The sequence below is a fragment of the Dendropsophus ebraccatus genome, chromosome 2 (genome assembly GCF_027789765.1).
Source record: "Dendropsophus ebraccatus isolate aDenEbr1 chromosome 2, aDenEbr1.pat, whole genome shotgun sequence".
Lineage (NCBI taxonomy): Eukaryota > Metazoa > Chordata > Amphibia > Anura > Hylidae > Dendropsophus > Dendropsophus ebraccatus.
Window position 1 is genome coordinate 104,211,990 of NC_091455.1, and position 140,813 is coordinate 104,352,802.

Below are 140,813 nucleotides of genomic sequence, written 5' to 3' on the forward strand. Positions count from 1 at the left end.
GCAATCCGTTTTTTTCATCCGTTTTAAATAAAAACGGATAAAAAACAAATTGCAAAAACGGATGCATTTGTGTGCATCCGTTTTGATCCGTTTTTCCATGGACTTCCATTATAAAAAAAAAACAGATAAAAATGGATCAGTTTTTTTGACGGACACAAAAACGTTGCTGATACTATTTTTTTTGTCCGTTAAAAAACCCGGATCCGTTAAATGTAAGCTAAAAACGCAGTGTGAACCCAGCCTGAGGGTATATTCACACGAACGGCAGGTCCTGGCAGTTCCCATACACTACATACTTGCTGCGGTCTAAACGACCGCAGCGAGTGTGTCATTATACCGCCCTTAACCCCTTCTGCTCCCGCCCGACTCACCCGCTGTAAGCATACTTTACCTGTCCTTGCTGCACGGGTCCGGCGTCCTGCTCTCCCGCCCGGCCAATCAGTGGCTGCGTCTGGGCAACACACTAATTGGCCGGACGGGAGAGCAGGACGCCGGACCCGTGCAGCAAGGACAGGTAAAGTATGCTTACAGCGGGGGAGCCGGGCGGGAGCAGAAGGGGTTAAGGGCGGCAGAATTACATACTCGCTGCGGTCGTTTAGACCGCAGCAAGTATGTAGTGTATGGGAACTGCCAGGACCTGCCAGGCTCGCAGCGAGAATCTCGCTGCGAGCCCGTTCGTGTGAATATACCCTAAGCGTTTTACCTGTAAAAGTAAAGAAGGGCAGGAGCTGAGAAGGAACTCTTATTGTCAAACAATGAAAGCAATATTGTAGCCCACCACAGCCATGCAAATATAGGTATTAAAAAGACATTTTAAAGCGAATGTACCACCAGGTACATTGCTTTGGGTATTATACCTTGATGGATCACCACTGGCGTGGAGATGCCGGCGACGCACTCCTTTTTTTTTTTTTTAACTGTTGCCTGATTCATGTGCATGGCGTTGGTCTTTTCGGGAGTACCAGCCCACCCCTCTTTGATGTGGCTCCATTAGAATCAATGGTGCCGCCTCACAGAGAGGTGGGGGTTTCGTCACACTAGGGGCCAACTGACCTGCCCCCGGTGCTCCGGGGTGGGCTATTGCTTTCAAAAAGACCGGCGTGTGAAAACGGTTGGCAGTTAAAAAAAAGGACTGTGTCACCGGCATCTCTGCGTCAGTGCGATCCATTAAGGTAAAATACCCAAAGCGATGTACCTGGTGGTACATCCACTTTAAATTACAGAGAGACAGGAGGGTCGAGGAGAACAAAGTTATGACAACCTTTGACATACTCGCATCAGGGGTTAATAGGTCGAATGGATTTATGTCATAGGGACCTTACTTAGGGACTTCAGACCTTGAACCAAATCTCAAAACATTCCTTATCTATGAACTGCTACAACCTATTACTTCCCCTCTTATATGGATGCCTCTGCCTTATGTCACTTTGAGTAGGATTTATCATCACGTATCATGGCGGGGCAGGAATTTAGTGAAGACCAGTGTAAACATACATTGGTCTTCATAAATAACCCCCTTATAAGGCCCCCTTCACACATCTGGAAAATCTGCCGGGATTTCCTATCAGGAAATACGGACGGATTTCCGGACCCATAAGCTTACATTAGTGACAGACACCCTTCAGGACTTTTCCTGAAGGGTGTCAGTTACGGAAAATAGGTCAGATGAGATGACAGGCGGGGGCTCAGGACAGGAGACTACAAGGAGCAACTCCTCCCTACCCCCGTACCTGAGAGAGCACAGCGGCAGCTTCCATTCTCTTCTAGGGTGCAGACAGACCCATTAGTGCAGGGGCAGCAGTCCTCCAACGAGCAACCGCCCCTATGCCTCCTGGTGCAGTGGTCCATCTCCCACAACCTCCTCCCCCCCAGGACCAGAGAAAACAGCCCAGTCTGTCACTCCCAGACATCAGCGGTGCCCGGACGGCTGCCCGACACCACCAAGCCCCGCCCCCAGACCTCAGCCCACCCGCTGCCAGGGCCCTGTCCCCTCGGACTTCAGCCCGCTGTCGGACCCGCCTCTTCCCCCAATGACCCCCCGGATTTCGCTGCCGGACCGCCCATCCCACTGCCGGCCCCCGCATCCCCCCAAGGCCTTCCCGGACTTCAACCCACTGCCGGACCCCCCCCCCACCCAAAGGCACCCGGATCTCTGCCTGCTCCCGGACCCCCCCCCCCATTCCACCAATGCCCCCCGGACCTAGTACCGCCACCCGATCCCCCCATTGCCCCCAACTTTAGCCTACCGCCTGACCCCTCAATGCCCCCTCCTCGACCTCAGCCCACCGTGCGAGGACAAGAATGACCAAAGCAGGATCCAGGACAGGTGAGCTGATCCCCTAGAACTACTACTCCCATCATGCCCTGCTGACAATTCATGGTGGGGGTTGTAGTTTTGCTAACTGAGACCACCCAGGTTGCTGAACTACTACTCCCATCATGCCCTGCTTACAGTTCATGGTGGGAGTTGTAGTTTTGCCAACTTGAGGCCATCCAGGTTTCAGAACTACTACTCCCATCATGACCTATTGGAAGTTCATAATGGGAGTAGTAGTTCTGCAACAGATTAGAGGATGACACAGTATAGGAGGGGGAGGCAGGGACACAGTAGATCTACATATCCCAGCATGCCCTGCTGATAGTTCATGGTGGGAGTTCATGGTGGGAGTTGCAGTTTTGCCAACTGAGGCCATCCAGGAGGGGGGGGAGGTGGCACGGTACACTAAGGGCTATGTATGTTGGCATACTAGACAACATTGAAAACACTTATTTTATTTTACCTGATCAGTAAATCCTGAAGGCAATTCCTGATGGTTTCCTAATGGTAAAAACTGATTACTGTCAGGAAATCCTGATGCCGTTTGAGGCCTTCTGATCAGGCCTAAATGTGTGATTCTTCATTCAATGTGTTAAACCGTGTCTGATGAAGACACCTATGAAGTCTAGAAAGCTTGCAATTTATTATCTTTTGAAGTTACCCATTGAAAAGAGTACGAAAGGTCTGAGAACTCTCATTTTTTTTATATCATTAATATTTGCTATTCTTCAGACTGAAGAGTAGCAGTCACCTGACTGTCAACCTCAGTGATCTGTAACCTGTGGCCTCCGAGCTGTTGTGAAACTACAACTCTGAATACATTCCTTACATTCCAGGACTGAGAAGTTCTCTCAGTTGTTTTCACAGTTCAAGTTCTTTAGATGAATATCACTAGTAAAGTATTTTTAACAAAGGTATGCACAGAGTACAGCTGCTTGAAGCTTATACACTGATAGGGAGCTTTAGTTTCAGTGAAACAGTAAGTAATGTCTCATTTATACGTCATTACATACTATTCATATTGAATTCCAATGCTAGCACATTGACCAAAATACCCTTAAAGGGGTAGTGCAGCGGTAAAGAATTATTGACAGAATAACACACATTACAAAGTTATACAACTTTGTAATGTATGTTATGTCTGTGAATGGCCCCCTTCCCCGTGTCCCACCACCCCCACCCGTGTACCCGGAAGTGTGGTGCGCTATACATACCTGTCACGTGCTGACTCGTCACCGATCTTCAGTCTGCGATGTCGTCTTCGGACGGCCGGGCCGAATCCCTCCGAGCGTCCTGAGTGACGGCCGCCCTCTTCAGCGCCATCGGCTGCTCAGCCGCGATTGGCTGAGCATAACTGTGCTCAGCCAATCGCGTCTGAGCACAGTTATGCTCAGATGCGGGGCAGGGAGAAACATAATAAACACACTCTACTTACCTCTCTCAGTGCCTCTGCAGCTTTGCCTCACCACTTCAGGACATCTGCCAAACTGCTGGATCTCCTTCCCCTGTGATGTCGCAACTTGGCTGATGGATTGCTGGCTCAGCCAGCCAGTCAATGACTTGGGCAGGATACTGCTCCAGTCACTGATAAGCTGAACAGGCAATCCATCAGCCGGGTATAGTATTTTTCCCCCCAAGTCATGACGACATCAGAACTCAGGGGAAAAAAGGTTCCAGCAGGGGGTGCCGGAGCCTGTGAAGGGTTGCTTCAAAGGCACGGGGAGAAGTCTGTTAAGAACATGTGGAAACTACCTATTTAACACACCTAAGCAAACCACAATGCAGATATAAGATATAAATATGTACAGTATCCAAGCTTTAGCTAGAACATTTCCAAGTACACATTCTGTCTAAGAAAGGATGTGTGCAATTCTGTAATGCTTAGTCACCATTATAATTATGGAAGACATTAGAAAAAAAGATCATCTTTTCTTATTACCTGTACACGTTAAGGCCCAAACTAGCTGCCGCACAAAGGGGTTAAGCAGGAGATGTTGTTGCAAATAGAATAATTGAGCTCACTAGACAATTTGTGATCCATTTCTATACAACAAACCCTACAGATAACCAATGCATCTATTATTCTCTGCTGCCCTGTTTCTGTTTTATTTCACATCAATATTCATTAATATTCTTAGCTTCAGCCCCTAAAGGATAAATTGGCTTCTAATGGAATCAAACTGGCTTTACAATATTTAATCTATTACCAGCAAGACAATAATTATTTTTATTAGAATTTTAAACTTTGGTAATCTTTTGGAATATTGCATGCAGTTTCTATGCAGCTCCCCTCAACATAGAAACATAGAAGATTGTCGGCAGAAAAAGACCACTGGGTCCATCTAGTCTGCCCTTTTAGTATTTCCTTACTTATTATCTTAGGATAGATATATGTTTATCCCAGGCATGTTTAAATTCTGTTATTGTAGATTTACCAATCACATCTGCTGGAAGTTTGTTCAAAGTATCTACTACTATTTCAGTAAAATCATATTTTCCACATCCACATCCCATGAGGTGGATAGTTTTCTAATTTAGTTCTGTAATGTAAGAGATCATTTTTGGTAATCTTGATTTTCAACTGTTACTAAATGGTAGCCCTGATTTAGAAAATGTTTTTTTTTCTTTTCATGTAGTGGTGGTATCTACTAGCTAAACTGCAGACAATTGATTTTTTTTTTTAAATATGTTTGAGATAGAAGGAATTTTTAGGTTTATGGCAAGATTGATATCCATCTGTGCTTTTAAAACATAGAAACATGTTTTTGTTCTCCAGTAAAAGTGTCAGGGAGGCTTTCCCAAGCTCCTGATCTGCTGTAGACTGAAATATATCATATCCCTCCCTTACCTTAAACAACTTTGACATTCACAGTCAGCTGCAAGTGAGCTCCAAGAGGGGCCTGAGATGATGATGAGGAAGTGTTAAAGCCCTCACTTTTTTTTTACTGGAGAATAAAAGCATTTTCCATGTTCTGGAAGCACAGACAGATATATGAAAGGTACCATGTATCTCATCACTTTGGAAAGTAGAGTGAATCTGTCAAATGCAATTCAACAAAAATATTAACTCGAAAAGTCAGATACCCAAATGTTTTCTTTTATACTAATCTGTTTCTATTTTATGACTTTATTCATTTTTTTCACTTTGTAGAGGTCATTCCACATGGAGCTGCTATTGTCTACTCTATCTACTGGTGTCACATATCGCTGCAATGCTTTACAGCAGTCGCCTCTTATCACCACAGACACAACAGGAAGTCTCAGTCTTAGTTTTAGAACCAGTGGTCAGAATGAAAATTACAAGATTTCATGCTTATTTTATAATCCAGAGAGAAAAATGGAAATTAGAAAAATTTTCACAAAAAAATGAATTAAAAATGTTTAAAGCGAATGTACCACTTCCTGGTTGTTGCCGGCACGGAGATCACAGTGATGCAGTTAATTTTTTACAGTGCCGCCTGATTTCTGCATGTGCACTTTGGCCAGCTCTATGCACTGGGGGTGGGCTTGGCACCCCCAGGGTACAGATATCCACTCTCATTGGTAAAACGCCTTTGTCAGAATTAAGTCTGGCCGCATCACTGAGGGCGGGTTCACACTACGGAATTCTCGTGGACAATGTCCGCGCAATTCCGTCAGCTGTCCGCCCGCACGGGCACGCGCTTTTCCGCCGGCTCCATAGACACCATTCTATGGGCCGGCGTATTCCGCGATCCGCTAAAAGAAGTGACATGACACTTCTTTCAGCGTATAGCGGAATACGCCGGCCCATAGAATGGTGTCTATGGGGCCGGCAGAAAGGCGCCCAGATGTGCGGGCGGACAGCTGACGGAATTCCGCGGACATTGTCCGCGAGAATTCCGTAGTGTGACCCCGCCCTGAGGGGAAGATGACATTGGTACACTGGGAGTGCCAGGCCCGACCCCAGTGCATAGAGCAGGCTGAAGCGCTTCGTGGGAACTGGACAGCAACACCAGCGACAACCACTTAGAAAAAAAAAAAGTTCACTAAGTCAACTGGTACATTTGCTTTTACATAAAAACATTATTTAAATAGTAAGCCATTTTGTGATGACACATTCCCTTTAATATTTATCGGCCCAACTGGGCAAGATTTTTTTTAATATCCTATATGTGGGCCTAGTGCACTGCTTGCCTCACACACAGGCCTCAGAAACAGCATGGCACCTATACAGTGGAAACTCCCCATTCTCCTAAGGCAGTACCCTATATGTCACCACATAAGGTCTCAGGAGCATAATGTTTGGCACAGATTTTCCTTGACATTGTTTCAGGATGGCATGTCACATACGCACAACCCGAGGTACCAGTAGAGTGGGAATCTGTGAAAAGCACCACTATTTTATATACTCAAAGGGGGAGATTTATGAAGGGGTGTAAATATACACCTGGTGTAAACTTCCCACAGCAACCAATCACAGCTCAGCTTTCAGCTCTGGTAAAATATAAGAGGAGCTGTGATTGGTTGCTGTGGGCAGTTTATACCAGGTGTATATTTACACCCTTTCATAAATCTCCCCAAAGAGTACATTTATTTTGACCCTACCCCCACAGGTTTTTTTCAGAACTTGCACAGGTGCAAAGTGAGAATTGCATTTTCTCCATAGGTATACCATGTCAGTGCTGCATATGTTGTGCTCCATTTGGGCCCTGGAGACATAAATTTAGTTTATAAAAAGGTAGTTCTTTGTGATGTATGCTTGGGCAAACTTTCACTAAAATGATCAATCTTTGACTTAATTCTGCCACTTATTTTGGCCTTCTGTATGCAGCAAGGCATTATACCGAGGCTACTACTGATCAGTGGTGGCCAACTGATGGAACCCCACTGATCATAGGAATGGATGTTATGAATGCCTATTTGAGTAATGTGGTCATGGGCATTTTATTATTCTGTAGGTTCACTTTAAGTAATGGGCCCCTCAGACCTTTAGGGAGCATTGCATTCATGGACAACAATCCGTGCAGTTATCCGCCACATTTACTCAGTGTGCATATGCCCTATCTCTGATATTTATGAAGTGCTCCATTTTTTTCTGCTCTTCCCACTGATGGTTAAGGGCCATATCACATCATAAGCTCGGCAGAATCTGTTGACGCTATACAAATATTATCACTTATTTGCCACATTATTGCTTTGTCTTTTTGTGTATATGTTAACACATGCCTGATGAAGAGACCTAAGGGCCCTCATACATGACATGTGTAGCACCATATATAAGTGCCGAACTGTGGGACCAGCACTTGTTTGTAGAGCTTTTACAAAGCTTAATCAATTGTGCAGCAGGAACAATCACTGTACTGTTTGTGAGTAAGGATGAGCAAACTTTTTGGTCGTACGGCATCTTCGCTCAATTGCTATGCCTGAGATCCCGGGTGCATAGTTGCGCTCCCGGGAATCTGCGGGCAGGATCTTCCAGGGAATTCAAGATACATTCCCTGGATTTCCAGGGAATGTATATTGAATGCCCTGGAAGATCCCGGCCGCAGATTCCCGGGAGCGCATCTATGCACCCGGGATCGCAGGCATCGCACTGAAGTGAGCGGCTTTCGGACCGAAAGTTTTGCTCATCTCTATTCGTGAGGCCTGTTAACTATCGTTGTTGTTTTGATAAATAATGTTTTAAGACACCGATCAGCCGACATTGGCCATGTCAGCTGATTGTTGCCTTGTAACATGACCTATTACACCAAAGGATTACAGGACGGGACGGCCTGTGATCAGCCAAGTACGGACGATAATTGTTTGGTGTACTAGGGCCCTTACAGCGACAAGTGACACCAGTGGATATATAGCATCAATACAAAGCAATAACAGCTCAATGATAATAGAGCACGCTCAATGATGTTTTACATTCATCTAAAGGGGGCAGTCTGTCTAATGTCATTTATGTAAAGCATGTCACTAAATGCCGTTAAGAACAGCTGACAATATGACAGCCCCCATAATAATGTACATACAATGTACAAAAAAATTTAAGTCAGAAAATAGAAACAGATTAGAATAAAAGAACAGGTTTTAGTATCTGATTCTAATCAGTAAGAGAAAATTTAGGTGACACATTCCTTTTAAACTTTACCATGGCCGTGTGAAATAAAGAAAGGAAACTTGGCTGAGTTGACTTCACATGCCTGTGGTTTTTATTCTCCTGAAAGCCCACACAAGTTCTGCAGTTCCCTGCAATCTACACCAGTGGCATAAATCATCAACATTCAACACACAAAGCAGAAAAGTGCTCTTAGGTGTTTAACTTTGCAGTGAACAAACTTATATTTAACAACACACACACATACATTTCTGGGGAAACCTCAGCTGGTTACAATTCAACTTTACTTCTGTTTTTGAGAAAACGTAAGAACTTTGGTGAAACTCTTGCAGATATGAAACTGTCCTGCTTTGGGTATCTTCACTTTGTTCCCAGGACTAGAAAAGTAAAGTCTGGAGAATGCATGAAGCCCGACCACTCTATTCATTGCGGCATCTAAAGGCACTGCAAACGAGTGTCTATCTTGATCGGCACTAGTTTGTGGAAAAATCTGTACATGTAAGAGGACCTTAAATGGGTTACCCAGTATTAGAAAAACATGGCCACTACTTCCAGAGACAGTTTTGTCTCCAGTTTGGGGGTTATTTCGCAATTCAGTTCCACTGAAGTGAATGGAGCTTAAGTGCAAACCCCATCTGAACTGGAGACAAGAGTTGTGTTGTCTCTGGAAGAAAGTGGCCATGTTTTTCTTTTGCTGAATAACCCCTTTAATAGTCGCCCTGCTCTAGGAACATGACCGTATTATGTTTTTGTTTTTTTTTTAGATCTCATATTATTATAACCAGTTCTCTACAGGCTAAACCTTCAAAGCCAGTACATTATGGGACATTATGTTGATGGACTAAGTAGTTTCTTTTTGTTGTTGTTTAGAAACATGTACTATCATGCCATGATACATTTTAAGAATTTCCTTTTAAATATGTACATCCTTAGTAGTTCCTCTTGTTATGAGATAATTTATGAGTCAGAAGTAGAGATGAGCAAATTTACAGTATTAACAAAGCAGCGCACTTTGTTACCCTCAGCCGCCGGCTTGTCAGGCTACTGCTCTTGGACTCTGCTCCAGGTGCCTGGAAAAGTTGGACACAGCTTTGTTTATACTGTAAATTTGTTCATCTTTAGTCACAAGCCCTAACCTACTAGAATATATTTGAAGGTCCCCGTATGGGTGGTTTCACATTTAACATTTTTAGACATGGCTAATTGCTGTATATTTACATGAAGTAGTCAGAAAGGGATAAAGGATAATTAAAACAATCACCTCCATTCTGCAACATACAATGGGGAAAAGTAGTACAATATTCAATAAACTGCCAATTTTGCAAATTTTCCCACTGACAAAGAATGAAGAGATTTGTCATTTTTATTTTAGGTACACTTCAACTGTAAAGACAGAATCTATTTATATTTCCAGAAAATCACATTTTTTATTTTGAATATTTTGCATTTTATTGCATGAAATAAATATTTGATACAATAGAAAAACAGGACTTAAAGAGATATTCCACCCAAGAGCTAGAAAAATGAAATGCTCCCAAACCTAGCTGGTCTTACTCACCAAGTCTCCCTGAGTATTTTGAGCTGTCTTCTGTCTTTCTAGCTGCTGCCGTTCTTGAGTTAAACATTTTTCTAAAAGCAGGTCTATATCCAAGATGGCGCTGGTTGGGAAAGTACATTTCCCAGCATTCATTGCACCTTAGAGCCAATTGCTAAGTATCCTCATCTTGTACTATCTGCCGATCGTTGGCTCAATCTGCTTCTGCTTTACACTGTAAACAAAATCTATCTAGTATAACACAAAATACGTGGCACTCTTGTAAAAAAGTATGTTTTGTGCTTATCTATGTATCCATCCATCTGCATAGACAAATTAGAAAGAGGGAGAGAGAGATAAAACATCTGTGTTTCCTTTCCCCTATATTACTCAAGAGGCTGTCACTGTTCTGTTGTTTTCCCACCCCTTGGCCAGGTGCCTGCTAATTGGTGTGATGTCAGTGGTGGGTGGGGTTACAGATGAGGTGTTATAACTTGCTTGGCAACAGAAGAGACAGGGATCATGTATATTTGGTCTCAGAAGGGAGGGAAGTGAGGATTTTCTGCAGGTTCAGGGTGTAAAACCCCTACTACACGGGGCGATGGAGAGGAGCAAACGACTGTTCTCAGCTCCTGTTATCTCTTGTTTTGCTCTGTCTGAGTCTGCCTGATTCAGTGGTTCTGGAATGTCCAAGATTTGCTGTGTGCGCCTTGATGTTTAATTGTTTACTTTTGTAAAAAGAAAGTGCAAAAACAAAAACTATACATTTTTTTCTAGAATATTTCTCAATTATACTTAGCAAAATCTGAAATTCCAACAAAGGTACTGTAAGAAAATGGTTTGAGCACCTTAACACACATGCTTTTACAATTGAAAAAAAAAAAAAAAAAAGTATCTTAGATTTACATTGATCTTCATAGCATTTTGGCGGCTATTTCAATCAATTGTGACACACAGATTTTCTATTATTTTTCCACTAAGAAAAAAATGCCAGTAAATCCACCACCAAATCGAAAACATTCTGGATTTAGGCTGGCCATTGGAACAGGTCTAAACCGCACCCCATCTAGGTTGGGCCATACAAATGGCAGCTATGGTGAGGGGCCTATACGCAGACTAGGTGGCGCCTTGGCCGTGAAGCCCCGCACAGGTAGCACGAGCCATAGATTTTAAAAGATCACTTTTTACTGAAACAAGCACCATGACGTATGATATAAAATAAGGCATGAAAACTGCAAAATTTACCCTTTACACCTGTGTAGAGAAGTCATAATGCAAAAAGGGGGTGGCAGTGTCACTTTAAGCATGAATGTTGGTAATGATTTTTTTTGCCGAGTTTATTTTATGCTACGTATCATGGTGGTTTGGTGATCTCCCCACTGGGAGTCACCCCCTTAGCAATAGGCTTTCCTCCCCTGGAGGGATATCTGGCTATTCCTGTGTTTTGAGACTCATAACTCAGGCTCCACAGACCCCTCTTTTACATATTTAAATTTATAGGGGGCAATTTATCAATGGAGATTCTTCAGTAAGTACTCCATTAGATTTTTTGTCGCTGGTCTCCTTGAGCTCAGCGATTGCTGTGTTTTGTGAGTTTATTATGTTGTTTTAACTTGGTTGTCAAACGATAAAGAATTGTTACAAAAACTTTAATTTAAAAAAAATTCAATATATATGCACAGTGGGAATTTACTGTACATCCTGTGCCCAGTTTTACCCAAAACCTCCAAGACTCACAACAACCACATATTGACAATGGAGACAGAAGTAGTTTTGGCAGTTCAACCTTTTAATTCTACCGTACTATCTCAGCTGGAAAAGGTTTTATGTATAATTTATGCTGAAAAACAGCGTAATTTATAAAAAAAAATTGTCATGCTTCCCCACATGGCGCATGGGGCACAAAATGTTGCACTTTACTTGCGCACGCAGGAGCTTTGTGTAAAATGTGCAACTTTTTGAAGGTCTGCTGCAGACCTTGATACATATGACCTTATTAACATTCAAACTACTTGAACATAAATGTCTATAGGTGTTTATAGAGATAAAAATTTAGATTTTCTGATATCAATTTACTTCTGATATCGGATAATGATTTAATGGATGATTGGGAGCTAAGGCATTTAGTGCATGATGCCATTTTTATATCATTATTATTACTACTTTCAATATATAGCTGTATTCAGTTTGCTTCTAAGCCCCTGTTTTTTTTTAATCAAACAGATATAAAATTAAATTTTTCCTGTGAAGCTGAAGCATGCACTTGTTTTGATGAAGGGAGACCTAAACTTAACTCCTAAAATGCATAAACATTGGGGGAGATTTATCAAAGGGTGTTACATTTAGACTGGTGCAAACTGCCCACAGCTCCTCTTTCCTTCACCAGAGCTGGACGCTGAGCTGTGATTGGTTGCTGTGGCCAGTTTGCTCCAGTCTAAATTTTACACCCTTGGATAAAACATCTTCATCTTATTCCTTGTGTGGCTAATGGATTCTGGGGACAGCACAGATTAGTGTGAGTACCATCACTTTTTTCAGTTTTCTTGTCATATATTTATACAGGCCCGACATTGGGAGTATTCTGTTTATGGTACCATCAGCTTGGTAGTCCCTTGTTCTCCTTACCACATTTCTACCAGCTAGTAACCGTTGTTGCTTAGAGCCTAATGGTACCTCCCCAGGAAGGGGGGAGGGGGTTTGACATGCACAAAGCCCAAGGCCTCAAGGTGAGCATAATATAATTTCACCTAAACCTTGGTCCATCCACGGTGAGATACAAGGCGCTGGTGCCCTTGTTGTTTTTTTTCTTCTTGTTTTGATCCAATATGATTGCCTTCAAGATGGCGGCCATGTTCCGGATATAGCCTAAAAGGCCCCTCACCTATTGCTTGCTGGGGTATTCATATAAAAGACATATCATTTTCCATTTTGTTTCTAAAATCAAAGGGTGTCCTGAAAGACTGTATTTATGCTTTGTAGGTACACACATTTAGATCTAATGGAATGAATTCAGTTTTAATGCATATGATACACACTTTACAGCAATTTTACAATTTGTTTCCAGTGTTATACCTTGGGATCCTTAACCAGATCTGCCAAATAGGATTTGACAACTCCTCACATTCTTTTCACTTTCAACTACCATTTCCACAATATGAGAACTACATTGGAAGGGTGTAGAGAATACGTTGGACATTTAGTGACTAAGGACCACATTAGACGGCCTGACATTTCCCCTATAATTACCTATTCTCCCCCCGTTGTTTTGCAGCTTTTTGACGGTGTTCCCACTCATCACTGATGCTTCTGGCCCTGTGTCTTCCAAAACAGGCTACTCATCCAATCACTGGCCAAGATGGGCAAAAGGCAGCAGGACAATGGGGGAGAAGGAGTATAATTTTTACACTACACGTAGCGATGCAGGGCTGATTATTTTTAAACATGTTTATAAGACAACGATAAGCCAATGACCGGCTCATAATCATTGTCTTTATTACACAGAGTGATAATCTGCCAAATCGTCCCGATTATAGTTCTGTGTAATAGGGCCCTTAGACCACTATCTTCTTATCTTTTCAACCTCTCTCAATGCAGATGTATGTCTCAAAAAAACAAAGCTTCGACCACTTTAAAGATAGTGTATAATAATGAAATGAATGAGTACAAATCATAAGAACTGCATTGGCATGTATGTTACTGCTTCTATTTTAGGATAGGATGTTAGAATTGGTGAAGAAAATAAATGCAAACATGGCTGTATATGGCAGTGCAGTATCAGCATGCCGTTAAATGTGGACTACCTAAAATACTGATGTGAAGGAAAACCATAACAAATCTGTGATCATTTTTTTTTTTTTTAATAGTGAATTCAGGGTCTTTTGAAGATGCCATTAAATTAATATTTACAATATTTTATTTTAATTAAAATCTAAGACTCATCATACGTCTAATCTACAATAACACAGTGGTATCACTCCACTCCTAATGAACAAAGACAAAGGCTTAATCCAAAACACGAGAAGGCATTGTAAAAAAGCCTCAGCGATGACTATGAGTTTGTTATGCTTCTCCTTCTACCATGGTCTCATTGAGAATGAATCCAGAAAGGCACAGGGTAACGCTGGCTGTCTCTTCTCGCAGTCATTGACAAGTACGATAAACTAGTTGCTTATACCCATCATTTACATACAGATTAATGTCTCACTTTATTACTTCATGACAATGAATTTAATTTACATTATTTAAGTACCATTGCAATGTGTGCAGTATATAACAGAATCGCTGATATTCCTTTCAGAAAAAAATACTTTTTCACTATATATATAGATTTTTTTTATGTATAAAAAAAATAGACAAAACACAGAACAGAGACATGGTATAGGCTAAAGATCCTGCTTAAACTTCATCTACAGTAGTAACTCCCAAATCAACAGACATGCTGATATACTAATGAAGTGCAAATATCTTTGGAGTTTTCAATAAAATATATTACATGAACATAAGACAGGAGAAAAATAAAATAAAAAGGCAAGTACTTCAAGTACGAGGAGCAAGTGGTCCATCTTTAGTGTTTTTATTGGCTAGAGGGAAGCAGTTTACTTCTTCCGCTGAAAAACGTTTGCCAACATTGCACCGGATGTTGTTAGCTGGCCCATTTTGTTCAAAAACTTGGTCTTTGTATCTTCGCTCACAAGGCTCGCAGCAATTGACATGGAACTGAAAGAAAGTATTAGACAACAGATAAGAAACTGATACGGTGTCATAACTCTAAGATATAAGCAGCTGCTCTATTCAACCCAAACCTAACAAATTCTGGAAATAAAGCATTATGGGAACAACATACCGCTAAAGTTTGTTGCTTCAAACTGTTCTGAAAAATCTTTAAATGAAGCTTGATGTTTGCTAGGATAACATGCTGATGGCCACTACCATAGCCGGTAGTACAGAATACAGCACCGGCCAGATACATTTGAATCCATTGCAAATGCTCTCCCAGAGCTGAACACAAGACAATTACCAGAGAATAGTCTAATTGCAAAATTAATAATAATAATAAATAATAATAATAATAATAATAATAATAAAAGAACCTCTAGCATATATAAGGATTAAAGTGTACATAAAGCGGTAAAGAAACTCACTTCTAACCCTTCTTTTCAGCGCCTGACTTGGACAGAGACCAAACGTTCCAGGCTGGAGCACGAGCACACGATGGCATGGAAAACAGATTGGCCGGAAAAAGACAGGCTGAGAGCATTCTGGAATGAGAGCAAGAAAAGCTGAGAGTAGAAAGAAAGATGTAAAGTGCAATTCAGTAAGGGCAGCAAAGAATGGAGAATATTTTGGAGGAGACAGGGAATGACGGCACTTTAAAGATCAGAAGAATGTTCTCAGCCAGCTTTTACCTCTCCAGTATTGTATGCACATGCTCCAACAGCAATCTGGAACGTTTGGATTTAAGCGATTTCACAAGACAGCAGCTTGAAAAACTAACACTATACAGTATAGAGATATTTAAGCTGTCATCTCCCTGGGATGCTGGAAAACATCACATGGAAAAAGGCTCCACTGACACTGCAAATATATGTCTAGCCTTAGACTATTATTAGGACCTCCTTGACACACTTTACAGTGTTATTTATGAAGCTATTGTGCTTCATGCATTTTTAGGCAGTTTACTGATTCCTCCCCCCCCCCCACCCAAAAAAAAAAATAATAAAAAAAAAAAATAGCATGTTTAAAGGAGTTTTTCCAAAAATTATTAACAGAATAAGGGATAATTATGTCACTTGACTGCTGGGACCCCACAATCTCATGCATGGGAACCCAAGTCTTAAGTTAGAATGGACCAAAGGGTCACACATGCACTTGCCGGCTCCATTTATTCTCTATGGAATGTGCAGCTGAACACTGTACCCAGCTATATCCAGCAATGCCCACAGAGAATGAACGGAATGGCAATGAGCACAAATGACTCCATTCTAACAGGAGACTGTCACCTGTCCTTGAGATTGATGGGGGATTCCAGCAATTAGATAGGCTATGCAAATTTTGAAACACCCTTTAGATTCATGCATTTTTTGTTGCATACTTTTTCTTTGGCCCTTCCCCCATTACAAATCATATCATTAAAATACCACAAACTGCTAAATAAACCCCACATCTAGAGTAAATGCCCCTGATGAAAGTGACGAATGCCACAAAAAAACAAAACAGACGTCAACCCTTCCATCTTCCATCTGCACACTTACAAAACTCCCCCATACTTTCTTTTTTGTTGTTTTCTACTTTTGTAAAGCATTTCTCTAAATGCTGTCCAGAAAGCTTGACTTATATGGCTGGCCTCATTATATTGTACAAAAAAACTGATTACAAAAATTACATTTAGAAAAGAGAAACAGATTATATTAGTATCTGGCTTCAATCAAAAAAAAAATGTAGAGGAAACATTCCCTCTAATGACTAATGGTGTTGTCCTTCCCCTCTATAGTCCCACACATCCCCTTTTTGGTGTCCGAGTTATTTTCCTTTAGGTAGACACCAAGCTACATTGTTAACCCCTTAAGGTCAGAGATATATATCCACACATATACACTAACACGTTCCTGCTGTAAAAGGGTGTTAATGTGTTTGGGAACTCTCCAATGTGAGAAGCCCCACACCCATTAGTGTCCCAGGAGCCAGGCACAATGACAATAGCATAGCATGATCAGTATATACAATCTAATGATCACATATACAAGTCCTCTAGGGGGATAAAAAGTGTATACCTTGTTCCAGCAAGGCGAACAACATAAACGAAAAGAGGAAAAAAAGAAAAAAAAAACAGGATTGCTGATTTTTTAAATTATATATCAGAAAAAAACCCTAAATTTTCTTTTATATCAGTTTGATACCAATAAAAAATATCAACATGGCACAAAAAAAATTACATCTCAGCCAACCCTGTAGGTGGAAAAATAAAAGCATTATGGCTCTTATAATGCGAGGAGGAACATTGCTTTAATGTGACCCAGACATCGGTGCATCAATGACCTTTGGTCACAAAGGGGTTAAAATGTTTGTATCTGTTCTTTTTCATGACAAACTAACTTCCTATCTTTAACTCTACTAGCTCTTATTACTAGCTTTCAATATTTATTAGCAGTTTACAAGCTTATTTTTTGGCATGAACTGAAATATTTGCGCATCTGTTCTTGTTAAAGGAAACACCTCCCTCCAGCCTGGATACAAGATGAGACAAGGTTGGGCATGGAAGCATACAGGTTCCATATGGCATCCTTCAGCACATTTGCCCAGGGATGTTGAAGCTGGGCCTGCAGATCCTGCACACTTGTAGGATGCTGAAGCTGGGGTCCCAGCCGGTCCCATAAGTGCTCCATAGGCATTACATCTGGCAGGCAGGCAAGGAAGTGTTGCAGTCTGGCAGAGACATTCATGGGAAACCCTTGTGTCGCCACCTTCATCTAGATCAGTTTCTCAACTCCAGTCCTAAAGACCCACCAACAGGTCATGTTTTGCAGATATCCCATACAACAAACAGCTGTGGCAGTTGCAACAAACAGCTGTGGTCGTTACTGGTGCACTGACTATAATTATATACACTGTGACATCCACAAAACATGACCTGTTGGTGGGTCTTGAGGACTGGAGTTGAGAAACCGTGATCTAGATAGTCGACAAGGAAACTATGGGCACTGTCCATGCTTGTAAGTGGACCAAACTATACTCCCCTACAGGTATTCTTTCTAGGCCACCCAAAGCAGTTTGCTGTGTTTGCATGCACTCACATATTTACTGCTCCCAACACCTCCTAAGAGCGTGGCCAGAATGGCCTAGATCAGTGTTTCTTAAACTGTGAAGCGGGCCTCACCAGTGAGGTGCCCCCTAGTTGTTGGTGAGGCCCAGCTGGGGACCCAGTTTTCACAAAAGTAGCTATGATCTGCACAGTCCTCCAAAATCCATTTTAGCAACATTATTAATTTATTTTATACTTGCTTTATTATCTAAAGCTTGGGAGACAGGTGAAAGCTAGTCCTAGCATTATTTTCAGCTTTTAAATGGACTTCCACCACAGATGGTGAGGCCCAGCATCCTCTTGGTCAGTCTAGTGAGGCCCAGGCATTGCCTTGGTCTGTTGGGTGAGGCTCCAGTAGAAATAGTTTGAGAAGCACTGCTCTAGATGGTGGGCAACTGATCAAATTTAGCTTCCTGTTTCTCTTAGTCTAATGATGCACCCCCTCTCAAGGTCTGCCAACTAGACAGTATAATCGAGTGCAGGCACATGTAAAGTTAGTGGTCTCCCACCAAGAGGGACAATAATCAAATGTAGCATTGGAGAGCCAATAGGACAGCAGGGTAAGCACCTTTTGTTGCAATACCCTTTGTCTATTCAGACTACTACTGTAATCATTACGTAGATAACTGTACGCACTGTTTTGCAGCATATTTCTATCTTGGGGAATTTCTTTTCCCAATGAGTATAAAATAAAAACCTTCTTATATGAAATCATCCAATATATAAGTGCACTTCAAATTAGAATCTTATAAAAAGAAACCTCATTTATATAATTCAATTTAAAACGAGAAACTCATATAGATTAGTTACACACAAAGTGATCGACTTCATGCTTTATTTGTTTAATAAGGATTATAACTTATATGTTATTGAAAACCTAAAAGCCAGTATCTTAAAAAAATAGAATGCCATGAAAAATAGTCACACTGTAATCCACATAAAACACCAAAAGGGTCAGCAAATGCTTTCTAAGCTTTTACAACATTTGGAGGAGATTCATAAGGAGTGGACTGTGACTGGAGTCAGTGCTTAAAAAGCCACCATACACAGACATATCCAGGACACAGGCTTAGGACCCTACTCCACGGGACGATTATCGTTCGCAAAATTGTTAATGATAAACGATTTCAAATGACCACTAGAACGATTTGCGAATGAGCAACGATAAAAATAGGTCCAGGTCTTATTAAACGATCAACGATTTCTCGTTAGTCGTTTAATCGTTAACTGCTATTCAACTGAACGATTATCGTTTAGATCCGAACGATGTAACGATAATTCGAACAATAATCATCCCGTGGAATAGGGCCCTAAAGGTGTCTCAATTCCTTGTGTCAAGACTCATGGTCCTCAGACAACGTCCAAAGAGTCCTACCTGAGCAAAGAGAAAGGACTGGGCTATTGCTCACTAGTACAAAGTTGCATCTCATTTGGAAATCGAGGTCTCAGAGTCTGGAGGAGTTCAAGCTCTTTGAGGTCCAGCATGAAGTTTCCACAGACGCACAATGAGAGGCACCAGATACAATAATGCAGACAAGCTGAGGGGTGTTACCACAGCAATCTAAGCACCTCAGCACCTCCATGCCAAACTGTATTATTGCAGTAATTCATGCAAATGGATCCCGACCAACACTAAGTGCATATGCTGCACATATTTTTAAATTTTCTGAGATACTGCCTTTTGGGTTTTCCTCAGCTGTAAGCACTTGAAAAAGATCACTTTGTGTGTAATGATGATATAAGAGTTTTGCTTTTCAAATTGAATTACTGAAATTAACTTTTTGATTCAAATGTATTTAGAAGCACCTGTAAATATCACTGCAAAATATGTATGAGCCATCTGTAAGCTAACATGGCATGGTCATTTTTTCACGAGTGCATTGTACACTTTGCACAATAAACAAGATATATACAAGATATAATAAAATGCTGTAGTCTGATACTTTTGCAAACCTCAGAAAGAAAAAAATGTCAAATGAAATCTGGAAGGAAAGAGTAAAAAGAGGAACCTACAGGGAGGGAAGCAGTGTGGAACATAAGGGAACTTCCCTTTTCAGGACAGGGCTCTTAATTGGTATGTTCTCTACAGTAATGTACACACAACATTATAGACAACATACAGCTAATATGGTGACTGTCACCCTTTCAAGTGAATGTGCCTCCTAGACACAAGAAAATGTTTTTCCCTAATCTGAACTTTTTTTTGAATGATGTTTACTTATTTTTTTGGGGACATTATTATGGTGACAGCCACCTTGTCTAAGCTGTTTTAACAGCTAACGGACATATGCTTTACAGCAAGTCCCATGGCCACAGGGCACATTAGATTTGCCCAGCTCCTATTTACTTGAATGGGATAGTTTTATAGGCATGCTATGTTACCTACGCAGAGTTCATTCTACAGGGGGACGGAGGCTGGTCTCTAAGCTTCAGTTACTGTGAATACTGGTAGATCTTCTCTGAACTACATACCTTCCTTGTAATCCTGTCTGTAATAAGATGGACACTGGTAAAAAGTGATCTGCACAGAATAGGAAGTGTCAACTTTGTTTTAGACTTTGTAGCCACAATGAAAACTGCAAGATTTTAACAGTTTTAAAAATTCATAGTAAAATAAAAAATTATGAAAAAACAAACACCCTTGTGACCAAAGGTCATTGATGCACATATGTCCAGGTGACATTGAAGCCATAACGCTTTTATTTTTCCACCTACAGGGCTGGGGGTGTATCGTATTGGTGTAAAAGAAAATTTTTGATAGTTTTTCCCTGATTAATAATTATTATAATAATAATAAATAATCAATCCTGGTGTTTTTTCCCTCTTTTCTTTTACGCTGTTCACCCCATGGGAACAATATTGATATATTTTACTATTTTCCACACACTACAATACCAAATATGTTTCTTTATTTATTTTTACATACAAGTGAAACCTTGCATTACAAGTAACTAGGTTTAAGAGCCTTTGGCAAGACAAGCTAACACAATTTTTAAACAAGCAAGATTTGGTAATACCAGTACCCCTTCATCCCCATCCTGATGCTGTAGAAAGGCCTCTCAACTCTCCTATTGATTGGACACCTTCCATCTCTCCTCTGATACCTTCACTGATAGGCGCTGCAGGCAGCCAGCACTAGTACCAGCATGCACCAGCAGGTTTGCAGCCACCTGGAAGTTGTGTGTGAGGGGGGAATTAACTAGTTAATCTCTTCTTTATGGACAGAGTGTTCTTTATTGATACAGAACACCTTACCTACCCTATTTTTGGACTATGGAACAAATTGTCTGCATTTCAATAATTTCTTAAGGGAAAATTTGCTTTGATATAAGAGTGATTTGGATTAGAAGCCCAAGGATTCACTGTATTTTTACTTGTATAATGGGAAAGAATTTTGTTTAAACTTTTATTTGGGGAGGGAGATATATTATATATCTTTACACTTTATAAGTCCCCTTAGGGGATTTATCTATGCAATCATTAGATTGCATATGTTGATCAATGCTATGCCATTGCATAGCATTGATCAGTATTATCCGTGATCTGTACATAGAATCTGCCTGAGGGGAAAAGATCACTAATCCGATAGGACTGAGGTAAGTATTATAACCCCCACCTGGCAGGGAAAGTGATCAGGACCCCCGTAGCCATACTGGTACTTTTCCTGTCACTGACCTTAAAGAGTCACTGTCGTATTTTTTTTTTTTGCAGAAATCAATAGTCCAGGCGATTTTAAGAAACTTTGTAATTGGGTTTATTAGCCAAATCTGCCATTATCTGCATGTAAAAAGCCTTTTCCCAGGTCCCCCCCTCCTTCCTCTTTTTCATCCACTCTGAAAAATCTGAAAATTGTGACTTGTTGCAGGAGACGTCCCCTGTCTGTTCTAGGGAGAGGGGAGGGGGAGGAGGAAGGAGGGAGTTAGCCGGCAGCAGAAAGCAGATAACAGAGGATTACAGGCACAGAGCTGGGTGACAGCTGTAATCTGAGCTCAGACAGGTCACTGGTGATGGTCAGAACAGATAACGGGTGAGGGATTTGTAGATTAACTCTTTGTTGTCCTGTTTTGTCCTTTTCTTTAGCTCTCTCCATAGGAGAACAATGAAGACAGGGGGGAGAGCTTCAAACTGCTTTTTCATGATAAAAATGCATTTTTCGGATAATAAACCCAATTACAAAGTTTCTTAAAATCGCCTGGACTATTGATTTCTGCAAAAAAAAATTTCACGACAGTGACACTTTAAACACTGCGATCGGTATAGATTGCAATGTAAAAGGGGTTAACGTGATTGCGGCTTCCTGCCATTATGTACGGCGACACTGATCTGCATTGAGCCGATCACACTGAAGTGTCCTTGCAAACATTAAAACCCCTTCACAGCAGGAATGTATATACACTTTCCCACTGCGCGAGCCATCGGCAATAGGAACGTTTAGAAGTTTTTCTGATTACACATTCCCTATAAACAGAACTTGTCACCACTCCTAGCCTCTCTGTTTTAGCAAATACATGCATTGCCCATTAAATAATTTTGGATCACCTATTTTTAGAGCTCTGGGATGTGCTGCTCCTTATTTTCCCATTACTTATTCCACATACAGCTGTTGCTGAAAATTAGGTCACAAAATCTAGTGATCTAGTCAGCCCATCCAAGAAACGCCACAATAAAACAAAAACACATATGATCAAGTTTTGGGTGTAATCATAGTAACCACTGCTTACCATATCATTTATGGAGTTTCTATGCTGTCCCTCTATTGCCAGAGATACAGTGTATTTAATGTGTAAACATTAATTGCTGGAGCCCATGTACAACAGCATTCTAATAAGCTGTGATGTCCCAAACAATGGCAAAGTTATTCCTATTGTTTCCACTAAAACTAGAGTAGTGAACCATGTACTTAAAGGGCACGTGTACTTAAAGGGCACTAGATTTTCTTTTACTGATTAGATTTTATTCTAATCAGTTTCTATTTTTTTTTTATTTCACTTTTTGTACATTGTTATGGGGGCTGCCATATTACCTGGGATGTGTTTAACAGCATTTAGTGACTTGCTTTACAGCTAGCCTCATGGATATAGAGAACAATAGACAGACTCTGTTCCCTTGAGATGAATGTGAAAGATTACTGAGCGCGCTCTGTGAAATTTGAAGAGGTCATTCCACAGAGAGCTGCTATTGTCTCCTCTATCTACTGGTGTCATATGTAGCTGCAATGTGTTACAGATGACTTTATTGCAGTCTCCTCCTATCACCACAGACACAACAGGAAGTCTCAGCTTAGTTTTAGCCCTAGTGGTGAGAATGAGAACTGCAAAATTTCAGGATTATTTTATAATACAGATAGAAAGATGGAAAATTAGAAAAAAATGTCACAAAAAAATTCTTAAAGTGTCACTGTCATTTAAATTTTGACATGTCATAGAAGCATGTCAAAAGTTTTGATCAGTCTGGGTCTGAGTGTTCAGACCCGTAACGATCAGCAGAAAGAGCGTAAAAGGAGGTGACAAGAGGGGCGTGGCCTGGTTATGGCGCCGAGCGGCAGCACAGTGTGAGAGCTCCGTGTCCACGCCGGCCCTCTCCTTACTAAAAGAGCGTCTTAAAGCCTGTCCCAGCGATTTTCATGCCTCACAGGGCAAGCCGGAGACCTCCGCTACCTTCCGACGCCCTCCCGGGGAGAACCAGAAGCGGCATCCGGAGATTCTTTACACCGGCCTCTCCAGCCAGCAAGCGCGCTGTAGCACCCAAGATGGCCGCCCGCCCTGCTCCAACACAGCGTGCACAGCCCCTGCCCGCTGCGCTCTCACAGGAGCTCCCTGCTATCTTCCGAGATCCGGGCTCCCCGTCCCCCCCCTCCACATCGGGAACGGCTCCTCTCCCAGGGACAGTAAGTGACTCTGTGTCTTTGTCTGGCGCTGACATGGCGGCACTTAGAGAGCACATGGCGACAATCCCCACTAAGCAGGACATGGAGGGATACATAAGCAGAATGGAGGCTGTGTGTAAGACTGAAATTCGGTCCCTGCGCTCAGACCTGGTAGCCCTAACCTCATCTGTGCACACATTAGAGCAAACATCCACCCAGCTGCAGGAGGACCAAAGGTCCCAGCAACAACAGCTAGATCTTCACTCACAGCAGATACAGCAACTGTATGACATGGTGGATGATGCTGAAAACCGGAACCGCCGGAACAATGTACGTGTTAGAGGCATCCCTGAGTCAGTGCCACCAACAGACCTCATGTCAACTTTGCAAGGCTTATTCAACACCCTCCTGAACAGACCGCCCACTGAGCCAATTGAGTTGGACCGGGCACACAGGACACTGGGGCCGCCGAGCACCGACCCGAACCGTCCCAGGGACGTGGTGTGCAGGGTTCACTTTTTCACCGTTAAAGAGGACATAATGAGACGGGCCAGAGATAGGGGCACTATAGACTTTGACGGGGCTCAAATCCAGCTGCTGACGGACCTGTCGCGGACTACCTTGGCTAAGAGAAGGGCGCTGCGGCCATTGCTAACTATCCTTCGAGAAAGGAACATTCTTTACTCCTGGGGCTACCCGTTCCAATTGCAGGTGCGACACGACAACCGCAGTCACTGCCTCCGCACCCCAGCTGACCTACCGGAGTTACTTGAGGCGCTCCATTTGCCTTCCATTTCCATTGCGGATTGGCCATCTCTGCCTCCACCGTTGCAAAGGAATACCAGAGCAGCGCCTCGTGCCCCCAGGCCGCGGGCCCCAAGGTCGCGGAGTTCCAGACGTCGACAAAGATCACCACCACCCACGCGGGCAGAGGAATGATGCCAGCAGCCTGACCCATGAGGGATCCTCTATGCTTTTCTCCACGATGCCTAACCACCATTGCCTTACTTACCTCCCCATTGGGACCTTTCCCGCTTACGTCCACTGACCCGCCATGCTCCCGTCAACCGCGGGAAACCGTGACCCATATGGATAGGACGTGGTCACCTCCCCTGACCACAATGCTTGGACGTTAATGGATGCACCACAAAGCGCTGAGGGGCATCCCCTCCAGAGCCAATGAGAGCTGTGAAAGCCAATGGGGAGGGGGGGAGACAGACCGGGGGTGGTGGGCACTGGCTTATGTTCCGAGTTTACTAAGTGGCCTGCGCCGGCGCAGGGCTATGCTTGGCATGTGGTTCGTCAGAGCTGCATAAGTAGAGCGCGGCAACATTTTGCACTCATTTGTGTACGGGAGTAGCCCTGTGCCGGTCAGTGCCTTCTCAAGCTCCTGGTTCTTTTGGTTTTATCACTCTTGCCATATCTACTGGAATGTTAATTTGTAAGGATGTAGGGCTGGGGACACCCAGCTGTTTGGTTTTGTTGTTTACTTGTCACATATTTCCAGTCACCTCCTACCTAGTGGATTTAAGACGTGTAAATTGTTACACGATAACTACGGTTAGTTTTTTCCTCTGTCCTTAGTGGACTGAGGCGGACGGCTCTTCTTTAGACCTGTCCTATTTGTGTTGTTTGGGTGCTCTTAGTCTGTTTGTTTTGTATGTACCCTTGTCTAGTGTTTCTTTGTTCTTTGCTCTGTAGCAGTCCTACGGCTCCTTTCCGCTTTTTTCTCACCCCCTCCTTTCTGTCATTCTTTTCCCTTCCAGACCATCCTCCCCTTGACCCTGGGGGACTAACGTGCAATGACCTCCCTAAAGCTAACCTCTCTTAACATTAGGGGCTTTAACAAGCCCGAACGGCGCTCCCAGCTTCTGTACCATCTTCACAAACAACGCACACACATAGTGCTGCTACAGGAGACACACTTCAAGACGGGACACATCCCAGTTATGTCCACACGATATTACCCCCACTGGTACCATAGTACCAATCCGGACGCTAAAACAAAAGGGGTGAGCGTGGCAATCCACAAGTCCCTACCTGCTAAAGTGCTGGACACTCTGATTGACCCTAATGGCAGATATGTGTTTCTCAAACTGCAACTTGCTTCTAAAATATATACTGTCGCTAACGTTTATCTTCCTAACCAAAACCAGGTGCGGGTGGGAACGCTGTATCTGAAGGCTCTGGGGAAGTTCGCAGAGGGCCTAGTCATCACCGCTGGGGACTTCAACCTAGTCCTGGACAGGGCGGTGGATTCCTCTTCAGGCAGGTCCACGTTGTCGTCTTCCCAATCTCGTTCTTTGCGGAGACTCCTGTTCGACCACAAACTTGTGGATGTCTGGAGGGTCCTCCACCCTGGGGTAAGAGACTATACTTTTTACTCCCCGGTTCACAACACCTACAGCAGGATTGACATGTTCCTGGTCAGCCACCATCTGCTGTCCTGGCATCCTCGGACCACTATAGATCCCATGACGTGGGCAGATCATGCTCCGATCACATTGGTGTTGACTCTCCCGGATCCTACCCCTAGGGAGTGGAACTGGAGACTCAGCCCCAATCTCCTGAAGGATGTAGCCTGCCAAGCTGACATTAAGAAGGCGATAACAGACTTCCTCAGTGTCCACGCTAATGATGACACCCCCCTCCCGGTACAGTGGGAGACACTTAAATGTGTGCTTAGAGGGGTCCTGATACAGAACGGGGCACGCTTGAAAAAGGCGTATCTGGCCAAAATGACGGAGCTTCTCTCCAAAATACAAGCGATTGAACTATCCCACAAACAGACGCAACTCCCACAAGACCTAGCGACACTTATAGACCTTAGGGGTCAGCTACAGCGACTGGTCGACCAGAAACACGCGAGGTTTAGGGAAAGGACTAGAAGATTCTTTTATGAGTTTTCCAACAAGTGCGGGGCTCCCCTGGCGCGACTGCTACATCCAAAATTGTCCCAAACTTATGTGCCATCCATTACCTCATCACAACATGGGACACGCCATGCCCCGATGGAAATTGTGGACACCTTTAAGCAGTTTTACCACTCCCTCTACAACCTGAAGGGCCCCCTGGCAGATATGCCTGAGGACACCTTTAAGACCAAAGTGGACCACTATGTGCGTTCCACACCCCTGCCAACTTTGCCGGCGGAAGTGGTTTCAGACCTGGAGACGCCATTCACTGTCACTGAACTTACTCAGGTTATTAAGCAGACTCCTACTGGCAAAAGCCCTGGCCCGGACGGGTTCACGGCACAATTCTACAAGCTCTTTGCAACGCTGCTAGCGCCCTTTATGACTAAAGCCTTTAACTCTGTATCTCCAGCCTGCCCCTTTCCCGCCCAATCTCTTATGGCCACGATAGTGGTTATACCTAAGCCGGGTAAGGACCTATCCACCTGCGCTAACTATAGACCCATATCGTTGATCAATGTCGACATCAAATTGTTCTCTAAGATAATTGCCAACAGATTGGGCCCCCATTTGCCTGGGGTCATACACACCGACCAGGTGGGATTCGTTCCCCGTAGGGAAGCGCGGGATAACCTGAACAAGACACTTTTACTAGTGTCCCATGCTAGAAGGTCCGGTGTACCTGCCTGCTTAGTCTCGGTTGACGCTGAAAAAGCTTTCGACAGAGTACACTGGACCTTTCTACAAGCCTCTCTGAGACAAGTGGGGCTGGGGCAAGAGCTGCAGAACAAAATCGCTGCCCTATATCATAACCCTACGGCCAGAGTAAAGGTCAATGGAGTATTCTCCCTTCCATTCACCATCGCGAACGGGACGCGCCAGGGGTGCCCACTATCCCCGATGCTCTACGTGCTAGTAATGGAGCATCTGGCAGTGGCTCTTAGAGCGTCATCTGCCATCTCTGGGATCAAAACCTCACGCTCTCATCATAAATTGGCCCTCTACGCAGACGACCTGCTAATGTATGTGACGCAACCGCTTATCTCGTTCCCTGCCATTCTTAAAGAATTTGACCGATTTGGTCAAGTCAGTAACTTCAAAGTTAATTACACTAAAACAGAGGTTCTCAACATATCCCTACCTGACACGCTGACAGCTCATTTGCAGAGCTGCTTCCCCTTCCGCTGGCAAACACAGGCGATTAAATATCTAGGGGTCTGGGTGCCCATGGACTTGGGTACTCTATTTTCACTGAATTACCTGCCCCTCTTAGCTCGCACCAAGTCTGACCTTGCCAACTATGACAAAACCCAATTATCTTGGTTTGGGAGGATCAACGCCATCAAAATGGACGTGCTGCCTAGGTACTTATACATCTTCCAAGCGCTTCCCCTCACAGTCCCAGCCACATTTTTCAAACAATTAAAGAGCACATTGAGGAGGTTTGTTTGGGGCCCGGTTCGGCCGCGCATTAAACTCAAGACACTCACTAGGCACAAACTCAACGGCGGGGCGGGCCTCCCAGACTTCTCTATGTACCATAAAGCTGCCATCCTCTTGAGAGTAGTGGACTGGTTCCATAACGCTACTAACAAGCAATGGGTGACGATAGAGCGGGAACTCTCGCCTATTCGGCTGCGCTCCCTACCTTGGGTCCTCCCAATACATCGCCCACGGCTTGACGCCTTCCCATACCTGACCAGGTGTTTTTTACAAACGTGGGATAAAGCACTACTCTCTCTCTCGGTTTCCCACCGGGTTGGAATTATGAGCCCACTATTTGACAACCCGGCCTTTCCACCAGCGTGTGGAAGGGAGCAGTTTCTGGGTTGGTTGGAATCCGAGGATGCCAGGATACAGCAGGTCCTGGGATCGGGCGCGACTCTCCCGCCACTCTCTACGCTTCAAGGGGCCTGCCCGGAGAGACCATTGTCATGGTTGGAATACGTACAGTTACAGGCCTTCTTGAGGGCTGCCTTTCCACATGGCCTCCTAATATCCACGCCCACGAACTTGGAGGCGCTCCTTTTGGAGTCCTCCCCACCGGGGAGGACACTCTCCCAATTGTATCAGATACTTCTCTCGGCTGATGCGGACCCCGAGCCTTCATATATAGCGGCATGGGAGGCGGATTTGGGGGTGTCCCTCTCGAGCTCGGACAAGCAAAAAATATTTATGCTGACCCATAAAATGCCGGTGGCTTGTCTAGCCCAGGAGAAAAATTTCAAACTCCTTACCCGGTGGTACAGGTGCCCCCGACTCCTGCACCAATGTTACCCTGGGGTTTCCGACCAATGCTGGAGATGTGAGAGAGACGTTGGTTCGATGGTACACATCTGGTGGAGCTGCCCAGTCCTGAAACCGTTTTGGGACGCCATCTTTGAGATTTTTACCCAGGTGACTGGGAAATCGGTGGCCCCGTCGCCTGGTCTGGCCCTGTTGTCTTTAATCCCGGGACCTTCCTCTGCTGTTAAAAAAGGGCTCTTGCGCCACTTCTTGACAGCCGCCCGCATGATAATACCGCGGCACTGGAAGTCGCCCACCCCGCCCTCCGTGGCAGAATGGGTCACTGAGATGGACTTGCTGCATCGCATGGAGATTTTGACAGCAGAGGAACACTCACGGGGCACTGGGGTGGACCGCCTGTGGCTGGCATGGACGTCCTTTAAAGAGGGTCCCCTTTTTGCTCAGTGGTTACAATAGGGTCTGAGAGGCCTCCCGTTGACACGATGGTCCTATGGGATGTCGCGACCGTCGTGACTGTGCCCCCAGGGAGCTTTTGGAGCTTCCCCCTGTCCTTCCTTGCCCTCTTTCTCTTTGTTCGTCTCTTAGGCTTTTTCTTTCTACTGTTGTCCTGTGTGTTTTATGTTCATTGTTGTTCATCAGTGTCTGGATATATGGATGTTATTCATCTGAGGGGTGTCCCATAGTTTGTAAAGATTTCACGACAGCCACACGCCTCCCTGTAAGTACATCACTTGGGATGAGAGGTCGAGAGAGGGAATGGAGCTATGTAATGAGCTCTCATTGTATTAGTTTCTTTTTGCTGGGAGAGACACGTGACTCTTGTTGGTTTAGGGACACCTCACTTATGGAGTTACTTTAGACTGATAACCGTTATTATGCTACAACCCGTTGTGATGCTGATACTTTTGTAAGTCAATGTGCTTGTTTACTCTTTTTGATGTTCAATAACTTGGAAAACCTAATAAATATTGATTTACCAAAAAAAAGGAGGTGACAAGTACACTTTGAAAAATAGGTTTTCCTCACAAAAACTTTATTTAAACAATAAGTCACTTTCTGATGACATTTCTTTTAAAGTGGATCTGTCTGCTGCAATTCACATTCCAAACTGCTGCCATTGTTAAGTTGCCCATATACCTTCAAGCAGATAATATGGCTTGCAACAGATCAGGACCTTGGGAATAAAAGCAGCATGAAAGGCACCATGTGTCTCCTTGACCTAACAGCTATCTAATAGTGTCAGCAGTTTGGAACATAAATTGCATCTCACAGGTTCACTTTGAGGGTGCATTCACATATACAGGATCTGCAGCGGATTTGATGCTGTGTTAAGTTTAGTTACATTGGTATCTGCAGCATCAAATTGCCAACTTCAAGTCTGCAGCATCAAACGTGCTGTGGATCATGTACCTGTGAATGCCGTCTAACAAATTAGGTAAAATAATGCACAGTTTAACTGTATAAAAGGAAATAAAACTGAGCAAATGTAAAAGTTTAGCTTTACTAAAAGTAAGACAAAACAAAAAGTAAATATTAAATGTTGATATGGTCATATACCTGACCACTAAGACATCTAAATCAATTCCAGATAGGTCATGGTTTAGAATCTGTTGTGTTAATACAGGAGGGAAGTCCCCACAGCTTATAATGAAGATAAAACAATAGTCCTTGAAGGGCCCAGTAGAAGATTTATTGGAAATGTATTAAACATTGGAAAAAAAAGAAAGGTGCAGCTTTCCTGTCCAAAAATGGAGCGCTATCTGGCAAACACATATAAAATAACATCATAACACTGCAATGAAGTTCCTGTTCATCTTTATATTCAGGGAAAAGCACAATTAGTCAACCAATAGTAAAATCTGTATCTCTGGAACATCAAATATGAACTTTTGTTTTAGTCTTTAGGAGAAGCTGGGCCACTTGAACGGTCCATAAATAAATACAAAAGACTCAAAATGTATGATGAGTTTTATACTATTGTTTCTTTAAATGACAGGTACATTTCTAGCTTAAGGGGGTATTTTAGGCATTATACATTGATAGCCTATCCTCAGGACTTGCTAAAGTGAATGGGAGAAGACCTGCAGCAGATATGCAGGAGTGCCAGATGTCTGCACACTGCCCATCAGACATTAATGGATTATCCAGAGAATAGATCATCAATGTGTATTGACTAGAGATGAGCGAACCGGGTTCGAGTCGATCCGAACCCGAACGTTCGGTATTTGATTAGCGGGGGCTGCTGAACTTGGATAAAGCCCTAAGGGTGTCTGGAAAATATGGAACAGCCAATGACTATATACATGATTTCCACATAGCCTTAGGGCTTTATCCAAGTTCAGCAGCCCCCGCTAATCAAATGCCGAAAGTTCGGGTTCGGATCGACTCGAGCATGCTCCAGGTTCGCTCATCTCTAGTTTTGACCTGAAAACCATTCATTTCAACTAAAGGCCATATTACACAGCTCCATGTTCCAGGGGAAGGGAGCCTCGACCTTTCAGCTCAGCCCTCGCTTCCCTCTTGTTCCCTGCTTGTGCTATTAAATGTGCAGACAGCGAGTAGGGAGCAGCCCATTGAAGTCAGTGATGGTCTGCCGCCACCACTCCTAAAAAATGAAGCGACGTACAGCAGACAGTTGATGCACATATCACGTTTTTTCAACATGTGCTATTACAGTAAATGATTATAGGTCTGAATGGTCAGCAATCGACCAAGTAAGGCCGATAATCGTTCAGTGTAATAGGGCCTTAAGTGATGTACAAAGTTATTCTGAAGCAGTTTTGACAAAAGCTACAAAGACATGAGGGATTAGCTCATTGTTCTGATGACAAAAGCACTTCAAAACAAAATAGTTTTGGCACCTACCCTTGAGGTTCCTGGACAGTCTTGTTTTCCACCTTCTGCTCACATTCTTTAATCATGGAGCTTAAAATAACCTGACAAAAAAAAACATGTAATTTCCTCTATTTCTAAGGCTTCATTAAGACATCACTTTTTGTCTCAAATTGCATAAATACTGGGAAAAGCGCCCAAAGTGTTAGATGAAGGTTGTGATGGACGCCTAACAATGAAAATTTATGAAAAGCTGAAGATGCTTATATTAAATGAACATTACAAAGGCCAGTGGCATCTCACCAACAGACTTTTATAGAATCATTTTTTTCCCCTATGTTTTTCCTATATATAGAGTAGTCTAAACACTATTTCATACTTGTACCATACTAATGTATAATAGAGACCTGAAGGGTATTTTTTGGCCTGCCTGGAGCCTATATAACTTTTAGATGTTTTAGGTGTTTGATGTATTGTTAAATAAAATTGAGATTTTTTGATACCTGATATTTGTGGTGTGCACTCTAATGTTGTGTCTAGCCTCTTTTTCTTTTTGGGTATATAACTTTTAGATACATTTAATGTTTGATAATATTAGCCCAGATTTACCAGAAACAGCTGTTGGCCTCACATCCCCCATTACATGGGGAGATGTGTGGAAGACAGCGGATTATTTTTTTCAACTGCATTTGCAATAATGTTGCAAAATCAAATACTGTGGAAAATGACTGTGCAACCTATAGTCACTTTTGTTAAAAATTCCTCCCCTGTTGTGCCTGACAGATTATTAAAACCAAAGCCTGGAATGTATTTGAGAAGAGGAGAAATCTTAGTCTTTCCTTTATGACCTGTTCTCGGTTTATAGTTTGTTCCTGGCTTTGGCTTCAAAAATCTGTTAGATAAAGCTCTCTGTGTAAATGCACCATTAAACTGTCTAGATTAGTGCTTCCTAAAGTGCAGACCACCTATTGACTGGCTTACATTGCTCCAATCTCTCACGTCAAAATATAAAATTTGACAAACACGTGCAATTTTTAAGCCACAACCCTTTTTAAAAGTCCTTTAACATTTTATTTTTGGTGCATTTGCAATAGTAAATCTGCCCCACAACGTATTAAAGTCAACAGTAACTGTACTATCAAGCTCTGACTCACTTCTACTTTTTATACTGTATGTGCAATAACTCCACCAAATACTGGGCCAAAAAGATGAACTCAGGATGAATAACTTTTTTGAGGAGAACATGAAGAGAATTTCTATAGACTGACAAAGATCGTGACACAACAGACTTACACGTCACTGTAACTGCAAAAAAAAATAGCTGCAGCAAAACTGCAATATGTGGCTTCATCTAACTGTGTCACAGTGACAATTAACTCAAAGGAAAAAAAACAGAGACCCTTTGTACTCCACAGCAGTAAACATTAAGAGTGCTTAGCTCCCATGAGAGAAATGCGCTTTGTGGTTGAGGGCTAGGAGGATGGAGAGCACTTCCAGGGTTTGTTTTCTCTGTGATCAGTGACGTAAGAGGTAGGTTCATTATATATATATATATATATATATATATATATATATATATATATATATATATATATGTCAGTTTATTATTATTTTCATACAGTTCTTTTATCAATAAAATATATAATACCGGTGTTCATGTATGGTAATACTAGCATACACTCATGGCATCAAGGGAAACATTTATATGCTAAACAAACCTGTTACTGGCATTATACTGTTGTTTTTCAACCCTGTTTCACAAATCCTCTTCAGGGGCCAGAGGCCAACATGTAGTTTTTAGCTTTCTGGCTGATAATGTACCCCTGGATAGAATCTGTAAGTACACCAGATGGGCCACGAGGGGACACTACTGCCATGCAGTGTAACAGAATTACATTTATACAATATAAAAGATTTACAGTTCCCATAAGGGAAAAGCTATGGTATTAAGAGACCTTAGAAGCCAATGATATTATATTTTTACCCATATGGAAGTCAGTTTCTCAGAAACAGGTAGAAGTAAACTGAATAAAAACTTTGTGCAATCAAACAACAAAAAGCACCAACTCCTCCTTTGTGCGGCTCTACCTTAAGGTGGTCATACACCTTCAATAACCACAGGCTGAACAGTCATATACCATTTGGCATAGCTAATTATATCTATGCCACCTGTTAGAACACTACCATGTACAGCAGAACATTCACTATTTTAATTTGTGTATCACACAGTCATTGTCTATTGTATGGACCTATGCACCTTCTTGACTGCTAAAAAAAAAATTTGAAGGGATTTGGGATAGACATGCCAAGATTACCTCATGTTCAGGGGACAAATGCTCCATATCAACTCGCAGACACCTGAGACCCGGTAGAAAGTGATTTACCATTAACTCTTCTGATATGACTGACGCACTTAAGTTAAGGTCTTGTAAACATATTGTTCTGCAGTTTATTAAATATACTGTACAAGCATTAATAAGACTTAAACATCCCACATGAGAATACCTTGTTTGCTGGGATGACTCCTGTTACATAAATTAGAGGGGAAGTGTAATGAAGTGTAGTAAAAACCCATTCTCTGTCACTACCAGTGAGGTTACTAAACTCATTTACCATAAAGATCCAACAACGGACAGTGGAGAAGACAAAAAAAGAAAAACTGTTAAAGCAGGATAACAAAAGAGGAAGGTGTCGGGAAGGAAGCAGTTATTGATTGACACATCAGTGGAACTTCTCCTTTATAGGCACAAGCCTACCATTTATAATACAGACATCATCAAAAGTCTTGCACAACTCACTGAGCTAATTTTAAATGGAGTGTTCAGGAAGTTTTGTGGCGGCAACACTTCTCAAATACAGAACATTATTTTCCTGTAGCGCAAGACAGATTATTAACACTGTAGCTTGTCTTGTAAGCTTTAACAGAGTTGTACCTGGTGCCATAGAACGCACTCCTCACTGTAGGAGACTGATTCTACAGATGGTCTCTGGAGCCAGTTTCCTGCACTAAAGAGAGATGGGGGGGAAGAAGTGCCTGGCAGAGTGCTTCTTCCTGCATAATCTAATCTCAGTAGGGGGTTTCAGCATCAAGATACCAACCATTAAAAACTTTTCTGTGGAATCGCAAAGGTTTTTTCAAACGACAGGGATATAGGAGGTGGCATATTTTTTATATATTGCTGGGGCTGAACAAAATAAATAAATAAACAGCCTATTCTCATCTACCACACTTCTTCGGGGCTCTTTTGCTATGTCCATGACTTCTGAGACTAACTTGTGTCAGCAGTGACAGCCCGCACAGCCACTAACAAACTAAAGAGGAACAGTTCCACAGTTATTGGGTAAGCGAGCTGAGACAGGCTTGGGGGGCCTGAAGATGTGACAGGAGGACCCCCAAAAAGGAGCATGGTAGGTGAGAATAGGCTGTATTATTTTCTATGCAGCCCTAACAGTATATAATAAATATAATATAATGAATGAATAAGCTTCAATTCAGTTTTTTTTTTTTAAATGATAGTGGTTTAACGTAACATGCGTCAAAAAGGATACAGCAGCAGGAGAGAGCACTGTAAGCTTCAAACAAGTAAGTGGCGATGTCCAGTCTTTTGGAATCCACTGACTGTTGGTTATTGACCAAAGCTAATTTGTGCAAATGTGGAAGAACAACTAGAAGACAATCACAGAAGACAACACAGTTATGAATGTTATTCTACCATTTAGGATGCTTTTACAATACCCCCTTTGAAAAAAAGCCAATTGTATCATTCTATGAAAAACTTAAGGCCCAGAGAAATAAACTAATAGTTTAACAAAGTTCCTGTTTTATTGAGGGCAAACAGAAGGCTTTAACCAGGGGTGAAGCTGTTTTATATTTATACTTTTGAGAATTGCTAGCAATTTTCACTAAGTGTTATGCATGTAAACATATGAACACAGCTAGTCCTTTGTTGTGAGATAAGCACAATCACAGCAGTTCCCAGTGAGATGCTGGCAAACACTGCCTGATGTTAATGGCCTGTCTGCGACTATGACAGGTACAGTCACTCACATTCATCTCTGAACCTAGGCTCTGCATTGGGTCCAACTCTGCCAAAAGTCCTGATGATTTCAATCTGCAGAGAGTGCTGATCTTGATATTGGGGGTCTTCCAGGAAAGACGCCAGCTGCATTTTCACTCTTTCTAGTAACTGCAATGTACGGATTATTATGAAATGTCAGCCAAGGAAAAAAACATGTACATTAGTTTGACAAGCCAACTGGTAAATGACAATCTGTGACTGCTATGCAACATTGTGGTTAGAGACATATAGAATTCACTTATAATTAAATGAGACAAACAGACTAAAAAAGGGAAAATGCACCCAAAATGTAAACTTTACTGTACACAGCTGAGCTGATTTTACTATAGTCCATTGCACTTAAGCAGAATTTTTATCATTTCACATTGCTTTTATAAAACCAACATTTTGTGTACCGCAGTACACATAATGTCATCATTCAGATTCCAGTCTATAATGGGGATCACAACCTAATTTCAGTAACTCTCTTCACCAATACATTTTAGGAACTAATCCATAGCACCAGCATCAGTGCCTATCACAAAAAATTGTATTGGATGCCAGCATTTTGAGATGGAGCAACATTGCTAAGCTCAGTGCTCTGCAAAGTTCAGAAGTCCCATAGAGAATAAATGGAGTGCTGGCCATATAGGTCTATCGATTAAGAGGACATCTGATTCAGTTTCTCAGAATTGGTGGGGGTCATACGCCTGCTGATCTGCTAGTTACTTCTACACCAAAATACAGGTGTATCCTAGGTGTTTATAAATACTGTACTAGTATTAAGGTATGTTCACACTATGAATTAAGCGCAGAATTTCAAGCATGTCAGGACATGTCAATGCTCTGAGCAGATCACAGATCAATAACATTGACTCAATGGAAAGGGCGTTGTTTGAAATTCTGTGCTTAATTTTGTAGTGTGAACATACCCTTAGAGGCTTCCCGAAAAGTTTTTGCATGAAACAAAATTGTACACTTGCTCTGTCAATCCTACCCTGACCTACTGAACCTAAACAGCATTTATCCATTTTTTATATCCTGTGCATGGCAATTAGATGATTATTGAATATTGGGGCCTTGAATTTTGCATAATATAAACCATGCCTTTGCTGGAACACTGCATTCTGTACATGACCATTGATGCACTAAGAAAACATCCATAAAGACAGATTAGAGATTAACAATGGTAACAACAACAACAAAGTAGTAAACATTTGTTTATTCTTCTGTTTGGGGACTTTCAGAGATTAATCACACTTTCCCTTAGGGTGTCATACCATCAGACTGACACAATTATCTGTGAATCTATAGAGTGTAACACATGAGACATTCCTAAATAATTCTTAGACAAATGACGTCCTCTGTTGTGTTGTTATAAGATACGATCTGAGGAATGGCTCCTATCATCCTTTTAATCATACAACATAACTGTAAGGAAATTTTTTAGCACTAACACGTCTAGCAACATGTACTGTATTTAAAGAACTTAGCTTGTGCTTCCAGTCATACCCACCTCTCTCTGGGTAACGGTCTCCATGATGGTACCAAATGCTGGGATGGTAGCAATTCTCACAGAACTGTAACAGATAAGGTCATTTGTATTTGTATTGAATGCAACACACTTGGAAAGTATAAAATCAATGAAAAAGTACCTATATACTGGATCTTAAATCTAGTTACTGAAGGGAGAGAAAATCTCAAAATAGGAGTATTAACTAGAGTCAGTCATTGAAACTCACAATTCTGGGTCACTGGACAAGGTAACAAGGGCCGGAGCAACTCGCTTGTCAATTAAGGATTCTTGCATGCCTCGGAGAATGAGCTGTAACCAGTCAATATGCAATAAAAAAATTGCTTGGTAAAAAGAATGTAGACCTTATCTAGCTGTGACTGTGGATGGGCAGATAGTAAACTTGGTCTCTTGATTTAAATCCATAATAGTCAGAGGCAGTGGAAAGGTACACAACTAATGTTGTGACACCATTTTAATAAACTTGGTTAGTCAAAATATTAAGCATCCTGTTTTAAGTAAGATATGCACCACCAGTTTAGTTTGTGCAATTCTTTATGGTTATAACCGGATACAAAGCTAATTTTGTTTAATAGTTTATAGAATCTTCATTGCCAATAAAGCAAACCGGTGGGCATTTCCTATAGTCAGGATGCTTAAAAGTTTAAAGCGGCAAAGAAACTTACATTTCTGGATCGCTGGACAGAGTGATGAGAGCAGGGACAACTCTTTGAGCTACCAAAGTCTCATTCACCCCCTTTACCAAAAGCTGATTGGATGGAGCAAGGGACAGCCATGGCACGGTGCACAGGAGAGCGAGCAGGCAGAATGGCAACAGAGTGAGAGAAAGGGGGAGAAACAAAATGCAAAGATTAAAAGCTACTCTCATGCTAAAGCATAATCTAAAAGGAAAGATTGGGCAGAGATCTAGAGAACCAAAGTTAGCAATATCAAATATATCATTTAACTAATAACTAATAACTTCAGAAACACATTGAAGATATCTGAACAGCTTTAGGCTAGTTTCACACATACCACATGGCAAAGGATTTCACGCTGAGAATTTCACTGCAAAATCCGCTGCAATGCTCTATGTTGTAATTTTCTATGGCTCTACATTCTGGCAGTGGATGTTCATTCTGCTGTGAGAATGTAGACCCTGCCCACTTAATCTGCCGCTGCTGGGCTAATACATTATCTGTCCATGCTCCCACCTGCTTCTATTGCTCCCGACTCCCTGGAGTCCCCCTCAGTCAATCAGTGCACTGTCCTGCCACAGCCACTGATTGGCTGAGCGGGGACATAAGGGAGTCGGGAGCCAGAGAAGCAGGTGGAAGCGCGGACAGGTAATGATTAGCCCAGCAGCGGCGGGTTAAGTGGGCAGAGTCTACATTCTCACAGCGGAATGAACATCCACTTTCAAAATGTAGAGCCATAGAAAATGATAACATATTGCAGCATATTTTGCTGCAGGACTTTCAGCATGAAACCCGCTGCAATGCGGTACATGTAAAAGTGGCCTTAAAAGGGAATCTGTCAGCTCTAATTCCCATTCCAAAGTGCTGTTAAATGGCTGTTGATCAGGGAGACGCATGGCTCTGTTAAGGAGGTCATCATATTTTGTATATTCTGTGAACCCATTACAATATGGGGACTTTGTCATTGGCAACAACTAGCAGCAAAACTATTACCTCACAAGTCTGTCTCAAATTTTAGAAAATGAGTATCATCTTTTTTGGTTATTTTATTACATAAAAGTAAATGCATTTGTGGTTTCCTTAGGTGCGTTGTCTCTATGACAAAACTTCTACTATAATATTATTTCATCCCTGTAGATATGAATCTGAGCTGAATATGCCGCTATACTAAATGCCAAGTGACTACCATGTTTCTTTATTCCTACCCACTCAACAGAAAGGGCAATATGTAAAATATTGTAAGGTTACAAATGTTTTTTTGCAACATCTCACATTTCACAGCTTAAGGCCCTATTACACTGAGAGATTATATGCTAAATCAGGCGGGCATCTCCCAGTGTAATAGACTCAGTGATCAGCTGACTCATCGGCTGATCGATGTCTTTCAGCTTTAACTTTCCGTCGCTGCACATCTCTCCATGTAAATAGAGATGCATGGCCAATGGCTGAATAAAGCAAAGGACTGCACGAATATTGCTAGGGATGTTCATGCAGTCCTGGCTATGCGATTATCGAGGAGTGTGATAGGCCTATGGTTTGTTCCTGACAAGCATAATATGGATGCCTTTTTGCCTGTGTTATTGCAAAAAAATCACATTCTAACTGTGGGTCTGATGAACCAAACTAAAAGCATCATAGATTCCTATGTTAGTAGAAGTATGTATAAGTATGAGTAAGTATAAAACATTCCTAAAGGGGAGTTTAACTAATTTCCACCCAAACCCAAAGATCAGTACTTTTGGAATAGCGACATCTCATTGTGCGTGCTCTCCCCCTCCCAGCTTCATCAGAATTAGGCTATGTTCACACCACATTTTCAGCCCCACATCGGGCATCAATTAAAAAAAGGATGCTGACATGCAGCCAAGGGCCCAATTGACTTAAATGGGCAGGACAGAGTAATTTTGTTGTGTTGTTTTGCTGGACATATACAGAAAGCTTTTAAGACCACGCTTTTAAGTCCTGAACAAACAATCTGTCAGGCAGATGGACAGAACATAGTCACAAAATGACTCCATCCTGTCCACTCAAGTCAATGGGGCTGTCAGCCGCACTCCACGCTGCACGTCAGCATCCTTTTTTCATTGATTCCCAAAGTGTAGCCCAACGTGGGGCTGAAAATTTGACGTGAACATAGCCTTATCAGGCATTATATGGATCTTTCTATTATGTATAACATTAGTCACATGCTAAATAAGTTTTGGCAATGTACAATGCTTTGCTAATACTCTTAATATACCATTAGACTAAAACAGGAGCAGCGGCGGCAGCAGCAGACTGTTGCTATTTTCTATGGGCTGCCCTGATGATCTAGCGATCACTCGGGCAGCCCCCATCAGCTCCCTGCGCGCCCCCCTGCACTCACCTGCTCGCTGCCGACACGTGTAATAGCTCTGGCAGCGAGCAAGGAACAAGGAGCAAACAAGCACTGAGAGCACTCGTTTGCTCCTCTCCGTGGCCCCCCGTATAATAGGGACTTTACTTTTTGTATGACATGTGATCACTAGCCTGAGGGGACACAGAGGCACATGTTTTCATAGACAACTGGCAGGATAAAACACAGCTGCTGAAAATAATTTCTGCTATATTAGAAGTAACAAGGTGATAAATTCTAAATGTATATGACATGGTCTTACTACCTAAGTTAGAGATGTTCGGAACTAGCTATAATATCTCTATAATATGTCTTATATGTTAATACAATATTCTCATACCAGACACAAAGCCAACTTGACTTACAGGTTCTTTGGAAAGTCCCGCTGGCTCCCCTAGAAGTGTCTCACGCCAAGTACAAAGTACAAGGATTCCTTAGTCACAGAACATCAATACATCAGTATGATGTCAGTCAAGGACACCAACTCCCCATACAGCTATCAGAAAACACAAGGGGCTGCAATGACTGCTGTTCCAATCTAACCAAACTCTCTTCCACTTTGTGAAATGTATTGCTTGTGTTCAACTGTAAGGCCTGGATAGGACTGAAACATCTTATATGGTAGATCTGCATGACCTTAATCTTAAGCAGATAGATATATATATATTTTGTTATGTGAGACATAAGCTGCACAAATAGAGAGAATACTGACAGGTATTTTTACAGACTAGTACAGCCTAGAAATAATGATTGGTGTTACAATCACCTCCTAGCCTAGGTAGGGCTGGGTTTCATGTGAGATATGTGTAACCTGTCCGAACATCAAAACAGCCATGGATTTTCCGGATACTACAAAGCAAAGCAAAATTTAGGGTAACACAATATCACATGCTCTACTAGGGTGGTGGTTAATTGTCTATGTCCAGGATTTATGTTGGACCCACACAAGCAAAATGAAAGGAGGAGCATCAGTTATTGAAGGTGTGTGACCACCTTTAACAGCAGATACAACCCACAGACATGGGTCACTCGTTCTCAGGAAAAAAGCCTTCCAATCATGATCAACCTCGTCAAAACATTGATGTCCTTTTTACCTGGACCTCCATGATATTAAAATGATATTGTCACCCCCTTACTTTATGTGCAGTTCTCCACACGAGCCACAAGCTTAGATGCTGCACATTTGATATAACAGTATAACACTGGTCTGCTGTAAAATCGCCTCACTTCATCAAAACACAGTGTCACCTAGGTGGGGCTTCACCACTTGGGCCCTCTCCTATATGGATTGTGGCACTTGGGCTCCATCTCCCAGGTGGGTAGAGTGTCTGCCATGAAGCCCCACTTAGGTGACACTGTCCACTGATAAAATTAAGTGATTTTAGAGCAGAAAGAAGAGACAGACAAGTGTTATACAGGTATATATTGAATGTGCAGCATCTAAGCTTGAGGATGGTGTGGAGAACTGCACATAGGGTACGGAAGGTGACACTATCACTTTAATGCATTTACAAGTCAGTACAATTTAAAGGGGTTTCCCATCAACAACACTACTTGTCTATCAGCAGAATAAATCAGATGATTATTAACTGATTGGTGATGAATGCTATTGGCGGGAAAAACCCTTAAAATGGGACGCAGCAAGTAAGTAAAAGGCAGCCCCCTTTACCCCCCTCAGCCCGATGCATACATTACCGGTACGCTATCCGGCTTGCTTCTGGGGTCACTGGCGTCTGAATGACCCGCTCAGCCAATTAGTGTGCTGCCCACGTCCAGACGCCGGGAGCCCCAAAAGCAAGCCAAATCGCATATTGGTAATGTATGCACCGGGCCGCAGGGGGTTGAGGGGGCTGCCTTTTAAAATACTCACAGTGGGACAACAAGTCCGCTGCAAGTATGCATTTGTATTGAAAGTGACAGTTAAGGTATTCACAGCGGACTTTACTGCAAACTCGCAGCGTGAAATCCACTGTGTATCAGTCATGTGTGAATCTAGCCTTACTGTATAAAAATCACTTAAGGGTCTGTTCACACGTACAGACTCGCAGCTGAAATTTGGCTGCGAGTTTCGCAGTGAGATCAGCTACGAGTCAAGGCCTTGGCAGGTCCCAGTACTACATAAAAGTATGTAATGCAGCTGCCCCCTTAAAAGGACAACTCCCGCAGGACCACCCCCCAAAAAAAAAAAACACAGACACACACAGACACCATACTCACCATCCCTCCGGTGACGATCACCACTCCATTCGTCCGCCGTCCGCCTCACCGTCACCGCCGTCCAGCGATGTCTCTGACTTCCGGGTCCTGGGGATGGATAAGGCTGCCAGTGCGCTTGCGCACCGGCAGCCTTTTCATTGTCTGGAGCGCATCACATGGCTTCCAGCAACCTCAGCCAATCAGGGCCGAGCAAGCTGGAAGCCATGTGATGCGCTCCAGCCAATGAAAAGGCTGCTGGTGCGCATGTGCACCAGCAGCCTTTTCCGTCCCATTCACTCTCTATGAAGACGCCGAGGAGGAAAAAGACCCGGACCGCCCCCTGCTCGTCACCAGATGCCGCCCGGGAGAAGAGGACCGTGACGATCGTAATAGGTAATGTATATATTCTTTAACTTCCGGGCGGGGGGTCGGGGGTTCGAAAGTGGAGGAAGGGGGCCAGACCGGGTATTTAACCACATTACAAAGTTATATAACTTTGTAATGTGTGTTAAATAAGCTAAAAAAAATTTTCGTAGGAGTTGTCCTTTAACCCCTGCTCCCGCCCGGCTCCCGCTCAGCTGTCTGTATATACATTACCTCTCTCCTTGCTGCATGGGGTCCTGGCTTCCTGCTCTTCCGCCCAGCCACTGATTGGCTGGGAGGGAGAGCAGGACGCCGGGACCCGTGCAGGAGAGACGTAATGTATATACAGACAGCCGAGCGGGAGGTACTGGGACCTGCCAGGACCTTGACTCGTAGCTGATCTCGCTGCGAGATTTTAGCTGCAAGTCTGTACGTGTGAACAGACCCTAAAAAGAAGCACTTGTGGACACTCCTGGCCTGTCTGTTTTAGTAAATACTAGTGCCAATTCTGGAGCATCTTTTCTTATAGCTCTGTGTGTCGTTCCTCTGTTATTCTATGTCATGTCTAATTTGCCCCGTTAGTTAACTATTTAATATACTGCACTGTAGTTTGTGTTCTCTCTCACATAGTACACCACACTTTATTTGCCAGGCATCTGCGCTAGCCTAAAAACTTCCACAATTCCCTCTGTGATACATTAGGACTCTCTGTGTAAATAATCATATAAAAATAACCACTCATCCTATAAAGAAAGGTGAGCAAAGTTGTAAACAGAATGCAAGGTAAGAGAAGGTAAAGGTGGTTAGTCTGGTTATTAAATGGAAGGAACATCTTAAAACCAGTAAGGACTATGGTGGTAAGAGCATCACACTGTCACTATGAGAAAATCCCAGATCCTGGAAAATCATTCCCATCAAAGACAGAAATTCCCAACTGAATAATAGCATAAGCATCAAATCATATAGGTTTGCTTAGTTTACATACTCTTTCTGCTCCATCTCACAGCACCAGAAACATAGTAAGGCAAGACATAGTAACATAACAAGTCATGTAATTCCCCCCCAAAACTAACCTCAAACATTCTTGCTGCAGTACATCGTACCAGTGCTGATGTGTGGACAACCCCATACCAAAGCACGGTTAGCAGCAGCTCATGGTATGCCGGATTAGTCCTATGTAGGAATAAAATCTATTAATTACCTAGTAAACACACAGACGCAGACTTATCAATATGTCACGTGTGAGATTTTTCTCAGACAGCAACCACTCACAGCTCAGCTTTGGTTTCTCAAAATGAGCCAAGATTGGTTGCTATCCCACCAGAGGAAAAGAAACACACACATTTTTGTCCCAGACAAAATGATAAATACGGGTCACAGTGTGGGGAAATCATCAATACCCATCAAAGGAAGAGTACATTCACAAGTCATCACAAACTGCTGCACAAATATATCTGCCTTGTTCTGCTAGTGATACTATAGACATTTATTTTCTTTATGTTCCCTCATGGTTGGAATACATAAAAAGCTATTTTTTTACCAAAAGTTGATGCTTGTCTTGTCTGTATGGGTTGTCTGGCTTATAAAACCATTCATAAACATTATATGAAGGAATTTTAAGCTAAGGCCAGGACTACATTGGTTCTTTTTGTAACGCTACAAGATTTATGTTAACTATTGAGATGTCCCAAGTCCACCCTGAGCTCTCTGCAATCTTGTGGGCTGTAGCTGTCACTCAAAAGTTAAAATCAATCTTGTAGTTCTATTTAAAAAAAACATATTATATATATATATTTTATATATATATTTTATATATATATATATATATATATATATATATATATATATTTATTTTTTTTCCCCCCTTTCTTTTTTTGTGTGTGACCCTGGCTCAAAGAAGGGTGTCTGCTCTCTTGGTATGAAAGTGGTAGTGGGAAATGAATATACTACTTCCTGCAGGACATACAGCAACTGATAAGTACTGTAAGACTGGAAAATTTTAAATAAAAATAAATTAAAAATCTCTGGCACTTTTGACACCACTTGATTTGAAAGAATGGCTGTTATCTTCCAGAAACAGCAAAACTCATCTTCGCTTTTGCAACTCTCTTGATTTGTAATACCACACACAATCTGAGAATAAGGGGGGTGCTGTTTATGCAAGAAAATATCTGTGCTTAACTGAGCAAACTATTTCAGTGAGCATTCTGCAATGCTTTTGCTTATGCTGATCAAACAAGGCAAGTGAACACTTTGGACAATTCTTATCCTGCATTGAAGAGACCGTCAATGATAGGCAGAAAAAGGGACAGGATGTAGTTGATGTAAGGAATGGCCAAAAAGAGTGTTCAACTTTCCTGCAATGCCAGAAAAGAAAAAAAAAAAAACATTACACACATGCCTTTGAAACCAATGGGATTTTTGTCTAATGCACAGGCTTGTCAGTTCCACCAAAAGGAGATAAAATCTTCATTTCGGCTATAAAATTGGGTTCCTTAACAAAAGTTTAGTAGTGTTTTTGAACCTTTATTAATGTAAAAAAAAAAAAAAAAAATATTTTCATATTTGTATAGTCTACTATACAAATAGTCTAGACAACTTTTTTAAAATTATTTTTATGTTCTGTACCTAAAGAAGAGATTGTTATTTTATATTGGTGCCAGATAGCCCTGAAAGAATTACCTACCCCAGTTCCACAAAAGAGGCTTTAAGACTGTCTAGAGGAGCATGAGATAAAGACAGCATAGTCATTACATCTTCAAGGAAACCAACAAGCAGTTTGCGGTCTTCCTCCTGAAAACAGAAAACAAAACAACTGTGAAAAAACAGCTGATGATAGCCATGGACTAAGAAAGGTGATCTGCTAAACTGGCAACTAATACACATGACGTGCTGTCTAGAGATGAGCGAATCGGGTTCGGGTCAATCCGAACCCGAACGATCGGCATTTGATTAGCGGGGGCTGCTGAACTTGGATAAAGCTCTATGGTTGTCTGGAAAACATGGATACAGCCAATGACTATATCCATGTTTTCCACATAGCCTTAGGGCTTTATCCAACTTCAGCAGCCACCGCTAATCAAATGCCGAAAGTTCGGGTTCGGATCGACTCGAGCATGCTCGAGGTTCACTCATCTCTAGTGCTGTCTATTTATTCAGTGATGAACGATGCTCACTTTCACGATAGCCCACTTACCTGATTGTAACATGTTAGCACTCCCGTAGCATAGATCGGGACTGTGGCTTTTGTGAGAACCCCATTACCAGCTGTGGAATCTAAGAGAAATTTGAACAGATGTTTTACATATATAGCAACACACAACCATTTACAATGATAATGTATCCAACTGACATGTTTAAAAAAATTAAAAGAATAATAATTGCCAGAGAAAAAAGAAATATAGAGCATGACTGAATGTAGTAGTTCACAATGTAGATTGTGAGAGCTGTAATGATTTTTTACAGTCACCATTTCAGCAGGAGGAGTTCAGAACCATTTCAGGCTTTTGGTGTGGATTCTGAACAGGAAATCAGTGACAATTTACAGTACAAAACATGTGGATGGGGGATCACAAAACCCCATCCAGATGCAGCAGATAAAACTCTGCTTCCATTTTCACCTTTCATTTAAATCTTTACAGTGTACAAAATCAAACCTGCCCTAAAAACCACATGTAATTCATTTAGATTTGTATGGTTGATAAGACATAAACATGTTAAATGGAAATAGATCACAGAATATAATTAAAGCGAATTTATCATCAGGTACATCGCTTTAAGTTTTTTTAATATAAATGGATTGGAGGTGGCGCCCGACTCCCGCGCACAGCGCCAGTCTATTCCCAGAGGGCCCTCCTCCGGTGCTTGAGGCCGGGCAGGTGCCTGGGAATAGAACTGCGCGAGAAACAGGCTGCTGTTCAAAGACAAGGAACACAGCACCGGCATCCTAGTGCTGGCTCCAATCTATTCATATAAAAAACTTAAAACTCTATATTGTGCAGCTGGAAACCATATAAGCACAATCATGCTGATTAGTTCCCTTTAAGTGGCTGCTTACATCATAGTTTTAATGTTTTACTGCAATGGCATAAAGACTTACCAATATTTTCCTCAGACAGCCTTAAAATTTCCTGGAACTGTGGCTTTACCTAAAATGATATTAAAGTCAAATATTTTTACTAGCAGTAAAAAAATTTTTGCTAGCATTTTTACTAGAGTTGTATCACTACACCATATTAAACAAGAATACCAAATTAAAGGGATGTTACCATCTCAAATAACAGTTAAAGTTGTAGGCCTCTTCTAGCTAGATAATTTTAAATATAAAATTCATTTAGCAAACTTGCCTCTCTCCCAATGTTGACAGCAGGTCATCTAAGTTCTAGACCACCACTCTGCTCTAAAAGCAGTGGTCTGGTTGTTGTATAAGCAGCTATATATACACACACACACACCAGCCAGGCAAAAATATTTAACTTGCCCGAAAAGTTTACCTATGGGTGGTATTACACGGAACGATTATCGTTCGAAAAATCGTTAAATCGTTCGGATTTCAACGATAATCATTTTGTGTAATAGCAGGCAACGATTAAACGACCAAGGAGAAATCGTTGATCGTTTAATAGGATCCGGAGCTATTTTTATCGTTTGATCGTTCGCTCATCGTTCGCAGGAATAAAAATTCACAGCTGAAACGTACACAATAGCGACGACTGAACGACCGCAAGAAAGATCATAAATAACGATCATCGTTTTGTGTACTTGGGCGAATGATTTCGGGTCGTTTGCCTTAGCGGCCGTTTAAGATCTTTTATCGTTAGTCGTCGGAAAATTGCTTGGTGTAATAGTACCCTAAGTTAGTTGAGATGTAAAAACCCCTTTAAAAAGTAAGAAGCTGCCATCCGTACATAGCATGTGTACTTTTAAAGGGAACCTGTTTTCATGTAAATGTAGCCCAATTTATCAACATCATGCAATAGAGATATTGATCAGATAGATCTCTTTGAGGAAAATAACTTATTTTATTCATTTTAATCTCTGCTCTTTGTGGGCCTAGGAGTCACAGCCTTCCCTGTATGGGCCACTCACTTATTAGGTCCACCCACTAGACTCCTAACGGTAAGATAAACAAATATTAAAATACAAGTTATAATAAATCTTTTCTTGCAAAGACATATATCAGTGCGCTCAGCTTTTCCTGCTCTGTAACATGATGTTGATAGATTGGGCTGCACTTACTTGGTGACCGGCTCTCAAACAACCAAACAGTTTTGAGACACATGTATGCTGTGGTTTTATGCTGCTGGGACATGTCAGATGATGCCAAATGGTATTATTCTGTGACGGTCTGTATTCTAAAATCTGAAACGCCATTGCCACATTAATTCTTTAAAGTGTCTCTGTCGTTTATAACTTTCTAAAGCAAAAGTAGATGTGATATAAAGCTAGTTTGTAATTTACATGAATTTCTTTTTTAAGTTACCATGAAAAACACAGCACTTCCTGTTTTCTGACTTTTTTTTTTCTCAAAGAGTCTAAACATATGAAGTCCGGTGTTTCCCAAGTCACGTGAGCTCACAGAGAAGGTAGTCATGTGATTGATGGACGCATTGAGCCGTGACACTGTACTGGTCGGGCTTCGTGTGTTTAGTCTTTTTATTTCAACCAGCCCAAAACTAAAAAGCTGCCTTCAGGAGACTGGACCTGGATTTCAGTATAGTATAGCTTTGCTTTAAAATCACGATAAGGCTGAGATCACACTGCGTTTTTGCAATCCGTTCAATTTATCCATTTTTAATTGGTTGCTTTTAACTGACAGAAAAACATAGTCAACACTACTTTTGTGTCCATTAAAAAAGACGCATCCATTTTGATCAGTTATTTTTTTTTTTTTTTTTTTTAATCAGATCATTTTTATTATGGTTTTTCTTACAAACAGACAAGAAAGAAAGTTTCCATGACAATTGGAATATCGTAAGCAAATACAAAATCGTAAGCCAGATAGCAGGAACCAACTGGGAATAATGTCATACAATCCGTTATAACACGTCATCACTATGTGTAATAGGAAGAATAAGATCTGATGGCAACATAAGTAGTATGAACAAATCAGAGTAAACAATACAAAATAGAACATGTACATGTCTCATAAACATTTATCTGAGTCAGAACAGTTAACCGCCTCCCTCCTGTACGGCATGGTGCATCGATTGGTGAACAGGCCACACAACGTATTATCATATATCATCTCATTAGGATAGCGTAGTAACATTAAAGCGCATTCAGAAGCATCTGGAATGGGTTTCTACAAATCTTATGCAATATAGGTGACGGCAAGCCAGGAGCATCCACCCATCTTCCCCATATACATTCAAATTTCTTTATACATCTCCTCTTCATATATACCCCTCTCTCCAACCTAATCACTACATTCATTCTACGGATAAATTCAGTCACCGTCGGTGGATCAGTATGCGTCCACTTGGAGGCTATAGTTTTCCTGGCTTGATAGAGGATGCGCTTTATTCCCAGAGCGGTATAGTCATCAGGTTGGATATTTCCCAAAAGACCCAACACACAATGTTCAGGCTCAAGGGGTAAGGCAATACCAAATACATCTTTCACAAGAGTAATTATTCCCCTCCAATATACCTCCAGCTCCCTACAGGCCCAAAACATATGTACAATGTGAGCATCATTTTCCCCACACCTTTGACAGCTGGAAGTCGACCTATAACCAATTTTATGTAGGAAATACAGGGTTTTATAAACTCTATGCAGTAAAAGCAACTGAGGCATACGTTGCGCCTCACACAGGGATAGGGACGGTGTCATAGTGAGAAGCTCATCCCATTGTGCATCGTCCAGCGTGCCCAGATCCCTACCCCACCCCTCCCGTACCGCCAGCGGCTGTGCATGTATACGGGCAGTGAGCAGCTCCCCATACGCCATCGAGATGGCCCCCTTCGTAGAGCCCCCATCGGCCGTTTCCCGGAGTAGGGAGTGGGAGCCCAAACTAATTGCAGCGAGGCCATTCTGCGCCTGTAGGGCGTGCCTTAATTGTAGATATTGATAAAACATTCTATTTGTTAAAAGAAAATCGTCTTTGAGTTTCTCAAAGGTAACCATTCCTCCCTCCTTCCAAACTTGATCAACAAAATAGATACCAAGCTTTCCCCATGGTGAGAAACCCTCTAGTTTAAACACTTCCGGCAGTCTAGGATTATGCCAGAGCGGCGTGAAGACTGTCATATCTCCTATGCCCAGGAGATTCCTCACCTTCTCCCATACTCGAGCCATCAAAAGCAATGTAGGAAGCACCCTCTGCCCACTTTTGGTAAGTGCTGAGTCTACAGCTCCCAGAGGGGGAGACTGGCCGGTAAGCCAACAGACCAATCTTCCGGAAATACCCAGGCCATCCCTCTGTCCCCACCCCTTCATGTGTTGTAGTTGAGCCGCTAAAAAATAAATATATGGGTCAGGTATGGCTAAACCACCGTTATCTTTACCTCGCTGCAATGTTTCCAGTTTTATCCTAGCAGCTGTTTTCTTCCAAATAAGCTCTCTAAAAATAGTATTAAGGCGTCTAAAGTGTTTGTTCGGAATCCACAATGGTGAATTATGTAGTATATACAACACCTGTGGCATCAATACCATTTTAAGGAGATTGCTCCTTCCCACAACAGACAGGGGAAGCCTGCACCACGCATCCACCTTATTAATAATCCTGGAAATCAGGGGGAGGAGGTTATCAGAGAGATAGTCTTTAGTGTGTGGGGTAACAACTATTCCCAGGTACTTAAATCTGTTTACTATTTGCAAAGGAACATGGTCAAGGCTATGTTCTGGCAGGGGTGGGTTCAGGGGCATAATTACCGATTTTCCCCAATTGATAGCAAGTCCCGCATGACGGCCAAAATTAGTGATAATAGACATTATAGGGTCAATAGAGGCAATTAGGTCATCTGTATACAACAACATATCGTCAGCATACAACGATATGCGCTCCTCCCCACCTCTCCAGGGGAATCCCACTATATCTGTGGATTGTCTAATCAGGCAGGCCAGGGGCTCCACTGCAATCGCAAACAGCAGGGGCGATAGGGGACACCCCTGTCTCGTGCCCCTGAACAGTGAGAAACTCTCTGACAATCCTCCATTTGCCCTTATCCTGGCTCTAGGATCAGTGTAGAGCAACCTCACCCATTGCATAAAGCCCTCCCCAAACCCCATGCGCCTCATCACCGCCCACAGAAATTCCCACTCGACGCTGTCAAATGCCTTGGCAGCGTCGAGTGAGACCACCGCCGCATGGCCATCCGACCGCTCATGCGCCTGAATATTAAGGTATAAACGTCTAAGGTTATGTGAGGTTGCTCTATTAGGCATAAATCCCGACTGGTCCTCATGGATCAAACTCGAGACAACTCTAGACAGGCGACTGGCAAGGACCTTCGCTAGAATTTTTACATCTGCTGTCAGCAGTGAGATGGGTCTATAGGAGTCCGGGCACACCGGGTCCTTTCCCGGTTTCGGGATCACCACTACTATAGCTTCCCTCATTGTGGGAGGGAGTATACCAGTCTGGAACGCTTCCTTATATACATCCAACAGGTGGGGGAGCAAAACCTCACCATGAAGCTTATAGAACTCTCCCGGCAGGCCGTCACCCCCTGGAGCCTTCTCATTGGGGAGAGAGCGAACCGCCAACTCAATCTCCTCCAAGGACAAGGGCTCATCCAGCAACTCCCTCTGCGCATCCGACAATGATTGAAGAGGGATACCCGAGACATATCTGTCAACATCCTGGCCAGTTATAGATCCTAATTTGGACGTATAGAGATCTCTGTAATAATTGCAGAGGCAGGTAAGGATATCTAAGTCCGACACACAAGGTTGCCCATTAGGAGCTTGCAGTCTAGCAATGTGCGTGGAGCCCCCCTGCGCTTTGGCTATCATAGCCAGCATATGGCCAGCACTTTCACCCTCATGGAAGAATGCTTGTTTAGTGAAGAAGCGTCTATCTTCTGCTACATGCAACAAGTGGTCCTTTAACAATTTTTGCGCTTCTTCCCAATTTGTCAAGGAGCTAGGGCTAGGATCTGACACATATGCTATCTCGGTTTCCGTAACTCTATTCCTGTAAGCTGTCTCCACTTCACGCGCTTTGGACTTGTATCTACTAATCTTTTGTATGTACATCCCCCTTGTGTAGGCCTTCATGGTGTCCCATACCACCGCTGTAGACGCAGTCCCCCCATTGGAAGCAAAAAACTCCCTCAGTTCATTATTCACAACATCCCCGGTATCAACTAAAGTTAGCCAGAAAGGATTTAGCCTCCAATTGTTCCCTTTTCCAAGTCCCCTCCCCGCTCCCCACTGTAAATGGATATGTATAGGCGAATGATCGGAAACACTTCTAGGTAAGTATTCCAGGGTACATATATTGGAGAGCAGACAGGGGGTGCCCACTGCAAGATCAATTCGCGAGAGGGATCTGTGCGAACTAGAATAGCAGGAGAATTGGCGAGTGTCAGGATTTCTGATTCTCCAAAGATCACACAAACCCACCTCCGCTAGGGTACGGGCCAAAGGAGTGGGGCCCCCTGTATAGGTACCGGCGTGAGGGCCATGTCTATCTAAATCTGGGGACAGGCAATTATTAAAGTCCCCTACCAGTAATGTGGGTAGATCAGGGAGGGTGGACAACACACTAATGATCTTTTTAAGGACAGTACCATTATAGGGTGGCGGTATATAAAGAGCGACCAGGATTAGTGTTTCTCTATGTACAGTGCAATGCAGGCAGACGTATTGACCGTCAGAATCCACATGGGAGGAGTGGCACACAAAAGGGACATTCTTATGCACTAGAACAGATACACCCCTGGCATGAGTAGAGTAGACCGAATGGTAGGCGTGGGACGCCCACCTCCGGGCGAGATGTGTCAATGTTTCCTTGACCATATGCGTTTCCGAGAGGCACAAAATTCCCGGCTGAAAATCTTTTAATACATTAAAAACTGCGCACCTCTTATTTGCGTCGCCCATGCCTCTCACATTCCACGCCACTACATGACAATTGTTAGCCATATTAATATCAGGTAGAAAATGATATGCTCAGACCCGTCAGCACAGGGGGGGAAGCGGCCAAGGATAGAGTAAGTAGGGACATACGAGACATGGACATTCAACCACAACACAAAAACAAAACAAAAATACAAGAACCAAAGACATTGCCTCATGAGCCAGAGGCCTGGGGGCACCCAAAAACCCAGCCTGGGTACCTGGTGAAAAACAGGAAGCGTACTTCCCTAAGTGAAATGCTGCAAGAACTAAGATGAAAAAAGGGGGAAACAATCTTAAGTTCCCGCCAACAGTAAACAATAATATGTAACAGGTCTCCAGTGCTCCTTAGCAGGAGGGCAAGTTACCGCAACAAGCAAAAAGAAGAAAATAACCAGAGGAGGGGAAAAAAGACCCTGCTCTCCTCATTCCTAGCAACCATGTCGCTTCTTCCTAGGATGTGCAAGTCAGTGCATCAGGATTCAAGTGGTCGAGTTGCTGCGCCGAAGTTTGGCCTCGTTGTCATCTAGCCATTCTGCAGCTTTTTGTGGTGAGTCAAAAAAATGCGTAGTTCCCAGGGCAGCAACTCTCAATTTCGCCGGGTAAATCATGGAATAGATAACATGTAGGGCCCTTAATCTCTTCTTAACGTCCAAGAACTGAGCTCGCCTCTTTTGTACTTCTATGGAGAAATCCGGAAAGATGGATATTCGGTTCCCGTTAATAGTGAGGTCAGTATGGTCACGGGCGGCTCTGAGGATAGCATCCCTATCTCTGTAATGGAGGATTTTCAGCAGGATAGGGCGTGGGGGAGCCCCTGGTGGTGGATCTCGAGTAGGCACTCTATGAGCTCTCTCTATGGCAAACAGTGTGGAGAGGACATTAGCAGTAAATTTCTCAATCAGCCATTTTTCAAAGAAAGCGCTGGCGTCTTTCCCCTCAACTTTTTCTGGCACACCGATAAGACGTAGGTTGCTTCTACGCAGACGGTTTTCTAGATAGTCAGATTTAGAGATGAGCAACGAGACATTGTGGATAACACGTTTTAAATCTCTAGCCATAGGAGGAACCTTATCCTCTAGCTCCCCCACTCTATTCTCCATTTCAGTGATCCGATCATTAGTTTTCCTTAAGTCCTGTCTTATCAGGGACACTTCCTCCTTAATGGAACCCACATTGTTATTGAGAGCCAGGACTACAGAGTAAACGTCCTTCAGTGTGGGCTCTGCGATCTGTACCGCTCCATGCTGCGGCGGGGACTCAGCTGTACAGACAGTTTCCCGCCCGCCATCTTGTAGGGCGCGCGGTGGATTTACAGGCATATCATGGAGGTTCCCCTCCGATCCCAGGGAGTCCTCTGTCCACTCCGCCGAGGACACTGTCCCAGACTCACCCGGACGATCCTCCGCACTGTGTATGAAGGGTGAAAGCCGTGCCGCCACCTCCCTCATGCGGTCCGGAGCCGCGGCGCCATCTTGCTTCACTGGCGTGGAGCTGCCCGTGTCTTTCCCGGTCCTGGTGCGGGACTTTGTGCTTCCTCGCATCTTTAATCTCGGTCGCTCACGTCCAGAGGGTAAGAAGAAGCCACAAGTTGGCAGACAATGCCAGGAATCGCACTGGGAGAAGGATAATTGTCGGATACTTAGGCAGGAGCGCTAAGACATGCAGCCGCTCACATCGCTGGTTAGGCCACGCCCCCCCATCAGTTATTTTTTTTATAATGGAAGTCAATGGAAAAGCGGATCGAAAACGGATGACACACAATTGCATCCATTGTTTTCAATAAACGTATATGTTAAATGGATTGCAAAAACTCAGTGTGAAGCAAGCCTAACAAGAAAAATTTTTTTTGCAAACTTCCTTTATAATCACAACAACAACTGACATAACATTACAATCCGAATGTCAATGGGAGCACAGCACAGAACAGTATTTTGGCAGTGGGTTGTTAAATAGAGATGAGCGAACCTCGAGTATGCTCGAGTCGATCCGAACCCGAACTTTCGGCATTTGATTAGCGGTGGCTGCTGAACTTGGATAAAGCCCTTAGGCTATGTGGAAAACATGGATATAGTCATTGGCTGTATCCATGTTTTCCAGACAACCTTAGAGCTTTATCCAAGTTCAGCAGCCACCGCTAATCAAATGCCGATCGTTCGGGTTCGGATCGACTCGAACCCGGTTCGCTCATCTCTATTGTTAAATTGGATTAGTCAACAGGTTCTGTTCATTTATATGGGTCTCAAAGAAAAGGAAATTATCTTTCTTTTCTTTTTTTGTATTCTGAAGACTGATATATCTCTATAGCTTCCCACTGGAAATAAAGAAAAGATTTTTTACCTTTGTGTTTGTAAATATCTTTCCAAAGGTTCTGCACAATCTCCAGAAATACCTTGAAAACTCATGAACACAAGCTGTTGATGCAACATTGATGCGGCCTACTATCTCAATCAGTTGTGGTAATCTGCAGAGAAAGACACATCAATTTCACCACTATCAAAACACAAGCCCTTTACAGTTAGTAACTGAGAAAATCTGCATGCAGCTGATGGGAAAAGGTTGTTGGTGGGATAACCCTTTTACCCTTGTACCCTCGGTTCCTAATTCTAATTCTTTCTAGCTATGCCCCCTCACCCTTCTAAGCTAGCATTCTCACCACATTCTGCATCAAAGTTCTCGCCCATCTGACAATGTAATGAAAAGTACAAATGGTAAAACAAATAGTAAAACCCAGGTGATATGGCAAGAAAGTAAAGAAACACTATTGGAATCAGGGCACCTGAGGCTAAAGAGTAAGATATAATAAAGATATAATATATATATTACACACACATATACACACAAAACAACAAATTTAACATTTTAATTTTAATATTTATGTAAAGCTGTTATTAAAAGGGTTGTCCAGCAAAAATCTTTTTCTTTCAAATCAACTTATATCAGTTGATATTTAGATTTGTAATTTACTTCTATTAAAAAATCTCAATTCTTCCTATACTTATCAGCCGCTGTATGTCATGCAGGAAATGTTTTATTTTCAGTCTGACACAGTGCTCTCTGCTGACATCTCTGGCCAAGACAGGAACTCTGTCCTGGTTTTCTATGAATCCCCATGGAAAAACTTTCCTGCTCTGGACAGTTCCTGTCTCTGTCAGAGATGTCAGCAGAGAGCACTGTCAGACTGAAAATAAAACATTTCCTTCATGACATACAGGAGCTAATAAGTATAGGAAGACTTGAGATTTTTAATAGAAATAAATTACAAATCTATATAACTTTCTGACACCAGTTGATCTGAAACAAAAAGATTTTCGCTGGACAACCCCTTTAATAACATAAAAACGTGGAAACCCAACTCACAGTTGATTGACAACCCAAAGTAAACTTTCCCAGCCAGTGGTTCCCTCATGTTCCAGCTGGTAGTCATAAAGCTGAAGGAGTACAGCTAGTTGCTCACGGCTGCCAATGATGGTTGCTACATCCTGAAGAGGCGATATAGGACGCGGAAAGCGAGTCACTGAGAAAAATTATCAGAAAAGAAAGCATTAACTTATGACAAGCCTTGGGGATTTCCAAACAAATCAACTAAAAGAAAGACATACAGAGGTAATATAATATTGTTTGTAAACTCTAAGCCTAACTCACAAAGATCCAAGTGCATAGACAGGGTCAGCAGAAGGGTAAGGCTCTAAAGAGGGACTTTTCTACAATATGATCAATAATTAAACAGTAAGGCCTGAACGTTACACAAGCGTAACATGGTCACACGTAGAGGCACACCCCTCATGGAGACAGACCAGAAACCGCTTGCAACCATAAGAACAAACACAAAAGTTGTGCTCTGGTTTTCCATTAGACGTCAGACTCTTGATTCATATGTAAACTTTCCTAGCAAGCAGACTGCAAGAATACATTGATCTGGCAGTGGGTCAGGGAGCAAGCTAGTACTGTGATATTGTTTATGACTTCACTTATGAATTACATATAATTAAAACAAAAAATTTAACCCACTGCTTCAACAAAATTAGAAAAACCAACAATAAAACAGTTATCAAAATCGAGAAAATTGCACAATATTACATAACATACATACAGCCCAAGTGCATATATGTCATCCATATTTACCGTATTTTTCGTTTTATAAGATGCACCCCTGATTTAGACCACTGAAAACAGGGAAAAAATATTTCATGCTAATTAAACTTCCCTGGTGGTCTAAAGTCATGAAGGGGGGCAGAGTTTATTGAAATGACAGTGCCTTGTACCTTCACATACACAGCTACTGCATGTACAAAACACACTCAGATCTGCTACACCATACACACTCAGCTCTGCTACGTCACATACACCGAGCTACATAATACACACTTGGCTCTGCTGTATCATACACACTCTGCTTGGCTGTACAAATATATCCACAGGCACACACAATGTTGTATCAATACACACACACCTCTGCTATACCATCATACAAAAACAGTTCTGAAAAATGCACACAGACAAATTTAAATACAGATTGTATTTACCTGCAGTATTACTGTAATAGTAATTTACATTGGTACTGCCGACAGACATCATTTATATGCATATATTGAAATAAAAACTTTTTTCTTGCATATTTCATCAACATAAAATATATATTACTGCAATACAATTCAAGCACTACACAGTATTACCTCCAGTATTGTAGAGATGTTGTAATTATGATGCATTAAGTGCAGGACCTTCAGGGATGTTAGTTATGTGATTAGTCACATGACTGACATCAGTGAAGGTCCTTCAGCTCGGTAAGCTCCCGATTTGGATACAATGCATATCACCTCCAAATTTCTCTCCTGCAGGGCACTGATTAGTACTGACAGGAGAAGGGAGAGAACTATGCAGCTATCAGCTGCACAGCTCATCCAGCCTTCCGCATCATCAGGGAAGGAGTCAGGGCAGTCTGACAGTGTCGGGCTAACTTGTCTCCTGAATGTAATATGGAGGCACTTTTTAGCAAGGTATTTTATTGTTAAAAAGTGTCTTATAAAACAAAAAATATGGTACTTTTATTAGGGTACAAACCCACTTGCCGGATCCGCAGTGAGTCCTCTCGCTGCGTATTTGCAGCGAGACTCACTGCGGATCCTGGCCCTATTCTTTCAATGGCAGACAAAATGGCAGCAGGGATGTATGTAGGGCGGCCGAGGCTGTGGGGGGGTGATCAGGCGGCCGGGGCGAACATATACTTTACCTGATCCCGGCTCCGCCTTGCTGAAGACACCGGGAACCGCCGAAGCAAGCCGGAGCCGGAATCAGGTAAAGTATATGCTCTGGCGGCCGGGGGGTTAACGGGGAGGGCTGGGGACAAACTCGCAGCAGGGATGTACATCCCTGCTGCGATTTTGTCTGCCATTGAAAGAATAGGGCCAGAATCCGCAGTGAGAGGACTTGCTGCGGATCCGCCAAGTGGGTTTGTACCCTTAGGGTACAAACACGGGGAAAACAAAACAAAACAAAATACTATAAAAAAATTGTCCCTATGAGAAGCACAAACAATAGACTAAAAAAAAAAACAAGACCCTGGTAAAAGGAATTCCATGAGAAAGTATATCACACAGATACGGTATGACTTTAGTAAAGGAAACCTGTCACAATGAAAATGCAGTCCAATCTGTTATAAAGCAGTAAGAACTGAGCAGATTTTGTGGGAAATGTTCCAGGATAGCAGGGAAAAAAATACAGCCCCACCACCAAAAAAACAAAAAAAAAACAACACCTTATGAAATCACCTTATAAGCATCATATCTATCTGAAGAGGCTTTGGTTCTGCAAACAAGCAGTATAAGTAGATTCTCTATTCCATTGCAGTAGAACACTGAAGCTGAGCTGAATTAGCTTCCTTGTAAATTCATTATGAAACCACAGAACAAAGGGACATTTACAAAGCTCACAACATAAATTTAGCATGAATTACTTTAACACTGTAAAGCAAAACAGAATACTTTCATTTTACAAAACTTGTCTAAAGTTTCAATTGGAGTCTGGGTGTTCAGAGGCCCGCCAATTGCTAGAACAACCCAGAATAAGGGCTCTGCATTTATTATGCCTTTGAGAATACATTCAAATAAACTGGGAAGCTGTTGGTCAGACTCCATTGCACTACAGCATCACTCAAATTTAAACCAATGCTCACACATTATAAAACAAAGGTAATATAAGGTCATTATTTTGAGGTAAAAATATGGCTGTTTTTTGCAAAAATGGATGGATAAAAAAAAAAAAAAAAAAACAGATTGCAAAAACGTAGTGTAAATCGAGCCAAATAATGCATTCTACTGAGGTCAAAAGGGAAATCATACAGCAGTCACACCGTATACAGTAATTGATTACGACCATCCAGATAACGAACATGCTAATTATTTACAACCTGCTTTTGTTAAATATGGCCTTTTATTCATCTGTTCACATATGGTTTAATTTTTTCTCAAAATTATGGTTGTATTCAGCATTTTACTGAGGCAGAACCTAGCCTTACAGTTCAGAAATACTGTGTATGCAGTAAGGGTATATGTACACATGTCAATTCTTTTGGCGGACAGCGGATTCTACCGAAGCATATAATGGAGTCTATGAAGCCGGTGGAGAGGAAAGCAGGAGCATGCTGGGACGAGCGTCGAATTCTGCACAGAGTTTTCGGACAGAATCACTCCATGATCATATACCCTAAATTAAATAAAACTCATTGCTTAAATAAACTCATGACAAAACACTTAGAAAGGCAGCAGCTATTTATGCTAAGGTGAGCTATGAAAGCAAGGATCTCAGGAACAAGGTTAAAGAACAGACAACGCCTGCAAGGAGGAGAGTAATGGATTTTGCAACGATAAAATTAAAATGCAGCTTTACGCCTGCTGAACATACTGTAAAATTGCTTAAAAAAGCAATTCCAAACTTATCATTCTTGAGAGCTGTTAAAATGGGCGCACACAGCTACCTAGTGCTTTTGTGATGTTATTCTCTTATTTCTGTGCCTTTAAGAACTTCCACAAACTTCCCTGGTATTTTATCTTAGCATATTCATATGTTAATAATAGATTAGTAAACATTGCTTCCTTCCAGTTACAGTTAAAAGATTTGCCTATAAGGGTAGATCCACACATAGCGTCATTTTAAACCACTGAAAAATCTATTGCAAAATCTCCCTCTGGTAAGTGGATTTGTTGCAAATTTTAATCTTTGCATTGCAAGAAATGCAGATTTTGTGGTGGATGCAACCTCAGGAAATAATTTGGGGGAAGATGTAACTTTTTTATCCAATGTTTCTTGTAAGGAGACTTTAGCTTTGGAAAAGGACACATTCTATGTGAGAAACAGTGATGCAGCACACAATGCATATAACTCTTTTCTAATGTTCTCTAGTGGATGTTTTACTGCAGCCAGAGAGAAATGGAATTTGTCATGTAAATTATAATGGACAGGAGAGAAATGCAAAAATCACAATAACGTGATGGCTAAATATGTTGGCAGAAGCAGCATGCAACAATTTGTACAGTGATTGCTCAGCACAAAAAATCTATCATCACAGAGAATATATCAAGCAACGTGAAGAATATGTCTCTACTACGGGAATCATAATGATCAAGATTATTTGTGGCCGTCAGTATTACAAGACGGCCGCCTTTCCCTGCTATGTCCATGTAGTGTGAACATAACCTAAAGGTTGAAGGGGGTCTCCAAAAATAAATAAATAATAAAAAGGCATCTACTGGTGTAACAACTTCGCTCCATTTACTTTAATAGAGCTGAGCTTATCTTTTGTTGGAAACAACCTCAAAAAATTTGCCCCCATACATGGTAAAATGGGAATGGGAGATACAGGAAACCATTACCGCAGAGGAATGGAAGAAAGCCTTTACATTTGTTCATAGGACGCCACTGGCATGTGCAGCTCAAGAAAAGAACTATGAGCTACTGACCAGATGGTACAGATGCGCCAGCGAGCTTTACACGATTTTTCCTACAGTACCCGAGACATGCTGGCGATGTGGTACAGGGAGAGGTAATCTGCTCCATATATGGTGGGTATGCCCAATCATTCAGGTTTTATGGGAGAAAGGTTTTTTGGCCTACAAAGCAAATTCGGGCTTCCCACTGGAGCTTTCCCCCAAGATTGCTCTATTATCTATTCTGCCAGGCTCTAATTCCACTGTTAAGAGAGGACTTTTAAGACACCTATTAGTAGCCGCAAGAACAGTTATCCCGAGACCCTGGAAGGATGTTAATCTCCAACGTTCTTAGAATGGGCTCATGAGATCAACACAATTAGAAGAATGGAAGAACTGACCATACAGAGAACAGGGGCTCCAGGCGATAATCAGCAGACCTGGATCCTGTGGACGAAATTTATGGATTCATCATATTTCCTTACATTGGTAGATTAGGACCCTTGTTAAACAAGATTGTTCTTAGTGGGGCTAAAACACTATCAAAGAGGAATGTTATATGTTAACTTATGTTAATATATGTAGTTATGCGCGTTGTTACACGCCAATATATGTTGTTATATGTGAAGTGTAAGTGACTTTAAATATGAAAAATATAAATAAAGATTAAATACAAAAAAAATAGAGCTGAGCTTCAATACAACACAAACAGAAGGGGTTTGGTATGGTTTCTGGAAGAAAGTGGCCAGGTTTTTGTAATAAAAACTTGAATATTTTAAAATGAAGGCTGTGATACTATAAATAAACTATTTTTCCCTCCGTACAACAGTTTCATATTGTCCATGTGGCTGCTGTAAAGCATCTCTCTGAGAAGCGAAGCAAGATGGTTGCCCCCCACAGTCATGTACAGAAAACAAAATGATTTAAAGGGAACCAATCACTGCGAATATCCACCTAAAGATAAGGAAACGTGCTGGCACATCACCCAGCAAGTTTCCCAAACATCCCCCTGTACCCTTTGTTCCCCCCTTCATCAGTCAGTAATCTTACTTAGAAGAACTCCCGCGCTGTATGTAAATTTCCGCCAAGTAGTCACGGTAGGCGGCGTTAGTAACGGTGGGCGGAATCAGTCACCAGTCCTGGGCGTCTGGAATCTCTGTAATCACACCCAGAGGGGCTGGATTGAAAGGTCTGCGTTCAATCCACGTGACGCGGCGCTTGCATTCCACGTCCGTGGCACGCCAACGTCAGCGCATGCGCAGAACGGCGGGCGACGCCGCCGACGTACTGCACATGCGCGGACTCCGGAAGACATCACGTGGATGGAATGCAGACCTTTCAATCACGCCCCTCTGGGCGTGATTACAGAGATTCCAGACGCCCAGGACCGGTGACTGATTCCGCCCACCGAGACTACTTGGCCGAAATTTACATACAGCGCGGGAGTTCTTCTAAGTAAGATTACTGACTGATGGAGGGGGGCACGGAGGGTACAGGGGGATGTTTGTGAAACGTACTGGGTGATGTGCCAGCACGTTTCCTTATCTTTAGGTAAATTTTTGCAGTGATTGGTTTCCTTTAAATTAGCAGAAAATCTGGGTGACACATTCCCTTTAAACAGAACAGAAACAGGATTATCTGAACATTGTGCCACAGGACTAGGGGGGGAGTAGTAAGTTTTCTGAACTAAAATATAGTCTTACAAGCTATTCAATGCTCCATGGGAAAAATCACAAAGTAGCTCTCTTCAAGAAAGAACTTTCTCTCTACACATTTCCATCTACTTGAGCTGCCATACAAATCAATATATGACCCTATAAAAGTTATCCAAGCTTTTTACCATAAACAACTGCCTGTCTCTTGTTTGGGTGTGGTTTTGTAGCTCAATTCCACTAAAAAAATGGAGCTGAATTGTAAGGGCCCTATTACACCAACAGATAGCTGATAGATTTTTGAAGCCAAAGCCAGGAATGGACTATAAACAGAGAACAGGTCATAAAGGAAAGACTGAGATTTCTCCTCTTTTCGAATCCATTCCTGACTCTGGCATAAATCTGTCAGATATCTGTTGGTGTAACAGGGCCCTAATACCAGACACAATCTGGGGACAGGTGTGGTGTTGTTTTTGCAAGAAAGTATTGTGTGCGTTTTAAGGTGCCTTAAACATGACTGGGGAATATTATATGCCAAGCAAGTGCCGGCTGGTTAGTTAGAGGCTTTCAAACATGAGGAGGAGTAATGTGTCTACCTGAGGAGGCCACCAAATTTCTGTATGAAGTCTTATGTAGTATGAAGCCAAGTACACAAAGCAGATCCCTTCCAGAAAGAACAGAAATTGCTATGTAGGGGAGAGCTTATTTGCATGAACCTCACTGCGAAAGGACAGATAGGCTATATTGGCCATTACACAATCTCACATGCTGGGACGGCTGAGTCAGACGCAGGAAAATCACATAGCCAGCACATCTATTTTAAGGGCTAGTAGACAGACTAAGAGAAGTTGGAAAAATCAAATCAAAGTTCTGTGTGTATAAACCACTACTGCTATAAAACCACTACTGTATGGTATGCAACTAGAGGCAAACAAAAAAGAGGAACACTTCAGACACTGCCAAGTATTACAAAGGACAATCCAAGACATACAAAATCTAAGTGCCAGGACACAGAGGGCGTCATGCCTGTGTGGGTATGAGAACTTATTAAAGAATACTATATTATTCTAAGTAATCACTTGAAGAACTAACATTTGTTGTGAATACAATGAGTCCATTCTTACCTTCTATCTGCACTATTTCTCCCTGAAGCTTTGCTTTATGTGTAAATAGGGCATTCTGTAAAACAGTGGCAAACAGCGAGGGGATAAGAGACTGCAAGGCAGACAGATACATGTGCAGCTTGTGTTCATCCAGGCCGTGTTCTCCTTCCTTTATAAAAAGAAAAAACAAAAACCTACCAATTCACAACACTGAACACAATAAAACAACATAGTATAGTATTAGTAGATAAAGCCTATGAAAACCACCGAACATTCTTTTCGATTTTCTACATATATACCATTACATGGGACCAGTCCACAAGGTGACGAGCCTCTCTAGAGTTAAACAAATTCCTAAAGTTCTATGAACATCTGATTCACATTTAACAAAGTAAACTGGTTTAATTGCCTTGTATACCAAATAGTATATAGTGAAATGGGAACCTAAGAGATCAATGTAACTTACCCTGAGGAGTTTTTCAATTTTGCCAAGGAGGGTGGGAATGAGGTGAGACTGGAGATTTCCAAGTTCCATTGTCCATGCTGCATAGGCTGGTAAAAACACTTGGTGAGTGGCACTAACTACTCTTTCTGAGGGGTCCCCTAAGGCAGTCAGTAGTAGTTCAAAACCCTGAAAACAAAAATCATGTAAAGAACTCTTATTTACGGTAGCAGCAAACATCCAGTGAAGTACATAAATGTGATGATGTCCTGATCAAAGATCAAAATTGTGCCCCCTTGTGGGACAACTTGACTATTTTCTCCCCCATCTCCTTTTCATGACTCAGGAGTTAACTCTTCCACACCTTGTCTGTGGGACCTGATGGAAGGACATAGCTGATCAAACTATCACCCAGTAAAACAAGGGATGCAATCAATGTGGTCTGGCCTCACCTCTCTATAGGCCCCATAGCAGCTACATGACCTGCATCTATGCCCCTTGCAACCACTTATGTTTCTATTGTAAGACATATAGTACATTTGAAGCAGTCTTCCTTTAATTTAATGTCTTGCTCTGTATTTATACAGCAGTGGCATCTGGAAGTTTATAGGAAGCACCGCATATATACTGCAGGAAGATGACACAGACTCAGAAGCTGAGCCTGTGCTTTTAAGGGTACATTCTTAGCAGTACACACAGATGACATTGTGCTGCAATAATGCTTAACTGGTTTAATCATGGCCTGAATAAAGGCTTTTTAATACAAATAAAAATAAAGACACAAGTAACAAGGTAGGTTCTTTTATTTTATTACTATTGTTCCAGCATGGTCAGCAAACAGGGGTTGATGGATTCACTTGAAGTTTAGGCTTTTTGGGAAATTGAAGAGGTCTATGCCGAGAGACTTGGATGTAGACACTGGACTAGGGAGTTGGGCACCTGGAGTCTTATCTCATGGATAGCTATCAGTTCTTTCTGCTGTCCCTTGGGCCAGTAAGCCTAAGGCTGCATTCCCACGTTCCGAATGCATGGAATTAGATTCTGGGAGCGGGGGAGACTGTATTCAAAAGCGCTTATGAATACAGTCTCCCCCGCTCCCAGCATCTAATTACAGATGCTGTCCGGGCGCGGGGGGACTCCGGTACATGCATTCCACGTCCGTGATCCGTCAGGATCACGGAACGTGGGAATGCAGCCTTAGGCCAAACTGTGCAAATCTTAAATGGGAAACTATCAGCAGGTTAGACAAATCTAACCTACGGATACGTCCCTTTTGGTCACAGGCACTCAGGGTGAATTTAGGTTTCTTACCTTCATCCTATGCAGTTTGTACTTAAACTTGCAAAGTTACCTTCATCCTCAGTGCCCCAGGCACAAAAGGGACATATCAGCAGTTTAGATTCATCTAATCTGTTTCCCTTTAGGTTGTAGACAGAGGTTTCTATAGTACAATAATGGGAACTGGTTACATTGTTAATGCTCTGTGAACTGCCCCCAGTACCTTGTAGCTGCTGCACACAGCTCTCCGGCGCTGTGCCCGGCAATCTGTGGCAGAAGGGGCATTTTTAAATATCTTTAATCTCTGCTAAGTAGGCGTGAGGGCGGAGCCACAGCTGCATGTAGTCACGCTGCCCCGCCCTCCTCCCAGCCACTCACACTTGATTGGCTGCCTGAGTGCTGGGCTTTGCATCAAGCTCCCATCCCTCAGGGTTGTATCTAAGTGTGGATTTGCAGGGCAGATTACGTAAAAAGGAATAAAGGAGAAAAAAAAGATACCTGTGTTAAAACACATTACACTATATTTGATTTCACAAAGAATAAGCAGCCCTGAAAAGAATGTATTATTGTGTTATTTGTTGCAGAAGCTGGATGCACAGTAAAATGTGTCTGCATTGAGATGCTGAGGATATAAAATCCACACGGGAGGCCAATTTCTCTACAGAGTTTGTGCAGATTTTTCTCACAAGGTGTGGATACGATTGGTTATGAAATCGACATTGGCAGAGGAATAGCATATCATTAGCAGCTACCTGCCAGAGGGTTTACCTGTTGATATTTGTCTGAATCATCTATGTATCCCATAATTATGCCAAGGCTTTTAATCACAGCTTCCCGCACCATATCAGCTTTGTCTTCCAGTAACATCTGTTGCAGCATTGACAGCACTAGAGAGCTTCTTATCTCTTTCTGAAAACAGAGGAACATATATTACATTGGTGCAATCACAAGGCCTTATTACAACATGGTACTTCCCTTGTTTTAATAAGTCACCACCATGGTATAAGACAAAAGGTCTAAAAGTATGTTTACAAAATGTATATATTGTGATCTGGGGAAAATTATTCAACATTCAGTTTTGCCAGAACTTGGTCCCCAGCAATGTATAGTCATCTGTAGTACTGCATTCAGAAAATAAGCACACAGTATGGACCGCTTGTTAAAAATTAAAACAGCCCCTTCAATGTTTTGTTGCATAACCACGTCCTCAGGAAGTATAGGCTATTAACCCTCTAGTAGGTATTTTCAAATCTTTTATACTATCACAAGGTTAGTTGTGGCCCAAACACAGTAATCAATGTTGGCCACTCTTCTACAACCTCACTACCCTTGACCAATTGTGGTTGTTCCTCACAGAGACGTCCCAAGTCCATAACACAATCACAAACAGTACAGCCAATCTGGGCTCTGCGAGGCATGGACAGGATCACCAGGCAGACACAATGACGTCATTTTATTGTGCCAGACGGTGTAGGGATTGCGTCTTGGCGGCTCATGGGCTGCAGATTGAATTGCATGCAGCCGGTGAGCGTGAAGAGTGAAGCAGTCACCGGGAGAGTCAGGGCGCCACAAATGACATTTTGAATAATACGTATGAGCCTTTTAGTTATTTATTGTAGCAACATGGGAACACTCACAGGGAGGTAAGGTGCTAGATCTCCACATGACTCTGCCACAAGGAGCCTCCTTTCTGGATATTTGTGATTGATCTGGAAAACAGCATCAAAATGTGTCAAGGCAAGAAGCAAAGATTGCATTGAAAAAGTTACCTGAAAAGGTAAAGGAACCAGTTAAACAGCTCTAACGCACAATGACAATATGTACAAGAGACCCTATTTATGAGAAGAAAAGGTGTGTTTCACCCTGCTTTGAAAATCAAGGCAATCATAAAAGCACAAACAGAAGTATATATATCAGGTATTTAAACTAGTTATGATAAAAATATGATAAAGCAGTACCACTTACAATGTACAATGTAAGTGGTACTGCTTTGTCAACCTTCTAATGCAGTTTTGCTGCATGGCTACAGTCAATTTAGACGCTACAATGGCACTGCCAAATTTTTCAAATGTATTTATTACTTGCTATAATAGTTTTTGGTTTTCAAACTAGTGTATACTCTACTCAAACAAATATACACATATGTTTATATGTAACATATAGTCCCTTTTTTAAGTGACCACTAAAGTACCTTCAGCCTCTCCCGGAAATAAATGTATTCGCTCTAAAAAAGCAATCTGAGAACATCTTTTCTTATAACTCTAAGTTGGGTCATTCCTGCTGAATCTTTTTTTATGTAAACTGACAACTGGGCAAGAGGTGTGCACCACATAGTCTGACATGGTCAGCACTTAGTGGATGGGGGAGTGTGTGCAGGGACAGCTCCTCACCACAACCAGTAACACCTAGTGTCAATTAAAAAAAAAAAATAAATAATATATATATATATATATATATATATATATATATATATATATATATATATATGAGAAATAGCAGGAGCAGGGCAAATTCTAAAGATGTTCTAATTCTCCATTATCTGAAGAAGAATACAAGGATTTACTAAAATAGACATGTCAGGAGAAGTCCCCAGAATGACAATATGACATCATAATAATCGCAACATTCAGTGCTCACGTACTACATCATACCCTTGATTAGATAGGCATTCCCAGGTATTAAAATGGATCTCTTGTATAAACAAGTATTTGACATATATTAGAAGAATGTGTCTTTAGCCAGTATCACCTTGACTGAAATCTTTACAATACAGCTGATACACAGTATTATTATGTGTAATACATATTCTGTTTAGGCAGTAAGGAAAAGATCTAAATGAAAAAAACAAAAAAAAACTAACAACAACAATGACCAGAGCAACAGTATGGAAGACACAGATTAGAGACTAACAGCCAGAACACATACTTACTTGTTCCCAACACTGTGGCAGAAGTTCTGCTTCAACTCGAGTTGGCCCAACGTGTCGAGCAAAAGCTACACACCCAGTTAAAATCATTTGCCTAAAGACAGACAAAACACATTGCACCCATATTGTTAATATAATACCTTATACAGCAGATTCACTTAATTCACTAAAATTAAGAAGCATTTAAGGTCTCCAGAAATCCCAAGAATCTATTGAAGCTTTGAGGACTGCCTAATATTGCCTGATCTGAGAAAGAAGAAACCACCCCCCCCCCCCCCCCCCCCCCCCCAAAAAAAAAAAAAAACACAGCTGATGTCACAAGTACTATGGTCAGGCATATTGCAGGACTCATTATATTCACTATATGGTTTTCAAAGATCTTTTGGCCCTCAGACTTACAATGGAGCCCAGGCACACATTATAAACACTTTTTCTACATCAGCTCCTTCCTATCCCAGTGCTCTAGGGATCCGCTCTACATACAGAGAACATTAAAAGGGGTCTTGTAATAATGATGGCCTACATAGGGATAGACAATCCATGCTATGTCACTGAAGGTATGATTTCTCAGCAGCACCGTTGATTGCCTCTGCCTATTTTATGTTTAGAGCAGCTTAAACCTGCACTGCCATATTATTCATATCAGTGGTGCAAGGTACTGCATCACTGTTCCATTTAACTGAATGGGGCAATGCTACAGTGCCTTGTACCACCACTACTAATAGTATGGTGATGCCAGCACAAGCAGCAGTAAACACTGAAGACACTGCAAAGCTCACACAAGAGATGTGGCCTCTTCAAACAATGGATTGGTGCTAGGAATCAGACCCCCCCACCCCACACACACACACACACATATACAATTGATAACTGATGGCCTATGCTCATCTGACATACTAAAAGATAAGAGTTATTTTTTGGGTGAAAAACTGTGCCCTTTTTGAGAGACTTGGCCAGTAGGTTTATGCCTGACAGGAAAGCTGAACAGAATCACTTATATTGTTCTGTGCAGCTAATTCAGAGGTATCCTCTTGAATGAAAGACCCGGAACACCACACACTAGTCTTCTCTATTATGTGGACATGCTCAGTAGTCCTGGACATCTATGAGCACCAGCTCCCTCTGCTCACCGGCTGCTGATTGGCAGTTGTAACTAGTAACTGATTTCCTCTAAATCCCTGCCCTGCAGAGGGGAGCAGCAGACAGGCCCAGAGACATGGCCAAGAAACAACCATACCTTTGCTCATCATCTGGACGCTTTATTAAATTAAACAGAATATGCAGGAGCTGGTCTCTTTCTTTAGGCTCTGGGTGGAGGCAAGCGGTGCACAATATCAATGGAATCAATTCCTGTTTGTCAAGGTAAAAAGCAGAAGTATAAATAAGACTATGAATAAAAACAAAAAAAAAAAAAACAGAAAACCTTCCAGATTTACCATGTATACACTAATTTAAAACGTATGATGAATATAATAATTGTTGCTGAATTTTGTGGGAAAACAAAGAATGTAAAATGATTTATCCCAATGTTACAACTTAACTCCTACACTTAGGATAGGTAACATGTATCTGATCAATAGGGTGCCAACAGCTGGGATCCCTTGTCCCACCTGTGTGAATGGTACAAGTGCAGTATACACAGCTCCATTCACTTTCCAAGGAGCTGACAGAGAGAATACATTATTTTGCGCTCCTCAGCAGTCTCATAAAAAATAAATGGAGGCGCAGCCTGTATGCCAGCCAGCCACCACTTTATTCACACAAGAGGCTACAGTCCCTCAGACTTGTGTTTGGTGGGGGCCCAGCAGTCAGATACTCATCTCCTATCCATAAGATAAGTTGCAATATTGAGATAACCAAATGGTTTGGATTCACAGAGTTCATATATTTTTTTAAAGATAACAGGAGTAGACAATTTGTATTTTTTAATCCACACCATAATATATATATTTTTGTCACAAAAGACACAAAACAACAGATAAGCTTGTAAGAAGTAAACTCAGAATAAAATAATTTGGGGTTTTTCATGGACAATTAAAAAAAAAGGCATTAAAAGGGAAACTAAGAGCAGGTTAAAAAAATTTCAAACTTGCAGTTATGTTCCTATGGGGTTGGGGACGCTGACCCCTAATCGACTTTTATTAGGCTGCTACCTTTGGCTATCTGTGGAAAATATTACTTTTTATGAATATGTAATCAGGTGGTTCGGCATACTGGGTGTGGTACTTTACCTCTCAATGCCCTGATCAGGGTAAGTCTGGTCACTCATCACTGCATAGTGTCACATAGATATTCATGAAGAGGAGTAAAGTATTGCCCCCAATACACCAAACCACCTAAATAAGATTTTGGTGGTCAGCGTCCCCTTCCCTTAAGGAAAATATCTGGTTAGATTCTTCTCACCTTCTGTTAGTTCCCCTTTAAGCACTACAAAACTGTTGGCTATATAAAACTACACAAAGTCATAAGCTAGTAAAGCCTGATATTAGAGAAACTTTATTATTTTCAAGTCTTCACATAAAAAATGAATAAGTTTCTATAACTTAATAAATGAATGTAACTTCACAAGTGTCTGTGCAAAATGTATGAAAATGGACAGAATTGACACATATTAGAACTTATTGCATAAAAATACACACGTTGGGCAGCATAATGACAGGATCTCTAATGTTGTATTAACCCAGAATAATATTCCACCATGGATAAAACTAATAAAGTTCTCTACAGTTGCGGTCTTTTTATGGTCTATTAACTTCCATTGTGAATCATAGTTTCAGGTGCAACTAGTCAGAAACTGACAAATATTTCTCTATTAAGTTTCCAAACTTCAGTGCGCCTTATGATCTGGACCCAGGAAGTAGCTAATCACATCAGCCATATTCAGGAAACCACAGTAATTCTACTCAATCACCACTGACCAGTTTTACTACCATTGACTCAAAACAAAAAGTTGTATTGTTGCAAATACAAACAGAGAGGTCATGCTTAATAAATAAATGGATGTATAATATCATTATATCATATCGATAACCTCCTAGATCTCACGTTAGGATAGTAAATCCTTTTTTTAAATACCAAGTGTACCGGCTTATATGCTTCTAAGCATATAGTCAGCCTTGAGTAAGAAGAAAAACAAACATAAGGAAACTTACATAGCTGTGGTGTATTCAATTTCTCTATAATAATAGAGTCGAAAAACAAAAGTAGGACAGTCAATGCAAATTAAAGGCGGCAGTTAAGGAATATACGGAAATGAAATGTAGCCAAAATTCAAAGACAAACAGCATCTGTGTACACTGTCCCCCAAGTAAACTTCTGCATTATGCAAAGCATTGCTATCACCCCACCATGCAAAAAAAAAAATCTAATTACGATACTTGATGCAGCACATTACAAACTAATAATTTACTTATTTTATCTTATTTTCCCACAAATAGTGTGCGCTTAGCAATATGAAAACTTCTTTAAAACATGTAACATCCCAAAAGTATAGTATAATGAGTATGAGCAGAAAAAGTTCAGTTTTTATTTTTTTATGGTCAGAAAAAGACTGGTCAGGCTAGATAAATATTCCATCATCTACACCTATAGGGTGGCACCAGTTCATTACACCTTCACCTTCAATGGTCTGTAAAAGGGAACCAGTCACTAATTTTATACAGCCCAAACAATGGACAGTATAAAACAGGGACAGGTTTCCTTTTCATTGCCATCTCTGATTCACTCTGAAATGTAGCAGCATTTCAGAGCAATAATTAAAAAAAAAATTCTAATTCCTCAGTAATTCGGCTATTACCCAACCAGCCAACTTTTCCTTGCCCTGCTGGGCTGATAGATTCCCCCGTCTGTGTCCATCAAGAGCTTTTTCAATCAAATCCAGGCCAGTGGGGTGGGGAGAAACCAATGGACACCACCCCAGTGACTCAAAGCTCAGTTCCTGGAAGATTTTTTTTAAACATGACATTAACCATAGACTGTTAGTTCAGACAGCATGAAGCAGACTGTATCTTCCAATTCAAGTATGTATCATTCCAAGGGTAACTGCTATCAATCTGGAGATGACACATAGTTTGTAGCCTCCAATTTGCAGTTTAGAAGGTTGTTTAGTACAAACAACTTACAACAACCACATAACCCTAAAGAAGATGTATAGGTTTAAAAAAACATAGCAAATTTCTTTCCAAATCAGGGCCACAACTGTTAACACTGTGTGTGTGTGTGTGTGTGTGTGTGTTTGTCTGCAGGACAGCTCCATATACTTTAATAGTACTGAGCTGCAACAGCAGACACAACCGGTGGACAGGTGGGGCACTGTTTCTGTAAAAAGTAGACATGTTTTTCTAATCTTGAAAACCCCTCCAAGACTGAGGCAGGATTCTGAGGGATTCTGCTGTGCCCACTGAATAGCTAAGCGAGCAGGTCTCTGTGCCAACACAAACAGATCAGACCGCCAGCAGCGGAAGAGTGGAGAAGGCTAGGCAACCAGAGCAGAATACTCCTTTAACATTTCTTTGTAATAAATACAGTTCTTTGGAATAATCCTGCTTCCTTTACAGATATATGAAAAGTCATTCTAGTCTTTTTTTAAAAAAATTTGTCACAGCGACTTTAGGTCACATCTTAACCGTGTGTGTGTGTATGTATGTGTGTATATTTTATATATATATATAATATATATATATATATATATATATATACACACACACATATATATATATATATATATATATATACACACATACACACACACACACATTATATATTGTATGTCAGTATGTTTGGATATATTCAAGTTCTGAGTTGTCCATTAAGGTTGTTATTAATTTTGGTCTATTTTCTGGACATGTATTTCTTACTGTGGTGTCATTTTTGCCGACTGTCTGATGAAGGTCGCCTAGACTTAAACATAATGGAATTAACTGTGGATAGCTGCTCCATAAAACATGTGGTGTGCCAAATTTGACTTTAATATTGATTAGTATGTTTAACTTACTTTAGGATGGACAACATTTGAAGGGGGTACTCCGGAGGAAAAAAAAAAAGAATTATTTCAGATGAACATAGTAAAATAGTTAATAAGGTTGAAAAAAAGATAAAAGAGTCCATCAGGTTCAACCTAGGGAAATCTTATTGTGTTTTTTCAGGGGAAGGCAAAAACCCCTGGTATCAGAAAGTTATACAGGGCTGTAATATACTTTTGATCCGATTTCTCGCCTAACCAGGAGCTGTGAAGCAAGCAGCAATACCAACGTTTAAGGGCCATTCACACGTCCGCAAAATATTGTCTGTGCACGAACAGTATTCTGCAGACTGGACCAGTTTGAACTGGTTAAAAGTGTTTAAATCTTTGTGCTACAGTATTGACACAGCTGCTTGTGCATGAACAGTATTTTGTGGACAAGTAAACGGCCCCTTACTGTCCCTTTTCTAGCACTTCTGATGGATCCCACATAAATATGCTGTACTGTCCTGCAAAGATGTATGCAGTATAAGATACAGATACAGTATATACAGTATATGATACATATAAAAGCTGCACCAAGAGATCAAATGCAAAAAACATCAGCAGAAAACCTATACTAACCTGTTAAAAATAGATAACACATCTGCCTACATGATGTAGTTTAAAGCACTAGCCTGTTCTGCCATCATGTGGTGTACTAGAGGTCTACATGAGATCCCTAGTCGCAGCAGTACTCAACTATTGTTCTTTAAATCTTATATGCAAGATAAAATCTTGCAAAATAGGTACATGCAAAATAAAGGCCCTATTTCAAGGAACGATTATCGGCCATTACGGACGATAATTGTCCCGTAGAATAGAAGGCAACGATCAGCCGACATCGTTCATGTGAGGGATCTTAAAGAGAAGACTCCATCAAACTGAGAATTCCCTAGTAAGGGTATTTGAAGGGAACCTAAAGACTTATTAATCCCTATGACATGCTAATAATTGGCCAATTTACTTTTATTAGAAGCTTACTACTGTTTTAGCGCTGCAAAAGCCAGTCTCCTCTATCAGATGACAACCATCCATCATATAATCTGCCATCATTATGCGGACCCTAGTGTATAGTTCACGGTCTTCTTCCCCGACAGTCTGCATTCACACGTCCCACAAATTACGGGCTCTATGGCGGTGGACATTCAGAGTTTCCCCGCTGCCAGCAAGATATTGATACAGCATGCCGACTGGGGAAACATTCCATGACAGGCTTTTCCCGTCCATACGGGACATGTGAATGCAGCCTTACTCTTATGTCTCCCTCCCTACAAGCCTCTTTATATCAGTGCATGCTTTGTTATGAAACATACAGTGATGTGGACTGTCTGAGCTGTGCTTGCGCTGCACTAAATACCAGTCTATGGCTCTTTGTATAACAGTGCATACTGTTGTGGTACTGTCAGGCCAATGTCACATTCTAAAAAAAATGTTGGTGTTTTGCAAAACTGCTGTAAAATTATACAAATAACAGTAAGAAATGTTGCAAATTTACTTCAATAATGCAAATAGTGGTAAATAAATGACTTTTTAGGTTCTTTGACAAAATCCCAGTAAATACACAATGGTTTGCACAGTTATGCAGAGGGCTGTGAGCAGTTATTTACATCACTGTCTTTTCATAACTGTACATGCATGGTTATGGATAGGCCTGTGGGTAGGGAGGCATGGAAAGGTGTGAACACTGCCTAATGGACACAGCATATGATCTTTCCAGTGAGAGATACAACTGGCCAATGGGATGAGGTGGGCAGTGATACAGATGGCTAGCAGGAGTAGTGGGAGGAGGCAGGGTTGGAGTGTTGCAGCTTACCTCTCCCATAGACAGTACAGGAACGTTAGGCTGAAGTTCATGTGTATAAGGAGGACAGTATTTAAGATCCTGAAAGTGTATGGCCACCTTACTGCACAGGAAAAGTGGCAAGAAATGCTGCAAACTGCCCTATTCAAGAGCATGAATGTCAGCGGCAGTGTAAAAACACAATCTACAGCAGGCAGGGACAGGCTTAGATGACAGCATGGAAATAGCCTCACATCATCTAAAAGGAAAAAGGAAGCAGCCTGGAAGAGATGCAATGTGACAAAAACAATAGCAGAACAAAAAGTGCTATGGAAATTACCAACCAAACACATTCTTAGATGTGAGTATGAGTGCTAGGAGATGTAGTTTCTTGGCTGGGTGCCATGATGTAAAACTGGGAGCATTTGTAAAAGGTTGAATCAGGGGCTAGGAGCAGTGTAGACAAGTCGGAAAGGTGTCAACTGATCAGTGATCCCATAAATAAAATGCATAAAAAGGATGTAGGTGCACCAACCGAAGTTCCCCTTAAACAAACCTACTATATGTGGCAGTAATAGTGTACAGGTTTCCTTTAACCTCTAAGCAACAAATGGCAAAGCAATGATCAATTAGAGGCATGATATGTGTACTGTACCAACACTGTGGTTTCCCAATTTATAAGGAGATACAATAACCACTGGGAAACCTTTGATGATCATAATCTATGTAGATTTTCCATCAATTATATGTTGATTTGGGGTATGCTGTATTTCTGTTACTCCTTATACTCTGCCCTTTTCAGGCTCTTGTCACCTGCACCCCAAAAACATCTCAAAAATCCTTCTTACTGTTGAAACCACTAAAATTCAAATGATTGCCTTGATTGATTTTTATCTTGACTACAGTAAAGGGCCTTTTACATAGGTTGTTAAATTGTTCAAATTTAATGAATAATCTTCTGGTGTAATCAAAAATTAGTTTTCATGTTGTTGATCACATCTTTTGAGCTGATCTTGAAATTATACTCAATTGTTCTCAAATCTTTCAGTGTAAACATTCATTGTTCACAGATCTATCTAACTATCTCTCTATCTATCTATCTATCTATCTATCTATCTATCTATATCTCTATCTATATCTATAGAGAGAGAGAGAGAGAGAGAGAACAATTACAATCTTATTTACATTTGTATTAACAAGTTTTCCCAGCAATTTATCTTAGTCTAAACACTTGGGTGGGGGTGGGGGGGATTTCCTCCCTGGTGTACGCCCCTGCCAGACCCTTCATTAATGCCCCTCCTATTGCTTAAAAGAAAAAAATCATTCCCTTACGTCCTCAGCAGCAGCACGAATGGGGAAGATTCTATCTTCCTGCAATGGTAGGACAGATGGTTCCAATAAAATTGATTAACAGACCTATAAGTAGCAGTCCTGACTCCCCCTCCTTGTGTTTTTTTCTGTCCTCCTGTGGGACAGGTGGTTGAAGAGAGAGGTGGAGGATGCGGTGATGTATTCTCTATTTTTTCTTTTCTAAACTTTCTCCCCTACGTGGTCGCGTAGGGATTGGGGAAGTTTTTTATTTGATTATATTTGTTACTGAGATTATGGTAAGATTGTATACCTTTTTATATATTTCTTCTATTATCGGCGTTCTTTTGCGGAACTCCTGTAAGACGCCTGGAGCTGCGGATGTCTATTCTTGGGGCACTTCCGGGTCTCAGATCACTTCCGGGAGATGCGAGGTCTCGCGCGCCTCGCTAGACGCTGTCATGGATGCATGCGTGCGTCGCCGCGTGATGACGCACGCTGCACGTGATACACGCCGCTCACGGCAATACGAGGCATGCGTCATCGCGCTGAACGTGCGATGACGTCATCACGGCGTGCCACGGGACGCTGCTTTCCGTCCCATTTAACTGGAGATAGCAGCAGCATGGCACCGTGGGCTTCGGTTTGGGCTGGCAAGCTTCTTCCTGGTTTTTCAGGGTAAGTTTAGGATGCTTCCTACCACCAGTAGTAGGCTCAGCGGTGTGTTACCTATATGTATTAGAGAAATATAGTGCCTGTGTTTATTTTTTCATTGCACAGATGTCTCAGGGATCAGGAGACAGGGTGTCTGTGCCACGTAAGGCTACATCCAAGAGAAAACATCTCACTTGTGGAACCTGTAACACTCCGCTGCCTGATGGATATGAACTCTCCATTTGCTCTAGTTGCAATGCTCATGAGTGTCCTGAGGAGGAAATTCTTTCCAGCAGACAAATGATATCTTGGATGAAACAATTTGTGCAGGATGGTAATTATCATGCGAAGTTAAGGTTCTTCTACACACTGTAGGAGAACTGTTATACTAATTTATTCTGTTTCCTTCCATTAAGCTCTGGCAGAATTTAAGGATTCCTTTCCCAAAGAAACAAGTGTACAGAGAGAACCTCAGTCTCAGAGAAGCGCTAGAGCGGAAGCATCGCCCTCTCAGGAATCCATCTGTATGGATGAGTTGCAAGTCCTGGATGAGGTCCATTCGTCTTCATCAGACAGTGAAGTGGGTCAGGATATTAATCTATTTCCTATGGAAAAAATGCACAAATTATTCAAGTCTCTGGATCCAGAGAATTATATACAGGATGAATCCACAGGCGATGATGGAGGGCTTAAGAAGGTGAGAGCATTTAAGTTATCTGAAGTAATTAAAAGACTAATGGCACATGAATGGAAGACTCCAGAAAAAGGGCCGTTTTTAAATAAGAGATTTAAGACCATGTTCTCTATTGAAAGTGAGCAGAAGAAGTTGTGGGGTGAACCCCCCAAAGTAGACATGGCAGTGTCCAGACTGTTTAAAAGAACTGTTGTGCCCAGTTCAGATGGCTCTAATTTTGCTGATCCCATGGATCGAAAAATAGAGAGTGCCTTCAGACGAGGGTATTTATCGGCATCATCTCAAGCAAAAACTTCCATTGCAGCTTATACGGTGGCGAAGAATCTGAGATCTTGGCTTCTCAAGATGGAGGAAGATATAGATCATGGTACATCTAGAGATGATATCCTGCAATCATTCAAGGCAGTTGCCTTAGCCTCAGAATTTATTTGTGATGCAGCCATCCAGCAACTCAGATTGGCAGCCAGAGCCATGTCCTTATCAACAGCGGGAAGACGTGCCCTATGGATTAAGCCATGGACTGCCGACGTCCATTCAAAAAACAGTTTATGTGCCATGGAATTTAAACCAAACAGATTATTTGGTCCTGAATTGGACATTCTTATGGAGGGCCTCTCTGACAGAAAAGGAAAATATTTGCCTCAGTCTTATCCGAATAAGAAAGTTTCGTCCTTTCGTTCCTCGTTTTCCAGGAAGACCAATTCGGAGAGGAAAGAGGATACTTTCTCCAAAAGAGGTCGCTCCAATCAGAGAAGTTTCAATCAGAGGAGAGGTAGAGGAAGAGGCTCATCCTCTGGGATCAAAAAGAATACCTTCTGACGCCAGAAGAGCCCCAGTCGGAGGCAGACTGACCCTATTTCTCTCAGCCTGGGAAAGGTACGTAAGAGACCCATGGGTTGTTTCTATTGTAAGAGACGGTTATCGTCTAGAATGGCACAATGCACCCAGAGACAGGTTTCTAAGTACTCCAATCATGTCTCAAGAGAAGCAGACTCCTCTAGAAAACGTGGTTCTAGATTTTTTACAAAAGAAGGTCTTGGAAGAGGTTCCTGTGCTGGAGAAGAAATTGGGAATATATTCCCAAGTCTTTCTTGTGCCCAAGAGTTCTGGAGGTTGGAGAATGATCATCGACCTACGTTTTCTGAACAGGTTTTTGACAAAGAGAAAATTCAGGATGGAAACCATCCGTTCTGCCTTTCCTCTAATAGCGGAAGGAGACTATCTAGCTACAATAGATCTCAAGGATGCCTATCTCCATGTGCCCATCTACCCAGGACACAGGAAATACCTGCGCATACAGGTATTTGTCCGAGGGAATTGGCGGCATCTCCAATTTGCTGCGTTACCTTTTGGAATCACATGCGCTCCATATGTCTTCACCAAAGTCATCGCGGCTGCAGTTGCCAGCCTTCGGGAATCAGGGGTTACCCTGATACCCTATCTAGACGACTGGTTAATAATGGCACCTTCAGCACATCAGCTGCAGGTAGACATCGACAGAACACTAGATCATATTCAGGAATTAGGTTGGATAGTGAACTGGGAAAAATCCCAGTTATGGCCAGCCCAGACAAAGTCATTTCTGGGGTTCATATTGGACACACGGTCCTTGATAATATCTCTGCCTCCCGAAAGGCTTCACTCGCTGAGACAGGGGATATTATCGCTAAGACAACCCTTCCCAGTGTCACTCCGTCAGATGATGAGAGTGTTGGGTCTCATGACAGCAGCCGCAGATGCAATCGACTGGGCAAAGTGGCACATAAGACACCTTCAGCAAGAGGTCCTTTCCTCTTGGGACAGAAGGATAGAATCTCTGGATTCAAAGAAGATAGTATCCATGGAAACCAAAGAATCCCTGTTATGGTGGATCTCACCCAAGAACGGGAAATCCTTCGGACCAGTTCAATGGGTCCAGATAACGACCGATGCCTCGAGCTCAGGCTGGGGAGCCCACATGATCGGTCAATGGGCCAAGGGAGTTTGGTCTCCAGAGGAGAGGCTAATGTCCTCCAATCTGAGAGAGCTGAGGGCCATCAGGCTAGCACTGACACACTTCAGTCATCAGATTCAGAAGAAATCTGTGAAGATTTTGTCAGACAACACCACCTCAGTCTCATATATAAATCGACAAGGAGGCACGAGATCCATTCCACTCCTACTAGAGGCGGAAAGGATCTTTGCATGGGCAGAGAAGTCCCTATGCCAATTATCGGCAGTCCATCTGAGGGGAGTGCACAATGTCCTGGCAGACAGACTGAGCAGGGACCTTCCTCTCCCAGGGGAATGGTCTCTACATCCCTCCATCTTTCAACAGATCACACAAACATGGGGTCATCCAGTAGTGGATCTTATGGCCACGAAACGGAACGCCAAGGTTCCCCGCTTCTGTTCTCTGTTTGCAACAGACAGGCCATGGAAGATAGATGCTCTATCCTTCAAGTGGGACTTCAGTCTGGGATACATCTTCCCTCCACTGCCTATGATCCCAAAGGTCTTACAAAAGATACGGCAGGATCAAGCGACAGTCATACTGATCGCACCATATTGGCCCAGGAGAACTTGGTTCTCTCTTTTGAGGATAATGTCCAGAGGGACATTCTGGAAGCTTCCTCAAATTCCTCAACTCCTAACTCAGGGACGCAATCAGTGCCTAGACCTGGAACGTCTTCAGCTCACGGCATGGATTTTGACAGGCCCTTACTGACAGGGAGGGGACTCTCTGAGTCAGTAATCCAGACGCTTTTGCATTCCAGAGCCTCATCTACCAACAAGACTTACCTGAGGGTAAAGAAAGTCTTTGATGAGTGGTGTATTAGAAACAAACAAAGTGCTGTTAATCCATCCATTGGTGTTATTCTCCAATTCCTACAGGATGGGTTCCAGAAGGGTCTCAAACCTGCGACTCTGAAGGTACACGTCTCTGCCTTATCAGCACTGTTGGAAAGGAAACTTTTCCAAGACCCTCTCATCCAGAGGTTCGTCAGAGCCATTCAGAGGTTACGCCCAACTAGAGTTGAGCCCTTTCCCAGATGGGATTTGGGTATTGTGCTGGAGCAACTATGTAACCCACCTTTTGAACCTTTAGCCTCAGCGGAAATAAAATTCATCTCTTTGAAGGTATGCTTTTTGGTGGCTATTACATCAGCTAAGCGCATAAGTGAGATTCAGGCATTGGGGGTATCAGAACCCTATTTAATGTTCTTGCAGGATAAAGTGGTTCTGAGAACATTACCATCATTTACTCCTAAGGTCCCTTCATTCTCTAACATCAATCAGCAGATTGAGCTACCTGTTTTTCTACCTGAGCCTTCCTCTGGGGAAGAACTTAGACTTCATACTCTAGACGTAGGAAGAGCACTGAGTATTTATGTGGAACGCACCAGGCCGTTTAGAAAATCTAACCACTTATTTTTATCTTTCGCAGGAAAAAACAGGGGATGCAAGTCATCCAGAGCCTCCTTATCCAGATGGATAAAAGAGACTATCTCACTATGCTACCAACAGGCGGGGCTGGAAGTCCCTGAAGCCATAAAAGCACATTCAACTCGCGCCATGTCAACTACTTGGGCTGAAAAGAACTGTGTACCTATAGATCACATATGCAGAACGGCCTCTTGGGCCTCATCTAATACCTTTGTAAAGCATTACAGGTTGGACATCAGAGACTCAGACCAGCCTTCCTTTGGTACCGCAGTGCTTATGTCCTCTGTTTGATCTCCCTCCCTATGTTGTGTATAGCTTGCTATATCCCCATTCGTGCTGCTGCTGAGGACGTAAGGGAAAGGACAATTTTTTACTCACCGTAAATTTTCTTTCCTGTAGTCCGAAGCAGCAGCACGGACTACCCACCCTGTGTGATATGATAAATAAATAAGTTGTGCAGCATATCTTCGTTATCGAATTTATTTCCTCGAGACGGATTGGGGTTTTTTTATATGTCGTTAGAATTACACAAGGAGGGGGAGTCAGGACTGCTACTTATAGGTCTGTTAATCAATTTTATTGGAACCATCTGTCCTACCATTGCAGGAAGATAGAATCTTCCCCATTCGTGCTGCTGCTTCGGACTACAGGAAAGAAAATTTACGGTGAGTAAAAAATTGTCCTTTGCTTGTCATTCCCTAATTGAGTGCTTAAGCGATTAATCTTTAAGTGTAAAAGGACCCTTACCCCTAACTTTCCTTCTCTAAACTCTCTCCTCTCCAGTCCATTCGTAATGAAGCAGCCAGCCTCATCTCCCTGTCCCGCTGTCACACTAATGCCTTCCTCCTGTGACCGCCACTGCATTGGTTGCCTATTTAATACAGTACAAAATCAGTGCACTCACCCACAAGGCTCTCCACAGTGCTGCACCTCCATACATCATCTCTCTCATTTCTGTCTACCATCCCACACATGCTCCTCACTCTGCTAATGAACTAAAATTACACATTCCAAACTGCTTATTCCCACCTTTAAAGTGCAAATTACTCAGTTAAAAAGTCCATGTGTTACCCTTTAAAAAGAGCCCTGAATTGTGTGGATAGCTTGTGCGCTTGCTGAGATATCACTAGTTGTTCAACTCAGAAGAATAAATGAATTTTTATCCCGCCTGACAGAAAGTGGGCATGGTCTCCACCCCCTCCCCCTCCTGCCTTATCTCCTCCCTCTCCCACCCCGCCATCCACTCCCTCATGAACATACACACCACACATGTTGTCACACTACAGCTACCATCATACGCTGAAAATACACTAGTTGTCACAGCACGTTGGGAGCTTTCATTTTGTCACAGCTTTAGAGCCAAAGAAGGAGCAAAAGTGATGATTTATACTGTTATATCTGTCGCTTTACAGCTGGGGACAAACATTACAACTCCCATCATTCACAGATAGTAAAAGGCTGTCCAGGCATGATGGGAATTGTAGTTTTGTCACAGGTATAGAGCCACAGCTCCTTATCATCCCTTTCCTGATCCCCTTTTTGCTGTGTTTGCTAGGTGTGCTATTAGAATGCCGGGAGTTTGGTGAAGTCAGCCCACCAACCACTGCAGCAACACTGGCAGGGTGGCCATGAGAAAACAGCAGCATCTGCAGTACCCATGCTGCGGGGATGGGAGGGAGTATGCCAATGTGAAGTGAGGGGAGGACAGATGACTGGAGCGCTCTCTTCTATGTCCTCCGGGATCCCAATCATTTTCAAGCACCGGGAGGAAGCACATGGCAGGAACTAGCGTCAGAAGCCTGCAGATGACCCACAATACCGAGGGGCGGCAAGAGGGACAACAGTGCCCAGGACAGAGGAGAGGTTCTCGCTGGCCAGTGAAGTGGGAGGGATGGGGGCAGGACTGGGGCGGACCTATCTGAGAATCCGTACAAAGCTGCTGCTTAGGCAGTGTACGGATTTCCAGGAATGTAAGACAGTTTTGAACAAGTAACTTAGAGCCAAACACAGCTCTGAGGGGACATTCATCCGCATGTATTTTAAAAACCATTCAGTTTTGGTAATTACTTTAAATTGCTAAAATTATTATCATGACCTAGGCTAACTAAAAATAAATTGAAAAAATATTTTATAGTTGGGCTTTAAAGACTTTACTCATGCTGCAACACACACTCTCTCTCAATCCCCCCTCCCCCGTGCTCTTTAGACACTCAGCTGGTGACTGCTTCACTCACCATTACCAGTTTTAGAACATTGGGCCTGTGACAACATATAATATACTTGGTATATGTATATTGTATATATTAATACCAGACAGTAATAAGACAACCCACTAAGGGTCCTTTTACACAGCCTGACATGGGGCTGCGCAAGGACGCATGCGAGGACAGCTAGATCAATGCTTATTTAAAGTGCATCGCTCCCACTTTTTCACGGGTCGATTATCGGCTGAAGGAGCATTCCTACCAATGCTCCTTGCTAGTAATGGCCCAGTGTAAAATGGCCTTCAGGTATCAATGTGTTCAGAGGCCATTTGTAGTTCAAAGGTTCTGAATACAGGAAGAAGGCATTGTGACTAGGTACAGCAGTTGGTCAACATTCTCCTCTGCCACACTGGAAGGTATATGAGTGATCTAAAGGTTCGGTAACACGAGCTGACAGGTTGAAGTGCCAAACTCTGATCTCATCTGTGGATAGGATACTATCGGGTCTCTATGGCTGCTGGGGGAGGGGGCTAGCAGGCATAAATCATAATAAAACAGCCTCCTCCTATCTTCCCTTGGGCGTAGATCATGCTTCTGAAAATATCTGGGGGTGGGGTGGGTCCAGCTCATCCCAGGGCCGCCAGCCTGTGTTATTTTAATTGTGTCTCTGTCATTATTGATAAGCTAACTTTATCTTTTGTTTGGTTTTTATGGTTGTGCACTATGGATTGTATTTTGATGTCATGCTGGGGGAGGAGAGTGTGTTGCCGTGCCTCCTCCGTGTACATAGGAGGCTGTCCGGACAATCTTTAGATCGTCCAGGTGGCCCATAGAAAAGAGTGGCAGCCTGCTGCCGCTGCTATAATTACACGGGGCGGAGGGCAGCAGATCACTATAGAGTCACTATAGGGATTTTAGAACATGTTGAAAGACAATGATCAGCAGTCATTGTGGGCTGAGCTTTGCCTTTTAACATGAGCTATCACACAAAGCAATAGGTCAAGTAGAGCCAATAATAATTTAGTGTAATAGGGCCCATAGAATATACATTAGAATTAAGGAGGCAGCCTTTGGCAGTAGCGTGGAAGCCACAGCACAATGAAGCATAGAAAGCAGCAATAATGCCCCATCAATCCTCTGCTTCTTTGTACTGCAGCACTAGTGACACAAGCTGCTTCGCTAGGTATTGTTAGCGCTGTATACAGGAATGTTAGAGATACGCAACTGTGCCAAGACCAGGGCTGGTGGGTCATGTGGTGCCTTGCTGCTACCAGTCAATGTACAAATATAAAAAAGAACGCAGCATTCCACCCACCCCCCCACAAAAAATAAAATAAATAAATAAAATAAAAATCATATTAAAAGGACTTGTAAGTCCAGTCACATTTTAGCTTGAGTGCAATACCTCAGGCAGAACTGCCAAACCAAATATACGTAATCACAAGGAGAAGAAATACATTCAGTTGTCTGTCCTCTCTATATAATGCATGAAAACATTTCTGTAAAACCAACAGTAAACAAATACAGCATATTTATTAGATTTTAGCTAAAGTTCTATGGGTCAGACTAGACAAACTTAACAATACAGTGATCAGGAGGACAACAACACAGAAGATATTTAGAGATACCAAAGACATAAAAGTTTCCAAAACTATGCTGGCATATATGTATGAAACAAATATGCTGAATAGGGAAGTGACCAGGATGATGAGAATCCTCTTGCCACTTTTACAGCATTGACAGAAAGGACAAAGGTAAATAACAGGCTGGCTGTTGGCTCTGGTATTATACTCTGTGAAACACAGGGGAAAGTGGCAGGGATATCATGCTGTACTGCTCAACTCACCTGGCAAAGATGCATAACCATATTCTAGAAGCAGATGCATGCACAAAAATAAAACTGTCAAGCCAATTACTCTGTGATGTGCGGCGTGATAATTCTTATCTAGACAGAGCAATATATAAATTGCTAAAAGGAATAGGTTTACCTCTCGTTTTGCAAGGAGCACATTTGGGACTATGTGAGGCAAACACCGTCCCAGCATCAGCATCACTCCATTCTCACTGTCCGCAATCCTTGACACCTGTAAATGAAAGACATGCTGGTAACCTGCATCAGGGTTCTGTTCTCACTTAATCATCTATTAAAGCTAGAAACAAATAATGGATAAAGATAGGGATGGAGTATGAAGACAGTTATGTTATAAGTTATGTCTCCCGCTGACTACAAACAAAATTTTAATCTTGAGACAGCACAGAACAGGATCAACTAGGGAAAGGATATCATGGTAAACCTGGCCGCGGGTATGTGTTTGGTTGAGCTAAAAAATGCAGTAGGTATTTTTTGGCCATATAATGCACACTCACTATCAATATTCCTGCAGTGTTATCTGCTTCATCACAGTTCTGCTGGAAACACATTTCATTACTGCATCTGGGTCATGTGACCTCTGATTAGCCAACATCTTGATTTACAGAATGCAAACTGCACCCTGTCCCTTTGAAACCTGCCATCAATCCCATGATACATCAGCATCATACGGGCAACGAGAGCCAGAACAATATCTTCCTCTCTTTATATCTGTAAAAAGGCTAAGAGAGCCTTTACACAGAGATTTATCTGACAGATTTTTGAAGCCAAAGCCAGGAATGGGTCTTAGAAGATGAGAAATCTAAGTCTTTCCTTTATGACCTGTTCTCTGTTTATAGTCTGTTCCTGGCTTTGGCTTCAAAAATCTGTCTGAAATGTTTCTGTGTAAAGGCACCCTTAGTATACAGTCATTACATCCATTATATCTGTGTGAGAGGAGCTGCATAATCATCATCATCATTAAGGCTGTGTTCACACTGTGTTTTTGCAATCCTTTTTTTCATTTAAAAAAAATTCAAAAAAAAAAAAGGATGCATTCGTGCGCATCCATTTTTCTACTGACTTATATTTTTTATACGTACACAAAAACGTAGTCTACCTCATTTTTGTGTCCGTTAAAAAAAAAATAAAGATCCTTTTTTTAATAATGGAATTAAACAGATGCACATGAATGCATTCTTTTTTTTGCAAAAAACGGGTTGCAAAACAGCAGTGTGAACCCAGCCTAATTCTAATCTATTTGCTAGGGGGTCACCATGAGATCAAATGACCCAACTGCTACTCTGGACTCCTGCTGCATTAGCCAGAGAGGAAAGTGACTCCAATGACAGCTTTCTCTAATGATAATATCATAAGGGAGGCTTGTGATGCAGGAAGAGACTGACCCAACTGGAAATTGCTGTGTACAAAGGTTTACATAGTGCTTGTTGATTTATGTGAAATGGCCCAGTCTGGTATATTGTCAGGCGTCTGGAGGTATATTGTTGCCATTAGCAACCCTGGACTGTCTGTATTGGGGCCTATGTATTTGTTTCTTTTTCCTAGCCTCTTTCTAGCCCCTAGCGTCTTCCTCCTGCTTGCCAGTGACAGCGCCATTTCTTTCAAGTCAGTAACTTCAAGTATCTATTCACACGTACATTATAAAGGCTGGAAACCACAAAGTCCCTGGCACAGGTCGGTCTACACTATTCCAGTAATCCTATCTATCTACCAAGTCCAAGTTGAAGTAACCAAGGTAATCCCCCTGAAGCAAAGGACTCTGATCAAGCCAGCAGATATTCATCATCAGATGCCCCTGTATTGGATTGTACATAGTTATTCTTCAAGTAAAGTTTCCATTTATTTGCACCGCTACTGTGTAAAGACTTTTATTAAAGATATTCCTCTGTGTATATGCTGAGAGGAGAAGGGCCCTGGTACCCTCGGACCCCACCGTGACAGGAAGGTTACAGAAGGTAAACCCTAAGGTTGCAATACACCACCAGCAATTACCCCTCAGTATATTACAGTACATAGGGAGAGCTATAAACAAGCAAAAATGTACCTCCTTGTAAAGAGGTAACAGAATACAATAAGGAACTAGACTGCTCAACATGACATCACGTCAAAGTCATTTAGCAGTTGGCACTAAAACATACCCAAGACACAAACATATATATAAAAGGACAAATACCTCTGATCCTAAACGGCTGTCAGCGGACATGCGACAAAAAGAAAGCAGAGCTTGATGGAAAGCCGGAGATAGTTTTCTGTTGAATTGGATAAAGGAAAAATTAAATTATGCCTATCCTAAACAACAATATAGTACTTAAGATGCAAAGCTTTCCACCTATACAGCTGCTACTTAGCTGCTAAAGAAATAGCTATATGTATGGATGGTGTTCAGACACCCACAAGGATTGTTAGATTGCGGCTGAGCACTTCTCTCTCCAGCTGACTGTATAGTATGTCTAGACTGCCGCAAAATGGGGAGAAAGCACTCAATTGCACACTTCTCCAGGCTTGTTATAGTTATTGGTAAGGGTCTGAACACCAAACTGCTCAAAATGTTTGACTTTTTTAAATGATAGAAATACTTAAAAAAATCATTCTAAATTTTCTATATTCGCCGGCCAATGATGTACAGCCAATGAATGCTGGAGGTAAAAAAGACTGCATGACAGCCCATTCAATAAGCAAGCCATATAAAGGCTCATATCATGGCATATGAGAGATCTTATTGTGGCAGAAGTTGGCTTATCTAAAAGGGTCCTTATTATAACAGGTTTATGCAAGGGGAAACCAATGTGCAATATACCGATTCGGCTGATCAAACTGGACACCATCTTTGAGGGGAGGAGTACAGAGCAAGGCCTTCTTGCTAATTTTTGACAGGTCGGGGCTGGGTGGTATATCTTGCGACAGCTGGAAGTCTCTTTCATTGTGCTCAACAGCCTGTCTTTCTTCTGCTTTTTCACATTTACTGTCTGTTGTTCTGATGTCTATGTAATGGTCACTTTCTTCAGAAGTTTGGCTCTGGAGTCTAGTAGGAGGAGCCTCCTGAGATTCAGGAATTACTTCTGTCACAGAGCTCGCCCTGAGGGTTTCCATTTCCCTGAAATCAAAATGACAACTGTAAGCACAGCATTACAAATATCCCATGCATGTATATAAATCAACACATCCAATATAGTGTGCAATAGAATATAAATAATTATAATTTTTTTTTACACACACATACAGGCATTAAAAGAAATGTCCTCTTGAAATTAAACATTTGGGGGGAGATTTAGCAACCAATAACAGCTCAGCTTTCATTTTACAAGAGCTACACTGAACGAATATTGGTCTGAATGGTCGGTAATTGGCCAAGTAAGGCCGATAATCGTTTAGTGTCATAGGGGCTTTTCTAACCTTTATGATTATCACAAGAAACTGCTTAAACTAATACATGCTTGGTATGAACTGTAAGAAGATGAGATGAATGATGAATGTCCATTAGTAAACATCAGGTTAGCATATGTGGCAGGTTCTAATTTAGCTATGAAATGAGAGAAACTTTATAGTGTACATCTAGTTTTGCATTATTATTATTATTGTAACTTACTGTTGATGAACATACTTCATCCAGTATATGCATGGTGTGATTTAGGTCTATAATATGGAGAAATATGTCACATTCATTCTGCAGTCCCCCAATTATTTACACCCTGGTGTCCCATGTGATTGAGTGACTGTGCTGGCCACATGACCTGTTTCTAAATAGGAGTTTGCATGTTTCAGATGTCATGAGTAAGGGTCCATTAACACAGAAAGATTATCTGACAGATTATCTGCCAAAGATTTGAAGCCAAAGCCAGAACAGACTATAAACAGAGATCAGGTCATAAAGGAAAGACTGAGATTTCTCCTCTTTTCAAATCCATTCCTGGCTTTGGCAGATAATCTGTCAGATAATCTTTTTGTGTAAATGGACCCTAAGGGTTAAAGTGTACCTTTTTTTTTTTTTTTTTTGCAGAAATCAATAGTTTTTAAGAAACTTTGTAAAAGGTTTTATTAGGGAAAAAAGCCTCTTTCTGTGCTCAAAAGGCCTTTTCTCCCCCCCCCCCTCACTTTTTATCTGTGCATTATCAGGCAAATGTGACTTCAGAATGAAGACGGGTTCTGCTGAGTCCATTATATCCAATGGAGGGGGGAGGGGTTGAGGCAGAGGAGTGAGCAGGAAGAACAGACACACATAACAGCTGTCACTGTCTGGGCACATTAAATGCTGGATTCACAGGTCAGAAGGTTCAGTTCTTATCTAGCAGCTTGATGAGATAAGATTGCAGGGTGTAACCTGTGTTTTTAGTCCTCCGTGCTCAACTCCCTCCTCTCGACCCCTCCCCTCTCCATAGGATAGAATGGACAGAGAAGTCCTGCTTCATCTGAAGAAAGGAGGTGGCTGGTAAACTACTTTTTGAGTACAGAAGGAAACTCTTTTGCTTAATAAAACCTATTACAGAGTTCCTTAAAACAGTTTGAACTATTGATATTTATTGTTTTAAAAAAAATTACCCTGAAATGACAGTTACGCTGTAAAACCCCCGAAATGCATTACTTTTCCATGTAGGAACTAGGTTTGTGAAGTAGTTAAAATAAAAAGAGCATAAAGATTCTTCTGAACTGTCAGAGTAATGGATTACAAGAATGTTAGAGTCTTATATCAAGGTTTGTGGCGTTTTCTTGCTGTGATTATGGCAAAAAAAAAAAAAAAAAAAAAAACACTCCAAAGCCTGCAAATATAAACACCCTAACACACCAGGGAGGCAATCTGTTTAAGTTTATTAAGCTGTCAGTGTACATTTGCTGTCTAGTGAATGACAGGCAGGTAGGGAGTAATTTGGTGTTCTGTCATTTTTGTTTGGTTTATAAGCTTGCAATAAAACTGCCTATATATTGACCTGGACTTACTTAGTGACATGGACCTGAGTCAGATGTGGATACGCGCAATTCCGACACAGTAATTGTGGTCCCAATAAATAGAAGACATAAAATCCTATTGTTCAGCTTTTTTGGCTGTGCTGACTACATAACACCTTCTGCTGTGATAGAAATGATCTGACTTTTAGTGTTTTTGAATGCATTACTGTCAGGGCTGTGGAGTCAGAGTCGGAGTCAGAGCCAGTTTTGGCTGGAGTCAGAGTCTGAAAACAATGTACCTTCTCCAGCTTTAAAATAATCTTTAAAAAATGTAGAACTGAATTTTTATATGAATTTTACAAGTTTTGCTCATGAATATATATTATGACCAACATTCTAATAGGACACTGGCCCTATTACATAAGGGTGGTCGGGGAAAAGTTGTCGGTCACTATTTGGCAGTTTGTTTCTGAGCTGGAAGAGTCCATTGTGTGTGTGTGTGGGGGGGGGGGGGGGATATCTGTCCTGTTCTCTCCCTGGATGCCAGATGACTGTATATGAGCAGCAGTGTAATATGAAGATATTCTGTGTAATATAGAGGAGGAGAAGACATAAGTAGTGTAGCAGTAACCTCTGTCCTCAGTGTGGTGTTATCACTATGTGTGACCCCTCTCTATATCAGAATCTGCTTTATATAAAGTATTCCTTTATTCCATCAGAAGTCGCCCCATGATCATGTAGGACATTAGGGAGAAGCTGCTGAGCCAGTGTGATAAATAACTCCCCTGGTATCTGACCGGCCATTTATGAAGGAGCAGGAGTCTGAGTCGGTCCTGATAACATTCAGGAGTCGGAGTTGGAGTCGGACCTGCGGCTTACAGACTCCACAGCCCTGATCACTGTTTACTGTAAAGCAATGCTTCTCAAACTTTTTCTTTTGGAGTCTCACCCAACAGACCAAGGCAATGTCTGGGCCTCATCAGATTGACCTTGAGGGTCCCTGGGCCTCACTATATGTGGTGAAAGTCCATTTAAAGCTGAAAATAATGCTTGGGCTACCTTTTACTCATCTCCCAAGCTCTATATACTAATAAAGCAAGTACAAAAAAGTTAATAATGTTACTAAAATTTATTTTTTTGCAAACAGCAAAAGGACTGTGCAGATCATAGTCACTTTTGTGAAAATTGTCTCCCCAGCTGGGCCTCACCAACAACTAGGGGGCGCCTCACTGGTGAGGCCCGCCTCACAGTTTGAGAAGCACTGCTGTAAACTATATACTTTCCTAGCAGATCTGTATAGTGCTTTAATCCTTTAATGTTTATACTGAGCTGCTATTCTGTCTACCCTTTGACACTATACAAGGTTATACTGTTTCCTTCAGAACACTGCCCTTATGATATGAACAACTTTCAGCCTTAAATATAGTAATTTCTAACGTCCAGTGTTCCTTGTTCCTACACAACCGGTATGGGGGGAGACGTAGACCAGTGAATGTCTAATAAAGCCATTACATTGCTGATCAGAGAAGGAAATTTATCAGAACTATATTTTGTTTCATCAGGTAAAAAACACCCTGCAGCCTAGATCTGTGCTTTCTCTGCCTATGTGAGGAGGCTTTGTGTGATAAGAAGCTTATCGACAGTTAATAAATAATTATTAAGACTTTGGTGTGAGGTATAGGTTGGTGCACATATCATAAGGGCAGTGTCCAGCAGGAAGCAGTCACATGTATAGGTCTTTCACCTTACCAATACCCTGAAGAATAAACGATAATAATAATAATAATAATAATAATAATAATATCTACAAATATCACATCACACTGTCCTAAAACCTGTATTGCAAAAACAAGATGTCAAAATATTAATATTATAGGATTAGGTATATTTAGTGTATATTACAGAATCTTGGTCCACATTCATACCACGATGTGCCCACACATCTCTAATATATTTTTTGGACCCTGTCAAAGTGGATAGCCGATGCATATGTGGACATACAGATGAGGGCCCCACTGACACCAGTAATCCAAATGTCAGCTAAGGGGTAAGAGTATTGACTCTATAGTGCGGTTTCCTGCACTTTAGTGTCAAAACTTAGGCTACTGAAGTAAACAGGGCGCATGCTTGTACATTCACTTATACATTTAGATACCATTTTGACAGGATACTGACACACAAGGAAATTGTGGGCAAGTCTTGATGTGAACAAAGCCAAAGGTTACATACACTCAATCCACAACAATGGCTTTACATACCTCTGGAGGATCCTAATCTGATCCAGCAAAACCTCTTTCTCATCATTACATTGTCTGATTCTATTTTCTAATTCCTGCACCAAAGCAGATGGCTAAACAATGGGGAGAGAAAAAAAATCAAGTGAGGAAATTATGTGAAAATAAATATTTTAACCATCAAGATATCTTACTGCCCTTCTACTTTGGATTTCAAAAAATAGCTATTTTGGCCCCGCAGAATTCTTTTGACTTTAAAACAGTTATTTGTTAACACATGTTAGTCATACTGTTACTGCCACATTGCATGCAAAGGGCTTCTTTGGTAATGTTAAAGCTTTAAAATATGCTTGTAATTTGGTATGTAATTTTAGAATGTAAACATCCCTCAAAACGACCTTTAGGCTAGGTTCAACTGCATCCTTTTCACTGTATCAGTTTCAGTGGTCAACCACATCTGTGTGCACATTGAAGCTTCAATCTGTTTTCTTTTACAAAGAATGCCACAAAAATGCAGTTTGAACCTAGCCATACAAAACAGCATTTTTTTCTTTTTAGAATGTGTCAATTTTTATTTCCAAAAATTTACTAAAATGGAAAGGTGGCTAAAAAGATTCCGAAAACTTTAATGCATGTAAAGCTGGATGTTTTTTGAGGGTCAAATGAAGATGGTGTATAAACTAAGCATGTTAGAATTTTGACACAAAACACATTTTTGCAAACATGGAGCAATAACTATGTAGATACCTCAGTTCTCAAATTGCTCCGAACTCAAACAGTTCAGTTGTCAAACAGTATTTTCAAGGAAAGTTTGCTTCAGTTCTTTAACTTTTTTTTGGCACCCAGTCTTGAAGTACAGTAATACTTCACTATTCAAATGAAATGTACAACTGTAGTAGTACAGTCAGTGCACCACCATCTCCCATCCTGTACAAGACTGCTTTAGTGCGTATACAGTACAGTAGTAGTACAGTCAGGGCACCACCATCTCCCATCCTGTACAAGACTGCTTGAGTGCGTATACAGTACAGTAGTAGTACAGTCAGTGCACCACCATCTCCCATCCCGTTCAGTACTGTATAAAAAAGCTTGAGTGCGTATACGGTACAGTAGTAGTACAGTGAGGGCACCACCATTTCCCATCCTGTACAGTACTGTATAAGAAAGCTTGAGTGCGTATACAGTACAGTAGTAGGACAGTCAGTGCACCACCATCTCCCATCCTGTTCTTATTGATGGGTGCTGGAACCAATTTAACACATTTACATTATTTCCTGGGAAGACACCGCTTGGTTCTCAAACTGCCTTCCTGAACCAATTGAGTTCGAGAACAGAAGAACTGCTGCATTATGTTCCTTGAACAATGCTTTAGTGTACTGTGATGAAACTGCTGAGGTAGTTGTAGAATCTATTACACAGATTAAAAGAACAGGAGACACATTTCACAATGTCTAACCTGTACAGCTACTGGCTCCACTGCAGATGGCTCAGCTTTTAGAAGGGGCTGCAGATCGTCCTCACCGACACTCACTGCAGCATCTGCTGTGTCCTTCACTACAGCTTGGTGGCTGCCGAAGTTTCGGTAAAGCTGCAACAAGTCTGGAGGCTTTGGGATGTTTAACCCTACATCATCCCACAGTTCAAAGTCCTAAACAAAAATGAGAATAAAAACACTTTCTAAAGGGGACTACTAAAATGACACATTAAAAACTGCCTAAAATATCTAAAGAAATGGAATTGTACTGACTGTATATAACAAACATTTTGCACAATCTTGATGACAATAATCATTTCTAGTCATAATTATGCAGCTTTTGGCTACGATGACAATGTTTTTGAGGTGAAAATACAGCAGTATTTTGATCATTACAGCTGTAAATAATGATCATGCACTTTATTTACGGCCATACTGCTTAAAATCCAGCCATATTTAGCCTTTAGTTTATGTTAAAGGAACAAAAAAAAAATTTTTTTGGCTGTGGTAATAATGTCTTATGTGTAATTGCTATCCAAATCATTGTATTGTTCAGACTATAAGGGTCATTTTACATGTGAAGATCTTCGTCCGTTCGTTGCCGCAAACGAGTGCCATCAGCTAGATCTCTGCTGGTGTGCACGGCCTTCAGATGGCACAAATTATCGAGTGGCAGTTTAAATCTTTTGCTATTGATAAATTTTAAAGCCTGCACAAAAGGTGTGATCAGCCGAGGACCAGGCATTTTCCTGCTCCTCAGCTGATCAATGTCACTTTTACATAGACCGATTTTCGTGTAAAAGTAAAGGAGCTTTTCTAGCAACGCTCCTGGCTGATAATTGGCATGTATAGAAGGGTCTTCAGGCTGGGTTCACAGTGTAATATTTTTGTTTCTTTAGTCAGAATCCCAGCGTAAAACAATTCATGCTTTGCCTATGGAGAATAACTTTTGTAAGCATAGGACTATAAGCTACAGCCTAAACTGACTGTGTGGGGTTTGCATTGTGAATAGCACTGCCAGGCTCAAAGGGGTATTTCCCATATCAAGAACCTGTATTTGCATTTATTGCCCTGTCATCTACCAGCCCATGCTGGGTGCTCATAAAAATTAGCAGACAGACTCCTTTTAAAGGAGATGTATATTTTAGATATATTGTTGCGGCACGTCAAGCTGATAAAGGTTTGGCGACTATGGTTGCCTCTAAAAGTGTCCATCACAGACTTTTACTTTTGTCATGTCACACAGATATGTTAAATGTTTTGATTGGTTAGGGTCTGGGTGGTTAGACTCCCACCGATTGTCAGAGCTGGGGAAAGTGTTTGGCTCATTCCATTTCGTTGCAAAAGACCATCTCCATTGTGTGTCTACAGAGCCTCTCCTCTCCAGTAAGATGAAAAAGGCTCTATGAAATTTCACAGCCGTTTCCCCAACACCACCACCTGCTCAGATAATAGAGAATGGGGGAATGGACTGAGGTTCCACTAAAATTAGAATGGTAAATTACATTTACCACACTTCTGCAAAGGGTTTAAAGATAACCAGCATGTGCAAACCTCAATGCTAGTGTCTATCCCTCAATCTTCCTTACAGACACATCACTGGGCCCTACGCTTAATTAACGTAAAAGTCGTCCGCCCCCCCCCCAATCTTCTATTGTCTAAACCTGGGGGTGTCCCTATAGTCAGGTGCATGTTATAGAACTTACCTGGTCGTCATTCTCATCAGAAAAGGTTATAGATGTCAGTTTGTTGTTATTCTTCAATAAATATTCATTGACAAGGAAATTTAGTGCTCTTTTTTCAAGAGGTTTTATAGGCTCCTACACAAAAAAAAAAAAAAATTAGACCACATAGGTTCATTTATTTATATTGTTGAAGCAATTTAGTAGCCCAGCAAACATCAGGCCAGCAGACAAAGAAAATGGTGCTACATCACGCTACTGTGCGTTAAGGTGGCTATACACCTTCAATAAGTGCCAGCCAGCCGAGAGTTCTCTCACCCATCTTCCCCATACACAGCAACATTCTGCACGACTCACAGTTAGTGAGTTCTATATGGTGAGGGTTAAAGCCAAGGCCTAAACTGCTCTGGCTGCAGCTGATTTTCCGGAGAATAAAGGGGTCTTGCAGAAATTTTCCTTCACACCCGACCCCTATCTCCACTCCATCTGACCTTCTTAAAAAATCCTGATCAAAACAAAATTTCCATTTTAGAATACAGCAGTCATTTTCAGCCACAATAGAACAACTACCTGCTCTGTAAAAAGCAGTGCTGTCCCAAAAGCATACTAATTTCAGAAATGGTGCCAGCACGCACCAGTTCAGTGAAAATTCTTGCCTTTGGTTGCTGGAACCATTTCTCTTTTGTAGATTTATACATCTGGACTCTTTGCTTTCCCAGCACCTCATATTGCCGTACCGTAGTGTATTAGACTGTTTGACACCACACCATAACGCCAATTATAGGAGAGTGCTGACCAGCTATGCCTTATCTTACTTATACCAATTTCAGAAACAATACTAGTCATGCAGCCAAAAATCGATGTGTCAGGTGCTGGTGCTGCATTGCAGCTGAATGAAAGTGAATGGGATGGCATTGCGACCCACAAGAAGCTGCAGCTGTGGCCAGATATCCATCCTGGATGAATGTCTGGACGCAGCCACTTGCAGGCTAAAATGCAACCTCATTTACCCATTAGCTGTGTAGCATAATTCAGAAAGTGTGACAGCTATTTTTTCCTGTGCCACATCCAAAGTTATTCCCAGAGTGATAATTGGCACAATGTTAGGGCCCATAAAATTAATTTGTTAAATTCTCTTCAGGGGAAGGGGGGGGGGGGGGTGGAATGGGATGAAGGAACATAATAAAGGCATAGCTGAAGAGCAACCGGAGACTGCTAGTTAGGACAGCTGGCTGGTTTGACTACTTTCAACTAGCAACAGGTCTTCTATAAAAGGAAACCTGTCAGACGCTGCTTTGCACACTTACAGTATACCTGTAACTGTGAAAACAACTCTTGAAGCTTGGGACTACTAAGGCTCTGTGATGGACAAAATGGGAATTACAGGGGCGTTAAAAAAGGACCAGGCAGGGATGACCCGTCTCCTTTGCTGTTCAAGAATACAAGTGAACCATTGGTCCGATACATGAGTTCATTGGATTTATTTTATTTAGGGGATCCACGTTGGTAACAGGTGGTTAACACAGTATTATTTGTAGATGAGTGTCCCTGGTTCAGTGATTGAGGGCTACAGACAGGTGAAAGGTGTCTAAATGGTCCCCACGAGTCTGGCTACCAATTGTGTCCAAGTTTAGGGGTTATCTCCCGTTTGGCAAAGGGACGCCTGACCCAGTGGTTTCCCTTCTATAATAGGCAGGGCATAATAGGGTATCCTCCCTGACAGTACCTAAGCCTTATGCCTTTGTATCGAAACCTCTCTTTGAACCAAAATTTAATGTATTTGTATGATATTTATTCTTTTGCACTCAAATAAACGTAAAAGTGCACTATGTTGTGTCCACCACATTAGTCATTCTTCCATTTCTTTTCTGTAGATGAGTGTCCATGGACTGAAATATACCACAGATTATTTTTTCTTCTCTGAAACCTTTCGTTTCTTTTTAGGCTACTGGGTCAATACCTCTAAGTGTGAATTGTTAGCATTAGGGCTGCTATTAACCACCCAAGTCATTATTTTTTTTTTACCAAAACTCCAAGCAGACAAAGCTATTACCCATCTAGAAATTAAAAGTGAGTTGCTCCCTGCTATCCCAGCATGCCTGAACCTATTGCTTAGTTAACAGTCTCTTTTAGAGCATCTAGATGTCGTTCAGCAAAAAGAGAAAATGGGAAAGAAACAGTTATGGAAATGGAAACAGTCCCTTATTCAGCACTGTACACTTAAGGAACTTCAAATAATTATGAGCCCCTTCAGAATGGCTAAATGGTATGTCTTGAGAGGATATAAAACATTAGATCCCTATGGGTACTCTAGCCTCCAAGGGGAAGGCGGGGGGAGCCTGTGCACACCATGTCCACCCATAAATGCTGGCCAAATGTGTGCATAATGGGACTGGAAAGGCTGGGTTATTATATAGTGAAATGAAGCCTTGATGCAGTAGTAAGTGCAGGGAAAAAGCACTTTATGTGCATTTCCCGTAATAAGTGTATATTGGTGACTTTTATAACTTTTGGGGGGCAATAAAATACTTTAATAAAAATTTTCACTGGACTTCTCCTTTAAACTTTGATGGCCTTTTTTTCAGGTTAGGTCATCAATATTAGATTTGGAGGAAAGGAGGGGTTCAACTCCCGGCCAGTCCAGGCGATCAGCTGGTTGAAGAGGCTGCTATGCTCCTTCAATGTTTACATTGTCCACAAGTCTGTCGTACTTGTACATACCATACTACTTCATGATGGTTCAGTACTGCATTGAACATTGACAATGCTGAAATACTTGCACTGCCACAACAAAAATGCCATGTGCAAGTATACACAGACCTGCAGCTGTCAACATTGATAAAGGATTAAATAAATAAAGCCGATTGGTGGCTAAGACTGGGAACCGGATACTTGTTGATCTAATATTCATGGTCTTACTCATGGGTCTCCAAACTGCGGCCCTCAAGCTGTTACAAAACCACAATTCCCATCATGTCCGAACAGCTAAAGCTTTGGATTTGGCTGTCCGGGCATGATGGGAAAAGTAGCATTGCAACAGCTGAAGGGCCGCAGTTTGGAGACCCATGGTCTTACTTGAGGCTGGATAACCCCTGAAAAAAATTTATATGCATACAAAGTGTGAAATCTATTCTCAAAATAGACATTGCAGGAATAGGATTTACTAAAATACAATGCTACTAAGTGACACTTATTGTGTACATTTCTACATAGGCTAGCTAGGGCTCTGCACACATATGCATTATTTCACATCACAGAAAAAGCAAAGGGTGGAGGAGGGAGGATGTAACTATGTATGGGGTAACAACATTCACCAGAGGCCATAAGAAATTAAGGACATTACTCCTGGCTTATCCATGTTGGGTAACATCTACAGCACCGAGCTGTGTACAAGTATGGCGCCATAACCATTTCTAAAGGAATTGTATAAATATGTAGTTTCTTCCTTCCTCTTTTACATACTACTACAACAAAATCTACTGAATTAATGTGTTGTAGCTACTTCCCTATCTGTATGGACAATACAGGAGGGTGTGTGTGTGCTTTATGGCAGATTAAATAAACAAAAGTCATTTGACAGACATGTCATAAGCCATTACAACCTCCAGGAAATGATGGAGGCCAGCTGCTTCCTAAGAAGCTAGGAAGCGACAGACAGATGCATACAAAGCCTTAGCTGTATATGAAGTACAATATATACTATCTTTTTGTTGGTTGGGAAGATGCAAAAATAAACAAATTCCCAATTTGGGGGATTTGTTTTAACAGTGTTCACCGTGGTATATAATTGGCATATTAACTGAATTCTGCAGGTCAGTACAACTACGACAGAGGTAAACATACCATGATAACCTATCAGGACCCTGCAATAACATGGGGGTTAAACAGTCAGGATCATGAATTTTCACAAGCACAGCAGCAGAGCGCCAGCTGTAATATAATAATAATCGTAAGAGCTCAGCAACCGAAACTATGCCATCCGCACCCTGTACTTTGGTGCGATCCTTTGTGGTTGCCCAGTACACATATCCCAGTCTATATACTGTGAATAAATAGAAATTTTATTTTACATAAATGCCAGGGACAAACAAAAAAAAACATAAAAACAATTCAAATACCACCAAGCCACTGGCCCGGATCCGGCCGAGTGGAGCCCAACCCACTGAACAATATCTTATGTGATGACCATGATCTCCATCCAAAAATAAATAAATAAATGAATGAGTAAACCAATATATCCTATAAGACAAGTTAATGTATACAATAACCAAACACAAATTTGTGCCAAATCAGATAAATCAGTACATAATAACAATTCAAACAGTCAAAGTGCAAGTGCAAGAAAGTGCAAGTGTGTTTTGGCACATAGGATTTGGCACAAATTTGTGTTTGGTTATTGTATACATTAACTTGTCTTATAGAATATAATTGGTTTACTCATTCATTTCTTAATTTTTATTTTTTTTGGATGGAGATCATGGTCATCACATAAGATATTGTTCAGTGGGTTGGGCTCCACTCGGCCGGATCCGGGCCAGTGGCTTGGTGGTATTTTAATTATTTTTATGTTTTTTTTGTTTGTCCCTGGCATTTATGTAAAATAAAATAAAATTTCTATTTATTCATGCTATTTGTGAGGTGCAGTCCAATTTTTTCAGTCCTTTTTTCTTTAGAATATATGTATACTCTGGGTTGTTAGGACTTGCACTCATTTACTGATTGGTTCCCTGGTGCCAGTCCCCTTACAATATAGTCTATATACTGTAGCAACATATACAAATGAGCTGAAGAAAACAGATGGAGTCATCCTAGAGTGTCTGCTCTAGTGACCAGGATGGCAGGATGGGGGGGGGGGGGGATATAAAATTTACATAAATTATATAAAAAAAAAGACTATTAGTAATTGTTTCGAAAATACAATCTGCGTCAATTCTCTGTCAGTTTCAGGATGTGGTTTACTGCAGCCTAGTGTTGATACCATTTCACACTGCTCAGTTTCTGATAAAAAAAAAAATAAAAATAGTATAGTTCCTAAAACATTTATAACGGTAAAAAGACAACAGAACATCATACCTGAATTTCAGGACTTGATTTATAATTCTTGCGTTCCTGCAAAGGAACTTCATTTTCTGCAACACAGAAATGAACCAAAATTGGAATTCTTATAAGATCAACCATGTCTGTTATTACCAATATTAATGTAAATAAAGAAAACTAGGAAGAAGAAAATTGTATGTACACCACCTGCAGCCAGTGTAAGGTTGACCCTGAGGGCCTGAATGGTCTCCTTGGCTTTCCGTAGCTCAAACTCCAGGACTGGACAGGGTTTTGGATTAAACACACACAGGCATCCAACCAAGAAAAGGGAAACAAAAATAAAAATAAAAAGCAAGGATGGGTGTGGAAAAAATATATATACAGTTTGTATTGAAACAGAAAGCATGCAGTCTAATGGATCATATGAAAGCATGCAGCAGAGTTGGCTTTGCGAACTGATGGGCATTGTTTTCTGCTGTGCAAATGAGTCTAATCAAACCAAGTTCACAGTTCAAGCTGTCTGACAAAGTTTAGGCCAAGGAGGAAGCAAGCAAGGGAACGCATGTTCTGGTGTTCCAGCTATTGTCACTGCAGAATGCACAAGAAGAGATCTTTTACTTTAGTTACAAAACATAGACTGCCCTCCACTTATTAAGCTTTAGGCACAAAAACATACTACAGTCATGTAGTATGGGGAAAAAGAGACCAGAATGCGGCAAAAAGGGATGTACAGAGGAATCCTAAATCCTATTACTGTACTGTAAATATAGTACTGCTCCGGGTCACTGGTCAGCTTACCCTGTGTGATCTATGACTGCTCTCTAGGTTCTCAGGGCACGAAATCTTTAAATCCTGCCAGTGACATTGGTCAGACAGCTGAAACATCTGCAAAATCACCACTAATATTTATAGGACAGGATACCAAACTTTCTAGATGTGGTTTAGAAGGCCTAGATAGAATGAGGTGACCAATGATTCATATCCATAGAAAACATCTATATGCCTTCCATGCAATATAAGTACATAAGTGTATAAGCACATAGGACTTTATGCAGCACTTTCGAGAACCAAACACATGCCATATACAGTGGGTGCCAGCTGTTACATAACCAGGATTGGAGATATAGATACGTAAATGCCCCTTAATGGTGAAACTTGAAGCTGCTAGGCCCCAATGCAAAATCTGTCTCAAGGGGCCCAAATGCAACCACACCCACTTTACCCTCTATAGTTACACCCCTGATGCCACTGTCAATAACAAACACTGCATCTGTGCAGCCCCTTGGCCCAAGCTAATGGAATTATTGGGAGTGCTGTTGGGTTTCTATGACCCTAATGAAGGGGCGGGGATCAGGAAATAAACATAACTGGTGCTAGCACATTTTCTATGTATTATGTGGTACATTGAATAGTGCCATTAAACTAACAAAAAAAAATGTCCTGCAAGAACCTCATGTGTCTATGTTCATTGAATAAAATATGGTACAGTTGAAGGTGAAGATGAAAATAGAAAATATCTCCGCCCAAACTAGCCATGTCTGATAGGGTTTTTGTGTGTGTTACACTACATGCACTTCTAACCCTATGTTAGAAAGCAAGCACACAGGATACAAAGTCATATGCTGCATTCTGTGCACCCATATAAAATCCTATATCTGTACAATATTCCTCTTTGGCTGTGTGCATGAAGCCTTAACGAATATTTTTTTCTGCTTTAATCAAAATTAACTTAAAAAAAATATAAAAAATAAATAAATCAATTGGTTTGAATTAGCTCATGATCCTTAATGAGAAGCATAAATAAGCCAAGGATGAAGGCCCTGAGGATAAAAATGTCTGGATGAAGGGACAAATAATAATTGAAAAATACATATAAATAGCACACACATTGCAGCATGGAATAGGACCAAAAAATAGGTGAAAAACAAAGAAAAAAAACAAAAAAACACATACTATGTCAGACTGCAAGAAACCAATGGTCATGGCAATGGTCAGACAAACCAAGTAATGTTTGAAGGGGTGGGAGGAAGGCCAACGGTAACAAACACTCTGCTGCATGTTTCTTTTCCAAAGATGATATTTCTTTTCCTACATACATATAGTTATTACTAATGCTTTAATCCTGCATTCAATAAGTAGTACAGTCATAGAACATGCATGAAGTTGTAGGTACAAGAGCTAAAGGGATACTTGTGAGGTACAAGGAGACACATTTTGCAGAAACGTTCATACAATGTATCAGAGCTTTATGCATTGTATATATATATAATGAATATGACATTTATCAACTACACTCCACTTTTAGGCTGGGTTCACACTACGTATATTTCAGTCGGTATTGTGGTCCTCATTTTGCAACCAAAACCAGGAGCAGATTGATAACACAGAAAAGCTCTGTTCACACAATGTTGAAATTGAGTGGATGGCCGTCATTTAATGGCAAATATTTGCTGTTATTTTAAAACAACGTCTGTTATATTGAAATAATGGCAGTTATTTACCGTTATATGGCGGCCATCCACTCAATTTCAACATTGTGTGAACAGAGCCTTTGTGTTTTTAATCCACTCCTGGTTTTGGTTACATTATGAGGACCACAATACTGACCGAAATATACGTAGTGTGAACCCAGCCTTAGGGCCCTATTCCACCGGACGATTATCGTTCAGATTATCGTTAAATCGTTCGAATCTAACTGATAATCGTTCGGTTGAAATGCAGTTAACGATTAACGACCGAACCAGAAATCGTTGATCGCTTTATAAGACCTGGACCTATTTTTATCGTTGCTCGTTCGCAAATCGTTCGCATTGAATAAGACATCGTTCGGTCGTTCGCAATAGATATGAACGCAATAGCGAATAAATAGCGAAGAAAAACGATCGCAATTACGATCATAAGTAAAGATTATCGTTCCATGGAAATGAGTGAACGTTTTCAGGTCTTTCGCAATAGCGGTCGTTTGAGATCGTTAATCGTTAACGATTATGCAAACGATAATCGTCCGGTGGAATAGGGCCCTTAGGCTAGGACCTCTTCCATGTGAAAGTTGCAACCTGAAGAGTGCAGAATATCCACACGTTGGATGTGAACTTTTTTCCAATAGAAATCACAGCATTTACCCGTGTCATAGGCCGTGTTAACCGGAACATAGAGTTGTTATTTATTTTTTGCATGGAATATTTTTTTGTTCTCATTGCATAGAACATTGTGCTGCAGAAAACTAAAAGACTTAGACTTATGTTTTATTTCATAACCTATTCCACCTGACTGAATATTCCACAGCCCATATGTCATTAATAGAGATTTCTGAACCCTTATCCACTTGCATTACACTGCTATCTCTGCTTCTTTACTAATTATTTTTTGCAATATGTGAACACACTAGCACTGTAAATATACATGCTGTTTTTGTGTAATGTTCAACACTTTTTTCCCAAAGAAAGATGGTAAATTATATTACACCCCAATGAAAAAAAACAAAAAACACCACCACTATCAACAAAATAACACCCTAGCATGTATACGACACTGAACTGTGGCAACAAAAAATCCTATATGAGTACAGTTAAACAGAAGGAATAATCTGCTAATACTGTGGAAGCTGTAAAAGACAATTATATATCTAACAGCGCTGAAATAATTTTTTTTACTATAACATTACAAGAGGCACAATCAATGATTCACATGTGCCATATAGCAGTACATACAACAAACAACAATACATCCAAACCTACTTTTTAGGATGATTATGCTACTCACCTGCTACCCGCTCATCAGTCTCTCTATTTCCATCATCAGAGTAACGTGCAAAGTCCAGGGAATCCAGAGTGCTAATACTACCCGCTCGATCTGAAATGGAACAGAAAGCTGGTGAGCCAACTATCATTCACAATTCCTTATTTTTAATCATGGTAAAATACCTAATATTTATTCCCATTTAGAATAAAGTATGCATATCCACATGATAGAGAAAGATTTGCAGAAGTAGGCGGTAGATGGTAATATAGGGGAAATAGGTGGTAGATTTAACAAAAGTATTTAAATTGATAAAAATATTTAAAGTGCAATAGTCATGAGGCCGGTTTCTGATCAGCGCTGAACTCCATGCTGCAGGCAAAAAATTGAGTCTCCATGGCTACAAACACGCATAAGCATAATGTGTGTGACCCCCATCAGATCTGAATTGGAGGCGTGCTTCCTGGCCATGGAGACCCAAATCTCAGCTTGCGGCGTGGAACTCATCGCTGATCCGGCAGCAGCCCTCATGGATGGTACAATTTAAAAGAAAACCTGTCAGCAGTTTCGTGCTGCCTGAACCACATGTCATCAGGGTGGTCCCCAGTGGCTTCTGCCTGGTGGCTTTGATTGATAGATCTCTCCCTACACCCAAACAGGTAAGAATAAATCAAGGCTGATTCAGTAAAGATCCAGATGACTGGTTTGGTGATGATTTTGATGATGGTTTAGGCAGCATTAAAGTGAGCATATGTTTCCTTTTAAGTTTTTCATTCAGGAGTGGCTACATTCCCCCATACTAGCTATAGATGTAATGTAGCATTATCTGCGCTGAAATTTACATAAAGCAAATCAGATATTCACATGTGCCATGTTACCAATACAGGGGAGGAAAAAAAAAAAAAAAAGATGTTTCTACAAATGGTAAACAAAAACTAACTCTGCATAGTTGCTGTTATGGTTTGATTACTATGCTGCCTTTATAAAGACCCTCAAAGCACCACCACACACACACGCTTTATAAAAAATAAAAAAACAGCACCTCTAAAAATCTAGTTCCAGAAAGGGAAAAAAAAAAAAAAAAAGAACACCCACACAATATACTAACATTAACAACTCTGAATTTAAGCTGTCAGTTTCCATGGTAACAATCATGATACATTGTTTCTGATGTGTTTCCACTATTATAAACCAAAGAAATAGTGTTGCAGCTGTTCCATACAGAGAGGGAAGGGGGGGGGGGATTAAAAAATTACAAAAGCAAGAAAATCTTTGAGTGCATTGATATTGTTAATTAAAAAAAAAAAACACACACACCTGGAAAAACAGCTTGCAAACCAGTGTTTTTGTAAAAACTGACCCAAAAGAAGTGCAGTTTTCAGTTTCCAATGAAGCGTCTCACAGTAACCCTTTCAGGACCACAGCCTATTCTTCAAAACTGACCTGTCTCACTTTATGTGGTTACAGCTTTAGGATGCTTTAACTTATCCTAGTGATTTTGAGACATTGTACTTTACATTAGTGATAACTTTAGCCAATATCTGTGAGGAATGGGTGGTGGGGCAGCACACTGATTGGCTGAGCACCGGGAGACACCAGGGAAACCACGAAGCAAGCCGGAGCGCGGACCCGGTAATGTATGTACCAGGCCACGGGGGGTTAAGAGGGCTGACTTTTACATACTTACTGCGAGTATGGATTCCCATTCAAAATGACAGTTAGTTAAGGATCCATAACATATTTTGCTGAGAATTCGTAGCGTTAAATCCGCTGTGGATCAATTATGTGTGAAGACACCCTTAAAGGGAACCTGTCACCCCCCGTGCCGGGGTGACAGGCTCCCGACCCCCCGTTAGAGACCCCTATACTTACCTCATCCCGCCGGGTCCCGCTTCTGGATTCGGTCGGGTCCCGGAGATCTCAGCCGCTGCAGCCCGGCGCGCGCACTGACAGATGAGTCCAACGCTCATAGAGAATGACGGAGCGCTGGACTCTCCTGTCATTCTCTATGGGTGTTGGACTCATCTCTCAGCGCGCGCGCCGGGCTGCATCGGCCGAGATCTCCGGGACCCGACCGAATCCAGAAGCGGGACCCGGCGGGATGAGGTAAGTATAGGGGTCTCTAACGGGGGTCGGGAGCCTGTCACCCCGGCACGGGGGGTGACAGGTTCCCTTTAAAAGTTTCAGAGCTCCTGGCATCATGATGAGATTCTATTCTGCAACATGTTGTCCGTATTTAGGACCGTGCATGGAACATGTAAAGCTATTGACTTCTGCATCACTAGATGTATCATTCTTGTAAAAGCCCCACCTATGGAACTTGCCAACATTACATTACAAAATAAATTACCCAATCCCAGCAGTTATTGAGCCACACTAAGCAGAAACATAAAGTTTACAGCACATATAGCTGGTAAAGCGTCAGCGTAAAAGTCAGGTTTTGTATTATGGAAAGGAATAACAAAAACAAAACCATGGCTGCATATGGCTGTACACATGTTTCCAGGACTTCCTAGGGCTGCATCAAACTTCTCCAGTCACTGGGAGTCAAATGCCAAACCCAGATGTTCAGCAAGTTCCCATCCCTCCTTATGAGAACATATGTTATCAATGGGGAGAGTGGAGTAAGAAGTGTGTAGCACTAGGGTGCACAACGTAATGCCCTGCAGCTATTGCAGAAATACAACTCCCATCATGCCTAAACACCCCTTGGCTATCCAAGTGCGAAGGCAATAATTGTCTTAAAACAGCTGTGGGGGCCGCAGGTTGTTCTCACCGGTCTAGCGGAACAAAAGTACTAAATGTTTTAATTAAAATACCTAATCCTTCTGTCCCCAACATGAGGTGTTGGATAAGAGCCAGGAGGCCCACATACATATAGGGTAGTCAGCTGGCCTTACGGAAATTAGAGGTTTCCGCAGCATTAAGGGTGCGTTCACATGTACAGGATCTGCAGCAGATTTGATGGCGCAGATTTGAAGTTGCAGATTTAAAGCAAATCTGCGCTATCATATCTGCTGCAGATCCTGTACGTGTAAATGCACCCTAAAGGGGTATTTCAGCGAATAATTTTTACAGAGAGTAGCAGCAAGGGGCAACACTGATGCTCTGCTGCCACCAATGGCTGTGCAGAGAGATGTACATAAAGTATCTGCATGTACCTTGACAGGCCCCACATCTTTGGGAGCATCCCGGACCAAAGATCCCGAGGTCAGCAGCTTATCTCCACCTCCACACCAACCCAGTTAGGGTGATATGCATCAAGCACAAGGGGCTTAAAGGTGAGAGTTTAGCATGATATTCCTATACTCACAAGATTACACAAGGCGCTGCCCTCTGTCTTTTTTCTCTCTTCTCACTTCTACCAATGGCTGTGTCAGTAACTCTGTATCCCTAGTGCTGCATGTAGTGATACTGCAGTTCTCAACACAGCCATTGGTGGTAGCAGAGGGGCAATGTCCCCCCTTACTGCTGCAACTCAATGTAAGAAAAAAAATGTTAACCTTTAACGTTATTTACTTAACTTAAAGAATTATAAGAAAAAATATTTTAAGTTTTACATAAGGAAAAGGCACCTTTAAATGTAGCACTCCAATCCAAGTTTCCTGCCCACATAAAGGGTATTATTACATCCACTCCTAGCATGCCTTCATGCAGAAGAAACCTTTACTGTTTACATAAGCATGAAGGACTTTGTGCCTGGAACACTCCTTACTTTCTCCAAGTTAAACATACAAAGCAACTGTTATTTCATTCCAGTCTAAGCTAAACTATTCTTTTAGTTTATCTTAATAAAGTGCTCATGGTAGACAGTATTCCTTTTGGATGACACATCCACCAATGAAAATATGCACTGATGGTACATTCGCTTTAAAGTGTACCTGTCATGAAAAAAACCTTTTGGTATGTCATAGGGAGATGTCAAAGATTTGATTTGATGGGGTCTATGTGTTCAAACCCATACTGACCGGGAGATAGAGCCAGGAGCAGACGCGCTGCAGCTACGGTCCTCTCCCAGGTCTATGTCCCGATCAGTATGGGTTTGAACACTCAGACCCGGACCGATCAAACTTTTTAGGTGTCTCTATGACATGCCAAATTTTTTTTTTTTTTTATGAGAGGTACACTTTAAAAGGCAGTATCCTCAGGTTTAAAGGGAATCGGTCAGCTGTAATTTGTGTTACAAACTGCTGACACTGTTAGATAGCTGTTAGCTCAGGGAGACACATGGTACCTTTCATATTTTTGTCTGTGCTTCCAGAATGAAGAAAATGCTTTTATTATATAGTAAGAAGAGTCAGAGGCTTTTCTAAATCCTGAAGTGCAGCGAGCTGTGACACCTCAGCTACCTCCCCCCCCCCCCCTTTCTATATCAGACCCTGCTTGGGACCCAGCTTCCAGGTGTCCATCAAGCAGGGAGGGAGCAGGGAAGAGGCATTCCAGCTTGGAGCAGAGCAGGAGCTTGGAAAAGCCTTGGACTTCCTGAATAAAATCATTTCAATACATCCTTGAAAGGTACAGTGTATCTCCTTGATCTAACAGCTGTAATTCATGTTTCAAACTGCTGACACTGACAGATTCCCTTTGAAGGGGAATCCCCATCCCAACTAATGTGGCTCAAGTTGTAGAGCGGTTCAAGTTGAATATTTTTGGAAATACATTTATTTGGCACAGTGTTGTTCTTAGGCCCCACCAGGCGATCTATGTTGAGACTGGGTCCTCACCAACAAAACCCATACTACTACGCAGTGCCGATAACGCCATGTTGTGCACGTAAAATCCCAGAGCAGAACCAAATCGGCACCAGAAATAAATGCGGCTTCACCTGTAGTAAACCAGGTAGTTACCCCTTTATTTCCCCCAGTAGGTTATCCCATAATAGTTCCCCACAAACAGTTAATTCCCCTTATAATGCTACAAAAGTGCCTCACAAATAGTTAATTCCACCATTAGTGTCCCACAAATGGTTAAGCCCCCTTAAAGGACAACTCCCGCATTTTATTTTCCTCTTAACTAACACACATTACAAACTTATATAACATTGTAATGTGTGTTATGGTCCTTTTACACGGAACGATTGATCGTTCGTTTTTGCACGATAACAAATTCGAACGATAATCGTACGTGTAAACGCAGCGAACGATCAAACGACGAGCAAAAAATCGTTCATTTTGATCTTTCAACATGTTTACAAATCATCGTTGAGCGTCCGCAAAAAATTCGCAGATCGTTCAGTGTAAACAGTCTTTCAACGATTTCACCTATGTGTGAGATAGGCTTAAGTGATCGCAAAACGATCGCACAGCGAATTTTCCGTACGATGTATCGTTCCGTCTAAACGCTGATCGTTATAAAAAAAAACATTGTTCATTCAAAATCGTTATTCGCGCGATCGGGTGAATTATCGCTCCGTGTAAAAGTACCATTAGTCACCTGCCTGGAGCCGTTCCGCCTCTTTTCCAGCTTTTTCGCTCTCATTCATGCCATGGGAACCCGGAACTAAAGAAAATCTGAAGACGTGGATGGGGTTGATGGGGACCGTGGCCGGCGGGATTTTCGAATTGCGATTGACTCAGGAGGGATGGTGAGTATAGGGTCTGTGTCTGTTTTTTTTTTTTCCTGACGCTGGAGTTGTCCTTAAAGTGCCACAACAGCGCTTCACATATAGTCAATTCTCCCACCATTGCCAAAAAGTTCCAGAATCACTTGCACATCACCCCTCCCCCTTAGAACTTTATATTATGGGCGGCCATATGGGCCATCTATATTATAATCTGCAATGTACAGAGTCTGTGCCATCTGTGGGCCAGTACAGGCAGGGACCGCCTGTCTCACCGGACTGTAGGCTGCACCTCTCCAGTGAGGCATGCTTCACAGTTTGAGAAGCGCTGAATTAGCGAACTTGCCTCCTTCTCCTGATATGCTGCACTCCCCCCCCCCCGCCATTGTTGACAGCTCATTGTCTAAGCGACAGACCACCGCTCTGCTCCAGTAGCAGTGGTCAGACTGATTATATACTGTATCAGGACAGAATGGGCTCTAAAGGGCTTATTTGCCAAGTTTTCACCTCAGCTCTTGAATGGTGCAACTTGGAAGGTTACAACGAAGTGCTGCGTCTTTGCTGTCACATTGCTATTAGCAGTGGCCGTTGGGGTTGGCACTTATAAATAAATATAACCAGGCTTTTCCTGCAACTGTTTTAGGAAGTAAAAGTCCACAATTCAAGATCTAGGTTGGAAATACTTTCTCAGATATATCTAACAATTCAGACCTATTAAATAATTCAAGACTTCAATTCATTGGTGTGAATTAAAGTGTTAAAGAATTGCCTTGGAAGTGCGGTCTCCAAGTTGCTTTTTTTCTAATAAGTCAACTATGTACAGTGGTTATACATTTTTATAGGATCAAAGGCGCAGTATGAAGGAAGAGAAAAATCTTAAACTTCACAGCATAACTGAAGCTATTAAACTGCTTAAAGCCCAGGAGTCCTACCCCAGATTTACAGCTAAATTTACTATGGAAAAAGACGATTTTATTTAACCTTGCCTGTGCCACTCATAATGGGACAGGAGAAAAACACCCAACAACCCAAATGGGGTAAGAGTACCTTTCAGCTGACATTTTATAACTGGCTTGTGTGTGCGTACAGACATCAAGAATAGCAGCATCCAATATATAGCTTGTGTAAGTCAATATATAGCTTGTGTAGGTCTTCCCCCAGCTCACCCCTAAAACAGCAGGACTATCTGCTGTGATCTCTCCCATACAAAACACCTACATTGTAGAGGTGATCCTGCTCTTGTATAGCTACAGCACCCCCCACAGAAGCAGCATCAGCATGGAGGACATCGCTGTGAATGGGTGAGATACGAAGCTTACTAGATGCTGCTTTCTTTGCCCATCTCTACAAGTTTCATCATCTTCTCTTCATAGGCAATATGCAACTTAATCTCTAAGTAACTTGACAGTCAAGCTCATATCTCAAGGTGGGTCTTAGCAGTGAACTGAGAGTGAATGAGCAGAGCAGGAAGGGAAATGATACTGAGGGAAGTGATTCATAAGTGGAGAAAGTTTTTTTTCTTCATTAAGATATAATTGCAAGAGTTTATATTTGCATGTACCATTGACTTATGCATACTTTGTGTGCATCCATTTTGACCTGTTTTTCCATCAACTTCCACAATAAAAAAAAAAAAATTATATATATATCTCCGCAAAAAGCGAACATCTGTTTTTGAAAAAGGAGCTGTATTACCGAAAAAAAAGCACTTTAAATCACCCAGGCGAGTGACAGGCAGAGACTGGAGGTAGTCATCTGGGCGGCTCCCTCCCTGCCTGTCAGTGCTCTCCGAAGGATGATTGACAGGCAGAGAGGCCTCTGCCTGTAATTCTTCCCCTCAGAGCGTGCTGACAGGCATGGATTAAAGTGCTTTTTTTTCGATTATACAGCTCCTGCTGCAGCCGCGGCCAGTACGTGATGCGGCTGCTGCAGGAGCTGTACACAGCGGTTCAGGGAACCATATCAGCCCTGGTTGGTTCCCTTTAAATCTGGTGAAACACCCCCACTTTTGAATCATTATGAGCTTTCTCCTTATACATTCAGCTGGTGAGGCATACGCTCTGGCCTACAGCCATATTATGCTGGGGCATAGGCTTTAGAAGTAACAATGGTAAGATTCCAAACTCTCAGCATGAGATTTTAATCCACCACTTGTTTTACACCAACATTACACCAAAAGTTGGCCACAGACAGCCCAAAAGTAAGTGGTGCAGGCACAGCTAGGGGCATAGCTGCCCAGTTTCTATGCTCATGCCATTTTCCAGGTGAAATTGCTGTCTTCCTTTAGTAACTGAAAACAAAGGAAGCACTTTTTATTAGCAAGTAAATTAGGCCGTTTGGTGACCCAAGTAAGATACATTACCCCTCGGTGTACAAATATGGTCTCCCTTCCACTTCCCTAGCATCACCCTAATGAATCTGGAGGCTTCAATATTCATTAGGGATAAGAGGAGTGGGCAGGCAGCCAGCCGTATCAGGGGACCATGAGGTAAAGTACCACACACACTGCATCAAACAGCTAGGTAATAAAAGCGGCACACCAGAGTGCCATAATATTACTTTGTAAGGTCCACTATATAAGATGCCCTAACTTCCTGATATATTCCATTCGAATGTGTGATAATCCTGTAAAAAAAAATAAATGTGGAAGCTTTCTAGAAAGAAAAGAAGGAAATGAAGCAAGGTTTAAGAATTTCATATAACAATAGATATTCGGGATATGGAAAATGGTAAAATAATTTAATTAGGTCCAAGTACAAAGTCTTCCATTCACACACGTCTGTAAATATCTCAGGATATCCTGCCTGGGGGGTATTAGGAAATGCAATGAACTATAGAACCCAACTACACATAAGGGTGTGTTCACATGACACAAAACTGTTTACTGCAGGGTTTTGCAATACAGCAAGTTGACAGGTTCAGTGCTGTGCCCTATTAGAGTCTATGGAGGGCCGGAAGGTATGCTGGGTACAATGCCTCCAGTATGCCCATCAAGGGTGACTCCAGATTGCCAGAATGAGAATGAACTTTATATAGACTAGTATAGACTAGACCCTCTTACTTATCAAGTTTTAGTTTTCCCAAGTGAGTTTTGTGTAGTTATCTGGCTAGTTACAATGTGGAGTTTCAACTGTAACAAAATATGGCTGATATGGAGCTACTCTTAGGGCCAGTTCACACGGAGTAAAACTGGCAGAATTCCACAGCGGAACTCTCCACCACAGAATCCCGCCAGCCTCTGTGTCATACATGCAGTCTATGGGAGTGCTAGCGCCTCCTTTCTTTTACTCAGTGTGAACTGGCCCTTCACACACCCAGTATTGTAGCAAAATTGCAAATTCCTCTGCAATACTGTGTACTGTTCTCCCCTGCCCCCTTAACTTAACTCTGCTTGGGTTAATACATTACCTGTCCGCGTTCCGGCTCCTGACGTAATGTATTACCTCGGGTGGCGGTGGGTTAAGGGGGCAGGGGCTAAACTGCCATAGCGGAATGAAAATCTGCGGTGAGAATTTAGAGCCATAGGAAATGACACCATACATTACTGCAGAGGACTTTGCTGTGTAACTCGCAGCGTGAAATCCACTGGGATACTCTACGTACCATTACAGGCAGTAGTGGATCACAATAGGGGCGTTCCGGGCGGTAGCCCGGGGCCCTGAGCTCCTGGGGGACCCATGACCACCCAAAAAGACTTATACTTTCAATGGTGTACTGCCTCCTGGCTACACTTCTGCCATGATTTGCAAAAATCACAGTTTTTTTTATGGCAATTTTGCACAAATCAGGACATCATGACATTATCTATCCTGTACTATGAACGCCAGGCTAGTGCTGCCATAGTTACAGTGGGGTGGGGGGGCCAGGCTTGGTGAACAGCCCAGGGCCTATGGTAAAGTTAATCCGCCCCTGGTTACAGGGTATCTGTCCGCACTTTAATGCAAAAACCAATGCAACTTTTTGAGAAGTTGCATATAAAACTGCAGACATAGGAGCAAACAGAACTGGTTTCACATCTTTATGATTAATGTGGAACAAGTGTTATTTCTACCATCTACATAGGATCTATCTGTATTGTAAAGAAGTCTCTCCTCAGTATTTCTAATCTGATACATTTTGGGAAATATTTACAGGTCTGTTCTTATTTGATATAACATGGCTAAAGGATAGTAGGGAAGCTATATTGCGCAGCACATGACAAACAAGTCCTAGCTTCTCTTCGGAAACCCGCTGAGCTGGTCACAGCTGATTCAGCCATAGCAATATACAGATAGCTTTTAAGTGAAGCACCACCTCTGGAGTCTCTTTAAATAGTTTATTAGGGAAATTGCACAGAAAGCAATTTCCGAATTAAGGCTACAACCACACATAGCAGAAATACTGAAGATTCTTCACAGCAGACAATACATAGCATTCCTGCATTGAAATTCACAGCAGAACATCTCCATTAAATCATGTGATTTGATGTGGATTACATAAATTAAGGTATGAAAAACAATGGGTTTAAAAAGCCAAACTTGCAGATTTAGATTTTTAAGTTTTTACGCTTGGGAGCTGGCGTACATTTCAAAGTGCAGCATGCCAGCTGCTTGGGGGTTCAATTTTTATGCCATGATCTGTAGTGTTTTGACAATTTTTTGTTTAATTTTACATGTCCACAATGCTGAGGTTTAGTTTTTTGTTGTTCATCGTGCGGGAATAACAACATTAAATTTTAATAGTTCAGACAATTCTGCGATACTAAAATCAGTTTATTTTTTTGATTTTCATTTGTTTATATGAAAAAGGGGTGATTTTAACGTTAATCACTGAAGTATATTTTTAATTTTTTTTTTTTATATATACTTTTTAGGGTACAAACACACACAGCGTATACGCAGCAGATACGCAGCGTATATGCCGTGTGTGTTTGTACCCTTAAGCCTCCTTAGAACCCTATTACATGGGGCGATTATCTACCCAATAGGGCAGATATTATTATACTAAAGACAACAATCAGCCGAGGAGCCAATCCTCAGCTGATCATTGTCTTTAGCAGGTTTAAAAATCATCAGCTGATGAAACAATATATAGAAAAAAACAACATAATACTTTACTGTCCATGCTTCAGTGTCCTTGCGGCTTTTTTCCACTCACGGTAGCAGCCTCTGAAGTGACAGGCCGCTCAGCCAATCACTGGCCAGCAGTGGCTTTGGTGAGCGGGAAGAAGCCAGAAGAACACCAAGGAGCGTGGAGAGGTGGGTATTACATTATTATTTTTTATATAAAGCAAGGGCTGCACGATCATTGAGTATAAGCTAATGTCAGGCCATGTAATTCAGGAACTCTTGGAACTCTCATGCTTTGAATCTGGAGCTTCAAATCTGCCCCAGACTCTGTACGTGTGAACGCACCCTTAAGTTGGCCATACACAATATTGCCGACAGCAATCCTGACAGCTGTCAGTTAGGGAGATCAGGCTAAAACTTTACTATAATTACCCACCTCAACAGAATACACACAAAAAAAAAAAAAACTTTTAGACATTTAAAAATGTACTTTTATTAACAATATATGAAAAACAAAAAAACTTTGTATTAAAAACAATTCTGCAAAGAGAAAAACAACATGTAAGAATGTACCAATGAATACATCACAACCAAGAGAAAGAGAATGTGGAGTTCCTAGATATCCTTGGTGTATTGAAAAAAATGGAATGAGATGAAACCGTTTTACTCTTTGTAGAATTGTCTATAATATCATTTTTTTATTTTTTTAATATGATAACCTTAGGGTATGTGCACACAAAGGAATTCTGGCGGATAACGTGCCGTACATTCCGCCACTCGTCCCCGCTTCACTGTCCGCCCGTGCCATAGACTCCATTCTATGGTCAGGCAGATTCCACCATCCGCCCATAGAGTGAACGTGTCCATTCTTAGGGTAGACAGCAGAAGCTTGCTGCCCTGGAGGGAGGGCTACCACCCCAGGGCACTGATCCACCTTCTGACTCAGCCCACCCCTTCTAATAAATGCTGGGATCAGCGCACTGGAGACAGTAGTCCTGCACCAAACCAACTTACTAGCCTAGGGACTTAACTGTAAACTGCGTGGAAACTGTACTTAGGATGAAAGTAAGAAAATTACCTTCATCCTCAGCACTCTGTGCGTGGTAGTGGGATCTAAACTAGTAATGGTGTGTTTTACACAGGGGTTTATCTGAAAAGGGGAGGAATTGCAATATTTCCTTTATGACCTGATCTCTGTTCCTGGCTTTGGCTGTATAAATCTGCCTTTGTAAACACACCATTAGATTCTTCTAATGGCCCTATTACACCAGCAGATTATCTGACAAAAAATTTTTTGAGCCAAAGCCAGGAATGGACTATAAACAGAGAACTGGTAATAAAGGAAAAACTGAGATCTCTCTTCTTTTCAAATCCATTCCTGGCTTTGGCTTAAAAAAATCTGTCAGATAATCTGTTGGTGTAATAGGCCCTAAGGGTGCCTTTACACACAGATATTTATCTGACAATTTTTTTTTTTTTAAGTCAAGGCCAGGAACAGACTATAAACACAGCACAGGTCATAAAGGAAAGACTGAGATTTTAACGCTTTTCAAATCCATGGCTTTGGATCTGTCAGATAAATCTCTCTGTGTAAACACATCATAACCTGCTGTTAGTTTGCCCTTTTATAAAAATAAATCTACTACAGATGCAGAAATGAGCAGGTAATACACTCCTCTGGGGGACATCTTTACCAGACAACATATTGGGAATATTGAAATCCAATAGGCAGATTCTTTTTTTCTTCCAGCAAACCACAATGATGTTTAGGTTTGTATTGGCACTACACTGTTGACAAAAAGGAAAAACAGCATAGCTGTTTTCTTACAATGCAGATCTTCATTTAGAATACAAAGTCCTACTGACTTGCCTGGTACTGTCGGTTGCAGGTCTTAACGATGCAAATCCTTAGATAAAATCTGCAACAGACTGGTCCGGTATGACGTTACCTGGCCCTGCACATGATCAGTGGGGCATTTCGGCACCAATTTTAGTAATATTAATAACAATCCACTTTCCGGAGAATGTACCAAGGTCCAGAAATTTTCTCTTTTACATCACCAGGTCGGCACAGTGATCCCAATGGTAGGGACCTTTTTTATTTAAAATGCTCCCCAGTTCCCGTGCTCTGCGTCATCTTGTTGTTGTACACGAGCCCTGCTATATGCCCTGGAAGTGGCCCCAGTGTAATGATATCCCCTCCCCTTGGTGACACACCAGTCCTGATTCTAATGGAGGTGCTTCACAGAACGGGGGGATATTGTCACACTGGGGGCACACGGCTTGTTGCCAGTGCTTAGAGCCCGGGCCGAGGCACAAGAACAAAACATTGGGGAGTGCAGGAACTAGGCAACGTTTAAAAAAAAAAAAAAGGACCGTGCTACTAGTATCCCGGGTAATAGAAGAAATAGCTGTACTTGATGGTACATTCGCTTTAAGGGTTCTTACAAAGGGGTATATAATGGCTGCAAGTCCCAGTCTGACAGCAGTCACTACACCCACATCAGACTGGGACTGTAATAAGCCGGTATTGGATCCTACGGCCGGATTCACATGTATTATTTTACGCAGAACGTTTTAGCCAAGAACAGGAAAAGAACCAATACAGAAAAACACTCATGGAAAGATTTGTAGCTTTTTCTGCATTTTAAACCCTTAGTTTTGGTAGTATCTATGATTTGGTGGTATCTATGTCTGCCAGGTCCCTATCTAGCTGACACGCTGTACTCAAACCACCCCCCCACCCTCCAAAAAAACAAAAAAAACTACACACACACATATAAGTGTCAGACAGGCCCTTGCACACATTATTGTGTAAAGGAGCGATACACACGTCAGCAGCCACAGGTAGACCTCATGGTGAGTGATTACTATGCGGCAAATAGGAACTTCTGATTAGGGATGAGCGAACCGGCCGAGGTTAGGGTTTGTATGAACCTGAACTCTTGGCTTCTGATTCCCGCTGTCTTCCACCTCCGTGGAGAGGGTGGATACAGCCAGAGGACCTCCTGGAAAACTGGGATACAGCCATAGCCATAGGCTGTATCCCAGTTTTCCAGGCGGTCCTCAGGCTGCATCCACCCGCTCCACAGAGGCTGCAGACAGCGGGAATCAGAAGCCAAGAGTTCAGGTTCATACGAACCCTAACGATCATCCCTACTTCAGATCTGTCAGATACATCACATATGTATATTGCACTGGTAACGTCTGATCTCAGACCTAAGACTCTCAAAATTATAAGGATCTATAGAGGGTGGTGTTATCTCCTTCAGCACAGCTTAAGGATTACCCCCACAGTAATTCTTATAACATTGGACCCTGAATTCTGGACATCAACAGTAGTCAGAGATCCCAGCCCCATGATCTCCTCTCGTCACATATCAGCTGCTGGGGCACATGGTACTGGGCTGAGCCAGCAGCCTCCCCAGCACCAGGCCCCGCCCACTACAGGAGCCAGCAGCCTCCCCAGCACCAGGCCCCGCCCACTACAGGAGCCAGCAGCCTCCCCAGCACCGGGCCCCGCCCACTACAGGAGTCAGCAGCCTCCCCAGCACCGGGCCCCTGCCCACTACAGGAGCCAGCAGCCTCCCCAGCACGGGGCCCGCCCACTACAGGAGCCAGCAGCCTACCCAGCACGGGGCCCCACACACTACAGGAGCCAGCAGCCTACCCAGCACGGGGCCCCACCCACTACAGGAGACAGGAGCCAGGAGCCAGCAGCCTCCCCAGCAGCAGGCCCCTGCCCACTACAGGAGCCAGGCTACAGCACGGGGCCCCTGCCCACTACAGGAGCCAGGCTACAGCACGGGGCTCAATACACCAGTGCACCAAGAATCACACAGGCAGCATCACCGGAAATCTCACACACACACACAGCACCCCCCCCAATACACCGGGAATCACACACACAGCACCCCCCCCAATACACCGGGAATCACACACACAGCACCCCCCCAATACACCGGGAATCACACACACAGCACCCCCCCCCCCAATACACCGGGAATCACACACACAGCACCCCCCCCCCAATACACCGGGAATCACACACACAGCACCCCCCCAATACACCGGGAATCACACACACAGGACCCCCCCAATACACCGGGAATCACACACACAGCACCCCCCCCAATACACCGGGAATCACACACACAGGACCCCCCTAATACACCGGGAATCACACACACAGCACCCCCCCCAATACACCGGGAATCACACACACAGGACCCCCCTAATACACCGGGAATCACACACACAGCACCCCCCCCCCAATACACCGGGAATCACACACACAGCACCCCCCCCAATACACCGGGAATCACACACACAGCACCCCCCCAATACACCGGGAATCACACACACAGCACCCCCCCAATACACCGGGAATCACACACACAGCACACCCCCCTCAATACACCGGGAATCACACACACACACACACACACAGCATACCCCCAATACACTGGGAATCACACACACACACAGCACACCCCCCTCAATACACCGGGAATCACACACACAGCACCCCCCCCCTCAATACACCGGGAATCACACACACACAGCACACACCCCAATACACCGAGATTCACACCCCCAATACACCGGGAATCACACACACAGCTCACCCCCAATACACCGGGAATCACACACACACACACACACAGCACCCCCCCCCCCAATACACCGTGAATCACACACACACACACAGCACACCCCCAATACACCGGAAATCACACCCCTAATACACCGGGAATCACACACACAGCTCACCCCCAATACACCGGGAATCACACACACACACACAGCACCCCCCCAATACACCGGGAATCACAGACACACAGCACACCCCCAATACTCCGGAAATCACACACACACACACACACAGCACCCCCCCCCCAATACACCGGGAATCACACACACAGCACACCCCCAATACACCGGGAATATTACACACAGCACACCCCCAATACACCGGGAATATTACACACACACACAGCACACCCCCAATACACCGGGAATCACACACACACAGCACACCCCCAATACACCGGGAATCACACACACACAGCACACCCCCAATACATCGGGAATCACCCCCCCAATACACCGGGAATCACACACACACAGCACCCCCCTAATACACCGGGAATCACACACACACACACACAGCACTCCCCCAATACACCGGGAATCACACACACAGCACACCCCCAATACACCGGGAATCACACACAGACACAGCACACCCTCAATACACCAGGAATCACACACACACACACAGCACACCCCCAATACACCGGGAATCACACACAGACATACAGCACACCCTCAATACACCAGGAATCACACACACAATATACCTCCGATACACCGGGAATGACACACACATCATACCTCCAATACACCAAGAATCACACAGGCAGCATACCCCCAATACAACGGGAATCACACACACACACACACACACACACAGATGACAGCACACACCGGGAATCACACACAGATGACAGCACACACCGGGAATCACACACAGATGACAGCCGCCCCCCGCACGCCCCGCCCCCTGTCACTCACTCAGCTGTCCGCCGCCGCTGGGGTTACTGATGCCCGCTACGGGTGGAGGCCCCGCCGTCGGTCTCTCGAAGTTGCCGGGATTGGAGAAGTAGTCCCGGAGCCGGGGTAGCTCCCTGCCGGTCTCCAGCAGCTCGGTGTGCAGCTCCAGAGCCGTGAGCAGCAGCTGATCCCGCAGCAACTGCGCCGCCACCGCGTCCAGCGGCACCCGCCCGGGCTCCCCTGAGGGCACAGCTAGCCGGGGCCCGGGGGGCTGCAGCAGGGCGGGCTCGTTCTCCTCCGGTAGATACCGTGCAGCCATGGAAGGGATGGGGCGGGCGTCCAGGGGGGACACATCTTCTTCGTCTTCATCCTCTTCTTCCTCCTCCTCCTCTTCGGCTTCTTCCTCTGAGTCGCTCAGGAACGGGTTCACACTGTTGCTGCTTGTACTGGGGGCTACCACACCGGCTGACCCGCCTGCACCCCCGGGAGTGACACCAGAGGAGCCGCCCGGGCCTGGACCTGCTGCAGGGGCCGCCATCTTGTAATGAGGCGGAGAGGAGGGGATGGAGGAGGAGGACGATGGGAGACTCCTTACACCATCCACACACAGGAGGAGGAGACTGCTACTGTCACCTCAATGACCGAGCGGCACACCTTCTGGAGCGGGCACCATCACAACGTGCCCTCAAAGACCGGGCACCATCATAACGTCCCCTCTAAGACCGGGCGCCATCATAACATCCCCTCAAAGACCGGGCGCTTCTATAACACCCTCTATGGAGCGGGCACCTCCATAACATCCCCTCTAAGGAGCGGGTGCTTCCATAACATCCCCTCAAAGACCGGGCACCTCTATAACATCCCCTCTAAGGAACGAGCAGCATCACTATAACATCCCCTTTAAGGAGCGGTCACCTCCATAACATCCCCTCTAAGGAGTGGGCACCTCCATAACATCTCTAAGGAAGGAGCATCACCATAACATCCCCTCTAAGTAGTGGGCACCTCCATAACATACACCTGATCTAAGGAGCGGGCACCACCATAACTTCAACTTAAAGAGTGGGCACCTCCACAGCCATAATAAGAAAGAAAATACTAAAAGGGCAGACTAGATAAACCCAGTGGTCTTTTTCTGCCAACAATCTTCTATGTTTCTATAAAATCCCCCCAAGGAGTGGACACCATTATAACAGCTCCTCTAAGGAGAGGGCATCTCCATAACCACCCCTCAAGGAGCAGGCACCTCTATAAAACCCCCTCAAGGAGTGGGCATTTCCATAACATCCACTCAAGTAGTGGCACCGCCATAACATCCCCTCTAAGGAGCAGGCACCACCATTACACATTCTTTAGGCATGGGCACCACTATAACAACCCCTCTAAGGAGCAGGCACCACCATAAAACCTTTTCCAGGAGCAGGCACCACCATAATATCCCCTCTAAGGAGCATGCACCATGATTACACATTCTTTAGGCATGGGCACCACCATAACAACCCCTCTAAGGAGCGGGCACCACCATAACACCTTACTCAGCAGGCAACTCAAAAACAACCCCTCTAAGGAGCAGGCACCACGATTACACATTCTTTAGGCATAGGCACCACCATAACATCCCCTCTAAGGAGCGGGCACTATCATAACACCTTACTCAGCAGGCAACTCAATAACAACCCCTCTAAGGAGCTGCACCTCAATAACATCCCCTCTAAGCAGTGGGCACCTCCATAACCATAACACTTCCTCTAAGGAGCGGCACCATGGCACTCAGATCACCCACCGCGAATTCTGCAACTCGCCCCCGCTCGCATCATCGCCTGTGCCATAGACTCCATTCTATGGTCAGGCAGATTCCTCTGTCTGCTCAAAGAATTAACCGGTTCATTCTTCAGGGGGAAGGTGGAAATTGCCTGACCATAGAATGGAGTCTATGGCACGGGCGGAGAGGCGCGTGGCTGCGAGCTGTGGAATCCACGCCCGTTTTCCGTAGTGTCCACATACCCCAAAAGTGGTCAATCCCTTTAAAAACCCATGTGGTAAATCTGAGTGACATTGGAGTTAGGCAGTAAGATTAGCACCTACTGTAAGTGCGGATTGGGTAATAACCACATCTATAAAATGTGCTTGCCATGCACTGGGACAGCTTTATATGAGAACTATCACTATGCTGTTAGGTGGGGCACTGGGTGTGTTTCTGAAAGCCAGGTTTTTCTAGTTTATCCTGTAGACTTGTCATTTCACCAGTCATATTATGAAGTAAAGTATTGGTAAACATGGACAACAATGCTGTGGACATTAAGGCCTTATGCACACGTTCAGTATTTTTTTCTGGTCCTGAAACAACCCGTGAGATATTACGGATTGGACATCTGTATTCCATCCGTATTTCCGTAATTCCATTTTTTACTACTCATTGCTTTTCAATGCACTTCATCCGTATTTTTTGCGGAAATACGGATGCCAACATGTTACAATCCGTAAACAATCCGTAACCAATTGATTTCAATGAGAGGATCCGAGGATCCGCAAAAAAATCTGGGTCCGCACTAGCACATGTCCTTTTTTTTTTCAGGATAGATTTTCATCCATTTCTGCTACTGATAGTGTGAATAGCCCAATCGGGGCCGCCGATAGGGCAGTACAACTGGTACTGCCGTATGGGGCCCGGACCCTAAGAGACATGGGGGGGGCCCGCCGGCCGCCGCCCCCCGTCCGCTACGCTAGGGGGGCCCGCACGGCCCCCCTTGCCATCTGTTTTTAAGCATCCCGAGAAGCTGCGGCCGCGCAGCTTCTCGGGATGCACTAATCGCTTTGATGTTCCGCCTGCACATTGACCGGGCGGAACATTAAAGCGATCAGAATACAGGAGCAGGACCTATCAGCGTCCTACTCTTGTATTCTCTCCCGTAGACTGCCGACACTTCATACCAGCAGCCTATGAGAGGCCGGGCCGTGACCTCTCCGGCAGGCGTGATGATGTGACGTCATCACGCCTGCCGGAAGTCCCGTCCCTGCGGCTCGCAAGATGGAGCCCGAAGAGGAGGAAGAGCTGCTGCCTGCAGCCACACAGCGCGGATTAGGTGAGTAGGATGTTTGTTTTTTTAGGGGCACCTCTGGGGGCATTATTAGTATATGGGGGCATTATTATCTCATGGGGGCACCTCTGGGGGCATTATTAGTTCATGGGGGGCACCTCTGGGGGCATTATTAGTATATGGGGGCACCTCTGGGGGCATTATTAGTGTATGGGGGCACCTCTGGGGGCATTATTAGTATATGGGGCACCTCTGGGGGCATTATTAGTTCATGGGGACACCTCTGGTGGCATTATTAGTTCATGGGGGCACCTCCGAGGGCATTATTAGTATATGGTGGCACCTTTGGGAGCATTATTAGTTCATGGGGTCACCTCTGGGGGCATTATTAGTTCATGGGGGCACCTCTGGGGGCATTATTAGTATATGGGGGCACCTCTGGGGCATTATTAGTTCATGGGGGCACCTCTGGGGGCATTATTAGTATATGGGGGCAGATCTGGGGGCATTATTAGCTCATGGGGGCACCTCTGGGGGCATTACTAGTATATGTGGGCACCTCTGGGGGCATTATTAGTATATGGGGGCACCTCTGGGGGCTCTATTAGTTCATGGGGGCACCTCTGGGGGCATTATTAGTATATGGGGGCACCTCTGGGGGCATAATTAGTTCATGGGGGCACCTCTGGGGGCATTATTAACTCATGGGGGCATCTCTGGGGGCATTATTAGTGTATGGGGGTACCTCTGGGGGCATTATTAGTATATGGGGGCACCTCTGGGGGCATTATTAGTTCATGGGGGGCACCTCTGGGGGCATTATTAGTATATGGGGGCACCTCTGGAGGCATTATTAGTGTATGGGGGCACCTCTGGGGGCATTATTAGTATATGGGGGCACCTCTGGGGGCATTATTAGTTCATGGGGGCACCTCTGGGGGCATTATTAGTTCATGGGGGCACCTCTGGGGGCATTATTAGTATATGGGGGCACCTCTGGGGGCATTATTAGTTCATGGGGGCACCTCTGGGGGCATTATTAGTATATGGGGGCACCTCTGGGGGCATTATTAGTTCATGGGGGCACCTCTGGGGGCATTATTAGTATATGGGGCACCTCTGGGGGCATTATTAGCTTATGGGGGCACCTCTGGGGGCATTATTAGTATATGGGGGCACCTCTGGGGGCATTATTAGTATATGGGGGCACCTCTGGGGGCATTATTAGTATATGGGGGGCACCTCTGGGGGCATTATTAGTTCATGGGGGCACCTCTGGGGGCATTATTAACTCATGGGGGCATCTCTAGGGGCATTATTAGTTCATGGGGGCCACCTCTGGGGTAGTGATGTCACGATACCAGAATTTTGAGTTCGATACCGATACCAACTTTTTTTTTTCAATGCTCAATACCAATTCGATACTTAAAAAATTATATTTAAGAAAAAAAAACAAAAAAACCCCATAAGAATAGAAATGACCCCCCCCCCCTCCCCCAGGTTCAGGTCTGTACGAACCAATTTATGTTCCCTAATTTTATTACTTTAAAAATAAAGTCCCCATTATTTAAAATAAATAAAAACTTGCCCAACTCTGACTCACTTTTTTTTATCTCTCCACCTGTCTGGCTGAGGGGTGAGGGGCATTTTTTGCGCAGTGATCTGTAGTTTTATTTAGTACCATCTTTTTATGGGGTACTGAATTGGGTGGTTTCTGCACTTGCTTGGTTTACCGTGCGTGATCAGGAAAGTGACAGGTAGTATGGACAATAACACTTCAGCTGCCAGGGATGGGGATTGTAGTCATGTAACACACAACTGCTAACAGGTGGGAGGATGGGGGTTGTAGTCATGTAACACACAACTGCTATCGGGGAGGATGGGGGTTGTAGTCATGTAACACTTTAACAATCAGAGGGTGATGGCCGCCGATAGGGCAGTACAACTGGTACTGCCGTATGGGGCCCGGACCATAAGAGACATGGGGGGGGGCCCGCCGGCCGCCGCCCCCCGTCCGCTACGCTAGGGGGGCCCGCACGGCCCCCCTTGCCATCTGTTTTTAAGCATCCCGAGAAGCTGTGGCCGCGCAGCTTCTCGGGATGCACTGATCGCTTTGATGTTCCGCCTGCACATTGACCAGGCGGAACATTAAAGCGATCAGAATACAGGAGCAGGACCTGTCAGCGTCCTACTCTTGTATTCTCTCCCATAGACTGCCGACACTTCATACCAGCAGCCTATGAGAGGCCGGGCCGTGACCTCTCCGGCAGGCGTGATGATGTGACGTCATCACGCCTGCCGGAAGTCCCGTCCCTGCGGCTCGCAAGATGGAGCCCGAAGAGGAGGAAGAGCTGCTGCCTGCAGCCACACAGCGCGGATTAGGTGAGTAGGATGTTTGTTTTTTTAGGGGCACCTCTGGGGGCATTATTAGTATATGGGGGCATTATTATCTCATGGGGGCACCTCTGGGGGCATTATTATCTCATGGGGGCACCTCTGGGGGCATTATTAGTTCATGGGGGGCACCTCTGGGGGCATTATTAGTGTATGGGGGCACCTCTGGGGGCATTATTAGTATATGGGGCACCTCTGGGGGCATTATTAGTTCATGGGGACACCTCTGGGGGCATTATTAGTTCATGGGGGCACCTCCGAGGGCATTATTAGTATATGGTGGCACCTTTGGGAGCATTATTAGTTCATGGGGGCACCTCTGGGGGCATTATTAGTTCATAGGGGCACCTCTGGGGGCATTATTAGTATATGGGGGCACCTCTGGGGGCATTATTAGTTCATGGGGGCACCTCTGGGGGCATTATTAGTATATGGGGGCAGATCTGGGGGGATTATTAGCTCATGGGGGCACCTCTGGGGGCATTATTAGTATATGTCGGCACCTCTGGGGGCATTATTAGTATATGGGGGCACCTCTGGGGGCTCTATTAGCTCATGGGGGCACCTCTGGGGGCATTATTAGTATATGGGGGCACCTCTGGGGGCATTATTAGTTCATGGGGGCACCTCTGGGGACATTATTAACTCATGGGGGCATCTCTGGGGGCATTAGTGTATGGGGGCACCTCTGGGGGCATTATTAGTATATGGGGGCACCTCTGGGGGCATTATCTCATGGGGGCACCTCTGGGGGCATTATTAGTATATGGGGGCACCTCTGGGGGCATTATTAGTGTATTGGGGCACCTCTGGGGGCATTATTAGTATATGGGGGCACCTCTGAGGGCATTATTAGTTCATGGGGGCACCTCTGGGGGCATTATTAGTTCATGGGGGCACCTCTGGGGGCATTATTAGTATATGGGGGCACCTCTGGGGGCATTATTAGTTCATGGGGGCACCTCTGGGGGCATTATTAGTATATGGGGGCACCTCTGGGGGCATTATTAGTTCATGGGGGCACCTCTGGGGGCATTATTAGTATATGGGGGGCACCTCTGGGGGCATTATTAGTTCATGGGGGCACCTCTGGGGGCATTATTAGTATATGGGGGCACCTCTGGGGGCATTATTAGCTTATGGGGGCACCTCTGGGGGCATTATTAGTATATGGGGGCACCTCTGGGGGCATTATTAGTATATGGGGGCACCTCTGGGGGCATTATTAGTATATGGGGGGCACCTCTGGGGGCATTATTAGTTCATGGGGGCATTATTAACTCATGGGGGCATCTCTAGGGGCATTATTAGTTCATGGGGGCCACCTCTGGGGTAGTGATGTCACGATACCATAATTTTGAGTTCGATACCGATACCAACTTTTTTTTTCCAATGCTCGATACCAATTCGATACTTAAAAAATTATATTTAAGAAAAAAAAACAAAAAAACCCCATAAGAATAGAAATGACCCCCCCCCCTCCCCCAGGTTCAGGTCTGTACGAACCAATTTATGTTCCCTAATTTTATTACTTTAAAAATAAAGTCCCCATTATTTAAAATAAATAAAAACTTGCCCAACTCCGACTCACTTTTTTTTATCTCTCCACCTGTCTGGCTGAGGGGTGAGGGGCATTTTTTGCGCAGTGATCTGTAGTTTTATTTAGTACCATCTTTTTATGGGGTACTGAATTGGGTGGTTTCTGCACTTGCTCGGTTTACCGTGCGTGATCAGGAAAGTGACAGGTAGTATGGACAATAACACTTCAGCTGCCAGGGATGGGGATTGTAGTCATGTAACACACAACTGCTATCGGGGAGGATGGGGGTTGTAGTCATGTAACACACAACTGCTATCGGGGAGGATGGGGGTTGTAGTCATGTAACACACAACTGCTATCAGGTGGGAGGATGGGGGTTGTAGTCATGTAACACTTTAACAATCAGAGGGTGATGGGGGTTGTAGCCATATAACAGACACCAGCCATCAGGGGGTATGATGGGGGTTGTAGCCATATAACAGACACCAGCCAGCAGGGGGGATGATGGGGGTTGTAGCCATATAACAGACACAAGCCAGCAGGGGGGATGATGGGGGTTGTAGCCATATAACACACACCAGCCAGCAGGGGGGATGATGGGGGTTGTAGCCATATAACACACACCAGCCAGCAGGGGGGATGATGGGGGTTGTAGCCATATAACACACCAGCCAGCAGGGGGGATTATGGGGGTTGTAGCCATATAACACACACCAGCCAGCAGGGGGGATGATGGGGGTTGTAGCCATATAACACACACCAGCCAGAAGGGGGGATGATGGGGGTTGTAGCCATATAACACACACCAGCCAGCAGGGGGGATGATGGGGGTTGTAGCCATATAACACACCAGCCAGCAGGGAGGATGATGGGGGTTGTAGCCATATAACACACCATCCAGCAGGGGGGATGATGGGGGTTGTAGCCATATAACACACACCAGCCAGCAGGGGGGATGATGGGGGTTGTAGCCATGTAACACACCAGCCAGCAGGGGGGATGATGGGGGTTGTAGCCATATAACACACACCAGCCAGCAGGAGGGATGATGGGGGTTGTAGCCATATAACACACACCAGCCAGCAGGGGGGATGATGGGGGTTGTAGCCATATAACACACCAGCCAGCAGGGGGGATGATGGGGGTTGTAGCCATATAACACACCAGCCAGCAGGGGGGATGATGGGGGCTGTAGCCATATAACAGACACCAGGCAGCAGGGGGGATGATGGGGGTTGTAGCCATATAACACACACCAGCCAACAGGGGGGGTGATGGGGGTTGTAGCCATATAACACACACCAGCCAGCAGGGGGGATGATGGGGGTTGTAGCCATATAACACACACCAGCCAGCAGGGAGGATGATGGGGGTTGTAGCCATATAACACACCAGCCAGCAGGGGGGATGATGGGGGTTGTAGCCATATAACACACACCAGCCAGCAGGGGGGATGATGGGGGTTGTAGCCATGTAACACACCAGCCAGCAGGGGGGATGATGGGGGTTGTAGTCATATAATACACACCAGCCAGCAGGGGGGATGATGGGGGTTGTAGCCATATAACACACCAGCCAGCAGGGGGGATGATGGGGGTTGTAGCCATATAACACACACCAGCCAGCAGGGGGGATGGTGGGGGTTGTAGCCATATAACACACACCAGCCAGCAGGGGGGATGATGGGGGTTGTAGCCATATAACACACACCAGCCAGCAGGGGGGATGATGGGGGTTGTAGCCATATAACACACACCAGCCAGCAGGGGGGATGATGGGGGTTGTAGCCATATAACACACCAGCCAGCAGGGGGGATGATGGGGGTTGTAGCCATATAACACACACCAGCCAGCAGGGGGGATGATGGGGGTTGTAGCCATATAACACACCAGCCAGCAGGGGGGATGATGGGGGTTGTAGCCATATAACACACACCAGCCAGCAGGGGGGATGATGGGGGCTGTAGTTTTACTATTCCTGGTGTCAGGGCATGCTTACCGGTGACCTGGATTTGTCTGTGATCTGCAGGTTACAGCCCCCCTCCCCCTCCCAGTCAGAGTCAGGCCGACTGTAAACCCCCCACATTGTGTCTGCTCCGGAGTCTCCTGCCGGCCCCGGCCTCCCGCCTCCTCACACTCCTGCCGCCCCCACCACCTCATAGTCCGGTGCAGATGTAGTGGCTGCATCTCCTGCCGACCCCTGCTCCAGCCTTCTCCTCTCCCGGACACCGCTCTCCCTCTCCAGCCCGTGACCCTGCTCTGCCCGCAGTCATTAGCAGCCGGGGTCTGCTACACACAGTAGCCGACCCCCGCTGTATATGGAGCGGGCTCAGGAGGGGGGTAATGCCGCTGTCAATGTGACAGCGGCATCTATATAGTTACATAGCCGGCACTAGCAATAGCTATGTGCCGGCTATTTGAATTTGGCACCGACGGGGGAAGAGGGTGCGCGCGCCGAGGAGATGACAGGTGGGAGCAGGGGGCGGCACACAGAGAACACGGCCGGCGCTCATATAGCTGCTGGCCGTGTTCTCTGCGCTATACTTTATGTTAAACTGCATAATAGCGCAGTTTAACATAAAGTTTCGATACCAGGAAATCCTGGTATCGAACTGTTTTTCGGCCCGGAATATCGATAGTAGTATCGATATTTCGGTGCATCGTGCAACACTACTCTGGGGGCATTATTAGTTCATGGGGGCACCTCTGGGGGCATTATTAGCTCATGGGGGGTACCTCTGGGGGCATTATTAGTTCATGGGGGCCACCTCTAGGGGCATTATTAGCTCATGGGGGCACAGCAGGGAATCCTACATACAGGGGGCACAGCAGGGGATCCTACATACAGGGGGCACAGCAGGGGATCCTACATACAGGGGGCATCCCACATTCCTACTCGCTTTACTGCACATAACACCAAACAGCGCAGTTACTATGGGAGCCTACAGGAGGGAGAAAGGGAAGGAAGTTGCTAGAAATGTGCGGAGCCTAAATTGTTTGTCTCGCAGGTTCTGAAAAGATGAAACATTTCTGGAAGAAATCATTATGGCGGACTGGGCCGGATGGAGAGGAAAAGGGAAAGTGACGCCTCAGATCAAAGAAGACGTCACCTGTGAGTCACTGTATGACACTTTTCTTATTTTGTAGAACATCATTTAGTAGGGGTGCCCGAGGTGACAGCTACTACATTATCTGTACTCAGAGATATCACTGTGTTATCTGTGGTGTTACATAGGACTGCAGGTGACTACTACATTATCTGTACTCAGAGATATCACTGTGTTATCTGTGGTGTTACATAGGACTGCAGGTGACATTTACATTATCTGTACTCAGAGGGATATCACTGTGTTATCTGTGCTGTTACATAGGACTGCATGTGACTACTACATTATCTGTACTCAGAGGGATATCACTGTGTTATCTGTGCTGTTACATAGGACTGCAGGTGACATCTACTACATGATCTATACTCAGAGATATCACTGTGTTATCTGTACTGTTACATAGGACTGCAGGTGAAATCTACTACATTATCTGTACTCAGAGATACCACTGTGTTATGTGGTGTTACATAGGACTGCAGGTGATATCAGGTGATTTCTCCAGGTTGCAGAAGTTCAAACTTCATCGTGCCCTGGTGTGCTGGTGTCTGTATACATGTGTGCTGGTGTCTGTATGTGTGTATACATGTGTGCTGGTGTCTGTATACATGTGTGCTGGTGTCTGTATGTGTGTATACATGTGTGCTGGTGTCTGTATACATGTGTGCTGGTGTCTGTATGTCTGTATACATGTGTGCTGGTGTCTGTATACATGTGTGCTGGTGTCTGTATACATGTGTGCTGGTGTCTGTATACATGTGTGCTGGTGTCTGTATACATGTGTGCTGGTGTCTGTGTGTGAGATCAATTCTAGAGAACTGGCTCATATACCCCATTTTCCCCAGTGGCTTAAAATGTAACCTCTGTTATACAGTTATAAAATTGTAGAACCTAAATGTGAACAAGGTGCAATTCAAATAGACACTTACTTGTATAGCTGTCTCTTGTGCTCTGTATGCAGTGCATCATATTCACCCTTGCAAAGTACAATTTATAGCGTGTCTACAAGCCCAGCGGGCTTATGATGGAGACTAAAACTTATACAAGTATTCCTGCATGGGGTAGGGGTTCCCCTGTATTCAGAATGCTGTTGAGTGCTAGGCAATGCCCCGTCTGGGATTATTGAATTTCGAGGGTCTATGCAGAGCAGGATAAAGACACCTCTGCTGCACAAACAGGATCTCCTAGAAAGCGTTCTCACCGCCATGTATTCGCTATCACTGGCTTGGGTGAGCTAAACTAGTCTGCCTGGGGGGGGGGGGGGTGTGATTTGTATATGCTCACTAACATGGAACAGCCTCATTATATTAGCCTTATCAACATATTCTATGTTAGTGAGCATACCGGGGGGGAGATATTGGTGAACATATACAAATCACATAGCCCCCCAGACCCTCGAAATTCAATAACCCCAAACGGGGCATTGCCTAGTACTCAACAGCATTCTGAATACAGGGGAACCCCTACCCCACTCTTGTATAAGTTTTAGTCTCCATCATAATGAGCCCCGCTGGGCTTGTAGACACGCTATAAATTGTACGTTGCAGGGGTGAATATAATGCACTGCATACAGAGCACAAGAGGCAGCTATACAAGTAAGTGTCTGTATGGTGACATTTAAATTGCACCTTGTTCACATTTAGTTTCTACAATTTTATAACTGTATAACAGAGGTTACATTTTAAGCCACTGGGGAAAATGGGGTATATGAGCCAGTTCTCTAGAATTGATCGGAACCAAATTATACCTCCCAGCAAGGCGTGGGTCGAAAACACAATTTTTTTTAAATTAATGTGGGGGGCCCAGACACTTTGGTTGTATAGGGCCCCGAAATTCCTGATGGCGGCCCTGAGCCCAATAGACATCAATGTGCACTAACTCGGATCCGTAAATACGGATCCGTAACTTACGGGACGTGTGCATAAGGCCTAAATAGGTGTGAACTGTAAGGTGAGCTATTCAGGTCTAACCTACGGTATTCTTATACTCATTACGCATGTCCGTCTACAGTAGTGGTCCCCAACCTTTTACCCCCATAAGCCACATTCAACTGAGTGATGGTTGGGGGTCACATCTACTCAAAAATTGAGAAGATAAAAATTAATGCTGTGAATTGGCAAACAATGGGGGAATTGACGAAAACTTGTCATTTCATGTGCCAGTATTAACCCCTTAAGGTCAAAGCCAATTTTCGTTTTTGCGCTTTTGCTTTTCCCATTTTATGTTTAAAAGTCCATAGCGCTTGCATTTTTTCACCTAGAGACGTATATGAGCGCTTATTTTTTGCGAAACCAACTGTACTTTGTAATGACAGGCATTACTTTTCCATAAAATATGCTACGAAACCGGAAAAAAATCATTTGCGCTGTCAAATTGAAAAAAAAAAAACGAATTTGTTTTGATTTCGGGGAGTTTTGCATTTACGCTGTTCGCTCTATGGTAAAACTGACTTGTTATTGCATGTTCCTCAAGTTGTTACGATTACAACGATATGTAAAATGTATAACTTTGATATTATGTGATGGCCTGTAAAAAATTCAAACCATTGTTAACAAATATATGTTCCTTAAAATCGCTCCATTCCCAGGCTTATAGCGCTTTTATCCTTTGGTCTATGGGGCTGTGTCAGGTGTCATTTTTTGCGCCATGATGCGTTCTTTCTTTTGGTACCTTAATTGCGCAAATACGACTTTTTGATCACTTTTTATTAAATTTTTTCTGGATTTGATGCGACCAAAAATGCGCAATTTTGCACTTTGGAATTTTTTGGCGCTGACGCCGTTTACCAAGCGAGATCAGGAATGTGATTAATTAATAGTTCGGGCGATTACGTGCGCGTCGATACCAAATATGTTTATTTATTTGTTTATTTATTAATTTATATTTATAAAATGGGAAAAGGGGGGTGATTTGGACTTTTATTAGGGGAGGGGATTTTTTATTAATTAAAACACATTTTTACTTTTTTTTTTACATAAACTAGAAGCCCCCCTGGGGGGCTTGTATATACATAGCACTGATCTCTCACAGAGATCAATGCTGTGTATATACACAGCAAAGATCATTGTAATCGGTGATAGATTGCTATGGCCTGCTGCAGGCCACAGCAATCTATTGCCGAGTCGGGATCAGCGTCATTCCAACGCTGAGACGCGGGCCGGCCAGAAGAACGGATCTTCCCCCCGTGATCGCATCGCAGGGGGGAGATCCGTGCCACTAGACACCAGGGACGTGCAGTACAAAGCACTTCAATGCAGCTGTCTGGTTTGACAGCTGCATTGAAGTGCTTAATTAGCCGGCGCGGCAACGGGACCCGCGCCGGCTAATAGAGGCACTGCCCGGCTGCAGATTGCAGTCGGGATCGGTGCCGTTCAGAGCGGGGTCCCGCCGGGACCCCGCTCTGAACACCCCCCGCGGCACCATGACGTACCAGGTACGTCATGGGACGCTAAGGGGTTAAAGGCTGTGTTCACACACTTGAAATTGAGTGGATGAACAATTGTCATTTTAAAACAACTGACAATGTTTTGAAATAATGGCCATTATTTGCCATAAAATGACGGCCATCCCCTCAATTTCAACAGTGTGTGAACAGAGCCTTTCTGTGTTTTCACTCCACTCCTGGTTTTGGTTGAGAAATACTGACCAAAATACTAAGCAATAATACTGTGTGTGAACATAGCCTTAAAAAGGATACAATAATGAGGAAAGACTAAAACTATATTTAATTTCCATCAGGGGATTTGAACCAAAGAATGAACTGCAGTCAGGTCTCTAGACAGGTGAGTTACCCCTAGACTAAACACTGAGGGCCCTATTACACCAACAGATATCTGACACATTATTGAAGCCAAAGCCAGGAGCAGACTATAGGGACAGGTCATAAAGGAAAGACTGAGATTTCTCCTCTTCTCAAATCCATTCCTGGCTTTGGCTTCAAAAATCTGTCAGATATCTGTTGGTGTAATAGGACCCTAACACTATGCTTCCTCTCTGCCCCAGGCACTTGGAAAGTGCATTACGGATTGGCACAACAGACACATCTCAGGATTGCTATGGGAGCTACAGCACAGTGGGTTGTGAGCCTCATGTTCTAAATCAAGACAGGGAACCGTCGGCCCTCCAGCTGTTGCAAAACTATAATTCCTATCATGCCTGGATAGCCAAAGCATAATGGGAATTGTAGTTTTGCAACAGCTGGAGAGCCGAAGGTTCCCCATCTCTGATCTCTGTTCAAAATGATGATCACTTATACTGGATGTGGTGACTGTGAAAGCCCAATTGTTAGCAACTGCTTGGCAGGAACGACTGTGCTATGTCTATTATTACACCCTCCAAGTCATGTGTCTATGTGTGTGCCATCCCACTACACGTACAGTATAACGGAGCCTTAGTATACATGTATCATCAGAAACCCTTCCTGCAGCCACTGCACTCATCTCACCATGGCCAACAGGGCTACAGAAATGCCAGATTCCCCGCTTATGCCTCCAACTAGTCAGCAAACTGTCAGATGCCAGACAGAAGAATCTGAAATATTGAGTCTGCAGGCCAGGCCAGAAGATCTCCACTTCTCCACAGAGATGCTTACTGGGATCTCCCCATTAGAGGATTTAGGACTAGCTCTTCATGCAGTTTATTGAGGCTATGTGCACACACAGAGGCCCAGACAAGAGTACAAAGCTAGTCTGCACAACATAAGCTGCATTACTATGTTCCCACAACATCTTTTTAAGTGAAATAACATATTTTATAGTTATGGCCATAAATAATGATAATGATAATTTTTAATGGCCATTATTATCTAAAAAGGCCATTTTCTCCTTCAAAGAGCATTTACTGCATGGTATATGTTTGTTTAATATGGGCTCCTAAGCATGAGAGATGCCACCAAGTAGTGTCCATGATAGGTATAGGTCAGACTTATATGACGACATATACTGTAGTCTGACAGGTACTGCTTATTGCAGCGTCATCCCAGCCTCCTAGTACTGCGACAGGTCATGGCTCTGAAAGAGTTTCCTTGTTTTGCTGTACATTTCATCATTTTCAATCAGGACCAAATAAGCTGAACATCCACCTTGGAATCCACATGAGATCATTCTACGTGTATTAATAATAATAATAATAATAATAATATTAATCATATTTATTTGTATAGCGCCAACAGATTTTGCAGCGTTTTTTTTTTTATACCCACAGTACAGAGGTTACATATACATAATACCCAATTAAATAATGTGTAAGGCTGCATTCACACGTTCAGTGATTTTCCTGGTCCATGATTGTGGTCTGGTAGCTTACTCCGTGATCCGAGCAAAACAGTCCGTTTTTCACCCGATTTGCATCCATGTCCTTTTTTTTCACTGATCTGTTTTTTTTTTTTTTTTTTTATTCAGAAGATTTTATTGAAAGGTTAAATGGGGATACAGAAAGGAAGAGGGGAAGGCAACATACGGGGATTTATCACATAGGACATGGCCACGAATACACCTGGTCATAAGCATAAGAAAACCTCCAGTAACATAATGTCTAACAGACTGACAAAGCCCGGTCAGCATAGGCAGCCCAACTAGATAGTACATAGATCTAAACATTTAGCAGTGTAAAGCAACATGAGGGCCTGGCTGCAAACCTCAATATATCTGCTAAAGGGTCACTGAAGAGTAGTAGACATAGATTAATCCAACAAAGAGAAGAACGGAGTAGAGGAGAGAAGAAGGGGAGGAGAGCCAGCACAGCCCCAGACAGGGAGAAGAGGGGTGGCCAATAGCGAGAGTACAGGGAAAGGCCATCACCAACGTCCAGCCTCAATCTTATCCATACAATCTTGGTAGTTATGATTAAAAGGTAGAATGCGTGAGATAAGTAGGGGTGTCCAGAAACATCATCCACTTAGACCATATGGCTGTGGCAGAGGGAGGGGCGTGGCTATGCTCAGCCCTGAGCTCTTCCATTCTCTGAATGAGTTGTATTTCCGCAAACCATTCAGTTATGGAAGGTGGAGTCTCCGATTTCCATTTCCTGGAGATAATGGTTCTGGCGGCTAATAAGGGGAATCTAACAATACTTTTCTTGCATTGTGACAGAGTACCGGGGAGCATAGAAAGCAGAGCTATGGAGGGAGTGTTGGTCAAAGTCGCCCCTGAAATCTGTTGGGTCAGCATCACAACCGTCTGCCAGAAATCGAGCAATTTGGGGCATCCCCACCAGATGTGAACCATTGTGCCCTGAGCTTGTCCACACCTCCAACACAATGCCGACACCGCAGGGTATAGTGAGTGCAGTAGGGTCGGGACTCGATACCACCTTGACAATACTTTATAATTGGTTTCCTGCGCCTTACTCGCCACAGAGGACTTATGGCATAGGAAAAAGGCTTTACCCCATTCCGCAGAGGTGAATGATTGGTTCAGTTCCCGTTCCCAACCAGCCTGGTACGGAAGTTTCACATCAGGCAAGGGCGCCACCAGCAAGCTATATATCAAGGATACTACGTGGGTGGGTGCATCTGTCGCTACACACCATTCCTCAAAAGGCGTCAATTCTCTATGTAATTTGTGTGTTCTGGCTGAGGTATTATAGTAGTGCTGTAGTTGCAGATATTGCCAGCGATAAGTCTGCTGGTGCGTCGGATCTGGAATCAAAGTTTCATAAGACAGGAGCGCTGAAGGTGCAGTCACCTGCTGAAACAAAAATCTACTATCCAGCGGCCGTTGCAAGAAATCCGTACCAAGCTGGCCTGGCGGGAAATCAGGGTTGTTGTTAATTAGCGTCAGAGGCCCATCAGGAGAGAACAGCACAGGTTGCAGGCGGTGCCTTCTAAAGACAGACATGGTGATGCGTGCAATCAGGGGCATACGCCTAATGAGGGCGTTCGTCCATGCCCCCGGTCGCACCCACAATATCGTCGGGAGGGCGAAGCGGGAGAATAGATTCTCCATTTTAACCCACAGTTTGGCCGAGGAGTGATGGAACCCGTCTAATATGCGTGTAGCAATGGCTGCAATATAGTACTTATATAGATCTGGTAAGGCAAGTCCCCCATGTTCCTTAGCCAAAGTAAGTGTGGTTCTTGCAATCCTAGGGCACTTTGCCATCCATACAAAACGAGGATTGTATGAAAGAGATATAGGAGGCGTGGAAGTAAATTCATCTTGATGATGTTTATGCGCCCCAGCCACGAAAAATCCTTACGATCCCATTTAGACAAGTCTCCTTTAAGGCAAGCATACAGCGGGGTGAAATTTAAGGAATAGGTCTGGGATAGATCGGCAGGGACATGTACTCCTAAATACTTAAAAGATGTATATGTCCATGTGAAGGGAAAGCGGCTACGTAACCCTGACAGCTCAGACTGCGGAAGAGTCACATTCAAGGCCACGCTTTTCGTTAGGTTCATTTTGTAGTTGCTGACAACACTGAAGGCTCTTAGGGTGGATACCAAGGCAGGCAGGGTGACCTGGGTGTGTCACATATAGTAGTAGGTCGTCCGCAAGCATTTAAGATGCATGTCCCCTATTTTAACCCCCGAAATGTATGGGCACTGTCTGATGGCTTCTAGAAGATGCTCCATAACTAAGTCATATAACAGCGGGGACAGGGGGCATCCTTGCCTAGTCCCATTATGGATCATAAAGGGATCAGACAGCGAGCCGTTAATTCTAATCCTTGCTGTGGGATCACGGTATAGAGCTAGGATGCGGCCGAGAGCCACTGGTCCCAGTCCCAGGCCCCTCAATACTTCCCACCCTGTCAAAGGCCTTCTCTAGGTCCAATGAAAGCATGATGCAAGGTATATTGGTTGAACGAACATGATGGATCACAGAGAAGGTCTTTAGCGTGTTTTCACGCTCTTCTCTCAGGGGGACAAAACCCACCTGATCTGGGTGGATCAAACGCCCCAGGAGTGGTGCCAAACGATTCGCCAAGAGCTTAGCAAATAGCTTCGCATCGGTATTAATTAATGAGATGGGCCTGTAACTGGGACAGAGGCTGGGGTCCCTCCCTTCTTTAGGTATCACAACTATGTGCGCACACACAAAGGAGGGGGGCAACGGGGAGGAGGCCGAGATATTATTAAATGCCGCCAGCAGGCTCGGGTTCAAGTCCGCTTGTAGTTCTTTATAGAACTTTGCCGTATAGCCATCAGGGCCCGGGCTTTTTCCTGACGGTAAGCCTGAAATGGCACATTTCAGTTCCTCAACAGTGAAGTCATTTTCAAGAGTCTGTAACAGGTCAGCCTCCAGACGGGGTAATTTAGTAGCCGCTACATATTTGCAAGCCTCCTCCACCGTGGCTTCAGGGGCTGGGACAAGGTTATATAAGCCTTCATAGTAAGATCTGAAGGCCTCTAAAATCTCAAAGGAAAATCGTCGGACAGTGCCCTCTGCGTTTTTAATGGATTGTATATATAGAGCTGCACGCTTGTCTCTAAGGGCCCTGGCCAACATCCGGCCTGCCTTGTTGCCCTCCCCATAAAACCTACTGGCACATATATGTCTAAACCGTTTCTGTTTCTTATTAAGCAGGGAGGTAAGCTCATGGACTCGTAGCAGTTCACGATATGTGTCTTCCTTTAGCGTGGCCTTATCTGCGGTCTCTAACAGGTGGAGCTCAGAAAGTAATCGTTTGAGTTTGGCAGCCGCTTCCCTTTTGAGACGCGCTCCATGCACTATCAATATTCCTCTCAGGACACATTTAAGTGCGTCCCATTGTATCTGAGGGGCCGTTGAATCCCCTGCATGATCAGCCTTAAAGTTGTTGATAGCAGCCTTGAGGTCGGCTATACACAAAAAAACATGCAATAGGGTCTCATTTAGCCTCCAATTGTATGCCTTGCGGGGCAAATCTGGCATGGTGAGATTGCACAGCACAGGGGCATGATCTGTTTGGAGAATGCTCCCTATGGAGGATGAGGAGACCCTAGGCAGGAGGTGATGATGTAGAAAAATGTAATCAATTCTGCTGTATTTGTTATGCAGGTTAGAGTAATAGGAGTAATCTCTATCTGTCGGATGTTGCAAGCGCCAGACGTCACATAGCTGAATATCAAACAAGGCCTTACGAATCCTGTTCAATTTGTTAAAGGATAGGGAAGACACCCCCGAAGACGTGTCCACCCTAGGGTCAAGGGTCACATTAAAGTCTCCGCACAGGATGATGTTACCCTGCGTGTAAGCATTCAACTCATCAAGCACTCTGATTATAAAGGCAGACTGGTTCGCATTCGGTGCATATACACTGGCTATCGTGTAAGGTTGATCCGCCACTAGACAGCGAATGAATATGAAACGTGCGTCTGGGTCTGTCCTCACATCCAACACCTGGCAGGGTAATGACTTATGTATAAATATTGCCACACCTTTGGTCTTGTTGGCGGGGTTACTACTATGGTACCAAGAGGGATAATAGCTGTTATAGATGACAGGGAGGCTGGCGCTACAAAAATGTGTTTCCTGAACGCATAAAATCTGTACCCTCTTTTTATGCATTGTATACAAGATTTGTGCCCTCTTCTCTGGGATATTGAGACCCTGAACATTCAGGGTAGCAATGGTTGTCAAGGCCATATCACAGGCCACCTGGGGGACTCAACAATCAACGGCAAGGGGGGGAGGCTCTGCTGGCAAGGATAAGGGAGAAAAGAGAGAAAGTATAAGAAGAAGAGACAAAGAAAACAGCTCCTTAATAGAGGTAGCATTATCACTAACAGTAGCAGTGACTTGACTGCTTTTAGCAGGCGGCAAAATCCTGCCTCCATACCTATTGGGGGTAAAGACACAAGAACAAGCCTGTAATAATAGAGTACAGCAACAAGCCGTCACTAAAAAATGCAAGAAACTATAACTCAGCAATTGTAAGGGGGGATGAAACAGTAAAAAAATGCAATAGGGGCAATAAGGCACAATATGTGATATCAGGCACAAACTAAAGCATTGATATATGCAATCTCAAAGCCATCAACGCCAACAGCAAGTCTCAGAGCTCCGAGTCCGATCTGGATACACTTCTTCTCCGTCTTCTCGCACGTTGCGGCTGGGGTGAGAGCCGACGACGCACGCTCCCCGCTGTAAAGGAGGAGGCACCTCCCCAGGCATCAGCAGTAGGATCTTTCAGTAAGCGCTCCCACTCCAGCAACACGACATTAGGCAAATCAAAGGCCGTGAGAAAGGGACCCAGGTCTTCCGGAGTGCGTAGCGTAGCTGCCGTTGCACCAAGCCGGGCTGAAAGGGCAAATGGAAAGCCCCAGCGGTATGGGATATTACGTGCTTGCAATAATGAAAGAAGTGGCTTTAGGGCTGCGCGCAGGCGCAGCGTACGTCTCGACAAGTCTGGGAATAATTGCAGTATAGCGCCGTCAAAGTCCATTTCAGGGAGCATGCGCGCCTTTCGCATAATCTCCTCTTTGATGGAATAG

The 140,813-nt window shown here is 43.1% G+C and overlaps 1 protein-coding gene across 3 annotated transcripts; it reads right to left on the bottom strand.

The window, feature by feature from the left end:
- Positions 1-13,759: 13,759 nt before the first annotated feature.
- Positions 13,760-120,919, bottom strand: RELCH (RAB11 binding and LisH domain, coiled-coil and HEAT repeat containing). 3 transcript variants are annotated; one of them, XM_069958128.1, is made up of 29 exons: positions 120,339-120,908; positions 104,178-104,267; positions 100,623-100,694; positions 100,452-100,507; positions 95,403-95,516; positions 93,679-93,870; positions 92,247-92,338; positions 87,905-88,201; positions 87,281-87,356; positions 85,226-85,321; positions 69,407-69,519; positions 68,173-68,263; positions 66,881-66,952; positions 66,012-66,152; positions 63,990-64,154; positions 63,545-63,692; positions 56,204-56,360; positions 55,184-55,307; positions 46,878-46,926; positions 45,975-46,054; positions 45,465-45,571; positions 43,852-43,951; positions 37,377-37,459; positions 37,151-37,214; positions 35,625-35,763; positions 35,126-35,242; positions 33,892-33,980; positions 31,610-31,680; positions 13,760-14,634 (listed from the first exon to the last, which is right to left on the bottom strand). In XM_069958128.1, the coding sequence occupies exons 1-29, from the start codon at positions 120,853-120,855 to the stop codon at positions 14,514-14,516; spliced, it is 3,633 nt and encodes a 1,210-aa protein (XP_069814229.1). In that variant the 5' UTR covers positions 120,856-120,908; the 3' UTR covers positions 13,760-14,513. The 3 variants fall into 3 exon arrangements, 2 of the variants coding, with proteins under 2 accessions (XP_069814229.1, XP_069814230.1); XM_069958129.1 differs by lacking the exon at positions 37,377-37,459 and adding an exon at positions 37,834-37,916 and having other exon boundaries at positions 120,339-120,887; XR_011361685.1 differs by lacking the exons at positions 13,760-14,634; positions 31,610-31,680; positions 33,892-33,980; positions 35,126-35,242; positions 35,625-35,763 and adding an exon at positions 37,834-37,916 and having other exon boundaries at positions 120,339-120,919.
- Positions 120,920-140,813: the final 19,894 nt, after the last annotated feature.

What these genes read in the sequence shown, in the direction of transcription:
- RELCH (XM_069958128.1), bottom strand. Translation starts at nt 120,855, where the DNA reads ATGGCGGCCCCTGCAGCAGGTCCAGGCCCGGGCGGCTCCTCTGGTGTC. An exon ending in TGGAGCCAGTAGCTGTACAG is followed by an intron (nt 92,339 to 93,678) that starts GTTAGACATTGT and finishes CCCATTGTTTAG; the next exon opens with CCATCTGCTTTGGTGCAGGA. An exon ending in CTTTGGGTTGTCAATCAACT is followed by an intron (nt 55,308 to 56,203) that starts GTGAGTTGGGTT and finishes CTTTCTCTGCAG; the next exon opens with ATTACCACAACTGATTGAGA.